This window comes from Oryza sativa, chromosome 7 (assembly GCF_034140825.1).
Source record: "Oryza sativa Japonica Group chromosome 7, ASM3414082v1".
NCBI classification, from domain to species: Eukaryota; Viridiplantae; Streptophyta; class Magnoliopsida; order Poales; family Poaceae; genus Oryza; species Oryza sativa.
The window spans coordinates 27136796-27239135 of NC_089041.1; the positions used below are offsets into that span (position 1 = coordinate 27136796).

The window sequence follows — 102340 nt, forward strand, 5'->3', positions numbered from 1 at the left end:
CCTTCGTCCTAATAGTCATCTCCACCACGTTGGTATTGTTTACACCAATATTATCCCCTACAACCATTACCCCACACCCCTAGAAGCAATCTCAACCTTACCGACCCCATTTCGCCTACCTTTCCCTAGGAGATCCATTACTGGCTTCTTACATATTCATCACGCTGTCATTAATCGCTTGCCTAAACTAGCGGAATAATCGGTTCCCAATCTCCTATTGATATCTTTGACCTTATAAGTTATTTGCCATCACCATTAATAACTTGGAGGTAAAGGATACCTTACAATAGTTAGTTGTTTTCAAATTGAGATTTGCTTAGACATTCCCTAAACATATAGGCTGCGTTCGATACTCCAACAAGAATTGGATGAAATTTTGAATACTCGTAACATGTTTTTCAAACTGCTAAACGGTGTATTTTCGTGTGAAAACTTTACATATGAAAGTTGCTCTAAAATATCGGATTAATCAAATTTTCAAGTTTGTAATAATTAAAACTCAATTAATCACATGTTATTACCACCTCATTTTACGTGAAGCACTTAATCTTTATCTTTATCTTAATCTTCATCTTCATCTTCAGGAGATTCAAACAGCCATTCCCGTCGCATATGAGATTAAGATCATAGGTTTGCCTCAAGTTACAACCGATAAATCTAACGCCTCTTTGGGGGAAAAAACTGCATATGGTACATGAAGAGATATATGTTCTTTTATTTATTTTGCTCACTCCTTCGCTTTCCGAAATGCCTTCGTCAGTAAAAAGGGGAAACAATGCCTTGAGCGCCCGGCGTGCAACGGTGTTTGTGAACTTCACTCTACGGCTTCAAATCCGGCGTTTTCCACACAACACCCTGTGTGATCTGACGGCATCCAACGTTTTCCATTCGGCTGGATGAAAACGAACTGGTCAGTTCATCCTGACAGATACATTTGCACCAATCGATGCCTGGGTCACTCAAGTCTCTCTTCAGATTAAGTACCTTCGAAGATTGCCAACTCGGTTGCTTCTCATATATCCTTTCGATGTTGTTCACACGTATTCCTTGCCCATGTCACCAAAATCTCAAAACAATTCGAATTAGTGTACATAATAACTGCAGTTTATCTAACAAAAAATGCAACTAGATTTCATAACTGTACATGTACTTCGCTATCAACAAACAGTGCACGCTTCGGTTCTTGTCTGTTGGAATAGAGAAATCAGAACTGCAGAAAGCCAATCGGTTTGCACTAACCTGGGCTACATGATTTTCCAAGTCAGCACTTAGTATATACTGTTAATATAACCGGGTCAAGATGGCACGAGGCGGCTGCATTGATCAGCAATACAGTGACCGTTGAGATGATTGTTTTTTTTAATAAAAAAAACAGATATAGTTATTAAGATGATAATTTCATCCTTACAAGAAACTGTCTAACCAATCGGGATTTCGTGAGCTGAGAAGTTGCTGCACTGATTTAAACAAATTGAGTCTACATCTTCGAGTCATGAACAAGCAAACAGCATAGACCAAAAAACTCACAGGAAACTATAACCCATATGGATCACTATCAAAATCTCCCTGCTAATAAATTTCATGCTTATCATAGGGATAATGTGCCTTCGTGTTAAGTAGCCAGGCACGTACATGTGTGTCGATCTCCTTAATTAATTGCCACATTTCAATCGAAACAAGCTACTATTCTCTTCAAGCAACTAACCTCCAAATTCATCATGGATTTCTTTACACCCAAGTGGCCTATAAAATCACGAGAATTCGATCAGCTTAGAACCATTTAAAAGGAGGAGGTAGCCAATGGAAGAAGGCATCAAGGAGGAGACGAAGGCAGCAGCAGCAGCGAGCTCAGGTCAGACGACGGCGGCGGCGGCGACGAGCAAGAGCAACAGCACCACCGTGGGCGACATGGCGGACACGACGTTCAAGAGCATCGGCGACGTGCTGAAGCTGCTGCCGACGGCGACGGTGATCGTGTACGAGGTGCTGACCCCGATCGTCACCAACACCGGCGACTGCCACGTGGCGAACAAGGTCGTCACGCCGGTGATCCTGGTGCTCTGCGCCTTCTTCTGCGCGTTCTCGCAGTTCACGGACAGCTACGTCGGCGCCGACGGCAAGGTGAGGTACGGGCTGGTGACGGCGAGGGGGCTGCTGCCGTTCAGCGGCGGCGGCGGCGCCGACGGCGGGGACGCCGCCGGCAGGGACTTCTCCAAGTACAGGCTGCGGTTCGGCGACTTCGTCCACGCCTTCTTCTCCGTGGCGGTGTTCGCCGCGGTGGCGCTGCTCGCCGACGCCAACACGGTGTCGTGCTTCTACCCGTCGCTCAAGGACCAGCAGAAGAAGGTGGTCATGGCGCTCCCCGTCGTCGTCGGCGCGCTCGCCAGCGTCGTCTTCGTCGTGTTCCCGTCCACCCGCCACGGGATCGGCTACCCGCCGGCGAAGCCCGCCACGGCGTCGCTGGCGTCGCTGTAGGCGGCGAGCCCGATTAGTCGATTTGCATTGCCATGCAGGCATGTGCTTCCTTTTTATGGGTTGTGTTTTTTTAAATATTTGCACGTGTGCATATGTGTTCTGTCTGATGCTTTTGTTCGCATTTGTTCATCTGTCTGTTTGTGACCTAATAAGGCCAAGAGCTAGTTTGATCTCGTTGATTTGCCTCATCTTTGTGCAGTTTATGACTTGTTATATTCCATCGCAATGGATGAATCCGTGGGGAACTATATGATAAACTTGGCAAACATTTATGAGTTTTTCATCTGAATTGAATGTCCGCACGATTATATTAGCGAAAATGTTCAGTAAGAACTCTATGAATGCTGTAGTTAGCATTCGTGCTTAGAGCATGAAAAATGGTAGTTCGATCTTGTTGATTTGCCTCATATTGCGCAGTTCATGACTTATAGGGATGGTTTGGTTTGGGGGTCTAAATTAGCCTTACCAATATTTGACAATTTTAATAGCGTTTAGTGTCTATTTGGTTTGGAGTCAAATTTTGGCATGCCTAAGAAAATAAGTCATTTAAATAGTTAATTTAGGCTATTTTGACTTCAATCCAAACACAACTTTGCCTTACCAAAATTATGCATGCCAAAATTTGCTAAAATTTAGCATTGACAAAAATTGGTAAGGCTAATTTAGGCCACAAAACAAACCAGCCTATATTGATGTGGAAATCTTTAATTGAAATGGATGAATCTGTGGGAAAGCAGATGATAAATTTGGCAAACATATATAAATTCATCTGAATATTGCAAGGTAGTTAGCATGCATGCTTACTAGAGCATGACAAAATGGTAGCACCAAGAATAAAATTATTTGCAACGAGGTCCGTCCTCGCCGCCGGCGGCCGGTGAGCTCGAACACGCGGTGGCCCCGGAGCTCCGGCAGTTTTGTCTGCTCCGACGAGACGATCTGGCCGGTGGAGACGTTCGGGACGCCGTGGCGCCTGTGGCCGACCAACGCCGGGGTTGGAAACCGGACGTAGCCGGTGAGGCGGTGACGTCACCCGTTGAGGCCCAACTAATAATATGGGCCGGAAGTTCGCCACAGCACCGTCCCGGCCCAACTAGCATTACGGGCCTCATATGGGCCAATACCAAACTACGGCAGGCCGCACCGTCACGGCCCAACTAATAATACGGGCTGGAAGTTCCCCACAACGGCCCAACTAGTATTATGGGCCAAGCTCCGCTCCGGCCCAATAGCTAGCACTCCAGGTCGGAGGGAGCAGCGCGTCCGTGTGTTGGCCTCACGCTCGCTGCCTCTCCTCTTGGCCCGGAGCTCACCCACGCACGCAGCCGTCTCGTCTCCCTTCTTCTCTCTCCTCTCCTCTCTTCTCCGGCACACCACACCCCAATCCTCCCCCGATCTCCCCAATCCGAGAGCTCCGGAGGAGCAGCGCGGAGGCGGAGATGGCGCTGCGGCGAGCGCTGCTCAGATCTGCCGAGATCTCCCCCGATCGCAAGGTCCGAATCCCCGCCCTTCTCCACTCTCCTCCTTCCCCCCCATCTCTCTCCGGTCTGGATCCCCCAACCACGAGGGGCGCGAACGCTGTTACCGCCTTTGCGAGAATCTGAGAGGAGTGCGCGTAGCGGGTTTGAGCTGTGGGAGGGTGGAGGAGGGTTTGCACCAGTCGATGTGTGTTGGTGGTGCGCGCATGGCGACGAATCTCTTCTTCTTCCGGGAGTAGAGGATAGGTCGAGGGGAGAGGAGTAACCGATGTAGAGCATGGAATGCCGATGGACAGTTAGGAGGGGCTCCATGTCCGTCTCTTTTGCATTTCGTATTAGTTCTGTAGGGATTTCTGGCTGTAAAGTGTTTACGACTTGATGCTTAGGATCGAGTTTCAGTTTGTTGCGGATGTGGTTTCTTGTTATGTCGTGGATACTCGGAGCATGCCGTAAATTGCTTGGATAGGCCATTCAAAATCTCATTTGTGAAAACCGAAAATGACCATGCAGTTGCAGACTAGTTACTACCTCTTTGTATTCGGTATTGCTGATGAAAACATGTGCTACACTCCTTTGCTTGATTGAAATAGAGAACAATAATTCAAAAGCTCGTTTTTGAACTGAAGATGACCATTCAGTTACAGGCTTGTTGCTACCTCTTTGTATTCAATATTGCTGATGAAAACATGTGCTGCACTCCTTTACTTGATTGAAACGCGAAACGATCTTTACTCTTTCTACTATATTAGTGTTTCCCTGATGCCCCGAGCGGAATACCAGTATTGTGGTTATCTTATTTCAATAGATTAAACAAACATGGTGCATTTATGAATATGCTACATTCTGTAGGGATATAAATGTGTTTGATATTGGTATTTCGTGGCTTCTCCTTTGGGTACAACTAAGAACACAACAAATGATACTTCACCTCAAAGTGATACTATCTTTTATGCCTTTCGTAGGCTTACTTAGTTTTTACTTTGCATATAAAACCACTACTACAAATAGGAAAATCGTATTGCAGATACTGAAAACCTGTCCTTTATCAGGACAGGTATGCTCTATGCTGCAATGAGATTATCAAAAACACCAACTTGCTGCCAACTGAGCATTTGATCTTTTCTCTTGTTACTTAGATACTTCTAAAATAATGCTCCAACATTGTAGGCACCTGCTGGGCTTATATATAATTCATGTTTCACTTATGGGCTGATATATTTGAACTTGATGTATTTATTTTGGTTTCTAAATCTGCAAAATTGTTCCCATTCTATTCGTTGATTTACCATTTACCTGCAGCAGCAAGTTTGAGTTGAAAGTAGAGATCCTTGTCACCATGTTCTAATTACTCTATTCTAGTTCACTTAACTAGTTAAAAACTGAAGGCAAGAGCATCAGAATTCTGTATTTCTGATCATTTCTTGATGTTCATGTTGTTCTTAATTTTGCTTCTTTCAACACTTGCTTGGATACTTAGTCAGCTTTCAAATGAAGATTACTTTAGTCTTTTGCTTTTGACAAGTATTGGCGTATTGTAGTAAAGTAACTACAAACTTTTTTTTGTCCTGAATCACATCTCATGGATCAAGCTGTGATAACAAATTGGTTTTTTTTTTCTTGTCAGGCTGCACTTGAGTACCTCCATTATCTATCGAGAGCACAGCCTACTCGTTCTCTAACAGGTGCTGGCCTTTATTCTGCTGGCAAATCATTCAGCACTCAGGCTGCTACTACATCAAGCACACCACAACCTCCACCACCACCTCCACCTCCGGAGAAGACTCACTTTGGTGACCTCAAAGATGAGGACCGCATTTTTACCAACCTCTATGGTCAGCATGACCCTTTCCTGAAAGGTGCAATGAAGAGGGGTGACTGGCATAGAACCAAGGATTTGGTGCTTAAAGGGGCAGACTGGATAGTGAATGAAATGAAGAAATCGGGACTTCGAGGGCGTGGAGGTGCAGGATTCCCTTCTGGGCTTAAATGGTCCTTCATGCCAAAGGTATCTGATGGACGCCCTTCTTATCTTGTTGTTAATGCTGATGAGAGTGAGCCAGGAACTTGCAAGGACAGAGAAATCATGCGTCATGACCCCCACAAGCTTCTGGAAGGCTGTTTGATTGCTGGAGTTGGGATGAGGGCATCGGCTGCTTACATCTACATTAGAGGTGAATATGTGAATGAGCGTCTCAACCTTTTGAAAGCTCGGGAGGAAGCATACGCAGCAGGTCTTCTTGGTAAGAATGCTTGTGGATCTGGTTATGACTTTGATGTGCATATACATTTTGGTGCTGGTGCCTACATTTGTGGTGAAGAGACTGCCCTACTGGAAAGTCTCGAAGGCAAGCAAGGTAAACCAAGGTTGAAGCCTCCTTTCCCTGCCAATGCTGGCCTATATGGCTGCCCCACAACTGTCACAAATGTTGAAACAGTGGCTGTGTCTCCAACAATTCTCAGGCGTGGTCCAGAATGGTTTGCAAGCTTTGGACGCAAGAATAACTCGGGAACTAAACTATTCTGTGTCTCAGGTCATGTGAACAAACCTTGCACTGTCGAGGAGGAAATGAGCATACCTCTTAAGGAATTGATTGAAAAGCACTGTGGAGGTGTGAGAGGAGGATGGGACAACCTGCTTGCAATTATTCCTGGTGGTTCATCTGTTCCCTTGTTACCGAAGCATATATGTGATGATGTGTTGATGGACTATGATGCACTCAAGGCTGTGCAATCTGGATTGGGTACTGCAGCAGTTATTGTGATGGACAAGTCCACAGATGTTGTTGATGCAATTGCTAGGCTATCGTACTTCTACAAGCATGAGAGTTGTGGGCAGTGCACACCTTGCAGGGAGGGAACAGGGTGGCTGTGGATGATCATGGAGAGGCTCAAAGTAGGTAACGCGAAGCTTGAGGAGATTGATATGCTTCAGGAGGTCACTAAGCAGATTGAAGGGCATACTATTTGTGCCCTTGGGGATGCTGCTGCATGGCCTGTGCAGGGACTTATCAGGCACTTCAGGCCAGAACTGGAAAGGAGAATCCGTGAGCGAGCCGAAAGGGAGCTACTGGCAGCTTCGGCTTAGGACACTGTCAATGACGATCCTGCACTAGTTTCCTGATTTCTTTCACAGAAATAATGCAAACTGATGGAGCTCATCTCTGTATACGAAATGCAGCTCCCCTGATTTGTTTAAACCTTTATGTGGATGTTTATTTAATGCACTCAGAAGCTGGTGAATTTTGATGGACTGATGAAAACTTTTTTAAGTAGAAACAAAATGCAGTTACTGTACCATGTATGTCACATGAGCCAGCAAAATATGATGGTGGATGTGGACGTGTACCCTGCTTGTTTTTTTTTCACTGTTAAACTATGCATTGTTTGAAATTGTCTAGAGTTCGTGTGAGCTGGTTGAAACCATGTCTACATCTGGGGCCTATGTTTGCATCTAATGAGCCAGCATAATCTCATCTGCATGGCATATTGTTGATCTGCATACTTCTATAGGGCCACCGGCCCTGGCATGCATCTGTTCGTGATTAACCACCGGATGCTTCATGGTGGTTGGGATATCTACAAATGTATTCTGGACCTGTGTTTATTGTACTGTTTGGTACAGCACGTATCCATCAGCTGGTATGCCGTGCCGTATCCAGTAGTTGCCACCGTCAGATATCTCTGGAATAGTTGGGCTTGCCGGTTACTGTTCTTCCATTTTGTCTCCAGGAATCTGAATTTGCAATGGAACAGTTGAGTTGACTGTGTCCAGAAGATGTGTAATACCAAACTATTTTATAATCTCTGTTAAGTAAAACATGAGCATTAAGCAATGACAATTCAACTAAGGCTTGTTTAGATTCAAACTTTTTCCTTCAAACTTTCAACTTTTCCATCACATCAAATGTTTGGACAACTTTTTTATCACATCAAATGTTTGTACACATGCATGGAGCATTAAATGTGGACAAAAAAAAAATCAATTGCATAGTTTGCATGTAAATCGCGAGACAAATCTTTTAGTCTAATTATGCCATGATTTGATAATATGGTGCTACATTAAACATTTGCAAATGACGGATTAATTAGGCTTAATAGATTCGTCTCGCAGTTTACAGGCGGAATCTGTAATTTGTTTTGTTATTAGTCTACGTTTAATACTTCAAATGTGTATCCGTATACTTCAACAAAATTTTGGCACACGAACTAAACACAACCTAAGCAACCAAAGCTTCGGCCACTCATCACATATACGAGTAGAAGATATGCTGATTTCAGGGTTTAACACTGAGGGTGTGTTTAGTTCACGCTAAAATTGGAAGTTTGGATGAAATTGGAACGTTCTGACGGAAAAGTTGAAAGTTTGTGTGTAGGAAAGTTTTGATGTGATATAAAAGTTAGAAATTTGAAAAAAAAGTTGGGAACTGAACCAGGCCTGAGAGCCTAAGTCACTACTGCATCTCACTTCCACTTCTCCTTTACGGCAAACAGCTCACTCTCTGTAAGTAGAACCAGATGTAAGGTAGTAACCACAAAAAGGGGAAGCCAGGCCAAAATACATTACTTCCACTTCTTGGTCATACATCACATCCTTCAACCTCATTCCAAATATTAGCTGTATACACAATTAAAAGCAACCCACAAAGACCTTTTGGCACCAACAAAGATTAAAAAAAAACCCTGAAATTTACTCAATCAGAATGTCATTTAGCTGCCCATAATCCCTTTTTTGAACACTTCTTGTTTATCTTGACTACTCTCTGTCTCTGGTTGCCGCTTTCTTCATCAGTTTCTTTCTTGTCCTGTATTGTTACATCAACTTTAACGATGTGATGATCAGATGTTCCTTTTGAGGATATGACCGTGTAAGATCCTGGCACGAACTTGTAGGGAGAGTTTGGTGAGGCCAGTATGTAATCCACCCTTGTGCCATACTTGCATGTCCCTTGTACATCTGAAGTTCATAAAAAGTTCAGATATTCAGTAACCACTATACAGCAACAGCGAGTAACTGAAAAACTAACAAAGATCTTGTGTTTCATAAGGTAGCTGAAATTGGTTGTGCAATGTGATAAATGCACCTTAGGTCATCAATTTTTAGAGGAAATCATCTAAAAATGAGGAGCTGCAGTCCATCATATACATCATAGGTTCAGTAAAGAGCAGATTAACTGAAATGAAACTACTTTGTTGGCCATATGGTATCTGAACAAGCTGAGAAATGTAACCTCTCACCTTGCCCTTTAGCAACAACCACCACAGCCTCACATTCTCCTGCAAAATCCTTGGCATCAACATACTGCTTCCCCTTCAGGTACTTCATCACCTCCGCCTTCGGCGTCGGCTTCCCGATCTCCTCATAGTACTACAAAACCATCAAAATTTTGCACAATTCCTCAAGTTACTCATCAGTGTTCCAGTTTCAGGGACACAAAAAAATTCTTGATACTTGAACACTGACTGACTGCTGCTACCTTGACGATGTCGGCCCATCGCTCGTCGGAGTAGTCGGTGCCGTCGAGCGCATTGAGCCCTCCGGTGAGGATGTGAGGGCCATCGCTGGAGCGCAGTATGGCGTTCATCTGCTTCATCCTCCAGCTCTCATCAAGGTGGTCGAGATGTGTGCAGTGGAAGTTGACCTCCCCGGCTCTCGGAACCTCAATGGTGGCCCTCAGCACGTTCCTGCATGATTTGGAAAACAAAATTAACGCTTAATAATCACGTGGAGGGACCATGGATGGGAAGCAGAGGCAAGAGGAGTTATGTTCACTGTTCAGATGGCCAGGCACAATCAGATATGTTGCTGTCATGAATTCATGGTGTTTTTTTTTTTTGCTCCCGTTTTATAGGCTCATAGCTCGTTGAAAGGTGACGGTTTTCTGTTTATGATAGCAACATAGAGTGTAATTGCAGAGCAAATTTCTCTAAGGCTTCTGGTTTTTGTCAACATGAAAAAAAGAACTTTTTTTTTCAAAGGAGAAAGAGGAACGGGTTAGTGTTGAATAATTAAGAAGAAATTGTGAGTATATTGGGAGTCGAACACATGACCTCAAGGTCAGAGTCAAAACCAGCCACACTTGCCACTACGCTAGCAAGCGCATCTAAGATTTTCCTTTTCGAACAATATAATCGAAAATGTTTGTCCAGGAGAATGATGGGTAATTCTTACCACTTTTCTGGGTGAAACAGAAGTTAAGATGATGCTACATGTACCATCCAAAAACTTCTCTCTTCTTTTTCCCTGAAATACTAGCTATATAGACCTATGGTAACATATGAGTTTGTTCTTTGTTTCTCTTCACTAGTTACACAACACAAACAACAGGATGATTATCACAAGGAAGCAGCAGTCGTTGTTGTGCAATTACTTGCCAAGGCGCCGCTGCGTGGCCAGATGTTGCTATCCATCAAAGCCATTGCCCCGCTAATTGTCTTGCCAAGAAAGGCCCTGCCTAGCTACTACTTCTACTAGTACCCTTTCTCGATGGCGACTGCTCGGAGGACGCACGGATTTCAGATTTTCAGATCTCTCAGTTCTCACGAGATTATGTGGCAGCAGCACTTTGCTTTTCATTGACCACATTATGTCAGCATTACTGCATTAGGATAGTATAATTAATATTGCCTATATCTTTTTTGATAATGAAAATAAATCTAGTTTCTACATCAAGATGTATGATCATGGCCGTGTTTAGTTCACACTGAAGTTTGAAAATTTGGTTGAAATTCGTACGATGTGATAGAAAAGTTATGTGTATATGAAAGGTTTGATATGATGGAAAGTTGGAAGTTCGGAAAAAAAAAACTTTAGAACTAAACAGGGCCCATGTCCGAGACGAGTGTGACCAGGGTTCACCTTTTCTTATTGAGATCCGGGATCTCTACCCCTGACGGTACGACAGTTCTGGCCAACTTTTGGTCAAATTTTACTGTTTCGAATTTGAATTCTTGAAAACCATTTGAAATTTAACACCGGAATCCGCTTTTCTCCTGCATCTAAACCTCGAAATTCCGCGGTTTTCAATTGGACCCTGAGTATGATATATATATACATGGAGACCTACCATTCCTTGTCACACAACTTCCACTGCCCTTCAACTGCATCTAGCTATCAACTAGTAGTAGTAGTTAATTGAGCACACCTAAACCTGTACTCCAATCACATGTGAACGCGGTCCTTTTCGCTTAAACCTAACCAAAGCGTCACGCGTAACCCATTTTATAGGTAATAATCAAGCAAAACAAGCCAAATTAAGCTACAATTGGGGTGCCCATTTTGGCCTTGGATTTTATGGGATCCGTATGCATATGCATTTCCCAGGGTTTTGATCTGCCAAAGGAGCAGCTCACCTAATCCTCATTATTATTATTCTACCTTTCTAAGAAAGGAGCATTAGTTGCTAAAAATCTAAATTAAACTACGCATCTGCCATACTTACCCAGTAATCATGTTGCCTCTTGTCGGATTGTGTAACAAACTCCTAATCCCAACTGCTACTGTCACCGCAATCTGCTCGATCAATTAATTAACTAATCAATCGCTTTGTATTATAGCAGGAGACCAGGAGCTAGCTAGTGATCTGAGACCTTGACTAAACTCCCCATCTTTCTTTTCTTAAAACATCTTTTAAAAATTATACTATCTTCATCTCAAAATATAAGCATTTCTTACTTCATCTCAAAATATAAGCATTTCTTACTCCGATCAGACAAGTGATTGTCTACATTCAAAATAAGGCCGTGTTTAGATTCTACCCTAAAATTTTTTGCCCTGACATATCGAACCTTTGAGCACCTGCATGAAGTATTAAATATAGGCTAAAAAATAACTAATTGCACAGATTGCGACTAATTTGCGAGACAAATCTTTTAAGCCTAATTGCTCCATGATTTGACAATGTGGTACTACAGTAAACATTTGCTAATTATGGATTAATTAGGCTTAATAAATTCGTCTCGCAGTTCAGTTCTGTAATTAGTTTTTTATTTTTGCCCGAACACCCTATGCGACACCCTATATAATACCCGATGTGACACGCCAAAACTTTACATCCCTGGATCTAAACACCCCTAAAAAATACTTATATTTTAAAAGCGGAGGTATTACTTAATTATATAACTAACTCAATCCATCATTACAAGGTAGTAAAAGGTGGTCAGCTTCAGGTAAGCTGGACGACGGCGACGCTCACCGAACCGACCACCTGCGTCGTCGTCGTCGCTAGTCCCTCGTCGGATTCCTCCGGCGACGGGACAAAACCCAACGGCAGGCGTGCGTACGGTACGGCCCAATAATTGGGCGGCGACCGCGACGCGTCCAGGAAATTCGAGACAACGGGGGCAGCTAGATACCAAGCTGAAGAAGAAGCAGAAGCAGCAGCAGCAAAGCTAAGCTAGCGGCCGGACGACATGGTGGTTGCGCGTGCCTGAGTGCCTGACCGACGGCAGCTAGCGCCGACGGCCGACGGGGTTACGACCGGGTCACTGCGCGAAGTGGGGCCCACGCGTGCATGCGTGGGGCCCCCTGTACGCATGTGACATGTCACGAGCCACGGTTGGACAAAGGAGTGTATAGTACAGTACAGCAGTATGAGTGATGTACAGATGTAATGGTGGTAGCAATCTGTCTGCTGTTTTACAGTGTTACTCCCTTCGAAAACAATTTAAAATAGAATGAGATGTTTTCTAGTATAATAAATCTGAATAAGCTTTTATTTAAATTTATTATTGTAGAAAACATCTTATTCCACGTAGATTGGTATTTTTAGAGACGGAAAGACAGGATGTTAGAGGGTGAGAATGTGAGATGCAAGCATAGCTTGGCAGCTCATGCGCATCTGAAGCACAGGATGGAACATTCAGATTCAGAGAGTATGGCGTGGCGTGGCCTGCCAGCTCTGAATCCCATTATTATGGCAGTAGTCTGTACTGGCAATTTGCAAGTGTGCAACTAGTAGGAGTACTATCTAGTATTGTCGTGTAGAAAATAAGAGATATATACATATACTGAATCCAATGAAAAGCTTTTCTTGCTACTCATCGAGTGCTCAGTTGGTAGGAATTGTACTGAATTTTCTGGAAATTTACTTAACCTGTTTCTACACTTTTCACCCTTTGGCTTGTTAAAATATCAAAATGGTTCAAAATTTTATATTGAAAAAAATTACGGACCCATCGGCATATTTGCAAATAAATAGTAATTTGTGAATAAGACTTTTATATATGTATTTCTTAGCGATATAAAAGTACATGCTGAAAAATAAACTTTGATGAAAAAACCTCGAATTCAGCTCCAAATTTAAAGTTAAAAATTTAAAATTTAGTTGATAAGCATAAGCATAAGAAAAAAAAAAAGCCCCTTAATCGTTTGCAACCACTGTACACCGTAAAGTGAAAAATCCATGCAAGAAATGTGATGGTTGATGCGAGGAAATTAAATTACGGCGAGGGAAAAGGAGACGATCGGACTGACCGGAAGTCGGACTGGTCGGCGACGCGCTGCGACTTCCAGCGCTTGATAGGCCACCGGGAGAGCACGGCGTTGCCGTACTCCGGCGCCCAGCTCTCGGCGAACACGTACCGCATGCCGAGCCCCTCGGCGAGCTCCGACAGCGGGCTCATCCCGCGCTCCTCCTCCGCGCGCACGTTCTGCAGCCCGATGATGTCGGCGCCCACCTCCCGGAGCACCTCTTCCACGCTCCGCCGCCGCCCTTCCGCGCCGCCGTTCAGCTGCTGCGTCGCCGCCGGCGTGGTTGTGGCGGTGGTGGTGCTCCTCGCCGCCGTGCTGCCTAGCTTGCTCCTCTCCCGGGAGATCTCGTTGTCCTGGAGGTTGATGGACACGCGCGCCTTGCTCGCCGTTCGCGCCAGGCTCGCCTGCGCCTTCAGGATGCCCTTGGGTCGCCGCCCGCCGCCGGCGGCGGGGGTGGTGACACGCCGCGCGGTCTCGGTAGCTGTCTCTGCGGACGACGCCGCCGCCACGGCCGGCGCCATGGAGAACATCGCGGCGTTGAACGTCGCCACGCGGATGGTCACCGCCTCCCCCGTCGCGCCATCGCCGCGATTATCCCGACGCGCTCCCGCTGCCGCCGCCGCCGCCTCCTTCCTCCCGTTCGACCCCAACCGCCGCACGGTCACCCTCGCCTTGCCCTCCGCGCCGCCGTGGCGGCGCCGGCGCGGCCGCGGGTGCAGCGCCCGGAACCCGGCGAGCACGCGTCGCAGCATGAGCGTCGTCGCTTGCGTGTGCGTGTGCGTGTGCGTGCGCGGGGGGCGCCCAGTGCGGGGCTCCGCGGCGAGGGGGATAGCGTAATAATATACCGCTGCGTGAGCGAGAGAGTGTCGCCGTCGCGCGCGCGCGCCCGCGTCGTGACACGCGTGGCGACGACGGCGACGCGACGGATCGCGTCCACTCTACTTTGCTTGGGCGCTGGATATGACGAGCAGAGTTAGTTACACGGCGAAATTTTGGTTGTTTATTTTGGGTATATTCGTATGCGTGTACGCAGCAATTGTAAACTACCTAGGAGTACGTGGCTATACGTATGTCTGCATCTGTCACAAGTGAGATTTGTTGCTTCCTGTACCTATGCGTACACCGACCTCTACCTCACGGTATCTTGGCATCTTGTCTTCTCCATGTCCAAACTGCCGTTGTATTGCCGTTTTTTTGACAAATTGACCCTTTTCAAAAACTTATTTCGAAACTAACCCCTACCAAAAACTTCAACCAAAACTAGGCCGTCGGCTCAGCGCCAAGCGCATTGGCGCTGAGGTTGGCCGTGTCAGCGCCAACGGGACTGGCGCTGACATTGTGCCACCGTGGCGGCCGGGCCGATCCCCTAGCTGACGTGGCAGCTACCTCAGCGCCAACCGCTTCGGCGCTGAGGTGCACAACCTCAGCGCCAAGTAAGTTGGCGCTGACCTTGGCTACTTAGAGCCCGGCCGAGGCCGCCCCAGCCAGTTCTTCCTCCGTTTTTTCCCCAGCCGCCCGCCTAGGGTTCGGTCGCCACCGCGTTCTCCTCGCCCAATCTCCCCCAAAAACCTCTCTAATCGAAGGTGATTTGTGCGGCATTGAGTTTGGGATCGGAAGAGAAGGTAAACCCCTCTATAAACCCTAAGTTCCCCAAAGTTTTATTGGATATTTTGCATTGTTTTGGTTGTAGACGTGGTTTGATAATAGTTGGCTAAGGATGGATTATTAGATGGATAATATGGGTGGGGATGAAGTGTGGAGGTGGCATATCTTTATCCATTTGGTTGTTATTGATACATTTGACAAAATATATTTGGGATGGATGTTTGGTGATGCACTAGGGTTTGATGGGAGATGGATGTGTGGTGATGGCCTAGGATGTGGGATGGATTTGTGGTGATTGAGAGGGTTTGAAAGGGGTTGATGTGTGGTGAAGGGTAGGTAATTTGTAGGAGTAGAGTTTTTTTTATCAATAATGTGTAGTATTTGAGTAATGTACTTATTTATTGGAAAAATTAGACATGTTGTTAGCTTTTGAAGTATTGGTATTGCAATGGTAATTACATATTATTTTCAAGTAATTAATGTTTATGCATGGGTTAAAAATTGTAGATGGATAGATTGGTCCGGCTTCATTATGGTGGTTGTGTGGTAGATGAAAGTACACATGGAAGCCAATTTGAGGGAATGACAGTTAGACAATTAGTGTTTTTTGCGAAGCCTACCTTTGAGGAGTTAATGTCTCGCATCAAGCATGAATTGGATTGGAATGATGAGTCGGTTGGTATGCAAGGGAGATACGATGTGGGCGGCGTGTCATGTCACATAAATTTATGTTAGACTTGAATGGAGAGATCGAATGGCAAACATATATAGATATAGTATTGGAGTCACATTTCAAATCTCTTGAGGTGTTTGCATGGAAGAAAGATGGTAGGATAGGGAAGAAAGAACTTATAGACCTTAATGAAAGTCCACTCATAGAATCACCCATTAGTTGTCACGAACTGTCGGAGAGGTGTAGTAGGAAGGAAGAATTGATTGAGAAAGACGTGGAGGGGGGCGAGGGAGTAAATGATATGGCGGATGTGGAGGTCAGGGAAGAGAATGACCCGGTAAGGGAGGAAGTACATGCAGAGGAGAATGTGCCGTTAAGGGAAGAAGTACATGCAGAGGACAATGTGCCGTTAAGGGAGGAAGTTAATGTGGAGGAGAATGTGCCGGTAAGAGAGGAAGGAGATGTTGAGGATGGTCGGGAGGTAGGAGATGATGTGGAGTTGCCTGAGGAAGAAGCGAATGCTAAGAATGTAAGTATGGGCCTAAGGGAGTTGGCTAGGCTGAAATTCTATACCCGAGAGGAGTGTGAGGAGGCTATGATACGCAGTGGATTGAACCCAGGCTGGTTGGAGTATGATACAGAGGATGAATTGGATGAGTTCGCTTCCGACTCCGATGATGATCGTCCAGTGCGTAAGATGTCAGAGCATGAAAGGACTGTGTTTGCGAAACTGGTGGGTAGAAACCCGGAAATAACACAATTCGAGGATCTTACCAGATCTGGGCTAGCAATTGCTAATGGGGATCCACAATATGACGGTGCCTTCGAACCAATGTGTGATGAACCAAGGAAGGGGTTGGAGTTTCGATCGATGGATGATCTGAAAATATGGCTACAGAGTTATTCTATCCGTGTCCACCGGCCGTACCATGTGAAGGAATCTAACGCGTCAGTAAAGTATACTGTGGCTTGTCTCGATCGCCATTGCAAATGGCAGATTAATGCAAGGAAGAGTGGAGGAGATAGGTGGCGGGTGACTAGGGTGGGCGAAGACCACACATGCTGTAGTGCGGAAGTAACCGGCAAGCATTTGCAACTTACTTCAAGGTTTATTGGAAACAGGTTACAGGCATTTGTGCGAGCTGAACCAACTTTATCTCCAGCAGCGATTGTCGAGGCAGTTGAGCAAATATGGCACTATCGGCCTACGTATGGCAAAGCATGGCGTGCTAAGCAAGTTGCTATGAAGGTTATTTAGGGAGATTGGGACGAGGCGTATGTTTGCTTGCCTACACTGATGCGTGCCATCAAAGCAAAGAACCCTACCATGCATTTCCGTGTTGAGGCTCATCCCGAGAAGTCCAGGATGGTGGATGGAGTACAGAGGCGAGTATTTGGACGTGCATATTGGATATTTGGCCAGTCCATAGAAGCATTCAAGCACTTGAGGCCGGTGCTAGCAATTGATGGCACTTTCTTAACCGGTAAATACCAAGGTACATTGCTCACGGCAATAGGGGTCGACGCCGGGTTACATCTTGTTCCCTTGGCGTTTGCTCTGATAGAGAAGGAGAATACATCCAACTGGGAGTGGTTCATCAACATGTTGAGAAACAAGTTGATCGGTCCTAATAGAGAAGTGTGTATAATTTCTGATAGACACCCTGGCATTTTGAACTCCATCATCCACATCATGCCTCATCACCTAACCATTCACCACAGGTGGTGCATGAGGCACTTCTGTGCTAACTTCTACACAGCTGGAGCTACGACTGATCAGATGAAAGATCTTGAGCGCATATGTCAAATAAATGAGAAAGCATTGTTCCTAGATGAGATAAAACGCCTCATGGGTGTGGTCGGAGAGAGGCCAAAGAAGTGGCTAGAAGACCATATGCCACTTAAGGTCAAATGGGCAAGAGCATTTGATACCAACGGGCGTCGTCATAGCATCATGACTAGTAATATGGCCGAGAGTTTCAATAATGTATTGAGAGGCATTCGGAAACTGCCGGTTACAGCTATTGTGGCATACACATTTTCGAAGTGCAATAGTTGGTTTGTCGATAGACACAAAGAGGCAACTGTAGATATCCTGTGTGGAAAGAAGTGGCCCACAAAAGTTAAGGACATGTTGGAGGAGCAGCAAAGTTCCTAGTTGCATGATGTATTTTCCACAACCCTTGTATATGATATATTGTCGCTAACTTTATGTTATTATGTTTGTCTATTGATGCAGCGCTTGAAGACCCTTCGAGTAAGAGGTCACACGGCCCACATACTGTTCGACGACCGGTACATCCCGTACCTACGGCGGGCGAAGCTCTTGGCGTTCGTGACCATGGCGCAGCGACCGGTGCCTCTGTACAACGCCGCTGCTCTGACGGCCCTAGTGGACCGGTGGCGTCCAGAGACACACACCTTCCACCTACCGTGCGGGGAGCTGACGGTCACTCTGGAGGACGTCGCCATGATCCTGGGTCTTCCTATCCGGGGTCAGGCGGTCACAGGTGACACAGCGTCAGGGAATTACTAACGAGTCTTCGTATTCATTTGTTAATTTTTTTGCAATTACTAATGATTCCATTTAATTTCCGGTTACAGGTGACACAGCGTCGGGGAACTGGAGGGAGAGGGTCGAGGAGTACCTTGGTCTGGAGCCTCCAGTGGCACCTGATGGTCAGAGGCAGACGAAGACATCAGGGGTTCCTTTGAGTTGGTTGCGAGCCAACTTCGGTCAGTGTCCCGCTGAGGCAGATGAGGCTACAGTACAGCGATACTGTAGGGCGTACGTGCTGTACATCTTCGGCAGTATTCTGTTCCCTGACTCTGAGGTTGACTGGCGCTGAGTTTCCCACAGTCAGCGCCATTATGGCTGGCGCTGAGGTCCTAGCCCGCAAGCCATCCAGAAGGCTTGCTGGGCTGGGCCACGGCCGAAACGGCCAAGTACCACCTCAGCGCCAGGTTGACTGGCGCTGAGTTTCCCACAGTCAGCGCCATTATGGCTGGCGCTGAGGTCCTAGCCCGCAAGCCATCCAGAAGGCTTGCTGGGCTGGGCCAAGGCCGAAACGGCCAAGTCCCACCTCAGCGCCAGGTTGACTGGCGCTGAGTTTCCCACAGTCAGCGCCATTATGGCTGGCGCTGAGGTCCTAGCCCGCAAGCCATCCAGAAGGCTTGCTGGTCTGGGCCAAGGCCGAAACGGCCAAGTCCCACCTCAGCGCCAGGTTGACTGGCGCTGAGTTTCCCAAGGTCAGCGCCATTTTTGCTGACGCTGAGGTCCCAGCCCGCAAGCCATCCAGAAGGCTTGCTGGTCTGGGCCAAGGCCGAAACGGCCAAGTCCCACCTCAGCGCCAGGTTGGCTTGCGCTGAGTTTCCCAAGGTCAGCGCCATTTTGGCTGGCGCTGAGGTCCCAGCCTGCAAGCCATCCAGAAGGCTTGCTGGTCTGGGCCTTGGCGGCCAAGTCCCACCTCAGCGCCAGTCCGGTTGGCGCTGAGGTAGCTGCCACGTCAGCTGGGGATCGGCCCCGGCCGCCACGGTGGCACAATGTCAGCGCCAGTCCCGTTGGCGCTAACACGGCCAACGTCAGCGCCAATGTGTTTGGCGCTGAGGCGACGGCCTATTTTTGGTTGAAGTTTTTGGCAGGGGTTAGTTTCGAAATAAGTTTTTGAAAAGGGTCAATTTGTCAAAAAAACGGCTTGTATTGCATCATCGCACTATAATATTTTAGGAACAATAACAAAGCAAAGTTCACAGCCATCATTTAGGCCCCTTGATTCGCAGGATTTGAACAACACGAAAATCGAAGTCGTATGGTTCTCGAATCCTACCAGAATCCAGAACATAGGGAATGATATATAAGAGCCCTTTGTTGGTACCATGGAAGAAACAAAGAAAAATTTATTAAAAAAATCACACATCTCGATAATTTTCCTATGAAATGTTAAGCATAGGAATACAATCGTATATAAAGTTTCGTTCATTTTCTATGAACCAAAGAAACATTTAGGGAAAAAAACCATATAAATTTAAATCCTAACAAAATTCTTTGCCACTCCTATAAATAAATTTTTAGTTTCAAAATTTTTCTTCAAACTTCCAACTTTTTTATCACATCAAAACTTTTCTACACACACACTTTCAACTTTTCCGTCACATCGTTCCAATTTCAACCAAACTTCTAATTTTGGTGTGAACTAAACACACCCAAAGGAGCCCTTATCCATAATTGTGCAGTGGAATGCTCTGAACCTAGGAACAAGACCACATTCTGACACAGCGGCCGGGGTTTATCCATCACTAAAAAAAGCCGTATAACACACCGCATGAAACACATTTCAGAAGATTAAAAAAAAAAGAGCAAAGAGAACAAAGACACAATATGCTGGAAAGCATTAAGCATAATGGCACTACAGTTGCAAAGTGTTACAGCTGATTTTGGAAAGGCAAGAAGCAGTCTTAACGGAACGTTCGAACGGAGGCAACCTGGCTGTCTCAGTGGCTCATCTCCGACTACTCCCAAGTCCAATCCCAATGCATGCAGATGCATTGCATTGCCTCTTTGCTTCCTTTCAGCATCGCATAGAGACCAGGTCACAGCAGAAATGTGTACTCCAGCTCACTTCTGCAGTTGTGTGCCAGTGAACGAACCTGTCATTTCTGCAGTTGTGTTGAGAGGCAGTTGGGACCTGACGTTGACGATGGTGGAGAATCGATAGGTTTCTTACATGATTCAATATCATTATATAGTTCATATGAGATATAATTGATTAAGTACTAGCCTTGTTGATGTTGAAGGATTGTGATAATTATTGGCTTTGACCCAAATAGATGCAATTTAACTTTTATGTTTTAAGCAATTTAAGAGTAAATAGATTTGTATATAAGATATTACTAAAGTACTTTAGATTACGTGCTTGTTTAGATTGATGTCATTTCAAACCATACCATTTTTTTTAGAGTAAAGTTATCAAATATGTGTATCCATTTAGTTTCTTGTCAAACTTTGATAAATATATAAGAAATCCTACCAAAATTTTGGCAATATTACCAAAATTTTGGCATTGCTAAAATTTAGTAAGGTTTATTTTGGTTGCAATCTAAACAACCCCGTCTAATTATACAATTTTGATGCTAGATATTTAGATTATTCAAATACTATTGGTCGACAACTCAAAGTCAAAACCAACAATTTATTTGGAATCGAACGAAGTAATAATTTTGGTTATAGTAAAATAAATAGGATTTTATTGGCAATATACTTTGATTGTAAAATGAATTCATGCTCTGCATATATACACCAAAACCCGGTTATCCTAGACATTTCCGTATTTAATTGTGATTTCAAAACTAAGGCCAATATAGGTTTAAGTAACTTGTACATTGTTACAACAAACATTTTTCAGCATTAATCACGAGCAGCTCAAGCATGTACCAAAATCTACATCTAGAATAGCATGGACCGATACAAGAAATCTTTACAAAGAAAAAAAAGAGAGCAGATCTTCTACTGGTATGATATTTGGGACAGTTCAGGTACTACTGTAGTCTTTGATATTATGGATCAACGCACTAACTGCACAAGCACGTGGATGATTGGATGCCCTTACCTTTTCTACTCGTACTCTACTGTCAATTCATTAATGGTTCATTTTTTTACTGAACTTTAAATCATTAATAGTTTCATTTTTTTTACCGAACTAATGGTCACTTTACTTTCTACTTATCACTCCGTCCCATAATATAAGGGATTTTAAGTTTTTGCTTGCACTGTTTGACCACTCGTTTTATTCAAAAAATTTATACAAATATAAAAAAACGAAAGGTTGTGCTTAAAGTACTTTTGATAATAAAGTAAGTCAAAAAATAAATAATATTTCTAATTTTTTTGAATAAGACGAGTGTTCATACAGTATAAGAAAAACTTAAAATCCCTTAAATTATGGGACGGAGGGAGCAACAATCTTCCTGTCAATATGGGGTTGACCACACCTACCTCCGGTTTCTGATGCAAGCAATCGAAAAGCTCTCTTGCCGTGTTTCTTGTCTCTGCAACTTTGAATGAGCGGTAGGTGTAATGGACTAATGGTGTACAGTTCACTACGGAATCCTCATTAGTTTCAGCTCAATTTTGGCTCTTCATTTAATTTCTCTTAGAAAGTTAGTTTGGCTCATCGCAATTTGCAACTTTTTTTTAAACAAAAAACCTTCGTTGTCATGTGTTTTCTGAAGCTACTAGCTTTGGAAGATATATCTTTGCAACACTTTTCAGACACAGCCACAAAAGCAAAGAATCGAAAGCTAATCAGTGGCAATCATAGATACATAGGAATCAAACCCCCTTTCAGGTTTCAGAGTAACTTTCATAAGATCATAAAGCCATCATTAAGCTAGTTTTTTTTTAATGTATCAAAAAAATGAACTTTTCCGATGATTGGTCAGAGTGGGAGAGTTGTTTTCGCTCCACTGATCGTGTTCTCTGAACTTTCGTTGAAAGGCACGAGCTTGGAAAAAAGATAAAGAAGCTTGGTGGCCCTCTCGATAAATCGATCGTCAATGGCGAACAGAACAGAACATGATTTGCATGCATGGACAGGAGGAAGGAGACAAGGCCCTAGGATTATTAGGATGAGAAAGAGGAGTGCAATGCATGTGAAGAAGCTACAATGCCGTCAGAGAAAAAGGGGCGCAGTGACGAAGTGATCAAAGTGAGCTGAGCACACAACTACTAAAAGTGGAGCTAGTTGTGTAGCTTCTTTAGTGCGTTCTGCTCGCCGGAGCCCCACCACCACCACCGACGGCGTCGCTAGCTCCGGCGACCACCGGAGATTGCAGGGTTGCAATCTTTGAGATGTTGAATTGGAGGGCGAGTGATTCTGACTTTGCTCGGTCATTGAATTGGATTTGGTGTGACCACAGTGAGGCCTTGTTAGTTCCCAATTTTTTTTTCTTAAGAACGTCATATCGAATCTATGGACACATGCATAGAGCATTAAATATAGATTAAAAAAACTAGTTGCACAGTTTGTATGGAAATAGCGAGACGAATCTTTTGAGCCTAATTAGTCTATGATTAGCTATAAGTGCTACAGTAACCCACATGTGCTAATGGCGGATTAATTAGGCTTAATAAATTCGTCACACGTTTCCAGACGAGTTATGAAATTAGTTTTTTCATTTGTTTCCGTAAACTCCTTCAAATATCCAGTTAAACGTTCGATATGACACCTAAAAATTTTTGCGAACTAAACACACCCTGAGTGAGTGACACCGGCTGTGTTTAGATCCAAAGTTTGGATCCAAATTTCAGTTCTTTTTCATCACATCAACCTATTATACACATACAACTTTTCAGTCACATCATCTCTGATTTCAACCAAAATCCAAACTTTGATCCAACTAAACACGGCCACTGTCATGTCTGAACCTCCATAGACACAGAAAATTCAGAGATGGTGCCGAAGATGCCAGATAATCAATCACAAGCCGCGGTTACCAAATGTAGATCGCGGATCCCTGACGTGATTGATGAGTTTGTATGATAATTTGGACAGAGAGCAAGTGACGCTGTACTTGCTGAAGACATAATTTGGGCGATTGGTTGATGAACATCTCAGTATGCATGAGTTCATCCTTCTCGGCACGGATTGTTTGTTTAATGAATTATTGCAATCTTAATCATTATTTCAGCATCGTAGCAGTTGCAGTTTTGCTTTTCTAGTATGCCAAATCAGGATAACCTAAACCACTATTTCGTAGATCATTTACACTTCACAATTTTAAATGTCTTTTCCGACAAACCAATAGCTAAGTCCAAAGAAGCTACTAATACTAAGGCTGCGTTCTTTCAAAAGAGATTGGGGGAGATTGTGACTCGTTTTCCGTGCGCACGCTTCCCAAACTACTAAACGGTGTGTATTTTACAAAAAAAAATTCTATATGAAAATTGCTTTAAAAAATCATATTAGTCCATTTTTGAAATTTAAAATAGTTAATACTCAATTAATCATACGATAATGGTTCACCTCGTTTTACGTATCTTCCCAATCTTCTCAATCCCCCCTCCCTCAAACACAGCCTAATTATTCCTAATTTGCAGTCCATGGATACGAATAAGATTCGGCGGCCAATGGTTGAGGAAGTCAAATCAGACTTTTTTCTTTTCATGAAGTTGTGATATATCCACAGCCAGCCCAGCCCATATAAGCTTGCCTCTCTATGGCCCACCGGAAAACCGAGTGGCAGATCCGTAATTAATATCTAACGTAAGGTCACTAATCCAATTTCCTTTTCGGATTCTCCTCCATTGCCGGCGAGAGCTCGCCGCGGCGGCCGCCGGCGCCGCTCTCCTCAACACCGGCGCCTGCCGACCACCCGCCGCCGCTCTTATCAGCCTCAAGGCGCCCTCAGGGTCTCGCCGTCGCCGAGCGCTCGAGGATGCTTTCTCTTTCTGCGCCCATCCCCTCCTGCTCCGCATCGACTCCATCACACGGGGAGGCGAATCAGACCAAGGCTGGATTATCCATGGAGCTCGATAACAGCCACAACAATGTGAGTTTGTTCTGACCCGATTCGCCACTAGGCACCAGTATTATCTGCTCACCGATTTTGTTACAGTAACAACTCCCGCGTGATCTCAACTAGAACATGATTAGGAACCCAAGCAGCAAGCCTCTATTTAGGATTTCGCCTTTTATTTTGGTGAAATTCCCTGAACTTCTTGGTTGGTGCTGCCTGTCGTTGGTGACTGTATTAGCTTAGTTTCCAGTGGTTGGTGACTGTAACAAAATGTTAGGAACTCAATTGGGTTGTACATGGGCTATGTTAGCCATACTACAAGCCCAGCCCATGGAGACTGAAGAAAGGATACAAAAGGCAGCAGCAGCCCTGCTCGAGGCATCGAACATATGAGACATCGGCGGCTTCGGCCACGGCGGCGGCGGCGGCTTGGTTCGGTTGAACCCCGTCGATCTCTATCCCTCTCTTACTCTCTCTCGTGTTCCTCTTCACTACCACTTCTAGAAGCTTCCTCTACTTCTTCCATCTCAATTCCTCTTCTATTTTTCTGAGATTGTATTTGAATTTGATTGTTCTTGAGATTACTGAGTTGGAAGAAGAGGCTGTTAACAATCTGGTATCAGAGCCGTTCGGTTCACTGGGATTTTTGTCATGGAGGTGTTGGGGAGGCAGCCATGCAAGATGGAGCAAGAATTGAGTTGGGAAGGTTTTCATCCAAGCATCGCCCACCAACTGCTCGATGGAATGCCAAGCCAACCTGGGATGTCCAAGGAAGATCAGAGGATATCAGAGCCCGTTCTCATCAATACCACCATGAATAAAGAGGAGAAATGGCTAGATGAAGCTTTGGATCGGATATTGGAGAAGTTTGAACAAATGGAGGCCAAGCGCCGGCAAGAGGACAAGCTCAATCAAAATTTTCAGAAGTTGGAGGAGATAGAGGCTCGTAGGAGCAAGGCTTCCGAGGAGACGATTGCTGCCATCAGGGCAACCACCGCCATTCTCAAGGCTGCATCATCTTCGACACCTATGGCACCACCTCCTCCAGCGCCCACCAACTGTTTGATGGAATGCCACAACAACAACTTCACTTGGGTGGCAGTGAATTCAAGTCACATCCGCGAGGTACCTGCCCCGATGGTTGCCTTCGAGCTTGGGGACGTCGAGGACAAGGATCCTGTCCCCTACATTGCCGCCAAGGACCTTCCCAAGGTCACGCCCACCAAGTGTTCGACGATATGTTCCAGCTCCGACACCAAGCCTGATCACACTGTGGCTACTGTGGTTACTTGCGCCACCCTTGTCGTGTCATCAATGGAGTTGGTAGCTATTGACGGCACCACTGGCAGCACCAACATTGACACCCCTGATAGTACCAAGGCGATGCCCGCCAACTGTTCGACAGTTGGCCTTGATGTCAAGGGTGGTGCAGACCACGCCAGGGTCACATGCCAGATCATGATGGGTGTGCCTGAGGGTGTTGTATTACCTGATGCATCATCCGAAGTCTTGTCGCCATGGTTGATCGCTGAAATGGACCTTGCCAAGCTGATGCCCACTGAGTGTTTGATGAAATGCCTCAAAGCTATCAAGAAGTTGCTGGTGGGGCATCCCAAGAGAGATCCTTGGCCACCTCCCTGGTCAGGTGGTGTGGTTAGAGGAGGGGAGGTGTGGCACATCCCATGGTATGTACTCGATTCCTTTTGGACAAGTGTAGGTTTGATGCCACCATGGCCACCTCCAACCTGTGATGGAGTGATTAATGGATGGGATTTGCAGCCTATGGCTGGTCCAGAATTCAAACTCAATTGGTCAAGGGTACATCATTTGCCACCTTGGCTGCCACCTACCGAAGTAAGTTGTCTTGCATTGGTATGTCAAGGTAATGTAATGATTCTCACTGAGCTGAAGGATATTAATTTGCACCGTGGTGAGTTGAAGCCATGGCCTCCACCAAATCAAACAAATTGTAGAAATACTTTTGTTCAGGCTGCGCAATGCAAGTGCTGGAAAACTAGAGTGGGAATGAGTCTATGTGCTAGGATGGAGCAGTGGAATTTGTTGAATCAGGAAAGTTGCACAATGGTTGCAGTATCTAGCCTGCAGGAGCATATTAATGGGCAAGAACAAATCTTATGCAAACCTTGGAATCCAAGAGACAACAGGACCTCAATTGACATAATTCTGTTGAATAGTTGGTCTCTAGTGCACTGCTATCATCTGGGGCATATTGTTGGCCTTACATGTCTTGAAGCTTTGGCCATTCTAGTTTGCCATGAGATGGTTAAGTTTGGGTGGGCTGGTACTGTGTACAGTGACCAAGACAGGCATACAGTTGTCAGGCCAGCAAGAGCATTTGTCAGGCATGAGCTTGGCATCGGGAATGGTTCACATATACTACATGTTTCAGAGGCTGGAGCAAGATGTGGGTCCATGAGGAAATTGCTTGAACTGATAAGGAATGAGAGGACTTTCCAAATTAAAATTATGGTGAAGAACTTATTGCAAGAGGTAAATATGATCAGCAGTTTTGACACTTCTATACTTGAGATGAACACACATGTTCTGAAATATTCAGCTTCTACTCAAGTACTTGATGCACATGCACTGAATATTTGTAAGTCAATTGGGCTGCTGAATCTTATGACACACAAGCAATTGCAGTGCCTGCTCATACACAGGACATGGAAATTTCTACTTAGTGTTATTGTCGTTGTCCATGGGAGCAGAGGATCTAGTTTCAAGGCTGGACTACACTTATGTGCAATTTCAAAAAAATATCTTACATATAACAGTATGGCTATATGGGATACTAAGTTGCTTGGCATGACTAGGAAGGACCAGTGCTATGAAAAGAGCCAAACCAATCAAAGGTGGATGCCAAAAGAGTGCTGGGCAAAAAACGATCAATCAAAAGCATGCAATTTTGCTCCAAAGGAGTTATATCGAAGCAACAATCTTAGCACCCATCAGTTTGTTCTTCAGGAAGATGACTATTGGAATTCTAGATGGTTCACATACATCTGCAATATTTTGCATCGGCTTGAGGACAAGCCGAATTCTAAGAAGAGGGGATTGTTAGGAACTCAATTGGGTTGTACATGGGCTATGTTAGCCATACTACAAGCCCAGCCCATGGAGACTGAAGAAAGGATACAAAAGGCAGCAGCAGCCCTGCTCGAGGCATCGAACAGATGAGACATCGGCGGCTTCGGCCACGGCGGCGGCGGCGGCTTGGTTCGGTTGAACCCCGTCGATCTCTATCCCTCTCTTACTCTCTCTCGTGTTCCTCTTCACTACCACTTCTAGAAGCTTCCTCTACTTCTTCCATCTCAATTCCTCTTCTATTTTTCTGAGATTGTATTTGAATTTGATTGTTCTTGAGATTACTGAGTTGGAAGAAGAGGCTGTTAACACAAAACTATATACTCCTAAGTGTTTGTTCTTTTGTGTGGATGAATGGAAGCTGGGTACCCTCTCATATGGGAAAAAATTAGAGCACAATATTTCATTATAATGTAAAGAATCCTGGTAAACATACCGTAGAATCAAGAAAAGTTGTACTAGCTCTTGTTGCTTATTATGTTATAATGTCTATTCTGTTGGCTCCTTTGACAAATGTGTGCTCTGATGTTTGTTTTGTTGTAGGATATGGATCATGAGGATCGGCTCTCAATGCTAACTGATGACATTTTACTGTCTATCTTGGGGAGAGTGGACATAATCTCGGCTGTAAGGACAAGTGTCGTGTCAACACGCTGGAAACATCTGCCTTGGTTGCTCCCTGAGTTCACCATTGATGTCAAGGATTTTCTACCTGTCCCACAACCGAACCGCATCAAGGTTGAACATATGGATGAAGCAATGGCATCTCTAACCAAAGGGATCAGGAGCTTATTGACTATAGCTCGGAGCGAATTTCCCATCAATAGGTTTCAACTAAAGCTTTACCTGATCAATAATTACTCACGTGTTGTCGGTCCTATGCTTGATAAGGCAATTGAGGTTGGCATTTTAAAAGATATGGACCTTTCTGTTCTGGACGAGGAGGAGATTGTAGATTGCACCGATAAGCACATTCTACAGCAAGCTTCATCTGTGAAAGACCTTTTCAGTGGCTATCCTAGTGTGCTTACTCGCCTCACAAGGCTCTCTCTTTACAATCTATGTTTTGCCCGTTGGGACTTGCACCATCATCTGTTTGAATGCTGCAATCAACTACGATACCTGAGTCTATCCAATTGTGATGTGGGGAAGAATGCGATATGGAAAATAAGTGCACCAAATTCGAACATCATTGTTCTTGAACTTGATGTATGCTGCTTGGAGAAACTTGAGGTGCTCTGCCTTCCCAAATTGGAGCGACTAAATTGGGACACTTGGCTTTGCCCTTATGCCCCGCTGTCATTCGATGTTGTCCCGAATCTTCAGGAAGTATCTCTTATCTGCGGTGCAACAAATAAACATGAAGGATTTATTTTAAGTGAGGTTCCAAGTGGTACTACAAATATACATACTCTAACATTGGATTTCCAAGGAGAAAAGGTAAGTCCATCCTTTTTCATGGACTGCTGTTATCATTAGCATATAGTTGTTCGTGATGTACTACTAGTATATTTTCACATGAGCAAGAACAAATGTTTAATGTTAAGTAGCAATACTTCAATGATTATATGTATGCATTTCTAAAGCTGATGCATGCCTTAATTTTGTTTAACTAATTCAAATGTACGCTCATCCATGCATAACATCAATTCTCATGTTTCTTTTTTCATTTTTGTCGTGAATGTTTCTTTTTTTTTTTGACGTGAATGTTTCTTGTTTTAGCTATGGATAAAGCCAGAAGGAAAACAACTCTTCCGTGCATTCAGCAATCTAAGGAAGCTATCTATACATAGCATCTTTTCTGAATTTGAATTGTTATGGACAACAAACCTCCTTGAAGCTGCACCATCACTTGAGATGTTTGATATTGAGGTACTTTGGTGCTTTTCCTAGTTACATTAGGTTAATTTGTCTTCTTTTGTGAACTCTAAGACACTCGTTTAATCATCTACATCCTGTCTCATTCTCCAGGATTTTTAACTAGGTTATTTTGTTTATTGTAGATATGGGAGCACACATGCGATGTTGACCGGGAACCAAAAGTTTTTGGGGAGAGACCGAATCCTGCATGGAAAGCGCCTGATGTTACAAGCTTCAGGAACTCTCTTCTGAAAGAGCTCCAAATTGTTGCTTTTAGACCACTAAAACAACAGTTAGAGTTCATCAGGGTTGTGATGCAGCAAGCTCCCAACCTGGGGACGATCATTCTGAAATACGACGATCCTTGTGAATACTGCGAAGCATTAGGCATTTTTCCACCTCGTTCTTCAACAGAATGTGTATTCCCTAAGAGCAAGGATGAGCAAGATAGGGTGATCAATCTTCTCAAAGATGGGGTCTGCTCCCCTGCACAAATAGTTTTTCGGTAATTGGGGAGCTGTTCAAAAGTTCCATGCTCTTTCCCTGCAGTATTCTGAGCTTATTAAGCGTAAAGAAAAGTTCCCTATCCTCATTATTTTTTTAATATAAAAGGCCCTGCTTGTTTGAAAGTAAGTTCTTGTATCACTCTAAATAAAATCAAGTTCTTATGGTCATAATGTACTAGCATATTTTCAAATATTTATACAAATTGCACAGAGTCAATCATCATATATATGTTTGTCTCCGCAAATACCTTTTCAGAATAGTGTACAACCTTACTAGATTTTGTAGGCGTGTTACGACCACAATTTTGTCGTCTAAATTGTACTTTTTCCGGAACGACAAAAAGGAAAAAAAACTAATCTCGTAGTATAAAAAAAGAGAAAAAAAAAGAGAGGATACATTGCTATTTCCAGGTTCTTCATGGCCCATCAACGCGTGTCTGTCTTGGGTTCGGTTAGACGGTCCAGTAAACCACAAGTGCCCAGTCTGAGAAGGCATAAGATTTCAGTACGCACTTTGGTGAACCATAGCATCAACCAAAATCTGTGAAAATCGTGTACTCCTAGCCTATATAACTGATGATGTGCATTAATTGGTCTTGCTCCTATGGCATTGTGACATTGCACAATTTTTAATCTTGTTATGACTGGCCAAGTTTATGGACGATCTGTTTTGTTGCAGGAAGCCGACGATGACGATATGCTCTCCATGTTGAACGATGATATTTCGTTGTCTATCTTAGAAAGAGTTGATATAAAAACGGCCGTAAGGACAATTGTCCTCTCAAAACGCTGGAAACGTCTCCCCTGGATGCTTCCTGAGCTCTCAATTGATGTCAAGGATTTCTTTCTGTACCACAGCCGAACCGTATTGAAGGTCTCGAATTAAAGCTTTACTTGATCAATAGTTACTCGAGTGTCATTGGTCCTCTTGTCAGTGAGGCAATTGATATTGGCATCTTAAAAGATTTGAACTTGCCATCCCTGAAGAGAAGCCGATGGCTGATTGCACTACGAAATAGTATATGCTGCTCCAAGCTTCAGTCGTGGATAACTTTTTTAGTGCCTATTCTAGGATGCTTGATTGTCTCACAAGGCTGGACCTATGCAATGTGTGCTTTGCTGAATGGGACCTGCATCATCTCATATTTGAATGCTGCAAGCAACTGCGCCATCTAAGTTTCTACAACTGTGGTGCGGGGAAGGATGTGGGATGGGAGATAAATGCACCGAACTCAAAACTCAGTGTTTTTGAACTCACTCTGACCTACTCCCTCTGTCCCATAAAAAGGCAAACCCTAGAATTCCAAGGTAAATTTAGTACTAGTAACAATTGACTATAATGCCCTTAGTAAAGTACTCAAGTACAGCCATCAACTGAAAAAAGAAATGGAGAAAATTCAATGCCAATGCTCTGCTTTCCATCGCCAGGACTGCTCTGCATCCCATCGCATTAATGTTTCTTGGTGGTTGTAGTAGAGTTCGATTTTTTGTGGGATAACAGCTCCACCCCAGGAATCGGCTCTTTTTGGGACGGAGAGAGTATACATGAGTAGTCTAGATGTGATTTACCTTCTAAACCTGGAGCTAGTATTGGCACAGATACCGAGATAGACAATCAGCATGTGATTGATTAACTATTATGAACTTGAAAAATCAATTTATTTGATTTTGAAAGAAACTTATATATAAAAAAAATTGTTACACAAAACACACCGTTTAGCTGATAAGAACTAGATCCATCTATTTTGGTGAGGGATGTCTTCTCTTCATTTGCCTCCAGCAATGCCTTTCTTATGCCTTTTTGTGTGCTTGTGCGCGCGCAGAAAGATAGGAGAAAATTGACCCTATACTAGACTGGGTAAACACCGAGTCTGTTTGTATACGCAAGCTTGGTGGAAAGCAAAGATGGAAGGGTTAGCTAAGGCTATATATACTGTTTTGAAGGATACCACTGACTTTGACTTGGCAATCTATTGATGCTAGGTAGTCCCTCTCGAAATATTCAGAGGGAAGCTGGGAATTGAGCATGCAATTGAATTGATCAGACTTGAAGAAGATCACCAGGTTATTCAGCAGCCATTATCTATCATAACATGAGCTGAGAAACAGTGAGGACTGAATCTAATGGTTCATATCATGTGGAAATGGCACAGAAGTTTAAAATGTGAAAAAAACATTCGTTAAACATTCTGAAAATTTTTGAAACTTTGCTCATCTATAGTTCATATGATGCACTTTGTTGCAAAGGTAGTGATAAAATGAGAACCTTTGTATGTGTATGCACTAGTACCAAAACCATAACTATAACCACAAAGCATACGATTCAGAAATAAACAGAAAATCCACTCTATGGTTGTGCCTGGAAAATTCCTCCATAATATTAAATCCAACCCCTAGCACTGAAAGACGAAACAACCGCACTGTTATCTCCCTGGCAACTGGGCCGAAACAAATGCAAGTAGGGCCACCACCGTCCCTAAAAGACCTTATTTCTAATTACGCATCTCAACAAGTACTTATTCAGATGCATAACTAAAATTACATTTTTAGGGGTGGAGGGCTTAATTAGAATGACAGATTTATTACAATACTTCACTATCCAAGTTTATCACACCTAGGTTTAGTAAGCTGCAAGTTTTTTAGTCACTCTTGACCCACTCTGTTATAGAAACAGAGCTATCAATCAAGTCCAGTAGGCAACAAAGTCGACCAAGTCACCTTCACTGAGATTAATGCAAAATCAGTCTTTATTTCTTGAGTATCATGGCCATGGATTTTCGGCTTGAAGGAAACACAATGTTGGTCGAAACTGGATGGAGATGCGCCCACTTTGAACTTCAAATCTATAGAAGATTTCCAATTTACAGCAACCACCGACCTCTTCAGGAAACGCGACTCAACAATGGCACCATCAAAGAGCCGCATTTCCTTATTCAAGTCACTGGTTAAACAACCAAGCAGCAAATTGAAACCGCTTTGCACTTCTGATATGACAACCTCTACAGTGGCCTCAACTGCATTATTAAGGTGTGCTACAGTTATGTCAACTGCACCGTAATCGCCTGGGATCTTAATTGAATATGGCTGATTCCATAGGCCTGGAGTCCATAAGAGTGTTGCACCATCAATTAGCTGTAGGTCATCTTTTTCTTGTTCGCCTGTCTTGATCCTCACGTCAAATTCAATTAGAGCAAAGTCCATCAAATCTATCCCTCGCTTAGGGCCCATCATGTTGATGAGCGAACCCTACAAAGTTATTATATTTAGTTGCTCTTCATATCTCTTCAAGTGAATAAGAACCACCGGATGCACGACAAATTTAATATGTACCATTGGATCTAATGTTAGGCTAAGTAGGAAGAGGTTGGGTCAAACAGGAGTCTTCTCGAGAATCACCGTGAGATCCACATCGTGCTAGAAACACATGGACCAAACAACATCGCGAGGAAAATAATGAATGAGCTAGGCAGTGGGAAAAAGGCGAGACAACAACAACAAAAAAAAAATCATAGCTTTTTTTTTTCTTTTGACCAAGCAATCATGTTGGTCAAAAAGGACCTAATGGGCTGGTTATGCCGCTCAGGCCTAATGGTCCTTTGGACCATATCAAATTCTGAGGACAAAAGAAAACAAAGAGAAGTTAAATTTACATATAAAACTTTATATCAGTTAGTAATATTTCTAAAGAGAGAAAAAGAAAAATTGTTCTTATTTTGAAAAAAAAAATCTGACTTATTAAGAAATCACAAATCAAATTCCTCTATGTTAAAATTTAACAAATGTATCGTTTCCTGCCAAACACGTGCTCTAAACATCAATGCTATTCAGGCATGTAAAAAAATTATTGCTAAAACATATGTACTATAATTTATAAGTGAAGAATGACAGCCGTGCAGCAGTGGAAACGACGGGAAAGGCGGTGGTTTACTGATTTTGGTGGTGCTGTGGGCTGAGGAGTAGGGTTTCTTCTTTACTTTCTCTGTTAAAAAAATTAGGAACGAATCTAAATAAACATCTGTTAATTTTCATCTATATAAGTTGATTTTTTTCAGGAACGAAAGGTGTACTCAGAAAAGGGCTTATATATTTTTTTTCACACATATGCTTGCATATTCTGTTTCATAATAAAATTATTTCTAAAAAACCATTAAACACTTTATAAGGTTCAAAAATATTGTTTATATAATATCATTAATAGATATTTTTATATACTATATAGTAGGACGGTTAGTCGTGCGGATGCACGACTTCGTATACTAGTGAAATTACGAAATATCTAAAGCTAGATGCTTCCCTTCTGTTGTCTGTTGTTTCACTTGTAACAACATTTACTTAAAAAGGAATATTCTACAATCACCAAGATCTTCGTCATGTATCAAACAAACTGGTTACAAAATGCATAATGGTGGTAGAGAGGGGATACTGGACCCCGTTGTTCATTTTATTTTGTTTCAAATCCCAAAAAAAACATAAAGCATGTGTAAATGAAAGGACAAGACTTATGTAGTGATGGGATCATTAATGCTATGCATCTTCATATGCCTATAAACAAAAGAAAATCAATTTGTGCAGTGTACTAAGCAGCAACCAAGTGTCCAAAACTATTCAACATGTTATTTTTTTTAATACATGTACACCCTTAGTTTCAAATTTTAAATTTGTTCTGATAGTTAGCTATTCATCATAGTTCATCAATGTAAGGCGCATTTTGGAAGAAGTCTTCGAAAGTAGGTTTTGACATTTGATTTCTGTAACAATATATTGCCAATTGCTATAAAATTAACACCTCAAAAGTATGAAATTTTCAAAAAAAAAAATCACCTTGGGCAAATGTACTAGTGGCTTATACAATCCAAATTATTTTAATATTATTCTACTACTTTTGGACAGATTAATCAAATGAAGCGGTTTGTTTGCATCTAAGACAAAATATTACAATGGAGCTATAAAACAATATACATATATGGAACAACAACAATAAACTAATCCTGTTTTTAGTTATTAAGGAAATTAAGACTCAAACTTAACTTTATGTATACTAAATAATTCAAGAGCTACAGTGATAAAACATTCACAATATATCTCAACTTTGATGATGTAGATTAGCAGTTGTAGGATGCCATCAAGAATATGTAGTAATCCAATCTCATATGTATTATGCATGTGAGAAGTTTAGCCTTATATTATGAATGAAATAAATAATGTAATTAAAAATAAGGAATAAGTCTACTTAACCCCATCAAGTATCGAGGTTCGTCTACTTAACCCTCATCCGTACAAAATTGGGTATTTGGCCTACCAAAAGATATACACCTAAAATGATTCTCTTTTGCGGTTTTGGTGGTGGCTTTGCCCATGTGGCAGCATCGATCTAACAAGCCAGGAGGGTGACACCATGTCACACCCCAATCCGGCACCGCCGTACAACGGCACCTGATATGAGCGTGTCCTAGGAAAAACAGTGCGAGCCGCTTCCTACGAAACCGCGATCTCAGTACCAGTCCCAGGATGTAGCGCTGGTACCCACGGTGACAAATATGAATCATTGCAATCCTTAAAATAAGTAGAGGACTTATTTACCTTAACTTAGGTTGCAGCTCAGACAGCCCGAGAATGCAACCGACGACACGGACAAGGCAAACACCAACAACAGCGGCAACAGCGGAACCAACGGTCTAACACCCAACACCACAGGCAACAGCAGGGAACTAGGACGAAACCCTAATCTTTACTTCACTTCAACTTCATCTTTAGAGCTGGCAGAACTATATATTTATATAGAGCAAGGGTGAGTACAGGAGTACTCAGCAAGCCATGGGAACTTAGGTGGTTAATGCAGGCTTCAAAGATAAGGTTGTTATTTTGCAATTGGTTTTGTTTGCAAGCATTTTAATAATCTAAGTGTGTGCTCTCTGCGACCAGAGCGAGATAAGTCTCAGCTCGGTCGGGAGGTGACTAGTGACCAAAATTTTATAAAGATTTGCACAACTCCCAGAGTTGGCCTCAAAGCTGGTTTTCCCAAACCAAACCATTTTTCCAAACTTTCCAATAATAGTGGTCCCCAAACGACCAATCACTTCCAGGGACTTCCGGTCCCGCTGTCCCCCGGACAGCTAATTGCTTCCCAAGCATTAGGTTTCCCAAACCTTAACACCTTTTCATAAAACAGGGTAAAACAAAAACTACACTAAGGAATCACCTCACATCCACCCATGACCGTGGGCACGGCTGTTCGAACAGTTTAATAACCTTTGCAGAGGGGGTACACTTTACCCACACGACGTTACTAGCCTTGGTCACCCAGCCCGTGCAGAACAGCCACGTCTGGTGACTTTGGGGCTTTCACGACAAGGCATTTCGAAAGCCGACACAGGGTTACCATATGCCAACGAGAGGGGTCCCAGACCAACAACAGGTTAGGTCCCAGACCATACTGTGCCAGGAAGCCCGGGGGTTCTCCCCGACACCACCCCGTTGAATCCACATGTTTCTTGGCATCAAGGCTCCCTTGATTAGCTATTTACTCAGTCAGGGGTGTCTCATTCCACCCGTGTGGTCGCACTATTGTATGCTCGGATGTAATTCCAAAGGAATCGGTCCTTAGATGCGACCGCACAAGTATTCCGCCCAGGAATGGCCTTGTGTCGCGAGTTTTATTTTTAAAACTCATTTTCTTTCACAAGGCACCGACCCAGGCGTCGGGTTTTCCAAAGCTTTTGTAAACCAAGTTTTACCCAAGAAGTTACTCAGATTTTAAGTTTGAAGGCGACCGTCGATACTCGCACAGAGTGCACAAATATCGAGGCGCAACTAGATGGTTACAAGGGAACATGATATAACAATTAACAATGGAAGGATCAGATGCAACAAGTTGGGTAGGCCCACCGGTCTGCCTTGCAGACGGGGCAAACAGATTAAGTGCAATCCTATCAATGCATAATATTTTGCAAGCAATATAATTAAGTTCAAATATAGGCTCAATATGTTCAAAGGTGGCTTGCCTTGCTCAGGGTCTTCACAAAGCTTCACAAATCTTCGAGAATTCCACTTGAAGAAAAATATCCGGTAACCGCAACTAGGCGCAAACAATCAAAAACCTAAACAAAGACCAAATAAAATATCCTATTTAGGCTAATTAATAGTGCCATTAGATAGATCACAATTTAATGGAATTATTGGAAGTGGAACAGGGTAAATCGGAGTTACGGATCAAGAGATATGAATTTTGGAGGTTTAATTGGAATTTATGGACAAAGGAAATGATTTATTGGAATTTATAGAAATAATATTCTCAATAATATTATTGACAGTCACTGACGTGCGGGACCAAGGGAAATGATTTAGGGAATTTTGGAATGGAGAATTGGTTTATGGAGGCAAAGGAAAAAGGATTCAATAAATCCCTTGGAAAAGAAAAGGAAAGAAGGATGGGATTTATACTTCCTCGGGGTGGCTAGGGCGCGGCCCGAGGGGTTTACAAGGCTCAGACGGCCAATGGGCCGAGCGTGGCCACAGGGAGGCGGCCCAACAGAGGGGGCGCGGGGGGGGGGGTGTGAGAGGCGGCCCGGTGGACGCGGTCCACCGCGCGGGGCCCACGTGGTGGTGGTTGGGTTCATGGTGGGGAGGACGCACGCGGGGTGCGGCGCTAGGGTTTCGGGTGCGCGTGGCTTAGGAGCGGTGCACCGGGTGGACAAACGGCGGCGGGCCCACGCGCAGCCGCATGGCGCACCGTGGTCCGTGCGCTCGGAGGGGGAAAGCGGGACTGGCCGGTTTGACTCGGTCTAGCCGAGTTGGCACCGACGTGGCGCCTACGTGGCAGCCACGCGGGCCGGCGGGAGGAGGAAGAAAGGGGAGGCCGAGACGGACGGCGGACAGCGGCCAAGTTCACCGGAGCCTTGCGGGACGGATTTGGTCTTCGGGGAGCACACCGGAGTGACAAGGGATTCGAGAGGGAGCGATCCAACGGCTCGGATTCTCCGGAGAGAGGTCGGCGACGATAAATCGCGGCGGCGCACGCCGGCGGCGAGAAAAGGGGGAAAATCCACCGGAGCAATGGGAGTTCGATTCGGCGGGGTGGGAGCATCTCCGATGTTCAAGGGGTGCATTCCCGGCGTCGGATAGGGTAGAGAAGTACCGAGGAGGGCCGGCGACGAGCGGCGGCCTTCGGGATCGGACGGCAATGGCGGCGGGGCCATGCCGGGCGGCGGCGGGGCTTGGGGCGGCGTCCAAGCGCGTTCGGGAGGGCTATCGAGCCGCTACGCAAGCTGGAGTGGAAGAGGAAAAGCGGGGAGGGAGAACGGGGGCTACCGCGTCGGGAGATCGCTGGGAAGAGCGTCCGACGGCGCGGCGGGACCGCCTCAGCCTCGGGCCGGGGAAGGGGACGGAGAGAAGGCGATCGGAGTCCCCTTCGGCTCCGCGCGCACGCCGACTTCCCGGCACGTGCAACGGCGAGGAAGGTGGTGGCGGCAAGGCGGCAAGAACAGAGGAAGAGCGGGGAGCGGCTTGGCTTTTATAGGCGGAGAAGAGGCGGTTTAGGAGGGGGAACCGACTTAGATGGTCAAGGGATCTCGGCTGTCGCGTATGGTCAAGGTGGGGGCGGCGAACTTGGCAGTCACGGGCGGCAGAGGGGGGGGGTCGATGGTGCCGGTCGGGGAAAAAGCAAAAGGGGAGGGAGGAAAGGGGGCTCTGCCCATGCCATTCTGGGAGAAAGGAGGAGGGAGAGAGAGCTCTGCCTCCGGGAGTTGGACGCACGCGGCTTGGAGCGGCCAGGCACGCGTCGTAGGGGGTGTGGGGCCGAGCGGCGCAGGCGGTGCAAGCGCGGCAGGGCTGACGGTGGCGGTGACTGGCCGGTCGGCCACGCGCGAGCGCGCGTGAAGGCGGTGGCGATTCGAATCGGCAAGGCGCTGGCGCGGCGAGGAGCGAGAGCGAGCGAGAGAGAGAGAGAGAGAGAGAGAGAGAAAGAACGAGAGAGCGATCTCTCGGATCGGCTCGGCGCGTGCAACACACGTGCGAGGCTGAGGGAGGGGATAGGCAGGGGGAAAATGGGCCGAGAAGAAACGGCCCACAAGCCAGAGGGAGGCAAACTAGACTTTTTAAGAGAGATTGAATTGGAGAGAATTTGGAGTTTAGGTTTGAATTCAAAGATGATATTTAGGAACATAGGGTGGAGTCAAGGAATGGATTCAAAACGGGAATTGAATATTTTTGTAGTCGAAGCGAATATTCGGTAAGGATTCAAAGGAGACTCCGTATCCTTGGGGTTGGGACAATGGTATGGGATAGATTTCAAAGGTAGTTAGAGAGGTCAATAGATAGATAGATAGCTGGGTAGACAGATCGATAGGTGGACTGATTGGTAGAAGGATAGATGGATAGATAGGTTAGATAAGTAGATAGATCGATCGATAGGCAGGGAGGGATTCAAGGTAGGGATTTGATATTTTTGGAAACGGGAACAGGTATTTGGCGAGGGTTCAAAGGAGGCGATTAACCTTTGGAATAATTGAACTCGGAATTAGAATCTTGAGGTGGAGGATTTTGATGGCGATGGGAGGGAACAACAGGATTTGAATTGAGATCCAAGGCACGACTTAGACTCACACTCAAAGAACAAAAATTTTCGCAATTAGGATTTTCAGTAAATTAGCTTTTAACGTCTCGTGAAAAGCGGGGCGTTACAAACCACCACCGAAGCTGCCCCCAAGGTGGTTTTGTACTTGAGGGCCTAAGCGGACAAACCTCAATATTAAGGGGTGTTAGCTAGACTTATTCCTTGAAATAACTGTGGATAAGTATAGATGTGTACCTGCTCCACAATGATAGGATCATCCCTGCTAAAATTGATGATATAATTAAGCAATGGATCCAGATCATCCCGCACTGCTATGTATCCGTACAACTCTACTAAGCAACCATCATTATGAATTTCAGCCAACTCTAATGATAACATTTGCAGCATGCATCTAGGAGGATGTTGCAAGCAAGTTCCATCGTCCTTGATACAGTTAGTCGGATCTGAAAACCTCATTGCTTCCAACCGAGCTTCATAAAAAAGTAACGTCGAAATGTAAGTTTGTAACCGGAAATTAATGTAGTAAACAAATACTTGCCATTTGAAAGTACATGTGTTATTCGATGATTATATGGCCTTATTGGAAATTTTTCCTTCCATCTACAAAGTACAAATAACCTATGTTCCTTTTACTAGGAAGTGTGCTCCTCCCTGAAAAATTTTTCTTTAGGAACACCCAAAGAAGCATTGCCTCGAAATGCATATCAATTGCTTCCAATGAAAGCATTTGAGCACGGGGCTAGTGTGGATTGAAGGGGATATTGGCATAAACTGTACGGCATCTTTTGTCCCAAAGCATACAATATGCAACACATGCCATCTATTTAGATGAGATCAGTTTGGTAGTAGTAGTTTGGTAGGAGTTGGCTGGGATGGTTTCCAGTCCATTGGTGATACAACTCGATACCATCTAGAATCACTGCAGAAGAGTAAGGGAGGATAATAACAAATCAAAAATAGAAAAAGAGAGATATAATCGCTTACTCTCATTACGATCTGCAATACGCAATTCCTTTTTCCACCATGTATCCATGATGCCCCTGTATATAGAACCATCACGGTGTCTACTTTTTGGAAATAGAATGTCCATAGAATAATCTTCGTCATCAGTGACTTCCTTGTCGTCGTCATTGGCATCCCTCTGTTCCTGCATTTCGCTCCTTCGGTCTTCCTCTTGCCCTAGTAATTGCAGGTTGAAGCTTGGTCTCGGAAGCACAATCTTCTCCATGGACTGATTATTGTTCTTCGGTTCGTTTCCATCTCCAATCAGTGGCAGCATAGTAGGTTTTGTTGTGTTGAACAACCTGTGGCGCGTCAGTTTGACGCAGTGCAGAGATTTGGCTCTAGGGATGCCATTGTCCACGAGCAGATTCAGAAACTGACGCGAGAGGCCCATCTTCGATTGTTAACTTCAAAAACAGGGCATCGTCATAAAATTTATACAACAAATAGGATAGGTTAATTATTACTTCCTCTGTTTTATAATGTAAGTCTTTCTAGTATTGTTCACATTCATATAGATGTCAATGAATCTAAACATATATGTGTGTCTAGATTCATTAACATCTATATGAATATATGAATATGAGCAATACTAGAAAATCTTACATTATAAAACGTATGAGCAATACTAGAAAATCTTATATTATGAAACGAAGGGAGTACTTCATTGCAAAGAAGACCTAATTTCAGGATCGAAGAAGAGTACGTACAACTACCAGCAGCAGTCAGGCACAGGCAGCAACAATTAGCTCACTCGATTCGACTCCAACTGCACTCTCTTTATTCTTTCTTGTGTCTTTCCTTGCGATCGATCAAAATTCAAACGGCAGGGATGGCTTTGAAGACGGACGGGATGGGCATCACAAAATCCTAACAAACGAAGGTGAGGAGATAAGAAATTGGGTTTGGATCAAAGAAAAGAAAAGAAAAGAGGGTGAAGATTAAGCAGGCGGCTGACCTGAGGCGCATTGGAGAGTGGAAGCTCCTCAGCGGCGCCGGAAGCGGAGCAGAACGGCGGCGGCCGGCGGGGGTGGGCGTCGTCGTCGGCGTCGGCGTCGGCGTCGGCGTCGCTAGATTTGAGGGGTGGATGGGCGTGGCCGCGTGGGCTGTCCGTGGGCTCTTTTTTCTGAGGAGGATATGGGCTGCTTTTTCAGGAGTCTTCACATGCAGTTAGGCCTGCCTGAGTTTGTATATAAAACGTGTGGTTTTGTGTTCCAACAGCCCTGATTTTTTAAATCAAATTTGCTCATCTAATAAATTTACCTACTTAAAAATCTAAGTTACTTGTATTTAAGTCAGTTTTTAAGTTTGTTCACTTTTAAAAATACAGATCCGTGTTTGAGTTGAATTTTAAATTCGTTTGCTTTTGAAAATACAAAATGAATCGTATAAGAAATCTCTTTAAAATAACTCGCACGCTAACTTGAGATGAAAGTAGGACTCCTAATTACAGCTCATGGTTTTCTAAAAAGAAATATATCCAAGCGAATTCCCACAATGAATTTCATTCTAGCTAAACCATATAACAATAATAACATTAAAATAGCATTCACCCGTTGCAACGCACATGCATTTTTCTAGTCTATCAAAAAAAAGATAAAGCTACAACTATTTTGCAGAACTCTCAATTTTCCACGACTTTAGCTAAGTGTTTAAGAGAATTACAACAATAATACACAATTTTTATATAAAAAACTACAACTTTATACGTCGATAGTTTTTGGCCTACCTGTCATTCACATATGCAATAATCATGTCGTTGCATGTTAGGCTCACATGTCATACTCACGTATGCAATAATCATGTTGATGAGCAAAGTAATAGATTTGACCAAATGAAATCTCCAAAAAGAAGATTTGACCAAATGATTACATGTTTTCGATTTAGTCATTTAATTAACTAGTCGATTGCAACTATATGGCGGAAAGATGTTAGGGCTTGTTTGGTTTCAAGCCTAATTTTTACTCCATCAAATTTTTGGTAATGCCATAAGTTTTTGGCACTACCAAATTTGGTGGTATACAATTTAAATTAGGGTGGGTAAAAATTGTTAGCAAATCAAACATGCACTGGGTACTATTGAAATTGTCAAAATTTTGGTAGGTCCAAAAGTTGGCTTCAATCTAAACAAACCCTTCCAAAAATCAAATCCTGATATATATAGCTACAAAAGAAAAAAAATCATCGTTTTCATGATTTCATCCCAACCAAATGGCCAAATCCAAATGCAAAAAAAAAAAAAGGTTTCAAAAAATAAAAAAAAAGAAAAAAAACACATTAAGCTGCCCTCTGACGAGACGGTCCCACAGGCCACAAGGCAGTCGGACTATCGCCGGCTCGCCTCGGCGCTCGGCTTCTCCTGTACTCCTCTCCCCTCCGATCTCTCCACTTCAAAACACTCGCCGCCGACGAGCTCGCCCGCCGGGCTAGGGCTAGGGTTTCGCGTCGCCGCAAAGGGCGGAGCCCCCATGAGCGCATCCGGCTTCGGCCGCGACGCCGGCCCCCTCAACCGGGGCCCGGGCACCGCCCCCTTCGCCTTCGGCGCCGGCGCCGCCGCCGCCTCCACCCCGCCCGCCCCTGCTCCCTTCCCATCCGCTCGACCGGTCGCCCCTATCGGGCCCCCCGCCGCCACCGCCGCCGCCTCTCGCTTCCCGAGCCCTCGTCCCCAGCTCGCTGCCACCCCACGCCCACCCGCCACTTCCCCCGTTCCCGTACCCTCATCCTCCGCGCCGCGCGGCCCGGCCTTTGCTCACGGCGCCGCCAATCCCGTGCGCTTCCCTAGCTCTCGCCCGGCCATCGATCCTGGCGTGCCCGCCGCCACTGCTCGCCACGTTGGTCGGCATCTCCAGCCCCAGCCGAGGTGAAGTTCTGTGCATTGTTTAGTGATGGTTTGCATTGGTTTTTTTTTTGTGAGTTTTGGTATCAAGCTGATTAGTAGTGATTAGGTTTCAGTACTTGCTTTTTCATCTAATTCTAAGTAGAAGCAATCTATTACACATCGCTAAGCACAAAAACTGTAGCTGTGCGCTGTACAGAGCTGTAGTTTATCTACACTAGTTTTGCACATGAGATGATTGAATAATGCGGATGATATCCTTATTAGAGATTTTTGGGACGCAGACAACAAATTTTGTCTGGTCTGTTGTACGTAGGTATGCCAATATCGTCAATCGTATTACTCTGTTTTTCCAATACAACCTGTGTAAATTTGGCCATTCAAATCATATCATGGTCTTACAAACTATACACATCAACTTTCTAGCTCATTCCCAAGCTCTATGCACACTGGTGAATCAAGTGACTGATTTGGAGCAGTGCTCAGATCTAAATTGCATGTTCAGGTTAATACAGCATGGGTGAAAATAAGGTCTCAATAATTGCTAGGATGCAATTCCCATCCCATCTTGATGTAGTTATACTTAGTATCCATGTTTTTTGATGATTGCATTTGCATTCTTTGCAGGCCAGCTGCATCATCAATACGCAGCCCTGTGCGTCCTGTTATCTCCTCAAGGAGCAGGTCCACATCTCCTCTATCAAATCAGCGTATTGATTCTCCTGCAGACTATGATAATGGTATGGGAAAAAGAAGGTAAAACTGCCTTTTGATGTGCCTCTTGTTTGTTCTATAAAGGGATTAAGTTTGTTCTGGTGTCCTATATATGTTTGTGTCCATGGTATAAATACTTACTGGAGTATAACTTAAAGATGTCTAGGAAGTTATAACTGGAAAGTTGGCAAACATATTTCTCACTTGGGCTTATTTGTTGTGCTTTTTTTTTGGTTGTTTGCTGCATATACAAGTTTGAAATTGCATTCAATGGCTTTGGTTCAAATACAATACCTCAATATAATATGTATGTTGTCGGTGGACGTGAATCTCTTGTGGAAGTGTTTGCAACGAACGGTGAACCAAACTACTCTACTTATGTCAGTTAGCTTTCAGTCATTTACTACAATGTTGCGGTCATATTTCATTCACTGCTAATTGTTAAACAGAAAACTACATGCACTACAATCTATTCGTGGAGTGCACATCATGGATTACTCTTGATGTTGGTGCTGCCATGTTTGGCATGCTATTCATCATTTGGAACACCCTGTGGGATGAGTATAAGCACGGTCGTACAGATCTGTAAAATATCTCTTTACTATGCATTAGTTCACTCGAGATCTTCCTGGAGTTTGCTGCTATTGCTGGCTGGGTGCTGTCCATTACTTCAAAACCTAAAATGTTTCTTCCATTGATAGGGTGGTAAACTATGCGGACCCATTGTTTGAAAATGGAAGTGCACCTATAGAGGACATGAGGACACAGCCTTCAGAATTTGGGAAAACAGCACGATCACCAACTTCAAACATTACCAGCAAGTTTAGACCACCATCAGGCTTCCAAAATTATCACCCTGTGCAGGCTGCCAATCCTCTTGAATACAAGTAAGTTTCTTTCAAACAATCTTCCCAATATTATGTACTGTATTTCATTTTAACCTCTGCTTCTCTTATAGTACAGACTATATCAAAAGATTGTATAGAACTATCTAGCTAGTACATGCAGTATTTTACTACTGATTTTGTTTATGGTCATACTTTGCTTCTTATCTCTCTACTGCTGCTGATTTTTCAGACCTAATGTAACACCTGCGATGTTCGGAAACCAGAACCTCCATGATGTACGAGCAGCTCCCTCTCCTGCTTTGAACAACAACCGTTTAGTTCCTGGAAGTGGCAGACTACGTCCTGCCTTAGGGGGTGGTGCATCTCCCACGGTGCTTGGTGATGCAAGTCAGTATGATAATTCAACACAATCAGTTATGGCTCGACAAGAGATGAGCGAACATATGCGACCGGTATCACAAAGGTGCTGTATACTAGAACTGTTGATCTGATTTCTGTGCTTATAGTTCTACAATTTTCTTTTGGGGCTTCTTTTGTACCCAGCCAGTATGATCCTCAATATAATAGCATTTTCTCTTTATGGAGTATGGCAGTTAAAAGCCTTAGGTAGATAACTGTTCCTTAGGTAGATGACTGTTTCTATGTTTTCCTTATGAGTTCGATTAAATTTCTACTACATACATGCTGGTAGCTGATAGATGTCACATGGGGCAAAATCGTGTCGGTACATCCAAAATGGAAAATTATTTCTGTGGACACTTTATTGCAAAATTATGTTACTTCTTTGCCTCCCTTTTGCTTGCTGGGACGGATTCTCTATTGCTGATGAAACCATATTTCATGATTTGATTTGATATTTTGAATAGAAAAGGTAAAGCTGCTGTGTGATGTCATTTTATATCTATACTTGTGTACATTCAATATCTTCTTCTATGTGTGTGCGTGTGCGTGCTTGCACATACGTGTTGGCTGTAATGTGTTTTTTCTTTATTTTTTTTAGGTTTCTTGCTTCATTTCAAAGCCGATCATTGGATCATAATATTTCGAAAAGGTCTAGGTCACCTACTTTGTCCCATCAGGATGCTGATGGTGCTGAAGCTCATCAAGATGCTGGTGTAAATGCTAGAAGGTATCTCAGATGTTCATTTCTCCATATGGTGGTGAAAATTTTTCTAGGAATATTTGGTGCACAATATGCATCCTTTTTATCTATTGTTTTGACACCAACCAACATTTGCTCATCTATCGGTTTTTACGTACCAAAACATCTGTTTTCTATATAATGATTTGGAAGGAAATAGATAAGTATGAAGATCTATTGGAAATCATTTTGCTAGTATTATCTGTTTAGGAGAGTAAGAAATGCTGTCTACATCATTTTGGCTACGGTTACCAATGCAACACTAGTTCTTTTTGTTACCGAACTGACCAAAACATTTTGAACATGCTTTTTTGTAAATTTATTTCATTTTAAGTTTACTTTTCTTGAAGTAATATATATTATTTTCCTTGTAAACTTCACTCTTGCTAAAATTGTTGTTTAGAAAACTTATGTTTTTTAAGCTTCTAAATGCATAACCCCTGCACTTAAGTTGCCAGTAATAATTAGCCTGATGTTAATCCATCTTTTGTACTTTCATTTTTAGAACAACCTAAAATTCTTTGGGAAATCTGTTAGTATGAAATTATTGTGTACTTATTTTCATAATCTCATCAGTTGTAGTAAGGTTGTGCTTATTATCTTAATTTTGCCTAGTTCTCTTAGATTTTAAAAGGGCTTAACTTTGTAGTGGTCTAAAACCTGATGGCTGACATCAGTACATCACAGTTCCACTCAGTTTTGTTATTGGCATTCTATCGTACAGTTAACATGGCTATTTTTTGTTGTGCTTCCTTTACAGACTGATAGACTATACGGATTCCTTGTTTGATGACGGAATGGTTGAAACTTCCAAGCGAATGAAATCACCTTCATTAGAATTCACAAGCATGGTCAAATCTCCATCTTCAGATATTAGAGGCGATACTAGACCATCACCTGCAGGTTTACGCAGCAATAGTGCAGCCCAGAATCTACGTTCAAGTGTTGATATCCAAAAGTAAATGCTGCTTCTATGATTCTCTTTTTTGTTTATGCCAATTTTGGTTATTATATATTGGTTCAAATAAGTGGTAAGCAGTGAGGGTGAAAATGGATTATAATTAGGAAAGGCATATTTTTACGCATCATTTGTATTTGTCCCTACGAATAAATAATAATAATGTCCTGTTAATCCATTATTCGGCATGCCGAAGCGTTTACACTCAACATTTAATAGTTGTATTTGTTGATATTTTTACAGGGCTAGTTCATCTGTTCCCAAGGTTGGAAATCAAGTGCAATTTCGTATCGGTGATGTGCGTTCACCACCATATCAGATTGACCCTTATTCCAATGAACAGAACACAGCTGCTGTTTCTCCACCAAAGCCTTCTATTCTTGGTGCTAGCAAAAGAATTGGGACCTCTCTGCTGGACTTTACTGATGATGATAACATGATCCCTTCAACTGAAAGTGAGAGGTGCTTATGATTCAGCTTATAATAACCCATCCCTTTCCCACCTCGAAACAGTGCTTTGATCAAACATGCTACCTGCTGGTATTGATTCGTGATATTTCCTGTAGAGAAAAACAAGCAAAAGCGAAGCGCTTGACTCGTTTCAGTGTTGAATTAAGCAGACCGGTCGATAATATTAATGATTTTGTAAAAGCGCAGAAGGGCTCTGCAGACAAGCAAAAACAAGCCTCTTCAATGGGAAAAGTTCCAACTGGATCGAAAGATGATATCGATGAAAGATCTATGGCTGATGCAGATTCCCCAGGGTTAGCTGCAATTATTGGGCTTTGTCCTGATATGTGCCCAGGTGTTTCCTGCTGTAGATCATAGATCATACCACTTCCGTGCAATATTTTCTTAAACTAGCTACTAATAACAGATGCATGTTCATTGTTTTTTATTAGAACCGGAAAGGGCGGAGCGTGAAAGAAAAGGAGATCTTGATAAGTATGAGAGATTAGATGGAGACAGAAACCAAACTACTGAGCTTCTGGCTGTTAAAAAGGCATGTGATGCTATCCTTATCACCTAGCAGTATGGCAAAAATTTATCTGAAACTATTTGTGATCACCTATCACAGGAAGCATGATTGAAAGTTTTCATCTGATTGATACAGTATAATAGGACCGCTGAGAGAGATGCAGACTTGATAAGGCCTCTGCCAGTTCTGCAGAAGACAATGGATTACCTTCTTAGTTTACTGGACCACACATACGATGACAACTTCTTGGGCTTATACAACTTCTTATGGGACCGGATGCGAGCGATAAGAATGGATCTTAGAATGCAACATTTTTTCAATCAAGATGCTATTTCTATGCTGGAACAAATGGTAGTTACATTTATTTCTTGGTGTCATTACATGTTTATTTATTTCGACACCTTAAGTTCCCAAAAAATTTCATCCTCAAGCCACCTTTTCTTTTCTGCCCAGATAAGGCTCCACATTATAGCAATGCATGAATTATGCGAGTACAACAAGGGAGAAGGGTTTTCAGAAGGTTTTGATGCACATCTTAACATCGAGCAGATGAATAAAACATCAGTGGAGCTATTTCAAATGTATGATGACCACAGGAGAAAGGGTGTATTGTTCCCAACAGAAAAGGAGTTTCGGGGTTATTATGCCCTGCTCAAGTTAGACAAGCATCCTGGTTACAAGGTGAGGTGAACTGAGTGGCTCTTGTTGTTTTCTGATATTTTCTGACTTGTACATACTACATACACCTGAATTTTAGGTTGAACCTGCTGAGTTATCTCTAGACCTTGCTAAGATGTCCCGTGAAATCAGAGGCAGTCCAGACATCTTGTTTGCAAGGGAAGTTGCAAGGTAGTCATACTATCTACTTTTGTTTGTACTTATCAAGTTCATTGATTTGTGATTTAACACCTTTTTTCCCTATTGCCATTCAGAGCTTGCCGAATGGGGAACTTTATTGCCTTCTTTCGTCTTGCAAGGAAAGCAACATACTTGCAGGCTTGTTTGATGCATGCTCACTTTGCAAAGGTAGAATTATTGCCTGCGAAGGATGCTTCTTCTGGTATCATTTTAGTGAAAATTATGGCTCCAAAGATAGCCAACATTTACTCGTTCCCATTGTGTGGCAACAAAGTAGCCTTTATAATAATAAAAATCAAAACTCTAATACTTTTGATTACTATACAAGTTTTGCTAAAACTGTTATTGCAGTTGTTAGGACCTTGCTTTTGTTTTTCATGAGGCAAAAGCTGCTTGATTGCACAGAGTTATTTCATTTATTTGTGACATGGTGCCATTATTTCGTAAACTGTTGTGACTGTCTCTCCCTCCACAGTATTTACTTCTCAGATTTAGGATGTACATTATTGAAGTACTATCCTTTTTATGTTATGACAGGTTTTCTGCATGATGCTCTGTTCTATGTTGACGTACTGAGTACCTAATTTTAGATATATTTTGTGGTTCTAGGCATCGGATTATTCTACTGTAATAGTATTGCTTTTCACTGCTCACATTTTAATGCACTTCTAGTTTTCATGTCGTAGGCTATTTGTTCTTCAGTCTTCACTTTTGAAAACTTAACATTTTTTTTCTCTACCCAGCTAAGAAGGCAAGCACTGGCTTCCTTGCACAGTGGTCTTCAGAATACCCAAGGCATCCCTATTTCCCAAGCTGTTGAGTGGCTTGCTATGGAGGTAACTGCTCTCTCACTTGTGTAGTGGAGTAATAAGTAGGAGTAATAACTACTTTAAAAACGAGGAAAATGATTATCCTTTTATGACTTCTTTTTTCAGGACGAAGACATTGAAAGTCTTTTAGAATACCATGGTTTTGGATTGAGGCAGTATGAAGAATTGTACTTAGTGAAAGAAGGGCCTTTTCTTAACAGCGAGACTGATTTCCCATCTGGCTGTTCTCAACTTGTGCACTTGAAGAAATCACAGAGAATCATCAATGATGTTTCTTCTGGTCCAGTTTGTGCTCCTACTAGCCAAAAAGAGGCTCTTGCATCAAATTCTGGTGGGTTCGCTCTAACACGAGGGCATGTTCACCCACAGCCTTCTCTTCTGGTAAAAAGAGAATTTGGTCTGTCCTTTCCTGGACCTGTTTCTCCCACTTCTGGGAGACAGACTACCTCCCTGTATTCTGGTTCCTTTTCCCCCAAAGCTGGCAACAAGCAATCCAGTTTGCCATCTTCAAGTCCTATGTCCCCAACTTCTGGCAAAAAGGAGAGTGTTCATGTACCTTTTAGTACTCCTCCACATACTACCAAGCAAGCTATATTACCGCGCACAGGATGGATAGATGAACAAAAGGTAGCTTCACCAAAAGCAGAAAGCAACACAAAGGCAGCTGATGATTTTATACCTGAAGATCAGGATGGTGGTCTTGTAGGGTTCCCTCGAGGGCAACCTGATGTACCGTGGACACAAGCTAACATTCAACAGGACAGTGCTTTGGAAGAAACCAAATTTTCACCTCCTCTCGCAGATGGTGTATCCTTAGATTACTCCAATATGCATGGAGAGGAAAATGAATTCAGGCCAGATGGTTCCAGCATTGACGCAGATATGGATGAGGAGAGTCCATCACACAGAGAAGTCAACTTCATACAACCTGAGTCATTTGTGGGTTCACATTTATCTGATTCAGATCACAAGGAATATGATGATCACAACATTGGTGACAGAGCAGCAGATAACATGTTACCAGTAGTTGTATCTCCAAAGAAAATTATTTCCAATGAAAGGTTGAAGATAATACTGAGGTTAGTCCTTGATCTATTGGTATTCCAACCATTAAAATGCTCCACTGGCCGCAACCAACCAAATGTTCCCTATTATGATTTTGTAGGAAATGGAGGCACCGTGCTATGGACAAGAGATTTATTAGAGAGCAGAAAAATGCTCTTGCTATTGCAGCATTGAGTTCTCTGTCACTTGGTCCACCTGTTCACCAAACTGCAGTGGTGAGTCTACCTTCATTTTATTTTTATTTCATTACCTTTTAACTTCAAATGTGTTTTGAGTACATAAATGTTGGGTTTTTTAGGCTTTTAGTGCCTAACTCATGTTTTGAGTTATACCAGTTTTTATGAGTTGAAAATGTTTAACCAGATGAAACTATCGAGCAATTCATCTTTAATTGTGGAATAAACATCTTAGCTCTCGTGGAATGTGGTTTGTGGGAGTCATGCCATTTTCTGTGATCTTTTCTGTTGTGAAAACATGATGACAATTTGTTGACTTGTCTACATTGAAGGTGCCGGTGCATGCAGTTCATGATCTAGACATCAGTCATGCATTTAAAGAGAGACACTCAAGACAACAACTATCGTTGTCACCTCTAAATGTCTCGGAGTTGGCTGGTCCCATTTTAACAGAAAGGAACCCTGATGCTAGATGCATCTGCTGGAAGCTGCTTGTACTTGTCCCCCCTGGTACCATGGAATTCACCAGCAATTATGCCTCAAAGTGGTTACTCAAAAAGCTCATGGGCTCTGGAAATGAAGATGCTGGATTGCTTTTTTCTTCAGCAGACCTATCAATTTGGACAAAGTGGAACAGTTCTCCAGACACATGCTGTTTATCTATTGCTAGGGCCATTGACCAGCAAGTCATTGGTAACGACATAGCCAATGGCACAAACTGTATAATATTCCTGGTATCTGAAACCATTCCGTGGGAAATGCAGAAGGCACGGTTTAGCAGTCTGTTAGCATCTATACCTGCTAAATCCAATCTTCCTCTTCTGATTTTGAGTGGCGACACATACAATGAAGAGTATGATTATGCGTCACAGAGTGTCATTGACAGGCTTGGCCTCGGTTGTTTGAGTGAAGAAAAGATCGCATCATGCTTGGTTATTTTTCTAGTTGCAGACGACATGGAAGGTTATGCCAATGGGTTCTTTGATGATGAGAAGTTACGTGGGGGCCTGAAGTGGCTGACCAGAAACTTGCCTCCACAGCCTGATGTCACTCTTGTGAAGACCCGTGAGTTGCTTTTGAACTACTTGAACCCATCACTTGACTTGCTTAACAGCCGTGCTGCACCTGAAGTTTGTCCCGAGCATTGCATTTCAGTATTCAACAAATCTGTCAACCAGCTTACAGAGGAGATTTCTGCAGCAGCATACACAGCTTCTAACCAATGGCCAGCTCCTGAGATTAATCTTCTGGAGAGATCAAGCAGTGAGAGAATATTTGCAGAAATGTTTCTACCTAGCATTGGATGGTCACTGCCATCGAGAATTCAGCCACTGGTTGCAGCCATAAAGAGTTGCAAGCTTCCAGAATTCAGTTACGACATGTCTTGGCTAAACAAAGGCTCTTATATGGGCAGTCAAATCCAAGACCAGAAGTTATACCTTGAGGAGTGCTTAACAAAATACCTGACAAAATCAGCTCATTTGCTAAATGAAGCCCAGGCGGCTACCGAAGTGAAGGTTATGGTGCAGAAAGGTGTCGGCCTCGAGCTCCGTGGCTCGCAGTACCACCTTGTGCCAAGATGGGTTACTATCTTCCGCCGAATTTTCAACTGGAGACTAGCCAAGCTTTCCACAGGAGAGTTTTCAGAAGCTTATGTCCTGAGTCAGCATCTTTATCAGACACCGGCAGCTGATTCACTTCCAAATGGAGGAACCCAGCATGATCTCTCTGCCAGCAGCAACACCACGGATGAGGCGGCACCCATTCTGGAGGATCGCGGCATGGCGCCTTCCGTGTCGTCCCGCCTCTCCCTAGATGAGATCATCGAGATCAGCTGCGATCTCGATGCCGTCAGCGCCCTGCCACCGGCGAAACCGTTGCCACCCCAACCGCCCACCCAGGTTCGCTATGAACCTCAACCACCGGGTGGGGTGAACGGTGTGCTTGGAGCTGGTGATGGCGTGCGGATGCCGAGAAGGACGGAGCTTAGAGATTTGGTGCCCATTGAGAGGGATGACAAGCTTGCGAGGCTACTGGAGCAGTGCAGCAAGCTGCAAGACAGGATCGACGGCACGCTCTCCATATACTTCTGAGTCATGAGCCTTCTTTTTTGTTTGAAGGCCACATATACTTCCTGAAGGTTTGAAGGGGCAACTAGAACTAGCTGTAGCTGTTACGCTCCTGCCTTCTTTGTTGTAAGCTGCTGTAACATTAGTATCATGCTGTGAAAAACCATTTTTACGGCCATATGAGTGGGCCCAGAGTAGAGTAGGGTCTACATGTAAGAGATTCCAACCGTACTAAAGAGAATTTTTTTTTTAATTTGGCGTGATCCAATTATCAGCTTTTCCATAGTCCAAGATATCTTTGGTCGGTGTAACCATCGCTATTACACCTGTCGGGCTTACGGGAGTGGATTAAGTTAAGAATTAAGAAGAGGATGAAGGTACGATTCGTTTCTTCAGATATGATATGGTTTAAAATAAACGTAAAAAAATAGCCGTCTCTTCTCAAAGGAAGATTAAGAGTCACGCGTCGCATCTCCAGATTGGCAGTGCTCCTCGAATCACACATTACGGCAAGCATCAACTTTAAGACATCTTTTCAAGTTGTTATTGGTAAATACAGGCACGACGACGCGTTGGTCGTCACACGAACAAAGTCAACCAATCCCCAAGTTAAACGCGACCCAGTTTGGGTCAGGAACCCCTTTTTTTTTTTTTTGCGTCGTCAGTCAGCAGGTGCTCTAAGAAAAACACGAGCAACAGCACCGAGAGGATTTGCCACCGGTGCATGACGGACACTCTGCAAAGCCAGCACCACAGCCATCGCACAGCAACAGCTCCCTGCAGAAGGAATCCGCTTTCTGTATAAGAATTTATCTGAAAATTCGACAAAATATTGATTAGGGCAAAAGATCTTACGGAGGACAGTGATGTGGTATCATGCTGCTTTTCTTGTGTCATTTAAGTTTAGATACTGTAAAGCAACAGATGAACCGATGAGAGTTTGTTTGCATTCACTCGATTCATCGATGACAAGATTGACAGTTTTACCTCATCAAGTTTAGCAGGAGGCTGTTGGGATGCTGCGCTGCACTGATCGATCCATGTTGACAACACCATCCCTTTGATGCCATGATGCTTCCGCTGGTTGCGACATAGCTCTCTCGCTTTCTATCAGCTTGGGGGTTTCTGATGTTCTCCCAACTCCAAGCAGAGGGTGAGTCGGAGAAGGAGCGACGCAGGAGAGGTGTTGTTCTGTTGGAGAGCCTGAAGAGGACGACGGCATTTCAGTAGCAGCATCTCTGTTCAGATGGCTAGCTTCTGACGGTACAAATACAGTTAGCTCTGGTTGCACCGCTCCCGAGCTGCTGCCGTTCATTTTCTGGCTCCCTGCAGGACCTGGCTGAGTAAATTTAGGAAAGAACAATAAATCTCTGCAGGCCAATTAATAGTGTGGTTTTATGCCTAAAGAAATTTGAATGTTGTGCACCAACATTTTCGGAATCCCGGATGTGCACAATGATTATCGTAATGTCATCCGTCCTGTTTTCATGCTCCAGCCATAGTTTGTACGACTCTGCAGCAATTGCTGAGCAAGCTTCCCGGGGATCTTCATATGCAGCCACCTGTTGGGATCAGAAAAGGAGGTTCGCAATTAGTGGCATGCAGTCAATAGAGAGAATATCAAGGTCAACCAAGTAATCAAAAGCACATACAATTCAACATGAAATTGTTACTCAAATTTGCATGGTGATGGGTACAAGGCATAAAAACAATAGTTCATTATCACATTACTTTAATAGTAACAAAAGGCAACATACAATCACAAGTAGCCAATCTACACCATTATAATCTAAACCCGCCATGATCAACATCATATATATCTCTTTTCCCTGATTGATAGGGTAATTTATAGGCCTTTGAGAGAAAACATAGTAGTCCCTTCTAGCCTTCTGTTAATAGTATTATAGGCATTTACACAGTTCAAAAAAATAGGATAACATATATTCTGACTGATCCAATACTGAAAAGTCATGCACTTTCTATGTAGATATTCACAGTGCAAGGCAAAAGGTAGAAAACAATGTAAATGAAATAAGCCATGGAAAGCAAAAAAGGCTGTTACCAGCCTGGCTTCCTTACACACGTAGTTGTAGCACATTCATTTAAGGAAAGTGGTGGGAAGGAAAAGAGGTTCATGAGGGGACCGCCCATTATAAACACCACTCCATGTTAGGGCCTAATCAAAACACATTTGACAGCATGCAGGCACATCCGTAGTGAACTAGCAATCAGCAGTCAATTCTAAAGTGACATTTCAGTTTTGAGTCCAATAAGATGTTTCCATCAGCAATACTTTTGGAAAAGTGTTAGATTATTCCTGATTCACACAGCCCATTTTGAGATGTTCTTACAGTGGTTTACCTATCATGCCCCTCGTTTCCGGTCAGACTTCCGATTAGTCAATTTGCTGTTACAAATCAAACGCTAATCCACTATTCTTCTACTACTCAATAGAAAGTACATCCACTTATGCATAACTTTATTCAGAGTGACAGCTTTCATGATGCCAACATCAATCAACCTCAAAACCCAAACCATTTTGTAATCATTACACCTTCCTGCAGTTCCAACTTTTTTGACAAAGCTAAAGGTTGATGGATTATTTTTACATGCATTTATGCAACAACAGATGGAGCAAAAATGTATATCCATGACCAAAATTGGCCTATTCAAATCCACGAGTGCAGCTAGTAGGCTAACTGTAACTTGTTAGCAACCATTAATATCCATCTCACCATAAATCGTGATATCGCATGTACTAAGCTCGCATCCTAACATAACTAGATGACTCCACAGATAACCTCCCCTTCACTGTAATCCGTGAAACGTTGATGATGTTCCGTAATCCACAGGGAATAAACATCACGGTACATAGAGGTTTTGCGCACCCTAGCATGCAACACTATGCTCATCAAAATCCTAATTGGAACTAACATATACCACTTTGTCTTTGTATTGGTGATCTTAACAAAAGCATTAAGCATTAAGCTTACTTCTGTGTCCCACTGGAGCAATTTCATGCTTCCCCTGAACAGAACATATGCCAAAGTCATACTCTGGTTGGGTTTTTGGCTGTGTACATCTAGTTTGGATGTAGAGGCTGGGCTTATCCCATTTTCTAAAAAAAAAAAACCTCTGGTTGGGTTTAAATGTCTCCAGAATGACACACTGGATGAAACCTATTAACTCACACATGCAGAATATAAATCACACTGCAAGGGCTGTTCTAGAATATCTTATACCATTCAAACATTTCATAAGCTTAGCTGCAACACCAGTTCTTGGAACATCGGATGCTTCATATAAGCCAAAGGCTGACAAGTTGACACACTGCATCAAGTTCTCCAGAAAGAAGAAAAGGAAGAAGCAAAAAAATCTTTTACTTCCATTATCAACCATGTTGGCTAGTTAACTATGTGTGGTAGTGATGAATTCATGGTGAGCAGTGCAGTGGAGTAAAAATATTTCAATATTATATCTCGTCTATTCCCAAAATGAAGCTCTGCACCAAGAAGAGTCCAGTTTCCATGAAGCAAATGCACTGGCTAAATACTAATTACTACCTGAGTCACCACTCACCACACCACAGTTCACTGGTATCCTATGTGTGCAAAACAAACATCGAAATGGATTGGTTCAGAAAATATTATGGGCATGAATTAGAGTGGAGAGAGAGGGGGAAATCACCATGTCCACGACATCCTGGCTGGAGAGAAACTCAAACACGCCATCGCTTGCGACGACGAAGAATAGGTGGGCTGGAGTGATCTCTACACTTTTCACCTCAGGTTCGGCGATGACACCAACAGCCTCGGCGGCTTGGTCGCCGAGGCTGCGCGTGAAGGCCGTGCCGGGGTAGAGCCCGTCGCGCGCCCACACGCGAGGTGGGTCCCCCTCGTCGGCGACCCAGCTCTCCGCCTCCGGGTCGCGCACGCCCTCCACCTGCTCGACCGACATCACCCGCGCGCCGCACGCCTTCACGCGGGCGCGCTCGTCGGCGCGGAACGGCGTCTGGTCCCACGAGAGCTCCTCCGCCGCCACGCGCCCCTCGCGCCAAACCCCGGCCACGGCGCGTGAGTCCCCCACGTTGGCCACGTGGAGCGCACCCCCCGCCACCAGCGCCGCCACGGCGGTGGTCCCGCTCATCGAGTCGTCCACCTCGTCCGCCGCGTGCATCTCCGCGTTCGCCGCCGGGAGCGCCTCCCGGAACGCCGCCGCGGGGTCCTCCACCACCACCATCCTCCCCCCTCCCTCCTCCCCCGCCCCCACCCCCACCCCCGCGAGCAGCCGCGGGAGCGCGTCGCGCGCGAACCCGGCGCACGCGGCGCCGCACGCGCCGTGCCCGTCGAACACCGCGAACAGGTGGAGGTCGGGGTGCCCCGCGAACCGCGTCGCCACCAGGTGCGCGTCCTGCGACTCCCTCCCGGGCGAGTCCGGGTACAGCCCCGCCACCGCCAGCGTCGCGTACTCCAGCACCAGCCCCGCCCCCGGCACCGCCACCCGCCCCAGCGTCGCGCCGCCGCGCCCACCCACCGCCCCGCCGCCGCCGCGTCCCCTCTGCCGCCGCGGCACGCAGCACTTCCCCTGCGCGCACCCCATCGCCGGGCTAGGGTTCGCCGAGTGCGCGATTGCTTTTTGGGAGTTTACAAATCGGAAGGGGAATTCGGAAGAGGAGGAGAGAAGAGAGAGAGATCGAATGATTCAAATGGCACTGTGCTTGTGTGAGAAGAAGAAAGGTAAATTAATAAATGCAACGAATAAAATAAAATTTAAACAAAAAAAAAAGGAGGCGTCAAGTGTGGAATTCGTGTGGGGGTTTTGGCGTGTGCTATGCTACCGCTGCGGTTTGAGAGTGACGCGAATAAAATTCGTTGAATTTTTTTCTCTCTTTTTTTTTGCGTGGAAAAATTAGGAGAATGTTGGCATGATGCATTATTGCGTTAAGTACAGCGGAAAATGTGGCTAAATGCTTTTTGGTCTTCCTTTTTTTTTCTTTCTCTATAGTGACAATCTAGTTAGCAGCAGCATGCAGCCGCCTTCATGTTTTAATCATGACCCAATAGCTTTAAAATGTTTGGTGCCAGTCAATTTTGGTCGATTTGGTGATAATACTACTAATTTGGAAGAAGCACATCCATCACAGATGTTTTTTTTAAAATAAATGATTACATGCTTGTGCTGTGACTTGTGTTGTCACTTGTGACGTTGCTTTCGAATAAGTGTCAGATCATTTTCGAAGCTGTCCTTGCCAATCTTGTCTTCTAGGACTAGACCAAGACATCCTCACAAATCACAAGAAAAGTGCCAAAATTCTAAAATAAATCGAAACCAAACCGCATAAAAATGACTTGTTTTTTTAAGGTGAGTTGTAGATGAGAATGGAGTGCCAGTGACTCAAGTGAGAGGCCCACGAAGCTAGTGTCCAACAGACCAACACTGAACAAATCGAGGAGAAAGGGACCAAGCTTAAATAATTTGGGATTATTAAACCTTCGAGGTTTAATTACCTCTTTAATTGTGTACTCTGTAGTTCTCCAAGGCCAACTTGCCTACATGCATCAACCCGATCCATTGTTCTCTCTTGGATGTGGTTTTGGCATGATATTTTGCTGCAAAACATTTTAGAGCGAAAATAATTTGTTTTAGGCCAGTTCTAAGCTGATATATGCAGCTGTGTTATCAGCGCAAAAATAATTTGTTTTTGATAGCTCTAAGCTGATATATGCAGCTGTGTTATCACTATCAGATGAGTTTAGGTTTTTTATTAGAACCACACCTTTATATTTTCCGAAATAGCATGCTTTCAGGTACTTTAGAATCGACATATGACGAGATAGAAACAGTTCTCACTATTATATTATTTTTTGGGGGAGAAAACAAGTCTTATTATTATATACAGGTACAAATGAGTAAGATCAATATAATAAATAGAAATGATGGATTCATTGATTAGGAGAGATGCGCAAGATGGTGGCGAGAAATGCCCATAATTCGTATTAAATGCAAACGATAATTTTAGCGGTACAATCCACATAAATCCACTCTTGGGTTGATCTGCCTGACGATAACATAGACAACAACAACCGTAAGAAGGAAAAGAAAATCAATCGAAGATGGAGGTCATTTTCTTTTCTGATTTTAGATTTTTGTTCGCATGCTTCTTAAATTTCTAAACGATATGTTTCCGTAAAAAAATATGTATATAATATTTTCTTCAAATATTTTTTATAAAAGAAAACAATACCGTTATGGTGTAATATTTATCAAATAGAGACCACTTCCAGCTAAAGAGAGAATATAAACTACTTGGATGTAACTAGGCACCTAATGACCTAAACAACATTAAAAACCACATTCCAGTGTAGAATTTGCAACCATTTTACTATCAATCGACAGACGAGTTGGGTGCTATCACCATTCACCGGTGATCGGTTCCTCCTATCACAATGCGTAGCGTCGCGTACAGTAGCACGCATACTCGTGCGGCTCGCCTGTCCGTTTCATTCCATCATGACGGCGATTATTATTGTTTTTAATTCGAAGTACTCCCTCCATTCCACAATGTAGCAATCTAAAATAAAATAGGATATGTCTTGTCTAGATTCGTAGCCCTAGAATGTGTCTCATCTCATTCTAGATTGCTACACTGTGGGAGGGAGGGAGTAGTTAACTTCATCTCTTGCGGCAAAAAAAAAAACAATAATGAACTTATCTCTCCATATGCTTACTATCTCCGTCCCATATAATTTGAGTTTTTGTTTGTAATGTTTGATCATTCGTCTTATTCAAAAAAAAATTTAAAATTATTATTTGTTTTGTTTGACTTGTTTTATTATAAAAATACTTTAAGTTTGACTTATTATTTTTTATATTTGCACTAGTTTTTCAAATAAAACAAATGATCAAACGTCGAAAAAAAAGTCAAAGCGACAAATAATATGGGACACAGAGAGTATCACACATGAGCCTGAGCCATGATTGGATAGATGACTATACGAGTACCTCATCCGTTTTACAATGTAAGTTATTCTAGCATTTCTCATATTTATATTGATAGATGTCTAGATTCATTAGCATCAATATGAATATAGGAAATGCTAGAAGAACGGAGGGAGTATTTCGCTAAAACAACGCTTATAGTTCCACGGTAGGAGTACTTATCAGCATTTGTGACACACTAATGGCTTTTTAGTGCCTTCAGTACTGTTGATACGGTGATACCCAATTATATAACGTACTCCCTCCCTAAATCTCATGTTATAATAAGATATTTTAGGTTTGTCATAAAAAAAATTTCTCCAGATTTAACTAAATTTATATAAAAATATAAAAAAATTAATATAAATTATGATGTTATAGATGTTATTTTTTTACATATAAATTAAACCAAACATCAAGAAGTTTATCACTTAAGAAAACCAAAACGTTCTATAATACCAAAAAAAAAAGGAACGGCAGAATCTGCAAGAATTAGAAAATTTTTAGGGAATGCGTATTGTACAATACGTATACGTGTATATGAGTATATCGATTCGATGTGCGCGCGCATATACGGTATACGTCGCGTGTCGTCTAAGTCTATGTATGCAAAGTCTATAAATGCATACACGGTATACGTCGTGTGTACGCAGCGAATTGCGCCTATGTATGCAGTCTCGCTTTTGATGGAGGCGGATTGCGGGAATGCACGTCGCGTCGCCGCCTACTAGCCGGCTGGGCGTATCAAGTGCATCACTATCTACTCGTGAAAAAAAAAGGGTAAAAGATGTACTTTATTTGTCACATATTAAGTTTATTTTTAACTGCTTTTATTTGTCTTAAAAATAAATTTATCTTCAGAGTAATCATTACATCGGAGTTTATAAAAATATAAAATAATTGTATCGGGAGTAGATAAAATGATGAATAGTTTTATTGAGATTTGATAAGATAGAGGTATGCTATTTTTTTTCTTTTATATTGGTACGTGTGTGATTAGTGAAAAATAAATTTATGTTATGATGGAGGTAGTAATGCTACATGCGAGAGGAACCGAACTACACGTACAAGAGAATAAAAGAAAACTGTGCCGTTTGGTTGATGCTACCGACCCGCGTCCGTATCGTCCAATAAGGCACTCCACTCGGGGGTGGTGTCACGCTGTCGCGACAAATGCTGGCTTGTATGTTCGAGCAGGGACAAGTATCAGACTATTAGCCATCTATAAATATATTTTAATGAGATAAAAAAAATAAAAGAGAAGAGTAGCGAGCTACAAATCTATAGCCACCTACACCACGAACTTCAAGACACAATATATTAATAGTATAGTACTACCTCTGTCCTATAATAATTGTATTTATAGGACTTGAATTTATCCCAAAATAATTGTCACAATAGAGTACTAATGGTCCCATTAATCACTTCTCATTCAAATTTCTCCCTATTTTACCCTCAACTACTCTTCCACTCTTACCTATATACCATTTAATAAGGGATATTATAGTCTTTCTTCTTAAAGCTTAATATGCAGTAAACAATCTAGAATTACAATTATTTTGGGACGGAGGTAGTAAGCAACTATTGTATGAATTGACTATTACATTGACTATAGATGAATTGAAGTTAGTAGTGAGATATACTATTAAACTTGCTCTTAGGGAGAATCTGAATGGTTGAGTTTCAGCTAGTGATAATCTTACGGCTCTCTTTCATTTACAAGAAAAACATAAAAAGCTTGGAAAATTATAACCCTATAGAAAAAGGGGTTGTTCATTTGTGCTACTTGTGACTGTGTTACATCTGTAGCAACAATACTCACAATAAAAATAAATAAACTATGGTTTGTGCTGCCCAAGCTAGCACAAACAATCGGAAACAAACGATTTCCTTTGAATTTTTCATGGAACGAAGAATCATATAAAGATTTAGAGGAAAGTTAGCAAATGTTCTAATCTCTTAGAAAATTTCTTATGAGTTTATCCCTCTTATTTGATTCCTATATTTTTTCTACTGTTTATTCAAACAATCACTACTATATTTTTCTTGTGTTTTACTGATCTCTATTTTGCACTTGAGTTCATGTAGAAATCATGTGTTCTTCCTATTTCCTCCATTTTCTCAATCCTACATTTCAAAGGAGCCCAAACCAAATTTCCTAGCTTTCGGTTTTTATCAATTTTCTAAATTTTGTAAGTACATATAACATATCCTCATAATTAAGTCTAAAGAGGCTGGAATTTTATTTATTTATTTAAAAGTTTTGCAAAAATATACTTCCCGACAGGACATATAAATCGCTATATAGCAGGTAATCTATATGAGAGAGAGAGTGCGCCATGTAAATTTTGTAGACGGCCCCCTCCAAGGATAAATTGCTTTAGGGGAGGGTAAATTAATTGCCGAGAGGCCCCACTCGGGAACAGTAAAATAAATATTTCAAAAATAAGTTAAAAAAATCAAAGACGTTGTACCTGCATATTACCTGAGAAAAAGAAAATAACGGAGCGGCCCATGTAACGTTGAGCTAAAGCCCATGTGGAACCAGCCCACGGCCCGGTTGATAGATGCGGAGGGAGGCGGAGCCCACCACCCTGCGGAAATGGAGGGAAAGCGAGCGCCACATGGCGGGAAGCGAGAGCGTCCCCCTCCCCGACTCCCGAGGCGCACGACGACACACGACACCCACGACACGCACAGTGCGAGAGCTCTCGTCGAGACCAGCGCCGCCGCCGCCGCCGATCATGTCGGAGCGCGAGGGCCCGCCGTCCTCCGGCCCCGCGGCGGCCGTGGCGCCGCCTCCCCTCGCCGCCGAACCCGTGCGTTCGATCTCCTCGCCGCGCTATCTCTCTCTCTCCGCTTGCTTCCTCTTCTTCTCCTGTTGTTGAAGTCGTGTGCGTTCTGTGCCCGCAGGGTGCCCGCGGCGGCGGCGACGGCGGCGGCGGAGGGAGGAAGCGGAAGGGCGCGGCGGCCGGAGCCGGAGCCGCGGCCGCGCGGAAGCCTCGAAAGGTAGCCACTCTTGTTCGATTCGTTTGAGTATGGAGCAAAGTGCCACTTCAACAACAGTAGATTTCCCCAACAAAATCTCTGCATCTACTGTTATTTCCCCAAACACAACATCACAATGACGCATCCGTACTACCATGGTTTCATGTAGGATTACGGGACAAATCAGGCTTATGTGTTCTACGGACATTCGCGAGATTTCCAGTACGTGGGCGTAGAAGATTTGCCTAAATGTGCACACGTGATTGCGGAGCTTCCACCGCAGTCGCAGTCAATGTCACTGATGGATGTGCAGATCTGGATCATCAAATTGTTTCGGCTCCATCCTGAAACTCAAGATCTCTCAATCAAGGGTTTCTACTCGGATTATTGCCCCTCTGTCCTAATTCCAGAGTGGTATTTTGGGTACTGGATAACCTATGATTGTCTACGTGATGAATCATGGGCTTCCTTTGCCAAGAAAGTTAGGGGGAGAAGAAATGGGATGGAAATGTTCGTCTTATATGTGGACTCCTCTGAAATCAAGCACTCCAGCAGTTTGATCAAAGCCATACCTGATGATTATTCTCAGTTGGAAACGGCTGTGCTGCCTGACGGAAAATCCCTGTCGTCATTTTTCCCTTTGAATTGCACTTCCAAACGCCTCACCGAAGACCTGACGATGACAACCACGGAGATCGCCGCATATCTTGCTCAATACTACGGCGATCAGTACAGTCGTGCTGGGGCATGGAGGGCAAAAATGAAGGCTTTGGAGCTGCGCTATGGTACCTTCTATGATTCACACAACTATGCGCCGAGGTTACTTAAGGACATAAAACATAAGCACCCTTACAGTTTTGTGGACATCAAGGATACAGAGGTTGCAGACTGTAAAGATTTCAGAGTTCTCCACCGGATATTTTGGGCATTCGACCAGTGCAGAAGGTCCTTTATGCATTGTCGTCCTGTGATCTGCATTAAGGGCACACCACTCTGTGGTAAATATCAAGGAGTGCTGATGACTGCTCTAGCATTTGATGCTAATGATTACTGCATTCCAGTCGCATTTGCTGTGGTCGAAGGTGAGAGCAAGGAAAGCTGGTTGTGGTTTCTGAGGAATGTGAATCATTCTGTTGTGAATGGGCGTTCTAATGTATGCCTCATACATGATTACAAAAGAGAGTTGCTTGATGCTGTAGAGGACCTGCAGGATAGTCCTGAAGAAGCATATCCATGGAGAGGCATACAGAGCCGGTGGTGCGTCGAACACCTTGCTGAAAGCTTCTTTGCACATTTTGGTGACAGGAAGCTGGTGATGTTATTCAAGAAACTCTGTCAGCAAAGCCGACCATGTAAGTTTGGCAAAATTTGGAAGGAGCTAGATGAGTTGACACTGAAATATACGCAGGAGAAAGAAAGTGGTGCTAGTGGGGAAATTCAACAGGAGTCAGTTGAGCATGGCGAAACAGAGTTTGTGGCACAAAGACCACACATCCATCTTGATTCAGTGGGAGAGGAGGTGGAAAGGAATTGCTCTGGTGGCACAGAGAGCAAAATAACAAGGTTCTCCGAGTGGATCGGTCCAAAACCAATGGAGAAATGGTCATTGTTGTACGATAAAAACGACGCAAGATATGGCATCATGGGCACCAGTATAGCTGATTTATACAAAGATAACCATGTAATGAAGGGGATAAGGTGCCTTCCGCTCTCTGGATTACTGGACCTGACATACCGTCGCATGGCAGAATGTTACGATACCAGAAGTGCTGCTGCAAAGAAATCAACTGGCAACCCTTTAATTAACTTCCCTGAATGCATCCAGGATGAGATGAAGGCCAAATTGCAGAAAGCCGAGACACATCACGTAACTTGTATAAACAGTGGGAATAAAAACGCTTTCTTTGAGGAAGGACACGGAATATTTAAGGTCCAATCAAAGAACAAGTATGTGATTGTTGAGCTGACACAGAGAGAGACACAAACGCACAAACATCCTAAAGTTCGAACCGTAATCAGCGGAAATACCATCCACAATACTTTAGTTCGAGAGCCAGTGATAAGAAAAGCTCACTGTTCTTGCAACAAGCTGAAGCTGCTTCGCAAGCCCTGCTCCCATGTCATCGCCGTCTGCTGTCAGGTTGGAGTTAGCCCTGATACATACATGTCCCCTTACTACACTCTGGCTTATCTTGCTGACACTTGGAGGGGCAAATTCGATGCATCGGAGGCCTTAGGAGAACACTACACATTAGGAGACTTTTGCAGAGATCCTTGCTATTCAACACTTATGTTAGGAAATCCGCCAACATGGATCCCTGATAAAAGGATGGAGTGCGGTCTTCCTGCCTTCCTAACATCGGACGGGACCCAAAATGGCGTTGATGAGGAAGAGCAACAATGCAGCATTGAGAGTGTATCATCAGCTGCTGACAATCAAGGCACTGAAAATCGTTCATCAAGAGAAACTGACCAGGTCTGAATTCTGTTGTGAGTGTATCACCTTATGTTGTATCCTGAATCTGTAATGTCCATTGTACTTGACCTATCCTAAGTAACCCTGAATTTTGCCATGATCATTTGCAATGCTATTGTTCTCTCTTGATAGTGTTGACTCTTGAGAATAGTACGTACTGCCTTGTTCATAGCAAAATGCACCTAACACTGATAATGCTGATATATCCTGTTATCTGGACGCCAGACTGTTTATTGGATCAGGTATTTCAAGTGTGCTGTTATGCTTACATCTTTCCCCTTTTTTCCTTTAAAGTTGGAACTATATTGATTATCGTGAATAATCAGCCTTTTAACATAATGACTATTACGTGACAACTTCTACAGCTATGTTAGATGCTAACAATAAGTTCTCTTATCTTAAACTAACAGTTGGCATAGTGTGCTGATTTTAGTATGGTCGTGTTACTCGTGTAACCATGTACTGTTAGTTCTGTAAATATCACAGGCTGAAAACACGAAAGGCCATTAACACAAGAATGCCAAAACGAGAAAAAGTTCACTCTAGATCCCTCATCTTGTCGTCGAGTTTCAAAAACACCCCTGAACCATAAAACCAGATTCAACGTATCCCCTCACTTAAAAAATATCAGTGCACACGAGATACACGCCTTGGGGACCTCCTCGTGTGCACTAGTTTCCGAGTGTGGACGTAAAGTGAACTTTTTTCCCGAAACGATGATCACAAGGGCCCATGGGCCTTTGTACTTTGCTTCCACGGCCCAGGACATCACGGTCTACTACCATCATCAATGGCGGGAAAAGCATGGGAGAAATGGAGGGAAAATGAGCTCCCATTCCCCACCCAGAGGCCGCCGCCGCCACTGCGGAGCGGAGCTTTTTTTTCGCGAACACGTAAAAAGATTGCACGTCAATATATCAGAAGAAAAGAGTTATAGTTACACAACACAATCAGCCAGACCGGTTTATGCCAGGGGAAAGGAAAAAAACAAAATAAAAATGTTGAAGCTTAGAAAAAACTACGGCGGCTAAACACAAACTCCAACTAATGGGAAGGGCCAAGCCACTCTACACTAGTATTTCCGTGTGTGGACGTAAAGTGACGATGTCCTCGCCGTCTCCCGCCGCCGCTGGCGCCTACGCGTCCCTGTCCTTCCCAAAGGAGCTCTGCTGCCAAGCACCAGAATCTCTACAAGAGCACAGGCTCATATATGCAGGGAATTTTCCTTCCTTTTTGTTTTTTTTTTTCAGTTTCTTCAGAAAGGTTAACAGGTTTTGTAGCGGATCTATCGTTGCTTTCTGACTTACTGTTTCTCTGAACAGTGAACACTGAAGCTTTGGTTCCTCTGCTGGATTTCATGTAGATGAAGGTGTGAAGGCGAGATATTGGATCAACCCCGATAAGAAGGTACTGGAGATCCTGCATGCTGAATCCAGGTCCAAGCAGGAAATGGCTCTGCTGCTTTGCCAAAACCTCATCACTATTTAAGCTCTCCACTCTAGATGTTCAGGGTTCTGCAGATATCTAGCGCTGGAAAGCAAAGAATGTACCAAGTAGTACAATCCTAACATGCTACATTGTGTTAAAAACAAAAACTATATCTGTAGAATTGAATTGTATAGCAGAATTTACATAAATTATCATCTTAGTTCAAACTAAATATTAATACCAAGGGATATTGTCCAAACTGATCAAAATGTTCATTATAGTAACGCCTGATTTTCAGTACGACTTGCCTGAACCTCACACTAACTGATCAAAATGTGCATTCATGACTAAACAAAGAAGAGGCTGCTCTCTGTTGCTCAGCCATTCAACAAAGAGGTCGGCTGATCAAGAGTTGTCTTATTGCAACCAGCCAATCTTATAGATATTCTCTTATCGTTTTATGCATATATATGTACGGCACAAAGTTATTTAGTGAGGTAAAATCTGATCCTAGAAATTGGGGAAGATAGTTTTTAGATGAGTTGATGTTATAGTTTTTATATGAGTTGATGTCACTATATCATATACAATTTGAAACCATAACTGAATGTAATATTTCAATCCGTAATTAATTGTCCCTCTATGCTTTTTTTGTTTGAGAATTTGAGAAGTCAGATTCCTTTGGGTGTGCGCAAACGCGCCTCATAATCTAATGTTGACCAGTAGGCAGTATTCATGTTAATCAATATATAATAGGCTGGTTGGGCTCATATGTTTGCACTTTTGGCTAGCAGCTTTTTTTTTTCTAGAGAAGGGTATTTTTTACCCCGCCTCTACATCCAACCGGACATATACAGCCATCAAAATAGGAAACTTAGCCCCGCAAACAACTCAATCTGAAATTCGCTCCTATGGAGATTTAAACTCAGAATCTTGGGGACTATTCAGGTCATTGTAACCACTAGGCTACATGCCTTTTCGTCTGCTGTCGATAATATCACGAGTAAAGCAGCACCATCAATGCCCAGTACAAGCCTACAAGGTAATTTTATCGTCAATACAAGTGTCAGAAACCATATAATGCTCACCAATTTGTGGTTTTTCCTTTTAGACAAACTGATGTTTTGGTTTCTTACCGCATAAATGGGGCAGACCAATATCCTCTGCAAATTTTATTCACAATCTGCCTAATTTCTATATCCACTGTTCATTCATTCTTCTTACTGCACAATAATCATTTATACAAATAAATATGTAGTAGCTTTTTTATGTTCCTGCAATATTTGAATAGATGAGTGTAAAGGAATATGTTTATTCTTTGCAGCAGGCCGCTAACCACCGTTACATCTTGATTAGTAAAAAATATTGCTTTGTGCGCATTTAGCATATTTTTTTTGAAATCTATGAGCCATTTATTAGGTTTTTGGGCAGCACATGCTTTTCATGTTAGATTTCAGAGCAAAATTGATGGAATGCTACAGGTTGAAAAATAAATAAGGAGTGGAACAGACTGCATGGGATGGAGGTCACCAATGTTGGCATCAATTGAAGCTGCCTAACAAATAAGTAAAAATATGTAGTGCAAACCTTATATAATGTAAACCTGAAAATTACTGTAGAATTAAAAATTGAATGTCCGGTTCACGTCACCCTGAGTAAACTTTTACTCCCAGTTTTAACCATGAGTACAGGTTTTGTTGGGATTAAAAGTTTTACTCAGGATGACGTGGATACATCACAGACGTCCATTCTTGGATCCTACGAGAGTTTCCCGGTTTGCACTACGTATAAGGTTGCAATACATATTTTTCCAACAAATAATGTGTTGTATTTCACAACAGTTATGAACTGGTCTATTGTGACATAGTTCTAGCAATTTTAAAGATTTCTTTTGCTATGGTGTAACCTGTAATTTTTTATTTTATCTTCTCAACTAAATGCTATTCCATTAGAGGATTTGTTTATTCAAATATCTTAAATATATATTTTTTCATCACATACTCTACAAATGGTGTTATTGATGAAGCAATAGAAAAACATTAAGTGATGTTTGTTTATGCATGTAGAAAAATAAGAACCATCTTACAAAGTATTCACATCAACAAGGTACAGAAATTACTCCCTCTTGATCGAGAATTGAACTACACAACTAAAAGCTACCCAAGTTTGTGACAGTTATAATAATAATAAAATGAACATGGATGTTGACATATATAAATATTTTTATGCATGCTTACTAAATATCGCCGTAGCGTTAGCACGGCCCTGCTACTAGTAACTAAAAGTACTTTTTTTAGGGACAAAGGGCTTAATTACAATGACAGATTTATTACAATACTTTACTATCCAAGTTTGCCGTACCTAGGTTTAGTAAGCCACAGGTTTTTAGTCACTCTTGGCCGACTCGATAAAACAGAAGAGTAATCACTTTAGTCCGGCAGGCAAAGTCGACCAAGTCACATTTACTGAGATTAACGCAAAATCAGTCTTTATTTCTTGAGTATCATAGCCATGGATTTTCTCCTTGAAGGAAACATAATGCTGGTCGAAACTGGATGGAAACGCACCCACTTTGAACTTCAAATCTATGAAAGAATCCCTCATTACAGCAACCACCGACCTCTTTAAATCACGTGACTCACTGATGACACCATCAAAGAGACGGATTTCCTTATCCAAGTCACTGGTTAAACAACCGAGCAACAAATTGAAACTGCTTTGCACTTCTGATATAAGAATCTCTACGGTGGCCTCAGCTGAACAATTAAAACGTGATAAAGTTATGTCAACTGCACCGTAATCGCCAGGAATGCAAATTGTTTCTGGCCGATTCCATAGGCCTCCAGGGCCTATCATTGATGCACCATCAATCAGCTGTAGGTCATCTTTTTCTTGTTCACCTGTCTTGATCCTCATGTCATATTCAATTAGAGCATAGTCCATCATGTCTATTCCTCGGTTAGGGCCTTCCATGTTGATGAGCGAACCCTACAAAATTATTATATTTAGTTGCTCTTCTTATAAAAGTAAGAAATATCTAAAGGTGGATGCTTCCTTATGTTGTTTCACTTGTAACAGCATTTACTTGAAAGGTCCTTAAAGTTGGAGCGTGGTGTCACTTAGGTCCACGATCTTGTAAAATCAACATTAAGATCCATGAACTTGTTTAAGTGAATCATTGCAGTCCAAAAACACGTCTGACCGGGTTGACCGTCCTACGTGGCAGTCTAGCGTGGCTACATGTTTGCAATTAGGCCCCTCCACGCCCGATCCACAGCCTTCATGGTGTTGGAGACGCGGTTCTTGCCGATGAGCGACATGACGGCCTCCCGCGCCTTGGTGAGCACCTGCGTGAGCGCCTCCCGACCTTCGCCATCATGTTGCCCGGCGCCGTTGCCGCCTTCGGTGGGTGTTTGTTGCAGCAGCAGCGGCGGAGGAGGGGGGACAGGGGCAGATGCACTAGGGAAGGAGAAGCAACACAAGCCGGTGCTCAAGAACACCATCGCCGGCGGCGACCACAGCGGGAACAATGACGGCGGAGGTGGCAGGGAGAAACAGCGGCGACCGCGCTGGCGTGAGCAACAACAGCAACAGCAGCGAGGAGGATGAACGCGATGTGGCGGCGCAGAGGATGGGTGATGTGGACTAGCGCAGGTACCAAGAGGACATCGAGGACAAAACCATCGCCATGGATTCCGATCCTGAGGTTCATATCGCGCCGAGTAAGCTCTTGCTCCGTTGATCTCTAGCTTTGCATGTGCCGCCGCTGACGGTGTTAGATTTGAAACTTTTTTGGTTGTTTGCGTGTGCCGCCGCTGACGGTGTCAGGTTTGACATGGCAAGGACCCTAGCGGTGCAGGAGATGGAGCAGTGGAGGGCGACGGCGCAACGTGTCAAGGTGTCGGCTCGGTGACCTCGGCGGCCCCGTCTTGGACGTCTCGGCGGCACCACACTCCACGATGCGTGTGCTGCGGGAAGGCGAGGACATCGGCACGACGCCTGTCGTCGACTCTTTCGAGTGGAAGGATGCGGCCACGTACACAATGCCTGAAGGCAGCGCTGCCGCCTGTCGTGTCCGGCGTGACGTACACCGACAAGATCAAGTTGGCAGCGACATGCACCACGGAGAGTACAGCAAGAAGCTAGCCACCACAATGTACGAGAAGGTCGCCGGAGTCGGGACCGTCGTGGACTCGTGGCTGGCAAGGTGCAGCAAGTGACGCAGTCCGCTGGCACCGTGATCTCAGGCATCAGCGGCACCTCGTAGTCACAGGGTACCGCGCAGGACTCGGACGCCTCCACCACCCTTGCCTCCGGCGAGCCAGCGACCGGGCAGCAGCAGGACAAGGGGGCGACGGTCACCGGCTAAATCGCCGACATGCTCCGTCGGGGCGATGAGGACCGCGTGCTCAGCGAGGCGATCTTCGGCATGGTGCAGTGGCGGAAGGAGGTCGTGGCACAGCGCGTGCCGGCGGTGGCGGCAGCGGTGCCGGACGAAACGATGATGAAGATCCGGGAGGCACTCGCATAGGTGCTCGCTAAGGTGCGGGAGGCCGTTACGTCGGTCATCGGCAAGAACCACATCTCCGACACCGTGAAGGCCGTGGATCGGGCGTGGAGGGCCTAATTGCAAATATGGAGCCACGCTGGACTGCCACGTAGGACGGTCAACCCAGTCAGACGTGTTTTGTACTGCTATGATTCACTTAAACAAGTTCATGGACCTTAATATCGATTTTACAAGATCATGGACCTAAGTGACAGCACGCTCCAACTTTAAGGACCGGTGGTGTATTTTACTCTTTTTACAACTACCAAGATCTTCATCATGTATCAAACAAAAGAAAAAAAAAATTATGTAGGGTACTAAGCAACAACAAAGTGTCCAAAACTATTTAACATGATTTTTCTTTGGAATACATGTGTTCCTTAGTTTCATAATTTAAACCTGTTCTCATAGTAAATCATCATTTCATAATATAGAGTACACTCCCTATGTAAGGTGCGTTTTGGAAGGAGAAATTCTTGAAAAGTAGAATTTTGACCTTTAATTTCTCTATCAATATATCACCAATTGCAATAAAATTAACATCTTAAAAGTAATTCGAGTACCAATAATTTGACGATTTTTGCCAAAACTCATGAAGTATGAATTTTCCAAATCAAAATACACAATGATATTTCTAGATAAGTCGGATGTGTACCTGCTCCACAATGATGGGATCATCCCTGCTACAGTTGACAATATAATTAAGCAACGGATCCAGATCATCCCGCACAGCTATGTATCCATACAACTCTACTGAACCACCATCCAGTGTAATTTTAGCCAACTCCAATGATAAAATTTGCAGCATGTGGCAATGAACATGTGACATGCAAGTTCCATTACTGCGAATGACACAATTTGTGGGATTCGAAAACCTCATTGCCTCCAACCGAGCTTCAAAAAAAGTAAAGTCATAATGTAAGTTTGTGACCGGAAATTAATACAGTGAACAAACACTTGACATTTGAAAAGTACATGTGATATTTGATGATTATATGGCCTTATTGGATTTTTTTTTCCTTTTCATCTACAAAGTAGAAACAACCTATGTTCTTTTTACTAGGAGAGCAACATCTATCCTAGTATCAACTACAAGAAAAAAAAAACTCAAGGGCAGACTACCTCTTCAGAAAGCCAGGTATATTCTTTCCTGTACCAGCCTTTTACCTCTACAGAAAACCACGTGTTTTGGGAAGTGGTCTATATTTTGGAAACTGGCAACCCGCTCCTCATATTAAACAGGGGCATTTGAATGTTTGGTTGGCCCCTTGAACACCTAGTAGTCCTTTAGGTTATATATAGTATGTGAACTGCCTGAGTACTTTCTATTATTGCTTGTTGTTGCTCCCTGCATGCTTGGAAAACTTGTACTATTACTGACAGTTTGTGGCTGCATGTATGGAGAATTTAAACCTAATGGCAATTACAACAGTGTGGATGCCATATTTAGATTATTATTTGCACTTATAGTTGTCATTTTCTTGTGTATTCTGCTATTGAAATACATGCTCAAAGGCTGTGTGATCACCGTGTTGCAAAGTTCAGGGATAAAGTACTTTGGACATTTATGTAATTAAATGGCATGGAATAAGGTCCTAGTCCATGTCATCAGAACTCTGCATGCAACCTCAGTCCCTCCCATCAGGCTGTGGCGCAGATTGCTATGTATGCAAATGGTGCTAAGCTGAAGGGCCAGTAAAAGTAAAGTACAAGGCTTGGGGTGGAAGTGTTACTCTCATCCACGTTTAAGGATCTCCAGTACAATTATCTCATAGCTGAAAAGAGTGTAAGGCGGGTAAAATTATGGCAGTGCTGCATAGCACCACATATACAATGATCTCTAGGATCGCAATAAAATATTTATAGATATGGAAAGAGATTCGCTATGTTCAAGGAAACAAATTATCTCTAATAAAAAATACTATAGCAAATAAAGATAGAGAAAAGATAGCTTACTCTCATTACGGTCTGCAATATGAAACTCCCTTTTCCACGGTGTGTCCATGATGTCCCTATATATAGAGCCATCACGGTGTCTACTTTTTGGAAGTATGTTGTTCACAGTATATTCTTCAGGATCAAGAACTTCGTCCTCCTCAACATGTTCCTCCGTTTCACTCCTTCGATCATCCTCATCACAGCCATCCTGCTTCGCACTTTGCCCCAGTACATCGTATTTGATGTATGAAACCTCTGAGGACGCCGCATCTCTATTACTTTTCTCATCTCCAGCTCTAGCCTCCAAGATTGTGCCCCTGGTGTCAATGGTTTTCATACCTTGAGTGATCGCAGTATGCTTCTTTTCCTGGGATGGAAGTCGCCTGTATGACTCGTCGCCTTTTACTCGACTGATGGTGGTCATGTTCCGAGGTTCCCAAGGAAATCTATCATTAATTAAGAGAATGAAAAACCAATATCAACAACTAAAATAAATAAGACGGTACCATCAGTCAGGATTGAGATCATCTAACCCTGAAATCGATAATCGATTTCTAAATTTTTTTTCTCGATCTCCTTTGTCTTTGTTTCGAATTAGTTTAAAGAAACTTATTTTCCACAACTACCTTCAAACAAATGAAAACAAAACCCAAAGTTTTTTTTTTTTTGCGAGGAAAACAAAACCCAAAGTTGATCGCAGATCCAAAAACTGTGGCAAAAGACGCAAACTTTAGCATCAGAACAAGGAAAAAAAACACATGCCCAAAAAATCTGTCTATGAAAATCATGCCAAAACTGTAGTAATAACCAAGTAAAGGCGCAGACTTTAGCATCGATCAGCACAAGAAAACACACCGGGAAACACGACGGACGACAGGTCCTCCTCGAGCAAGCAATGGTGACCACCAGCACCAGCTAGCCGCTGCAGATGCCATGAGAGAGGGAGAAGAGATGAGGCGGTGCATCGGGGCAGGAGATCGGGCGGCGGCGTTAGAGCGTCGGAGCAGACGCGGAAAGCGGCGGAGAATTCGCATCTGGGCGGCGGCGGGGGTTAGGGGGAATAGCCGTGCTGTGGCTGCGTGGGGGATTTCTGTCATCATCAGAAACGGGCATCATGTGGATGGACATAATTGCCCCTGGTTGGACGTGGTAAGTCAAGTCTATTTTGCCTCCCTCAACTCTTGCCTTTGGTGGTATGACGTCCCTGAAAAGGTGGTTCGAGGATGTTTTTTATCCCGACGACAAGTTGAGGGACCTTCGATGTACTTTTTCCTAGAAGATAGAGCAAATCAATCTGATGGGCCGAATTGGAGGCCCATATCCGTGCAAACCCAAGGTGACGATATTATCAGCCCAATATTGTACACGACTCCCAAATCGCTTTCTTGTTCGAGGTCGGCGAGGCGCGCGGGCGGCGGCGATCGGCTAGGGCTCGATGAGCGGCGGCAGGTCTCCGGCGGACGGCCGGGGATCACCGCCGCTTGGCACCAGGCTCCGGCCGCCGGTGCAACGGGTATTCTCATCCTCGTTCTCTCCAATCCCATTCCCCCCTCTTAAAACCCACCTCCACTGGGTTTCAATCGCTGGGATTTATCCAATTTTCTCCTCTACTAATCCCTCCCCAATACCCACCTCCACTGGGTTTCAATCGCTGGGATTTATCCAATTTTCTCCTCTACTAATCCCTCCCCAATTGGGTTCAGAAACCAGTTCATGCCGCCATTCCCGGGTGGCATTTCGATTCCCGACATCCAAACGGGAATCGACTCGCCGTTGCTGTGCTCGGTTCAGCGAACCGCCTTCTCCACTGCGCGCGCATAGCGCTATATAAACCCTCCTCCTCCTCCTCCTCCTCCTCCTCCCGAGAATTAGGAGAGGGACACCAACAAGCGAAATCCACAGCCCGATCGAATTGCCATCCGCGGCGGAATCCATTTCGTTAGCAAGCAAGCAAGCCGGTGCGCGCGAGAGGCGTCGCGGCATTAGCATCAGCGCCGCTTCGTCGCCTTCGTCTCCCTTCTCCCCTGCTCCCCTCCACTGCTCGGTGTCGCACGGTGGTGCGCTTCCTGGACGACAATGTATGTACTAGTAAATTGGGGAGCTAGCGCGGCGTTGCATTTGATCTTTTCTGTCGTTTGCTTGATTCTTGTGCGTTCTTGAGGTGGTTTGTGGAGCATCTGGTACAATCAAGAGCGGTTTTGGTTGAATTCCGGGGACGGGTGGGTTCTTGGCTAGAACGATCCTTCGCTTCTTGTCTACTCTTTACGCGGGTGAATTCTTGTAACGGTTTGTGGATTATCTGGTACAATCTTGATGGTTCTAGTTGAACTCTGGATACTGATTCTTGGCCGGGACGATGCCTTTTACTCTTGTGATTCTTTGCGGGTTCAGCTCTTCTAGGGGTTCGTGGATTATCGAGTACAATCTTGGCGGTTTTAGTTGCACTCTGGATACTGATTCTTGGCCAGAACGATGCTTTGTACTCTTGTGATTCTTTGCGGGGTGAGCTCTTCTAGGGGTTCGTGGAGTATCTAGTACAATCTGAGTGGTATTGGTTTAATTCCGAGATTATGTTCTTGGCTGGAATGGTTCTCGTTTGTAGATATACAACTTCTCTTTTCTTCTTTTCGTGTGTTCTTGTGGAGGCTCCGGTTCTATGGCATTACAGGAGGAGTAGGTTTCGGTTAGTTTTGGTTGGATTCTGAGAAGGGTTATTGGAAAGAACAGTTCTTGCTCATTGGGTTCGTTCTCTTACTATGATGATTTTGGCTGGGTTGGTGGGTATAGAGTTCCTGTTTTGCATCAATGTGGAAAAACACGAGTTGGTGCAAATGTTTCCTCTTTTGTGGGTGCAAACAGAGCTAGATGCAACATGCAAGGCTTCTGGTTTTGCTTGCATAATTTTCTCTACTGCCACATTTTGGTTTAATTGTTATCCTTGTAATCTTTTAGAAATAACTGCCGATTTTTCTAATCAGAAACATTGGTTTGCAGTGGGTTTTTATATTTTGTCCCTTGTGTTGCAGGAACGGGGAGCATATGCTCCAATGTCAACTGGTTTTGCGGCACAAAATCGAGAAGTTGGAGCCATCATGTGCAAATGCTACTGTTCAGTACGCCAACATAGCAAAGCCAAGTTGGATCAGTTGGTATGCATTTTCAGCTCCGGATGAGGCAATACAAGCCCTGATTAGTGAGGCGAAGTCATACTACATGAGGCTCCCCCCAATACAACACCTCCAGCAGTTACCCTTACTGCAGTCACCTTCAACGCGGTATGATTATGAATCCCCATCGCTCTATTTGGAGCCTCAGTTTCAGGTCCTTTTCTGATCTTGATTTATTTGGCCGGCAAAAGATCAATCCCTCGCATCCAAGGACTTGCACAAAATCTTCCATAAGTACTTTCTTGAGGATTTTAAAACTAGTTATTAGTTGAAGATATGTTTGATCTTGTACTCTTAAAGTTAGTTTCTGGTTATTATGTTTTCATCAAGACATATTTGATTGATGGATGGATGTAATGCTTAGGATTTCATCAGATAAAATTACAGGGTAGAAATTTGCATTATATATATTTAATTGCAATGTATATATCATAGGAACAATAAATTTCTACAGCTTGAGATGTACAAATGAGCAAAAGATACAATGCAGTTATTCTTATTCAAGAACTGCAGTCGTTACTGTTTTGCAAGTTTAACTTTTGGCATTCCATTTTATATTTCTTTGTTTCTGCTGAGGGTTCAGCTTTATTTCTCCGAGATATTAAGTTAGTTCTGCTGCTCAGACAGCTTGCAATGGATAATAATGCTGATGTCTCCACACCAACATTGTTGTCAATATCAGGTGATTTTTTTGTCGATTTATTATTCGGTGATGATATAGAATTTACCATATATAATATATGATTGATAGAGTTTGACCTTTGGCATTCCATTTTATAATATCTGATCGATAGAGTTGCTAATATGCTATGGGACCATGATAGTCAAATAGTGTACATACTGCCACATCACCTATTGACTCGTGATAGAAACTTTACTAATCAAGGCTAAAAAATCACACAACTGTTGAACATGTTATTATAGGAAGAGCTCATATTTAGTGTCAATGCATGCTTAAAAGTAGTTAAATTTTTACCCTGAAATCTGTCTCAAATACAATTATTTCCTGAGTTAGTGTGGTCCTAGGATGGTAGAGTAGAATCTGAAAGTTTGTCATAGATTAATAATAGAATCCAATAGTGCCGCAGTACTCTAGTATTGTATAGTTACATAAAACATTCAATAGAGATTTAACATGAAATTTGGTGAATCCAGTAACTTGTACTGCTAAAATGCCATATATTGATTTTATCTTTCATGTCAGCAATCGAATCCTTTTTAGGCTCAGCTGTAATATGTTACTAACATCTAAAAGTATGTTCTGCCAATTATTTCAATCAACATGTTAATTTCTTTGCATGTGGGCAGCTCTGGTTGGCGATGTTACTAATTTAAGTGCCGAGGAATCGAGAAGAAGGCAGCAACGTGAAATAAACAATTCTTTGAAAGTGGAAGCATGGAATGAATACACATTTCTTGGATGTGCTAATACAGCTGGGTCAGGTAATGCCCCTATTTTTTCACACACGATGTAAATTACAAATTCACTGTTGCTCTATTTTGAAGTTAATTAGCGATTCTTTGTTTCAACAGGAAGTGTAACTCGCCAACCCGTGATCACACCTAGACGCCTCACGCCTCTCATTTAGAATTTACATCCAGTCCAAGTTAATTGCAAATCTTTGTTAATCTTTGATAACTTACAACCCGACACTACTGTTTATATGTTCTATACTTGTCTTTATACATCTGTATGACATGTTAATCGATTGAATGGTTAACAACGTGCTAAATATTTCTCAAACTATTTGACAGTGCTGTCTCTTGTCCAATTAAAACTGCAATGAGAAATTCTGTAAAATTATTAAATCCAAGATATTTTATTTCCAAAAATGTGGCATGAGTTTGGAAAAATGACATTCATTAGTCATTCAATTATTACATCTACCCCTTTGGGTGTGCCTGCACATTGGAGCATAGGAATCAGGACTGTGATCTGATAATTGCAACACTTGCAGCTTGCAAGAAAAGAGTCAAAGCTTCATCACTTGATAATGTAAAAGCACAATGCCATATGATACTTGAAGATAAACGAATAGAGCTGAAGGAGTACTTGAATGATCTGTGTCACGACAAGCACAAGGTATTATGTTTCTATAATTTGCAGTACTATTATTAATTTTGTAACACTATGGTATCTCAGTTACGAATGAACTTTGCAGGTTATTGATAATATCTGTAAGAAATATGAACTAGAAAATATAGAAATCACTAATGCCAAAAAACAAAAGGTAAGCTAAGTTTCTTTTTTCTTTTGAAAAGTATTTAAGCTAGGTATTTGGATTGCTGGTGTTATTCTAATGCTATATTTTTTCTGAATGTTGGAAAATTCAGGCAGAAAAACTCTCTAGGGAAATGAAAAACAAATGTAATAAAAAGATGCCCAAGTCACAAGGAGCAAAGGTAAGTTGAACTAGTTTGATTTCTTCATTTGAAACAAATGAATGTTACTTTTTTGTGATGCATGTGCCATTGGAATGCTGCAAAAGTTGTTTGTGTAATAGTTGAATAAAGTAAGCTAAGCATTTCAGCTACTGATAGTTTTCTTTAATGATGCTCATTTCTTTCACTACTATGAAACTGAAAACTGACCATATGCTTGAGTCATGGGGGGTTTTGTACTAATGTTTAATGAAAGTTGTATAAAAATGAAAAATACTAATAGATCCTTGAGTCACGAAGGGCAATATTCTTTTCAGGTGTTGAACACCATGAGGTTCTTCCATACAACTCCTTCTAAGGAGAAATCAAAAACAAAAAAGGTATGGTGATTGAGGGATTTTTAAGATCGTTCATGCTATATTTAGTCTATTTTGGTTTTTGTTGTCTCCTTATCTCAAGGAAATCCAACAAGGGAATATTTTCTTGTTTTTATATTATGCAGTTCAGAGATCCAAAGGATGGTTATCCAGGAAATTCAAAGGATGGAAGTTATCCAGGGAATACAATCACAATGGATATGGATAAAGACAACCTGCCTGCATTTAGGCGTAGTTTTAAAAGGGCAATTAAAAAAGGCCGAGCATGGTGCCAGGCAAACAGCAATTCGGTTGACATATCAGGACTCTTTGGTCCCGGAGCCGAAGTTTATACAACCCCCGCAGCCGGAACTTTGCATGTGAAGCTTAGGAACAAAGGGCGTGAACTTACACTCTTCTTCCGTGGTAGAGACTTATACCTGAAAGGGTGGAGAAGTGATAGGTTTGGTCTGTTTGCTGCCCACCCTGATAGGTTTGATAAGAAGAATTGCTTCATACAAGACAAAGCTTGCAAACACCTGAACATCGAGGATAATTATCATCAGCTTGTTCCAGGAGGAAGAATCGGGAAAGTCAGAGTGGGACCCCTTGCAATGCTAGACTATTTTGAAGTCCTTCACAAATGCAATGGAATAGTGACAACAGATGTTCTGGGGGCTGTGGCTGGATTTGCTGTTAACTTCGCAGAACCAATACGCCAGGAAGATGTCTTGGAGGATATCTTAGAGTCGTTTGTTCATTTTGATGTGGCTATGCTGGATAGCAGAAGGGCACTATCCTTGGACGTAAGGAAATACGACCACTACTCAAGGGAGTTTCTAACTGGTGTTGATTGCTTATTGCACGGTAGACCAATGCCAGAGATTTTGAAGCGTGAGGAAGTTACAGTCAAGTCACTCCATGAGTTGTGGTGCAGAATCAAAGTTCCGCTGAGAGACTCTTATAATGATGGTGCATTTTATCATGATGATAAAGTTGGCATACCCGTCTGGTCTCCCCCCTACCCTGATGGGAATAATTGGGAGGAGGAGGAAGATGAAGAGGAAGAAGAGGAAGAGGGAGATAAAGAGGAAGAGGCTGAGGAAGAAGAGGAAGAGGAAGAAGAGGAAGAGGCTGAGGAAGATGCAAACCACCGTGATCTAAAATTCACAAGCCAACAGGACTTCTTTTCAGTTGGGATGAAGGCTAATGAAATCAACACCTCTTGTCTCTGTCGTCCTTTCTCTGCAGTTGCCTCAGGTGGGATGAGGCCCCTTGTTGTCCCTCCAAGTCAGGGTGGGGAAGTCCAGAGCCGGTTTCTGAGCAGGAGGCCACAGTGGTTCTCCAGATTCATTAATGGACCAAGGGCTGCGTGTTTTTTGAGGAGGCTACTAAAATAGCGACCACGGCTGGTGGAGCGGGCTTCTTGATTCTTTTGTGTCTGTCTGAAATTTTGATATGTCTGAAATGTATCTCTTTTGCTTTGTTTAGTTGCTTCCTGCTTACAAACATGTAAAATTTCTCTAAAGGAGAAGTTGTCCAGAAGTTTCATTTGCATCATGCTCTTTTCTGCCTTCCAAACATGAGCAAACTCCATTAGGATACTTGGCTTTGTCTTGAGTACATCATGGATCATGAAGCACATTTATGCTAAGTGAGATTTTAATTGGTCGGAATTTTGCTCGGAATGTCCTAAACTACAAATTTCTGAGCCCAGGGGAGACGGATCCCTGATAAACGTTTGGAGCGTGCCTTTTTAACATCTGACAGGATACAGGATGAGGATAGCATGGATGAGGGAGATCAAAACTGCACAACTCAGGTTATAACAACTGAAAACAGTCAGGGAACCAACAAGTTCTCACGCTTGACTTGTGTTATCATCTGACAACTTATCTATGCATGTTAGTTGTATCATAAATATGTATTATCCATTGAACTTAACTTATCCTACGTGACCTTGAATTTCCTTTTTAAAAAGAAATCATGTGTGTGCTATGCCTATTGTTTGTTCTCTGCAATCTCTGCCATTTTCTGACTGTCACCTATATTCTTCTTGGTTTTGCAGTTTAACTGTTGAAGGCAGTATTTTGGTGCATACATATGTTAAAGTCTGTGATGCTTTAGCTTATGCTTCGCAAAATCTTTGATACTGCCATAATGCCATTGATTTTTCTGTGCTGGTATCTCTGATTTATCATGTCTTCCCAGCCAACCCGCACCGAAGCGCAGGGTGCACACCTGCAAGTATAATTGTTAGCAATAGTGTCAATTCACTTCAGTAAATAATCAAGCAATTTCTAATCAATCTAGCATGTAATACTATACTCTCTCCAGCCATAAAAGAAGATCAATTTTGACTATTCAAAGTCCACAAGACACAAATTTGAACGCTAGATTCTTCCTCATAAGTCTGAAAACAGGTTAGGTAAGTGCAATACTGTTATTCAAGCATTTGCTGTAATAAACTTGGATATATAATTTCATATGCGAAATATACATTCTAATTCTAAATAATAGACAAATTTTGCTACGGGACATTCAAAAAACACGTAATTAGCTGGGAGACATCACAAGAAGGCATATCTGTTATAGGACAACGCAAAAAACTGGTAATTAGCTGCTTGACACCCGTGGGATTATTTTATTTTATTTTAACATAATGACTATTACGTGAAATCAACCACAAACTATTTCTTCTTTGCTATTTACAACTTCTACAGATATGTTAGGTGCTAATAATAAGTTCTCTTAAACTAACATTTGGCATAGCGTTCTGATTTTTTTAGTATGGTCGTGTTACTCGTGTAACCATGTACTGTTAGGACTGTAAATATCACAGGCTGAAAACACAAAAGGCCATTAATACAAGAAAAGCATATGCCAAAACGAGGAAAAAGTTCACTTTAGATCCCTTATGTTATCATTGAGTTTCAAAAACATCCTGAACCACGGATCTCGTGTGCGCTAGTTTTGTAAGTTAGGGGATGCGTTGTGTCCGGTTTTGTGGTTCAGGGATGTTTTTAAACTCGACGACAAGATGAGAGACCCAATGTGAACTTTTTTTTCCCAAAACGATGATCATGTGGGCCCATGGGCCGTTGTACTTTGCTCCCACGGCCCAGGGCATCACGGTCTACTACCATCATCAATGGCGGGAAAGCATGGGAGAAATGGAGGGAAAACGAGCTCCCATTCCCCACCCAGAGGCCGCCGCCGCCACCGCCGCCGCCGCCGCAGAGCGGAGCTGACGATGGCGAAGCGCAAGGCACCGTCCGGCCCCTCCTCCTCGCCGTCTCCCGCCGCCGCTGGCGCCGACGCGTCCCCGCCCGTCGACCCCGTCAGTTCACCTCTCCCTCGAATCTCACGCTAGTTTTGATTTCTCTTCCTTTTGTTGAGGTTTCGTATTCTAGCTCGCAGGGTGGATCCGCCGGCGGGAGGAATCGCAAGGGCGCAGCGGCGGCGGCCAAGCGGAAGCCTAGGAAGCCGCAGGTTTGCGTCCTCCCAAATCCCAATCGCAGCAAATCCTTGCATCCTGCTCTCTTTTTTGATTCGTTTGAGGCTGTAATTTTGCCACTGAATGTGTGGTTACTGTTCTGCCCCCAAATACAACATTGGCCTGATGCAATAATTCTGTCACTTTTGCGTAGGTTCACGAGAAAAATTACGCGCATGTGTACTATGGATGTAGAAATGTTTTATATGATGGGAATGATTTCTACTATGGACATAGATATACAGAAGAATTTCGTAAGGTGGAGGCACATGATTTGTATGGATGTCCACACTTGATTGCCGAGCTACCACCACAACCACGGTTAATGTCATTGCTGGATTTACAGCTCTGGATTATCAAGTTGTTTAGACTCCATCCAGAAACACAAGACCTCTCAATTAAGGGCTTCTTCGAAGAAGAAGACAGTTGGCAGTACTTAGGTTCAGCGGGCTGGAAGACCTATGATTTTCTATCTGATAAAAGTTGGCAGTCCTTTGTCAAGAAAGTAAAGGGTAGAAAGGGGATGGAATTTTTCAAGTTGTATGTGGACTCCTCTGAAATCAAGCACTACGACAGTTTGCTAAAAGCAACAAATGATGATTATTGTCAGTCGGCAACTGTCTTGTTGCCCGAGCAAGATGATCTGACATGGTATTTTCCTTGGGATCACATTTCCCGACGCCTCACGGAAGACCTGGCAATGACAACTACACAGATTGTAGCTCATCTTGCTCACAACTATGACAGGCACCTTAGCTATGCTGGGGCATGGAGAGCAAAGCAGAAGGCTTTGGAGATACGATTTGGTACATTTTATGCTTCACACAACTATGTCCCGAGGTTACTCAAGGAAAGATTTTACATAAATAACCCTTTCAGTTTTGTGGACATCAAGGATACAGAGGTTGCAGGCTGTAAAGATTTCCGAGTCCTCCACCGTATATTCTGGGCATTTGCACAGTGCACGCAGGCCTTTCTGCACTGTCGTCCTGTGATTTGTGTTAAGGGAATGCCGCTATGTGGGAAATATGAAGGGGTTCTGTTAACTGCTCTAGCATTTGATGCTAATGGTTACCCCATTCCAGTAGCATTTGCTGTCATCGAGGGTGAGAGCAAAGAAAGCTGGCTATGGTTTCTTAGGAATGTGAAACATGCTGTTGTGAAGGAGCGATCTCATATCTGCATCATACATGATTGCAAAAGGGCATTGTTCAATGCTATAGAAGATCTAAGGAATAATCCACAAGAAGCACATCCATGGAAGGATGTACAAAGCCGCTGGTGCATCCAACACCTTGCTGAAAACCTGTTCGCCCATTTTGCTGACAAAAAGCTGATGATGCTGTTCAAGAAGCTTTGTCAGCAGAACCGACAAAACAAGTTTGTTAAGATCTGGAAGGAACTAGATGAGTTGACGCTCAAATTTACGGTAGATAAAGAAGGTGGTGCTGGTAGGGAAATGATGCAGGAGTTGGTTGAGCCTTATGAGAATAATCGACTCCCGGAGGAGGATGAGGAGGAGAGTAATCGGCCAAGTGGCAACAAAAGCCAGGTAGCCATGTTTTCTGACTGGATCAGTCAAAAACCAATGGAGAAATGGTCATTGTTGCATGATACAAATGGAGCTAGATATGGCATTATGGAGACTGATATAAACAAAAGTTACCATGTATTGAAGCTGAAGGGGATAGAATGCCTTCCACTCACTGGACTAGTGGAGGTGGCATTTGAACGTGTGACAGAGTATTTCAATAACAGAAGTGCTGCTGCAAACAAAGCAACGGGCAACCCTTCCATGGGCTTCCCTGAATGTGTCCAGGATGAGATGAATGCAAAAGTGCAAAAAGCACAGACGTATCACGTGACCCGCATGAACACTGCGGATACAAATGTTTTCTCCAACGAAGCGCATCAAAGGTTTAAGGTTCAGTCAAGACAGAAGGGTGTGATTGTTCATCTGATATCGAAACGTATCCATAAGAATCACAAAAGGAACATAGCGTGTCAAAGCGAAATCAGAAGAATCGCTCGATGTTCATGCAACAAAGCAAGGCTGCTTCACAAGCCCTGCTCTCATGTCATTGCCGTCTGCTGTCAGGTTGGAGTCAGCATTGCCTCATACATGTCCCCCTTCTACAGCCTGTCCTATCTAGTCAAAACTTGGAGTGGAAAATCAGATGCATCCAACCTTGTTGACCGGAATTTTGCTCGGAATGTCCTAAACTACAAATTTCTGTGCCCAGGGGAGACGCAAACATGGATCCCTGATAAACGTTTGGAGCGTGGCCTTCCTGCCTTTTTAACATCAGACAGGATACATGATGAGGAGAGCATGGATGAGGGAGATCAAAACTGCACAACTCAGGTTATAACAACTGAAAACAGTCAGGGAACCAACAAGTTCTCAGGAGAAACTAGTGATGCTTGACTTGTGTTATCATCCGACAACTTATCTATGCATGTTAGTTGTATCATAAATATGTACTATCCATTGAACTTAACTTATCCTACGTGACCTTTAATTTCCTTTTTAAAAAGAAATCATGTGTGTGCTATGCCTATTGTTTGTTCTCTGCAATCTCTACCATTTTCTGACTGTCACCGATATTCTTCTTGGCTTTGCAGTTAAACTGTTAAAGGCAGTATTTTGGTGCATACATATGTACGGGATAATTTACTATTTGCCACTCTGTTAAAGTCTGTGATGCTTTAGCTTATGCTTCGAAAAATCTTTGATACTGCCATTGATTTTTCTGTGCCAACCCGCACCGAAGCGCAGGGTGCACACCTGGAAGTATAATGTTAGCAATAGTGTTAATTCAAGCAATTTCTAATCAATCTAGCATGTAATACTATACTCTCTCCAGCCATAAAAGAAGATCGATTTTGACTATTCAAAGTCCACAAGACACAAATTTGAACGCTAGATTCTCCCTCATAAGTCTGAAAATAGGTTAGGTAAGTGCAATGCCGTTATTCAAGCATTTGCTGTAATAAACTTGGATACATAATTTCATATGCGAAATATACATTCTAAATAATAAGTATAATAAAGTTAACATTATAGATCTAGTGAGATCAAAGATGTGCCGTTGATTTTTATCTCTTTGAGCGTGTGTTAGGGCCATATTCATGGGTGTGTAAATGTGATGTTGCATGGCCCACTCTGTTACAGAAACAGAGGTATCACTCGTCCAGAAAGCAAAGCTGACCAAGTCACCTTTACTGAGATTAACGCAAAATCAGTCTTTATTTCTTGAGTATCATAGCCATGGATTTTCTCCTTGAAGGAAACATAATGCTGGTCGAAACTGGATGGAAACGCGCCCACTTCGAACTTCAAATCTATGAAAGAATCCCTCGTTACAGCAACCACCGACCTCTTTAAATCACGTGACTCACTGATGACACCATCAAAGAGACGGATTTCCTTATCCAAGTCACTGGTTAAACAACCGAGCAACAAATTGAAACTGCTTTGCACTTCTGATATAAGAATCTCTACGGTGGCCTCAGCTGAACAATTAAAACGTGATAAAGTTATGTCAACTGCACCGTAATCGCCAGGAATGCAAATTGTTTCTGGCCGATTCCATAGGCCTCCAGAGCCTATCATTGATGCACCATCAATCAGCTGTAGGTCATCTTTTTCTTGTTCACCTGTCTTGATCCTCATGTCATATTCAATTAGAGCATAGTCCATCATGTCTATTCCTCGGTTAGGGCCTTCCATGTTGATGAGCGAACCCTACAAAATTATTATATTTAGTTGCTCTTCTTATAAAAGTAAGAAATATCTAAAGGTGGATGCTTCCTTATGTTGTTTCACTTGTAACAGCATTTACTTGAAAGGTCCTTAAAGTTGGAGCGTGGTGTCACTTAGGTCCACGATCTTGTAAAATCAACATTAAGATCCATGAACTTGTTTAAGTGAATCATTGCAGTCCAAAAACACGTCTGACCGGGTTGACCGTCCTACGTGGCAGTCTAGCGTGGCTACATGTTTGCAATTAGGCCCCTCCACGCCCGATCCACAGCCTTCATGGTGTTGGAGACGCGGTTCTTGCCGATGAGCGACATGACGGCCTCCCGCGCCTTGGTGAGCACCTGCGTGAGCGCCTCCCGACCTTCGCCATCATGTTGCCCGGCGCCGTTGCCGCCTTCGGTGGGTGTTTGTTGCAGCAGCAGCGGCGGAGGGGGGACAGGGGCAGATGCACTGGGGAAGGAGAAGCAACACAAGCCGGTGCTCAAGAACACCATCGCCGGCGGCGACCACAGCGGGAACAATGACGGCGGAGGTGGCAGGGAGAAACAGCGGCGACCGCGCTGGCGTGAGCAACAACAGCAACAGCAGCGAGGAGGATGAACGCGATGTGGCGGCGCAGAGGATGGGTGATGTGGACTAGCGCAGGTACCAAGAGGACATCGAGGACAAAACCATCGCCATGGATTCCGATCCTGAGGTTCATATCGCGCCGAGTAAGCTCTTGCTCCGTTGATCTCTAGCTTTGCATGTGCCGCCGCTGACGGTGTTAGATTTGAAACTTTTTTGGTTGTTTGCGTGTGCCGCCGCTGACGGTGTCAGGTTTGACATGGCAAGGACCCTAGCGGTGCAGGAGATGGAGCAGTGGAGGGCGACGGCGCAACGTGTCAAGGTGTCGGCTCGGTGACCTCGGCGGCCCCGTCTTGGACGTCTCGGCGGCACCACACTCCACGATGCGTGTGCTGCGGGAAGGCGAGGACATCGGCACGACGCCTGTCGTCGACTCTTTCGAGTGGAAGGATGCGGCCACGTACACAATGCCTGAAGGCAGCGCTGCCGCCTGTCGTGTCCGGCGTGACGTACACCGACAAGATCAAGTTGGCAGCGACATGCACCACGGAGAGTACAGCAAGAAGCTAGCCACCACAATGTACGAGAAGGTCGCCGGAGTCGGGACCGTCGTGGACTCGTGGCTGGCAAGGTGCAGCAAGTGACGCAGTCCGCTGGCACCGTGATCTCAGGCATCAGCGGCACCTCATAGTCACAGGGTACCGCGCAGGACTCGGACGCCTCCACCACCCTTGCCTCCGGCGAGCCAGCGACCGGGCAGCAACAGGACAAGGGGGCGACGGTCACCGGCTAAATCGCCGACATGCTCCGTCGGGGCGATGAGGACCGCGTGCTCAGCGAGGCGATCTTCGGCATAGTGCAGTGGCGGAAGGAGGTCGTGGCACAGCGCGTGCCGGCGGTGGCGGCAGCGGTGCCGGGCGAAACGATGATGAAGATCCGGGAGGCACTCGCATAGGTGCTCGCTAAGGTGCGGGAGGCCGTTACGTCGGTCATCGGCAAGAACCACATCTCCGACACCGTGAAGGCCGTGGATCGGGCGTGGAGGGCCTAATTGCAAATATGGAGCCACGCTGGACTGCCACGTAGGACGGTCAACCCAGTCAGACGTGTTTTGTACTGCTATGATTCACTTAAACAAGTTCATGGACCTTAATATCGATTTTACAAGATCATGGACCTAAGTGACACCACGCTCCAACTTTAAGGACCGGTGGTGTATTTTACTCTTTTTACAACTACCAAGATCTTCATCATGTATCAAACAAAAGAAAAAAAAATTATGTAGGGTACTAAGCAACAACAAAGTGTCCAAAACTATTTAACATGATTTTTCTTTGGAATACATGTGTTCCTTAGTTTCATAATTTAAACCTGTTCTCATAGTAAATCATCATTTCATAATATAGAGTACACTCCCTATGTAAGGTGCGTTTTGGAAGGAGAAATTCTTGAAAAGTAGAATTTTGACCTTTAATTTCTCTATCAATATATCACCAATTGCAATAAAATTAACATCTTAAAAGTAATTCGAGTACCAATAATTTGACGATTTTTGCCAAAACTCATGAAGTATGAATTTTCCAAATCAAAATACACAATGATATTTCTAGATAAGTCGGATGTGTACCTGCTCCACAATGATGGGATCATCCCTGCTACAGTTGACAATATAATTAAGCAACGGATCTAGATCATCCCGCACAGCTATGTATCCATACAACTCTACTGAACCACCATCCAGTGTAATTTTAGCCAACTCCAATGATAAAATTTGCAGCATGTTGCAATGAACATGTGACATGCAAGTTCCATTACTGCGAATGACACAATTTGTGGGATTCGAAAACCTCATTGCCTCCAACCGAGCTTCAAAAAAAGTAAAGTCATAATGTAAGTTTGTGACCGGAAATTAATACAGTGAACAAACACTTGACATTTGAAAAGTACATGTGATATTTGATGATTATATGGCCTTATTGGATTTTTTTTTCCTTTTCATCTACAAAGTAGAAACAACCTATGTTCTTTTTACTAGGAGAGCAACATCTATCCTAGTATCAACTACAAGAAAAAAAAAACTCAAGGGCAGACTACCTCTTCAGAAAGCCAGGTATATTCTTTCCTGTACCAGCCTTTTACCTCTACAGAAAACCACGTGTTTTGGGAAGTGGTCTATATTTTGGAAACTGGCAACCCGCTCCTCATATTAAACAGGGGCATTTGAATGTTTGGTTGGCCCCTTGAACACCTAGTAGTCCTTTAGGTTATATATAGTATGTGAACTGCCTGAGTACTTTCTATTATTGCTTGTTGTTGCTCCCTGCATGCTTGGAAAACTTGTACTATTACTGACAGTTTGTGGCTGCATGTATGGAGAATTTAAACCTAATGGCAATTACAACAGTGTGGATGCGATATTTAGATTATTATTTGCACTTATAGTTGTCATTTTCTTGTGTATTCTGCTATTGAAATACATGCTCAAAGGCTGTGTGATCACCGTGTTGCAAAGTTCAGGGATAAAGTACTTTGGACATTTATGTAATTAAATGGCATGGAATAAGGTCCTAGTCCATGTCATCAGAACTCTGCATGCAACCTCAGTCCCTCCCATCAGGCTGTGGCGCAGATTGCTATGTATGCAAATGGTGCTAAGCTGAAGGGCCAGTAAAAGTAAAGTACAAGGCTTGGGGTGGAAGTGTTACTCTCATCCACGTTTAAGGACCTCCAGTACAATTATCTCATAGCTGAAAAGAGTGTAAGGCGGGTAAAATTATGGCAGTGCTGCATAGCACCACATATACAATGATCTCTAGGATCGCAATAAAATATTTATAGATATGGAAAGAGATTCGTTATGTTCAAGGAAACAAATTATCTCTAATAAAAAATAATATAGCAAATAAAGATAGAGAAAAGATAGCTTACTCTCATTACGGTCTGCAATATGAAACTCCCTTTTCCACGGTGTGTCCATGATGTCCCTATATATAGAGCCATCACGGTGTCTACTTTTTGGAAGTATGTTGTTCACAGTATATTCTTCAGGATCAAGAACTTCGTCCTCCTCAACATGTTCCTCCGTTTCACTCCTTCGATCATCCTCATCACAGCCATCCTGCTTCGCACTTTGCCCCAGTACATCGTATTTGATGTATGAAACCTCTGAGGACGCCGCATCTCTATTACTTTTCTCATCTCCAGCTCTAGCCTCCAAGATTGTGCCCCTGGTGTCAATGGTTTTCATACCTTGAGTGATCGCAGTATGCTTCTTTTCCTGGGATGGAAGTCGCCTGTATGACTCGTCGCCTTTTACTCGACTGATGGTGGTCATGTTCCGAGGTTCCCAAGGAAATCTATCATTAATTAAGAGAATGAAAAACCAATATCAACAACTAAAATAAATAAGACGGTACCATCAGTCAGGATTGAGATCATCTAACCCTGAAATCGATAATCGATTTCTAAATTTTTTTTCTCGATCTCCTTTGTCTTTGTTTCGAATTAGTTTAAAGAAACTTATTTTCCACAACTACCTTCAAACAAATGAAAACAAAACCCAAAGTTTTTTTTTTTTGCGAGGAAAACAAAACCCAAAGTTGATCGCAGATCCAAAAACTGTGGCAAAAGACGCAAACTTTAGCATCAGAACAAGGAAAAAAAACACATGCCCAAAAAATCTGTCTATGAAAATCATGCCAAAACTGTAGTAATAACCAAGTAAAGGCGCAGACTTTAGCATCGATCAGCACAAGAAAACACACCGGGAAACACGACGGACGACAGGTCCTCCTCGAGCAAGCAATGGTGACCACCAGCACCAGCTAGCCGCTGCAGATGCCATGAGAGAGGGAGAAGAGATGAGGCGGTGCATCGGGGCAGGAGATCGGGCGGCGGCGTTAGAGCGTCGGAGCAGACGCGGAAAGCGGCGGAGAATTCGCATCTGGGCGGCGGCGGGGGTTAGGGGGAATAGCCGTGCTGTGGCTGCGTGGGGGATTTCTGTCATCATCAGAAACGGGCATCATGTGGATGGACATAATTGGAGAAATTTCATTATTTGACATCCAATTCGCAGGCCTTTCAGGGCAAGCCACTCAATACACATTCCTTTCAGATTTTGTCACTGCGATAGCGAATTCCTTTATTCCGTGCCACTCCGTCGCCGATCCGTCCGTCCGTCCCCAACGCCAGCTTTTCCGTCGTCTTCTCCACCTCGTCACGCTCGTCACCGGCGCCGGCGTGGGCTGCGCTCTAGAGGGGCTCGAGCTCAGATTCCGGTGTGGATGTCAGGAACCAGTCGTCTTGTAATCTCGCAAAGCAGCAGCCGATCGAAACGGGCGAGCCGAGACGCACGAGGCGGGGCCAGCCGCAGACGTCGCGGCCGCCCTCCACACCGCAGAATCGTTGGGCAACTCGGAGAAGAAATTTCCAGCGTCTTCCACCTCGACGTAGCCGGCGAGCGGCCACCTTCGCGAACCCGGGCCACATCGGGAACGAAGGCCATATCTAATCCCGCAGACGTGCGACCTCAGCACCAGGCAGAACTGCAGAGCTAATCTCTTCCATGCCATAATCAGCAAAAAATTGTTAATCTTCCCAAACAAATGCATTGAGAAAACTGACAGAGGAATCTACTGTTTTCATTGATAAACTACCAAGCGTGCTCCTCAGAAGTCAGAACGAAGAAGAAAGAAATCACATTACGCAACTAATTGATGGGAGAGAACGAAGAAACTAGGGAAGAAATTAGCGAGCTGCAATTAACACACAAGCTATATCTATGCACAATCAGTTGCTGCTGCTTCGCAAGATTAGACCCCGCGCCGTCTCGCGCCTCGTGTGTTGATGTGATGTTTTGTGTGGGGGGTGAAATGTGCGTGCTCTGAACACGCAGGCTGACGGCGCCGCCACCGCCGCGGGGAAGAGGAAGGGCGCCCCGGTGGCCGCCGCCGCCGCCGCCACGGCGCCGCCGAAGGCTAAGAAGCAGCAGGTCTGTGCCGCGCACATTCCGTTCCTTTGAATCTCCCTTGCTTGCTCGATCTCGTTTTGGTGCTGGATCTTGGAGCAATGGGAGGTCACTAGTGGTATTTTGCTTCGCAAGCGTCGAGTTTAGGATAGATTACAATCTGCCAATCTGGGCCTTGCTTAGGTACGAATACTGAAGCAATGTGCTGTTTTTTTTTTATTATTAGATAGGTGGGGGCAAAATCTGTATCCATATAAAATGTTCTTGGTATTTGGTGAGGAACAAGTATTTGATTTCATTTATTTTTAGATTGTTACAGATTTGCCTGAATCTAATATTGATCACTTCGCTGTAAGATTTGTAGACTTTTCTAAGACCTGATGTCTGATGTAGCCCCCAAATATCAAACTTTGATGTCTGATATTTGTGGTAAGGGACAAATGTTTGGTTTCATTTATTTTTGGGTTGATACAGATTTACCCCCAACCTTATTGATCACTTTGCTGTAAAATTTGCAAACTTTAATATAGCCCCTAAATTCAACACTGATTTGATACATGGAAATCTCATTGTTTGGTGTAGGATTTTGGAACAAACCAGGCTTACGTGTACTATGGGCTACGAGAGGACAGATATGGGCTATGTGAGAGAGAGTTTGAATTCATGAAAGGGTCTGATTTGAGGCTATGTGAACGGGTAATCGGTGAGCTCCCACAGCCTCGATCGATGTCATTGGTGGATCTGCAGTGCTGGGTCATCAAGTTGCTTCGACTCCATCCAGAAATACAAGATCTTCAAATCAAAGGGTTCTTCTCAGAAGGCTTGCCCCTTGAGTTTCGTCCGGAGTGGTTTTATAAAGGTGACTGGGAGACACACCATATGCATAATGATGATTCATGGGCTTCCTATGTCAAGAAAGTAAAGAGAAGATATGGTATGTCAATGTTCGTGCTCTGTGTGGATTGCTCTGAAATCAAGCACTACAGAAGTTTGGTCAAAGCTGGGTATGGTGTTTACGCTCAAGTGGGGAAGGTTGCGGATCATGAATGCATGCCTACGGAGGTTTTGCCTGGGCAAAAAAGTCTGTCATCTAAATTTCCTGCTCAGTATCTCTCCTATCGCCTTAAGGATGAGCATAACATGTCAATGACAGCTGAAGAAATTGTACCTTTTATTGCTGACAGATATGGCGACAAGATCAGTCTCCCTGAGGCATGGAGGATAAAGATGAAGGCTTTGGAGATTCTATTTGGTACCTTCTATGATTCATACAACTCTGTACCAAGGTTACTTAAGGACATAGGATATAAAAACTATGGCAATTATGTGAACATCAAGGACACAGAGGTTGTAGGCTGTAAAAGTTTCCGAGTCCTCGATCGTATATTTTGGTCACCTGCACCGTGCGTACTGGCCTTTACATACTGTCGTCCTGTGCTTTGCATCAAGGGCACTTCACTATGTGGGAAATACCAACCACTTCTGTTAACTGCTCTAGCATTAGATGCTAATGATAACTTGATTCCAGTAGCATTTGCCATCATTGAAGGTGAGAGCAAGGAGAGCTGGCTGTGGTTTCTTAGGAATGTGAAGCAATCAGTTGTGAAAGAGCGATCTGGTATCTGCATTATACATGACTACAAAAGGGAGTTGCTTGATGCTATAGAGGACCTCCAGAATAACCCTCAAGAACAAGAACCACACACATGGAGAGACATACAAAGCAGGTGGTGCATCGAACACCTTACTGAAAACTTATCTGCACATTTTGGTGGCAAGAAGTCGGCGGTGCTGTTCAATAAACTCTGTCAGCAGAGCCAACCAAGTAAGTTTACTGATATCTGGAAGGACCTAGATGATTTGACACTCAGGTATACGACTGAGAATGACTCTGTTGCTAGTGAGGAAATGGAACAGGAGTCAGTCGAGCATGATGAGGCAGAACTTGAATCACAAAGCCCATCCCACCAACTTGATTCAGCGGATGATGAGGAGGAAGTAAATCAGGGCGGTGACAGCAAGAGCAAGATTACAAGGTTTACTGAGTGGATCCGTCTGAAACCATTGGAGAAGTGGTCGCTGCTGCATGACACAGATGGAGCTAGGTATGGCATCATGGGCATTAATATAGCTGATATATATGAAGGTAATCATGTGTTGAAGGGGATAAAGTGCCTTCCTCTCAACGCAATAGTGGAGGTTACACACCAGCGCATGGCAGAATACTTCAAGGAAAGAAGTGCTGCAGCGAAGAAAGCAATTGGCAATCCTTCAATGAACTTTCCTGAATGTGTCCAGGATGCCATGAATGCCAAAATGCAAAAGGCGCAGATTCATAGTGTGACCTGCATGGAAATCAAGGAGAACAAATATTTTCCCGGGGAAGAGGTTCAAAAGTTTAAGGTTCAGTCAAATCAGAAGAAGGTTGTTGTTCAATTAACATCGGAGTATACCCGCATCAGTAGGGATCATGCACGCGAGCTCACGAAACGCGCTGAATGTTCCTGCAACAAGTCAAAGCTGCTTCATAAGCCCTGTTCTCATGTCATTGCCGTCTGTTGTCAGATTGGAGTTACCACTGCTGATTACATGTCCCCGTACTACACCCTGCCCTATCTGGATAACACTTGGAGTGGAAATTGTGATGTACCCAAATTCTCACCAGACTACAAAATCATCATGCCATTTGACAAACCAACTTGGATCCCTGACAAAAAGCTGGAGTGTGGTCTTTCTGTTTTTAGAACATCAGATCGCGTGCAGTCTGTCATGGATGAGGAAGAGCAACAGAGTAGCAGCACTTAGAGTAGATCAGTTTCAGACAATTCAGGGCAGCAAAAAGCACCTAGAAGAACCTAGTCAAGCTTGAACCTGTGTTATTGTCTGTTGGCTTAACCATGTTTTGCGTTAGACATTAAGTTATGGTATGCAAAACCTGTGTTTCTATTACTTTTGTAGTGCTTATGTGCTCCCTTGACAACTGATGTTTTCAGATCTTTTAAGGCAATATGGTTAGTGGTCTCATGGATATTTCAAACTGTGGGCATGATTATGTTCTAAATCAGGTTAGTTTTGCTATCCTATACTATACCCTTGCTCTCTTTTCCAGTTGGTTACACTTTTGATATTTGAATAACTGTTATAGGATTACATTTTTTCATGCCCTGATATGCATGAATGGGTTGATGCCAAATTATGTCGAAAGGTATCATTTCTAGGATGATCATTATAATGAATGGCATGCATGCTCTCTGACAAATCACATCTCATGTTTTATTTTTTATAACAATTTCTGAAGTCTCTGCACCAGAACTTGTTAATTTTCTGCACAAGGCAGTCGTCTGTTTTCTCCGTTTTACTGCAACAGCAACAAAATGCAGCATCTACAGAAATTGCATGATGAGATATATAGATCTAAGAGAGTGAAAGCTCCTTAGCATTCCTGAAGCAACTTGTGCAATTTGGTTGCTGCAATGCAAAGTTGCAGTAACTTGTCTGAATCACGCCCTGGTGATGTCGGTGATGGTGATACGAAATCCGACGTTCCCGATGCATCCACGTGGTCAGCGTTTCACCGACACACGCTGCTATACTATTCCTTAATCATTTTCTGGTCTCTTCCTCTGTTGTTTCAGTCGTCTTCCTCGTGTTGCTCATGGGGAATATAGGAGTATTATCATATGATCTGAAATTCTGATTTCTGAACACATATGCATCGCGATTTGAACTTGTCCTTCCATCTGTTTCTCTTTGGAAACAAATACGTCACGAATTTGCATGATAAGCTGTTGGATTAAACGATAAATAATTGCAAAGTCGCTGTATGCATGATCTTTCAGAATTCTTTCTCTGACTTAACCAATCATAATCAAGCAACTACTCTAAAGTTGTAACGGCAACGTTCGCTCGTCGAGTCCTCTGCTGTGCCCAGAGGAATAAAGAAAAAAAGAATTGTCCATTAAGAAGCTGACCATTCAAAGAAAAACTTTCATGATTGGAACTCACTTGGGGCCATGAAGAACAGTTCATTGCGATTTGCAAAGGTGATTTGGTCATCCTTTCCTGGCACTCAAAACTTGAGGAATTAAAAAAAAGAATTAATCAATCAGCTCGTTACAAAACAAACATGAAGAAGCAATTAACCCAATGTTCAGATCACTGCAGGCGTGTCGGTTGGATCGATCGCAACCGACACGATGATACATCGAGACACGACCATCAGATTAAACGAAAGGATTAATTACTGCAAGTGCTGAAGCTGTTCTTGCTTGTGTGTTTTGCACGTCGACTAACTAACGGCCTCTCACGCCATCGCCTACTAAGCTAGCGTGTATGCTTCCAACAACTATATACTTCGATCCCTCTGTCCTTAAATATTTGACGCCGTTAACTTTTTTAAACATGTTTAATCGTTCGTCTTATTTAAAAATTAAATAATTATTAATTTTTTTTCTATCATTTATTCAATGTTAAGTATACTTTTATGTATACATGCATACAGTTTTATATATTTTACAAAAGTTTTTCAATAGGACGAACGATCAATTATGTTTAAAAAAGTCAACAGCGTCAAATATTTAGAGAGTATTTCATTTGCAACCAACCACCGGCGAGTCGGCGACGAGTGGAATTATCATGGCCATGCAGGACGACGACGACGACGACCAGCACATGCACAGCATGTCTCGCTGGCGCGCGGCGACGGCGGCGGCCGGGAGAGAACGTGCGTGGTGACCCAAACCTTGACGCGCAGAACACAAGCTGTACACTACCACTTCTCTAATTCTTTAAGTACAAACCAACACGTAGCACCACCTACCTAAGCTTTAGCTTCCTCTCACATTCCACTCCTCACATATATATATATACCACATTGTTGTCATGGCACGGCTCCTACTCCAATCAATCACAACCAACGAATTAGAATCTAATCACCCTGTCCCATTAACCAAATTAACATCGATCGATCATTAGTACAAACTAATTAATCAATCAATTAGTTAGAGATCAAGTTATTAGTGTCCAAGTATAGCTTAGGAAGGTAATGGGAAAGAGAGACACGCCGGCGAGGTCCTCCTAAGTTAGGACCTTGGACCGTCCCTCCTCCATCCTCACGGCTATACCAACTTTATCCTCGCCCCCTCCCCACCACCCCTCTCTCCCCTCCCCTCTCAAACACCACCGCCACCGCCATGGTCACGCCCTTCCCCTCCTCCTAGCACCACCTCTCCCCTTCCCGCGCTACGCGGGACGAGGACCAGGGATGGCTCCCCCCACCGCCGTCTCCGCCTCCACCGCCGGCCTGATCTGGTCCTTGTCGCCCTCGCTCTCGCTCGTCGTCACCACCTCGGTGGCGCTTCTGCTCGTGCTCGGCGGTGTGTCCGGGATCCGCGTCAACGTCATCCGGCTCCCGTCGGCGTCGCCGTTCCCGGCGTTCCGGGAGGCGCCGGCGTTCAGGAATGGCGACGGGTGCCCGCCGGCGAGGGGGTCGGCGGCGGCGGAGGGGGGGCGGGTGGACGTGGCCATGACGCTCGACGCCAACTACCTGAGGGGCACCATGGCCGCCGTGTTCTCCATCCTGCAGCACACGGCGTGCCCGGAGAGCGTCGCGTTCCACTTCCTCGCCGCGCGCTCCGACCCGGACGCCGGCGACCTCGCCGCCGCCATCCGCGCCACCTTCCCCTACCTCGGCGCCGCCGTCAGCGTCTACCGCTTCGACCCGTCGCGCGTCCGCGGCCGCATCTCCCGCTCGGTGCGCCGCGCGCTCGACCAGCCGCTCAACTACGCGCGCGTCTACCTCGCCGACACGCTCCCCGCCGGCGTGCGCCGCGTCCTCTACCTCGACTCCGACGTCGTCGTCGTCGACGACGTGCGGAAGCTCTGGTCGGTGGACCTCGCCGGGCACGTGGTGGCGGCGCCGGAGTACTGCCACGCCAACTTCACCAAGTACTTCACCGACGCGTTCTGGTCGGACGGCGAGCTCAGCGGCGCCGCGTTCCGACGCGGCCGCCGCCGGCCGCCGTGCTACTTCAACACCGGCGTGATGGTGATGGACATGGGGCGGTGGCGCGACGGCGGGTACACGCGGCGGGTGGAGGAGTGGATGGCGGTGCAGAAGCGGAGGCGGATCTACCACCTCGGCTCGCTGCCGCCGTTCCTGCTGGTGCTCGCCGGCGACATCAAGGCGGTGGATCACCGGTGGAACCAGCACGGGCTCGGCGGCGACAACGCGGAGGGGAAATGCCGGAGCCTGCACCCGGGCCCGGTCAGCCTCCTCCATTGGAGTGGCAAGGGGAAGCCATGGCTGCGCCTCGACTCGCGGAAGCCCTGCGCCGTCGACTACCTCTGGGCGCCGTACGACCTCTACAAGGCCGCCGTACCCGCGCTCGAGGAGTGAGCTAGCTAGCTAGCTCGCCGCCGGCGAGCCGAGGCGGCGGCGTGATTGCATTGCATGCATTCGAGGGCAGACATACGAGAGAAGAGGAGAGAGGGAGAGGGAGAGGAGGTGTGTACACGTACGTACGCACGTGCGTGCGTGCATGCATGCATGCATGTGTCCATACGTGCAAAACACAAAAGGGGCAAAAAAAAAAAAAGTTGTGACGTCATGCAAAACGGCACAAATAAGATTAATTAGGACTGGAAGTGGTGAAGAAATACATGCCAAGAGGATCAATGGAAGGAAGGCGCTCCGTCTCGTAGAAAAACTAATCCTAATTACGAATCTAAATACATATGTATCTAGGTTTATAACTAGGATTGACTTTTTTTTACAGAGTAGTACATATGTGGATGCATGTGCCGATCTCTTTTTCTTTCTTCCTCTTGTTTTGGGTTCCTTGAAAAATTTTCTACCGTTGAATTTGATTCATCATGGTGACGATGATGTACATAGGTGTTTTGATTGGAGTACGATGTGTAAAAAATTAGGGTGGTGAGATCAGAAGTGGGTGGTGCACTTTGCAAATGTGTATGTACTATATGCTTTGATGTTGATATATCATACAAGAACACACACATTCAGGGGGGCAAACATCGGTCCATAGCTTTATTTTCCGTTCATCCATTTGATCACATAAATTGATATAAAGAGTAAAATACATTATCGGTCCTTAAAGTTGAAGGTGGTGTCACTTCGATCCATGATGTTGTAAAATCAACATTAAGGTCCATGAACTTGTTTAAGTGAATCATTGCGGTCCAAAACAGACCAGGTTGACCGTCCTATATGGCTGTTCAGCGTGGCCGCATATTTGCTATTAGGCCCTTCCACTTTCGCACTACCGGTTTGGTTGGCAGAACAATCGGGGTGCGACAAATATGGGGGCAGCGGTGGGGACAAGGGGCATGTAAATACTATCCATCCTAGGTCGGATGCAACGCTGATGACTGGTGAGAAGGCAGGATCCAACGCCGGCGCCCGAGTGCAGCTCGGCATCCATCACTCTGGCGCCAAAGGAGCGTAATGGAGGCCGCGCCCATCTCTTCAGCTCAACAACGCCCAACGACTTGGTGGGCAGGCAAGCGGAATCCGCGGCATGAACTCACCGCCCATGGCCAAGCCTCCAAGCTTGCCGCTTCCCAATCTGTCGTCACCGGGAACAGGAGAGACCCTCGCGGATCTTGGGGCCCCACGCCCTCTCCGGAGCCATCCCTCCACCGTCGCCGGATAGAGGGGCACCACCAGGGAGAACCATGCTTCATCGACGGCCAGATCCACCGGTCACCCTTCCCGCTGGTCGTCGGCGCTAGATCCACCACGTCACTAGATCCGTGCCACGACGCTTTGCCGCCAGAGTGATGGATGCCGAGCTCCACTCGGGCGCTGGCGTTGGATCCGGCCTTCTCACTAGTCATCAGCGCCGCATCCGACCTAGGATGGATAGTATTCACATGCCCCTTGTCCCCACCGCTGCCCCCATATTTGTCGCACCCCGATTGTTCTGCCAACCAAACCGGTAGTGCGAAAGTGGAAGGGCCTAATTAAAAATATGTGGCCACGCTGGATAGCCACATATGACAGTCAACCCAGTCAAACATGTTTTGGACTGCAATGATTCACTTAAATAAGTTCATGGATCTTAATATTGATTTTACAAGATCATGGACCTAAGTGACACAACGCTCCAACTTTAAGGACCAATGGTGTACTTTACTCATTGAAATATATGTTGAGGCATGTGCATATCAGCATGAACAAACAATGTTGCTCGCGGCTTTTGCATCTGACGGGCCGGGGCTAGGTGTGGTGGCAAAGGAAGTAAGTTCACTTTGACTCCCTTCACTAGTGGTCGAATATAATTCGTATTCCACTATCCCTGAACCACAATACCGAATATTTTGACCCCTTCCTCCCCCAACTATTAAAACCGATGCAATTTGACTCCCTTAACGGTTTTGGAGAGCAGTTTCGCTGATGTGGCGCCTACATGGCAGTGTTCACTTTGTCTTCATCCAACGTGGCATTGACGTGACATTTATATGACAATACAACTAAAAGAAATGTGGGACCCATTTGTCATTTACACAAAAATATTATGGGACCCACTGACATGTGGGGCCCAAAGTCATCCTCTTCTTCCCTTCTTCTTCCTCCCTCTTTCTCTCCCTTCTCTTTCTCTTCCCCTTTCTCTCCCCCTTCACCGTCCGCGGGAGGTTGCCGTGTAGGGAGAGCAGGAGCGGCAGCGGCGAAAGGGGTCGGAGTTCAAAGTGAACTTATTCCGGTGGCAAATGCTCGCGGTCCCGCGTTTCGTGGGCCACGACCTAGGCGCAGGTGAGCCAAAATGGCTAATTTTGCTCTAGAATAAGTTCACTTTGACTCCCTTAACTAGTGGTCGAATCTTATTCATATCCTTAAACCACAATATCGGATATTTCGACCCTCCAAACTATTAAAACCGGTGCAAGTTGACTCCCTCGGCGGTTTTGGAGGGCGGTTTCGTTGACGTGACGTCTACGTGGCGATGTTGACTCGGTCTTCATTCCACGTGGAGTTGACGTGGCGCTTATGTGTATTAGAATTAAAGACAATATGAGCGGACCCCATTTGTCATTCACACAAATAATGTGGGACCCACATTTCATCCTATTTCCTTCATTCTTCTCCCTCTCTCTCCCTTATCTCGCTAGATCGGATCGGCGGGCGGTTCGGCGGCGGGCGAGCGCTGTGACGGCGACGTGTGGGCAAGGGCTGAAGCGGCGGCGGTTTCGGCCCGCAAGGCCACATGTGGCATTTCCCCTCTCCTTCTCTTCACGCGTCCTCATACGATGGTTTCCACCTTCTTCGATCTGGAAGCGTGGTTCAAGGACCACAGTGCCACAATGCTCTTCGAGAAGGCGCACGTGATGTCCCCGTCGAGCTTAACCAAAAGTGGCGCATCATACAACCATGCGATGAATGTCGCATGCGTGGCAGACAACACCTTCATCATGGACTTAGTGCTGAATTCGAAAGAGGATTTTTTACCAATGTGGATCAACGGGGTAGCATTTTGAAATTCATCATTCAGTTGTAGAGATTTGGTTCGGTTTCCTCCTATTCTCCCGACTCTAATTCTATAAGCTGGATAGAGATACAGGAGGACTACCAACCTATATATGTGCACGCGCTATCTGGCAATAGATTACTTGTGTCGAGTTTAATCCGCTTTACAATTTGGCATTTCCATTATCAATTAAATATAGCCATCTAAAAGAGGATGAGAGATTTTTTTCTCATATGTCGAACGAAGAGGTGAGGGCAACTATAGTGGAACCAAGCGAGGGGTAGTGAAGGAATTTGGCATTTCCATTATCAATTAAATATAGCTATCTAAGAGAGGATGAGAGATTTTTTTTCTCATATATCGAGCGAAGAGGTGAGGGGGCAGCTATAGTGGAACCAAGCGAGGGGTAGTGAAGGCAGTGGTGCAGCAGAGGCTGTTGCTGCCGCTTAGCATGATAGTAGTTCAGTTGATTTTAGTGGAAATGTTGGTACTGTCGAAGATAACGCTCAATGACGGGATGAGCCCGTTCGTTATTATTGTGTACCGCAACCTGATCGCCGCTGCCGCTACCGTGCCACTTGTGTTCATATTTGAGAGGTACTAGATTAATGACCTATATCTTTCATTTTTAGGTGTTTTCCTTTACATCTTCATGTTTATAATTTTTTTTCTATGTTTTTTCTGTTACAGGGATATGTGGAAAAAGTGAACTGGGCAATTGGGGGCTGGCTTTTTATAAACTAGGTGAAACCCTGCGCGTTGATGCAGAGTTTAGTATGATAACAATAAGTAAAAATAATATGTGTGATAGCTAGACAACATAAGATTATGTAAGTTAATGTGGTTTATGATAATTTAAATTTAAATAGTATATAGAATGATGATTCAAATGTAAAAGTAAGGTGATATGACTTTATGAAAGAAGAAAAGTATTGAGATAGTTTGAACCGTAGATTAATCATCTAAAGGCTAAAAATAATTGAGGTGATATGGATTAATGAGAGAAGAGAAAGAGAGATATAATTTGGACTATAGATTAATCATTTAAGCACTAAAAACAATTAAT

At 43.9% G+C, this 102340-nt stretch overlaps 14 protein-coding genes across 23 annotated transcripts; 9 read left to right on the forward strand and 5 right to left on the reverse strand.

The window, feature by feature from the left end:
• The first annotated feature begins 1547 nt into the window (after nucleotides 1-1547).
• LOC4344094 (protein DMP2) lies at nucleotides 1548-2648 on the forward strand. Its single transcript, XM_015790088.3, has one exon. The coding sequence runs from the start codon at nucleotides 1801-1803 to the stop codon at nucleotides 2473-2475; it is 675 nt and encodes a 224-aa protein (XP_015645574.1). The 5' UTR covers nucleotides 1548-1800; the 3' UTR covers nucleotides 2476-2648.
• A 1154-nt stretch (nucleotides 2649-3802) lies between these two features.
• Nucleotides 3803-7343, forward strand: LOC4344095 (NADH dehydrogenase [ubiquinone] flavoprotein 1, mitochondrial). The gene is made up of 2 exons (XM_015791697.3): nucleotides 3803-3968; nucleotides 5578-7343. Exons 1-2 carry the CDS (start codon nucleotides 3915-3917, stop codon nucleotides 7036-7038), a joined length of 1515 nt encoding a protein of 504 aa, XP_015647183.1. The 5' UTR covers nucleotides 3803-3914; the 3' UTR covers nucleotides 7039-7343.
• A 1136-nt stretch (nucleotides 7344-8479) lies between these two features.
• LOC4344096 (uncharacterized) lies at nucleotides 8480-14230 on the reverse strand. The gene is made up of 4 exons (XM_015789574.3): nucleotides 13426-14230; nucleotides 9428-9635; nucleotides 9189-9318; nucleotides 8480-8907 (listed from the first exon to the last, which is right to left on the reverse strand). The coding sequence occupies exons 1-4, from the start codon at nucleotides 14172-14174 to the stop codon at nucleotides 8657-8659; spliced, it is 1338 nt and encodes a 445-aa protein (XP_015645060.1). The 5' UTR covers nucleotides 14175-14230; the 3' UTR covers nucleotides 8480-8656.
• A 9758-nt stretch (nucleotides 14231-23988) lies between these two features.
• Nucleotides 23989-30950, forward strand: LOC107276641 (F-box/LRR-repeat protein At4g14096). Of its 2 annotated transcripts, none has more exons than XM_026027165.2 (5): nucleotides 23989-24247; nucleotides 27863-28759; nucleotides 29042-29191; nucleotides 29323-29684; nucleotides 30365-30950. In XM_026027165.2, the coding sequence occupies exons 1-5, from the start codon at nucleotides 24134-24136 to the stop codon at nucleotides 30396-30398; spliced, it is 1557 nt and encodes a 518-aa protein (XP_025882950.1). In that variant the 5' UTR covers nucleotides 23989-24133; the 3' UTR covers nucleotides 30399-30950. The 2 variants fall into 2 exon arrangements, 1 of the variants encoding a protein (XP_025882950.1); XR_001547152.3 differs by having other exon boundaries at nucleotides 23995-24247; nucleotides 29323-29808.
• On the forward strand, nucleotides 24595-27695 carry LOC4344097 (uncharacterized). Its single transcript, XM_015789211.3, has one exon. The coding sequence runs from the start codon at nucleotides 24866-24868 to the stop codon at nucleotides 27410-27412; it is 2547 nt and encodes an 848-aa protein (XP_015644697.1). The 5' UTR covers nucleotides 24595-24865; the 3' UTR covers nucleotides 27413-27695.
• A 1088-nt stretch (nucleotides 30951-32038) lies between the features above and the next one.
• LOC9267888 (uncharacterized) lies at nucleotides 32039-41378 on the reverse strand. The gene is made up of 5 exons (XM_066312157.1): nucleotides 41217-41378; nucleotides 40969-41128; nucleotides 40241-40665; nucleotides 39491-39726; nucleotides 32039-32931 (listed from the first exon to the last, which is right to left on the reverse strand). Exons 3-5 carry the CDS (start codon nucleotides 40650-40652, stop codon nucleotides 32365-32367), a joined length of 1215 nt encoding a protein of 404 aa, XP_066168254.1. The 5' UTR covers nucleotides 40653-40665; nucleotides 40969-41128; nucleotides 41217-41378; the 3' UTR covers nucleotides 32039-32364.
• A 1187-nt stretch (nucleotides 41379-42565) lies between these two features.
• LOC107278765 (SAC3 family protein B) lies at nucleotides 42566-53000 on the forward strand. 4 transcript variants are annotated; one of them, XM_015791634.3, is made up of 18 exons: nucleotides 42566-43118; nucleotides 43722-43834; nucleotides 44258-44393; nucleotides 44510-44695; nucleotides 44886-45119; nucleotides 45657-45785; nucleotides 46558-46755; nucleotides 46999-47217; nucleotides 47322-47560; nucleotides 47658-47758; nucleotides 47870-48085; nucleotides 48188-48415; nucleotides 48492-48583; nucleotides 48667-48760; nucleotides 49336-49428; nucleotides 49528-50501; nucleotides 50588-50702; nucleotides 50996-53000. In XM_015791634.3, the coding sequence occupies exons 1-18, from the start codon at nucleotides 42727-42729 to the stop codon at nucleotides 52754-52756; spliced, it is 5520 nt and encodes a 1839-aa protein (XP_015647120.1). In that variant the 5' UTR covers nucleotides 42566-42726; the 3' UTR covers nucleotides 52757-53000. The 4 variants fall into 4 exon arrangements, with proteins under 4 accessions (XP_015647120.1, XP_015647121.1, XP_025883058.1 ...); XM_026027273.2 differs by having other exon boundaries at nucleotides 43079-43118; nucleotides 43722-43850; XM_015791635.3 differs by lacking the exon at nucleotides 44258-44393 and having other exon boundaries at nucleotides 43722-43850.
• A 211-nt stretch (nucleotides 53001-53211) lies between these two features.
• LOC4344100 (probable protein phosphatase 2C 65) lies at nucleotides 53212-57550 on the reverse strand. Of its 6 annotated transcripts, none has more exons than XR_010742261.1 (5): nucleotides 56420-57447; nucleotides 54163-54294; nucleotides 53720-54058; nucleotides 53588-53642; nucleotides 53237-53509 (listed from the first exon to the last, which is right to left on the reverse strand). XR_010742261.1 is itself a non-coding variant. In NM_001422992.1 (4 exons), exons 1-3 carry the CDS (start codon nucleotides 57329-57331, stop codon nucleotides 53730-53732), a joined length of 1386 nt encoding a protein of 461 aa, NP_001409921.1. In that variant the 5' UTR covers nucleotides 57332-57550; the 3' UTR covers nucleotides 53212-53545; nucleotides 53720-53729. The 6 variants fall into 6 exon arrangements, 1 of the variants encoding a protein (NP_001409921.1); XR_010742259.1 differs by having other exon boundaries at nucleotides 53720-54067; XR_001547820.3 differs by having other exon boundaries at nucleotides 53720-54071.
• Nucleotides 57551-62262: 4712 nt separating this feature from the next.
• On the forward strand, nucleotides 62263-65277 carry LOC112939581 (uncharacterized). Its single transcript, XM_026026813.2, has 3 exons — nucleotides 62263-62529; nucleotides 62624-62719; nucleotides 62868-65277. Exons 1-3 carry the CDS (start codon nucleotides 62278-62280, stop codon nucleotides 65178-65180), a joined length of 2661 nt encoding a protein of 886 aa, XP_025882598.2. The 5' UTR covers nucleotides 62263-62277; the 3' UTR covers nucleotides 65181-65277.
• A 3432-nt stretch (nucleotides 65278-68709) lies between these two features.
• Nucleotides 68710-74190, reverse strand: LOC112939663 (uncharacterized). The gene is made up of 4 exons (XM_026027160.2): nucleotides 73945-74190; nucleotides 73108-73535; nucleotides 71807-72045; nucleotides 68710-69590 (listed from the first exon to the last, which is right to left on the reverse strand). The coding sequence occupies exons 1-4, from the start codon at nucleotides 74187-74189 to the stop codon at nucleotides 69027-69029; spliced, it is 1476 nt and encodes a 491-aa protein (XP_025882945.1). The 5' UTR covers nucleotide 74190; the 3' UTR covers nucleotides 68710-69026.
• A 290-nt stretch (nucleotides 74191-74480) lies between these two features.
• LOC9266374 (uncharacterized) lies at nucleotides 74481-80670 on the forward strand. The gene is made up of 9 exons (XM_026027158.2): nucleotides 74481-75167; nucleotides 76116-76364; nucleotides 76880-76938; nucleotides 77565-77699; nucleotides 78215-78339; nucleotides 78419-78487; nucleotides 78591-78659; nucleotides 78956-79018; nucleotides 79141-80670. Coding segments are annotated over exons 1-9 (2025 nt in total). The 5' UTR covers nucleotides 74481-75165; the 3' UTR covers nucleotides 80395-80670.
• A 1499-nt stretch (nucleotides 80671-82169) lies between these two features.
• LOC4344103 (uncharacterized) lies at nucleotides 82170-85045 on the forward strand. The gene is made up of 3 exons (XM_015790585.3): nucleotides 82170-82334; nucleotides 82415-82486; nucleotides 82645-85045. The coding sequence occupies exons 1-3, from the start codon at nucleotides 82248-82250 to the stop codon at nucleotides 84916-84918; spliced, it is 2433 nt and encodes an 810-aa protein (XP_015646071.3). The 5' UTR covers nucleotides 82170-82247; the 3' UTR covers nucleotides 84919-85045.
• A 315-nt stretch (nucleotides 85046-85360) lies between these two features.
• Nucleotides 85361-90794, reverse strand: LOC4344104 (uncharacterized). The gene is made up of 4 exons (XM_015791324.2): nucleotides 90588-90794; nucleotides 89752-90179; nucleotides 88451-88689; nucleotides 85361-86238 (listed from the first exon to the last, which is right to left on the reverse strand). Exons 1-4 carry the CDS (start codon nucleotides 90764-90766, stop codon nucleotides 85660-85662), a joined length of 1425 nt encoding a protein of 474 aa, XP_015646810.2. The 5' UTR covers nucleotides 90767-90794; the 3' UTR covers nucleotides 85361-85659.
• Nucleotides 90795-96690: 5896 nt separating this feature from the next.
• LOC4344105 (probable galacturonosyltransferase-like 4) lies at nucleotides 96691-98816 on the forward strand. The gene has a single exon (XM_015790219.3). The coding sequence runs from the start codon at nucleotides 97053-97055 to the stop codon at nucleotides 98184-98186; it is 1134 nt and encodes a 377-aa protein (XP_015645705.1). The 5' UTR covers nucleotides 96691-97052; the 3' UTR covers nucleotides 98187-98816.
• Nucleotides 98817-102340: the final 3524 nt, after the last annotated feature.

Bases quoted from the DNA above. Each gene is read 5' to 3' on its own strand.
- LOC4344100 (NM_001422992.1), bottom strand. From the start codon at position 57,331: ATGGGGTGCGCGCAGGGGAAGTGCTGCGTGCCGCGGCGGCAGAGGGGA. The intron at 54,295-56,419 runs GTGATTTCCCCC...TGATCCCAACAG, and splicing joins GCCAGGATGTCGTGGACATG to GTGGCTGCATATGAAGATCC. The intron at 54,072-54,162 runs GTTGGTGCACAA...AAATTTACTCAG, and splicing joins ACATCCGGGATTCCGAAAAT to CCAGGTCCTGCAGGGAGCCA.
- LOC4344095 (XM_015791697.3), top strand. From the start codon at position 3,915: ATGGCGCTGCGGCGAGCGCTGCTCAGATCTGCCGAGATCTCCCCCGAT. The intron at 3,969-5,577 runs GTCCGAATCCCC...TTTTCTTGTCAG, and splicing joins AGATCTCCCCCGATCGCAAG to GCTGCACTTGAGTACCTCCA.
- LOC4344097 (XM_015789211.3), top strand. From the start codon at position 24,866: ATGGAGGTGTTGGGGAGGCAGCCATGCAAGATGGAGCAAGAATTGAGT.
- LOC4344094 (XM_015790088.3), top strand. From the start codon at position 1,801: ATGGAAGAAGGCATCAAGGAGGAGACGAAGGCAGCAGCAGCAGCGAGC.
- LOC4344096 (XM_015789574.3), bottom strand. From the start codon at position 14,174: ATGCTGCGACGCGTGCTCGCCGGGTTCCGGGCGCTGCACCCGCGGCCG. The intron at 9,319-9,427 runs GTAGCAGCAGTC...ATGGTTTTGTAG, and splicing joins GATGGGCCGACATCGTCAAG to TACTATGAGGAGATCGGGAA. The intron at 8,908-9,188 runs GTGAGAGGTTAC...TATGAACTTCAG, and splicing joins GGTTGTTGCTAAAGGGCAAG to ATGTACAAGGGACATGCAAG.
- LOC112939663 (XM_026027160.2), bottom strand. From the start codon at position 74,189: ATGATGACAGAAATCCCCCACGCAGCCACAGCACGGCTATTCCCCCTA. The intron at 73,536-73,944 runs GTGTGTTTTCTT...AATTAATGATAG, and splicing joins GTCGTCCGTCGTGTTTCCCG to ATTTCCTTGGGAACCTCGGA. The intron at 72,046-73,107 runs GTAAGCTATCTT...CTTTTTTTGAAG, and splicing joins TATTGCAGACCGTAATGAGA to CTCGGTTGGAGGCAATGAGG.
- LOC9266374 (XM_026027158.2), top strand. The intron at 78,488-78,590 runs GTAAGCTAAGTT...TGGAAAATTCAG, and splicing joins CTAATGCCAAAAAACAAAAG to GCAGAAAAACTCTCTAGGGA. The intron at 78,660-78,955 runs GTAAGTTGAACT...TATTCTTTTCAG, and splicing joins CCAAGTCACAAGGAGCAAAG to GTGTTGAACACCATGAGGTT.
- LOC112939581 (XM_026026813.2), top strand. From the start codon at position 62,278: ATGCGGAGGGAGGCGGAGCCCACCACCCTGCGGAAATGGAGGGAAAGC. The intron at 62,530-62,623 runs GTGCGTTCGATC...CTGTGCCCGCAG, and splicing joins CTCCCCTCGCCGCCGAACCC to GGTGCCCGCGGCGGCGGCGA. The intron at 62,720-62,867 runs GTAGCCACTCTT...GGTTTCATGTAG, and splicing joins CCGCGCGGAAGCCTCGAAAG to GATTACGGGACAAATCAGGC.
- LOC9267888 (XM_066312157.1), bottom strand. From the start codon at position 40,652: ATGGGCCTCTCGCGTCAGTTTCTGAATCTGCTCGTGGACAATGGCATC. The intron at 39,727-40,240 runs GTAAGCGATTAT...TTTTTTATGAAG, and splicing joins TATTGCAGATCGTAATGAGA to CTCGGTTGGAAGCAATGAGG. The intron at 32,932-39,490 runs GTACACATCTAT...ATAACTTTGTAG, and splicing joins ATCCTATCATTGTGGAGCAG to GGTTCGCTCATCAACATGAT.
- LOC4344103 (XM_015790585.3), top strand. From the start codon at position 82,248: ATGGCGAAGCGCAAGGCACCGTCCGGCCCCTCCTCCTCGCCGTCTCCC. The intron at 82,335-82,414 runs GTCAGTTCACCT...TCTAGCTCGCAG, and splicing joins CGTCCCCGCCCGTCGACCCC to GGTGGATCCGCCGGCGGGAG. The intron at 82,487-82,644 runs GTTTGCGTCCTC...ACTTTTGCGTAG, and splicing joins GGAAGCCTAGGAAGCCGCAG to GTTCACGAGAAAAATTACGC.
- LOC107278765 (XM_015791634.3), top strand. From the start codon at position 42,727: ATGAGCGCATCCGGCTTCGGCCGCGACGCCGGCCCCCTCAACCGGGGC. The intron at 45,120-45,656 runs GTGCTGTATACT...TATTTTTTTTAG, and splicing joins ATGCGACCGGTATCACAAAG to GTTTCTTGCTTCATTTCAAA. The intron at 45,786-46,557 runs GTATCTCAGATG...CTTCCTTTACAG, and splicing joins GCTGGTGTAAATGCTAGAAG to ACTGATAGACTATACGGATT.
- LOC4344104 (XM_015791324.2), bottom strand. From the start codon at position 90,766: ATGCGAATTCTCCGCCGCTTTCCGCGTCTGCTCCGACGCTCTAACGCC. The intron at 90,180-90,587 runs GTGTGTTTTCTT...AATTAATGATAG, and splicing joins GTCGTCCGTCGTGTTTCCCG to ATTTCCTTGGGAACCTCGGA. The intron at 86,239-88,450 runs GTACACATCCGA...ATAATTTTGTAG, and splicing joins ATCCCATCATTGTGGAGCAG to GGTTCGCTCATCAACATGGA.
- LOC4344105 (XM_015790219.3), top strand. From the start codon at position 97,053: ATGGCTCCCCCCACCGCCGTCTCCGCCTCCACCGCCGGCCTGATCTGG.
- LOC107276641 (XM_026027165.2), top strand. From the start codon at position 24,134: ATGCTTTCTCTTTCTGCGCCCATCCCCTCCTGCTCCGCATCGACTCCA. The intron at 28,760-29,041 runs GTAAGTCCATCC...TTCTTGTTTTAG, and splicing joins TGGATTTCCAAGGAGAAAAG to CTATGGATAAAGCCAGAAGG. The intron at 29,685-30,364 runs GTAATTGGGGAG...GTTTTGTTGCAG, and splicing joins CCTGCACAAATAGTTTTTCG to GAAGCCGACGATGACGATAT.